This window comes from Pinus tabuliformis, chromosome 1_1, assembly GCF_031772625.1.
Source record: "Pinus tabuliformis cultivar Carrire ecotype Pingquan chromosome 1_1, CPIR1, whole genome shotgun sequence".
NCBI lineage: Eukaryota > Viridiplantae > Streptophyta > Pinopsida > Pinales > Pinaceae > Pinus > Pinus tabuliformis.
This window is the reverse complement of record NC_142297.1, coordinates 717,802,866-717,947,044: the sequence shown is the minus strand read 5'-3', so window position 1 is coordinate 717,947,044 and position 144,179 is coordinate 717,802,866.

Sequence of the window (144,179 nt, the reverse complement as noted above, 5' to 3'; positions counted from 1 at the left end):
AAAAATTTGTAACAACCCCTAGTTGATTTTGCATGTAAATGAAATAAGACCAAGGTCATGGGACACACATTCCAAGTTGAATAGTGGGAAAACATTATAGTGGCCATTACTTTTGGTTTATTAATGGCTATGGAAATTGGAAAAACAATTGGAAAAGACAAAGAGGTGATAATTGACATTTAATTATGAGAAATAAAGTAAAATAGGAGAAAAATATGGTGAAGAGGCACAAATATGCATACAAGGGAAATTAGAGAGGAACTGAAGGAAAATGAAAGAAAAAAGGAAAAAGAAGAGGAAGATACTAGACATTAATGATAAAAGGCACTTGAGAAACAGTTGATATATTTTTTTTATAGTTTTTGATTAAGCTCTTGTTCATTCTCTTATACACTCTTGCACACTCAGAGCATTCTTGGAGCACTATAGCATTCACTTGGATTTGGATGAAGGCAAGAAAGAAAGCAAAGGAAAGGCAAAGGAAAGCAAGGGAGTGCAAGAAGGGTGGATTCGTAACTACGACAAGGGTACATTACAGGTAATATGTTACATATGTGATTTCCTTGTTGGTCTTTGGATGAATGGTACATGCATGTGATTCCATGGTTATTTTTTTCATTAGAAAGTAGATTTTCCTAGATTGATGGTGGTTTTAGCCTTGCCTTTTCATTTCATGGATAACAATGATGTAGTGGGTTCCTTATTTAGATTTTGATTGGTTCTCAGGTTCCCTTATGGCTGTGGGTTGGGATATGATATTTGGAGCCTTGGAAAAACTTGGGTTTCTTGTAGTTTTTGGGTTGAGAGGGTAATCCTCTGGAGCCCTGTAACAACTTGGGTTCCTTATAGGCCTTGGGTTGAGATAGGAGTCCTTGGAGCCCTAGAAAAATTGGGAAGAGACCAATCTGCATTGGTATTAGTGATTTTTGGACTGATTAGATGAAATCACTATGGTTGAGGGTTGAGGTTGTTTGGCCTCTATAAGCCCTAGTTGGTTCTATTTTGTTTTAACCCATATGATCCCACATTCACGATTTGAATATGGCATGGGGGTGATTGGCTGAAAAAAGGATTTGGTTTAGCCCAATCTATGGTTAAGTGGTACGTGGAAGTCCTGACTTGGTTGGCATTTTCATATGTTAATATGAGATATTATCCTATTATGATCTATAAGCACATTTTTTGGTTATTGTATTGATTTTATGGCTCATTGTCGTGGATTATATTCTGGTTATATGATGTGATCTTACTATGGATCTCATTCATGATTTGATAAGTTATTGAATGGTTGATGAATGCATAGGATAAAAAGTGTTGTTGTGGTTACCTTGAGAGGGCATTGGTGGGAAAACATTGTAGTGGCCATTAATTTTGGTTTATTAATGGCTATGGAAATTGAAAAAGGAATTGGGAAAGACGAAGAGGTGTTAATTGACATTTAATAATGAGAAATAAATTAAAATAGGAGAAAAATATGGTGAAGAGGTGTTGTGGGGAAAAATGCCTATGCAGGACGATCCTATCCACCTAAGGTGTGACAGTGCCTTAGCAACAAACAGAAACAACTATTCTAGTATTCTTCCTTTATGAATTAAGAATGAAGAGAGATGGATGGACTAACCGGTGTCTTCCGTTTGTCCCTCGATTCGGTTTCTCTTCTCTTTGAGAGTTCCCAGCTACTTGCCTTCTCGCTTGCCTAGCTTCAACAGGTCCCTGCAAGATCACAAGAAGAGAACACTACACAAAGACATAGATTCATATTCATAACTAGTTCAGGATTAGAAATAAACTAAACATACTAATGCGATCATACATCAAAGATACATCAGTATATAGGAGAAACCAAGATAACTTTATTGATGAATAACAAGGTTCAGGAGGAGATACAACCAAGAGGGCTCCAATCCAGCATCTCCTTCCCAGCAAATGGAATTCCTATCTTCACCTCCCTTCAAAGCATTAAGCACCCAATGATTCCAATCTCAAACCAACAGCAATTCTTTGCAATAACAAAATTCCAGCCTCCGGATCTCATGGAGGAGAGATCCATATATAGATGTTTGGAGAGAGGATGAGTCAGCTTGAGATCTGACTAGTGTCCTCTCCCTCTGTCAGTTCTTGTTTCCACTTGGATGTTCTTGCTTCCACTTGGAGGTTGAGAACCTCTTACTCATCACTAGTCGAATTCACTGAGGCAAGTGTCATTGAGGAAGATTTTGGAAGCTTCCAGGGTCTTGACACTTCGTTGAATGAACTTGCCATTTGTCAATTCCCGCTCAGCGCACCCTGGTAGTGCTTCTACCTGCGTTGCAGTGCAGGTAGCCAGTGCAGACTTTGCATTTCAGCGCAGACAGCTAGTGGAGCCTCTGAATTGATCCTGAATTGACTTGTTTTTGAGCAGTTTCTGGTGGAGAACTTCTGTGAATTGCTGTGGTTTGTTAGCCTTGTTCCTCTAGGGGTAGGAAAAACATGTTTAGGGACTTTGGATCCCTTAGATTATGGACATTTCATGCTCAATGCTGTAAGGCACAAAAATGTCTATAACAATTGCCCCCTAAAGTATGAGGCCGTTTATCGGGTGAAATGCTTTATCAGGAGGATCCGAAGTTCATCCAATGCTGGGAGGAGACCTGTAATAAGATACAATACAATACATTATTTTTCATACTGCTTTCATGATTTAGCTGAGGCGGGCATTCCCATGCTCAGCTTTATAAATTCATTCTTCTGCACATAGAACAGACAATCGTCTTATGGTAGACTGATAATTTTGATGAAATTATCATCCTCTGGGTAGGATGATTATCTGCTGCAATGATGTACATGTCAATGTTTTTATCTTTCCTGAATATATATTGCAGCCCGGATGGATGAAACTAGATCTGGGGTCTTCAAACTCATTCGATCTTCACTCTAAGTACAAGTCAATCCATGTGAGAAATGTTCTGAACATGGAAAGACATCGCTTGATTACCGGTCAATGAGGTAAACCATTAACAAGCGCGAGAGGAATCACCGATAATGATAATGACCCTCAAGGTACTTGTTGAGCCTCAAACCTGCACTTCTTTACACATCCTCTCACCCTCCTTCTCCTATTCATTTCCTCCTTTTGTCACTCATTCCCTCCATCAAATTGCTTAAATCATTGTATTTTAGGACTTTTTACATGGTTTATTGATTATGCTAATGACTGTGTTGTTAGATTAGAATTTTGGTTCAGTGCTGCACTTTCCGCAGCTCACACAGGGTTTCCGCAGCTGATCCCGGTTTCCGCAGCCAATCCTGGATTCTGCAGTTATTTTATTAAACGGCATGTTCCAGGTGTCCTCCGGGCAGAAGAGCCACATGGGCAAGTTCGTGGAACCAAGGACATGGTGTGTGTCCTTCCAGCTCAGCCAAACCAGCCACGGAAACCCATGGTCAACGAGGGGGCAACTTCGGTCAACAGAGGTCATTGACGGTGGCACGGCTCTGCGAGTTCGGTTTTAGAGCACGTGAAGAATAGCTGGCCTCTTCCTCAGCCACGCAAACGGTGGGAGACACGAATCCAATAGAAGATTTAATGCCCACCACGACCGTTACCTAAATCCGTGGATGTTGCTAGACTACGTGTTTTTTGCACAGCTGATAGAATAGCGTAGTTTGTGCTAAGTAGTTTTGTTTTCTTTGCTATAAATAAAGCATCTCTGAACGCTGAATAGCTAGCTGCTGATATGTAATTTTGAACCCCACTGTACTCTCTATTTTGCTACATAATATATGAGAAGACTGTTCTCCATTTGAGCGTGTAATTGATCTTTGAGCTGGCTGGAGTAGGCAGAGGGCCCCTGTTTACTTAAGGCCTGTACAGTGTTTTCATTTCCTGCATTCCTTTTTATCATTTCATGTATAGTAGTTGTATAGAATGCCTTTAATTGTTGCGTTTTGATCATGTACAATAGCTGTATATAACTCTGAATTTCGCTTATTTATATTTCTGCACTTTTCCATGACTGATCAGTGTGTTTTGCAGATTGCTTAGGTGTGCCCGAGACAGTTTCTTTTCTTTCTTTTCCACAGCTAGTGACACTTGTGATCATCTTGTCTATGTTGCTCACCTTCTTTGTTTTGCAGCCTTTATCTCTTTGTTATCACTTCTTTAAAGTTGCATAGTTGCTTACTACTTTTAGATATCAAGTTGTTTACCTATTGATGGTTTCTTCTCTATAATTCAATATCTTTATTGAGGACCAAAATATCACTAACACAGCTTGGTTTAGTTGCTCAAGAACTCACAATCACTTGGCTTATTTTTGACTGTTTCTCATATGATATATTCAGTTAAAAGACAAGAGGTTAAGAAGAAGTTAAAGTATTTGTGACTAGTCTTTCTTTTATGTAGATTTACTTCAGTTTTATATTACTTAGTTGTAGTTAGACTTGACATAGATTTCATCTTCATTTTCTTGCAGCAGCATAGATACTAGGCCAATGTCATGAGCCTTTTTGATGCCTTCATTTTCCTTTAAGAGTTGATTTCATTGCAAGTTGTTGTTCAAAGCTTTCTTGTAGATTACTTTTTAGGTCATAAGAAATCATTTAGAACTCATCACAATCACACACACTTCACTCACTTTATTTCATTTCCATCACATCATTGTAGGAGAAATATATTTGAAAACAAACTTAAAAAGTTAAAAACGACAAAAACATAAGAAACAGTTGCCTAAGTACATACAATACACATCACTTCATCAACTTACGAGCCCCGGGTTGACATTTAAAAGTTGCAATTTAGACATCACTAAATTGACCAAACATTTTGGCGCCATTGCCGGGGAAGTGAAAATTAGGTAGCCAGTGCTTAAAAAAAAACATAATAAGAAAATTTCAAGGAAGGAAATTGATAACATCTCAAAGTATGCTCTCCTCTTGCACCTAGGGTGATCTGGAGGATCAGAAAAGAGAAAGTTATTGGTTTAATAGTTTCTTGAGTATGCTCTCTTCTTGCACCTAGAGTGACCTGGAAGATCAGAAAGAGAATTGTTAGCCTGACTTGAAGAAAAAATTAAAAATGACATGCATAGAGCTAGAGATTCTAGGGGAAGGTTTTTAGCTAGAGCCAAGAGTTCGATTTTTACAAGTCCATCTACTTCAAGGAATAGACAAGAGACACCTCCCTCATCTCCAACTAACACTCCTAGCCCTAGGATTCCCGGAATTCAAGAAGCAAGAGTCAACTCTCCCATACCTTCCATCGAATCTGAATTAGAGAGAGATCCTTTCCTTCTTTCTCCAGAGAGACAAATTATAATTGAAGAAGTAGAATCACCTGAAGAAGAAGGGGAAAATCCTTCTCATACACCCTTAGTAGAAGAACCAGAAGACTCTGAAGTCTCCAGGGAAACTACCATGACAGAGGAAGGAGCACCTGGATTTGGTAGAGGTAGAGGTAGAGGAGGAGGAGGAAACAATGGAGGAGGTAGAGGTAACATTGGAGGAAATAGGGATGGGGATAACTCATTCGGGTTCCCTATAGTCGATGAGGATTCCCGAGCCACCATGAAGAACATCTCACCATCTGTTCTCCCAAATTTCCATGGGTTAAGGAATGAGGACCCTGAAACATTTCTATTTGAGTTTGAAGTTGTATGTCGAACTTATGATTATCTGGATGACTCTCAAAAACTCAAACTGTTTCCTTCAACATTGAAAGGATCAGCTTTGAAATGGTTCATGGGATTACTCACTCAATCCATTAGGTCTTGGAATGATATGAAGCAGACATTTTTGGATAGGTACCTGGACTATTGTATGCCCACCAATCATAAGGATGAGGTATTTAAAATGATGCAAAAAGAAGATGAAAACTTGGAGGAATTGATTGAAAGATTTCAATACAATCTGAAAAGAGCAAAAATGAGTAACTTGGATGAGGAGACCTTGAAAGCCCTTTTACTAAAAGCCATTAGAGATGAATGGATAGATCTTTTGAATATGATGGGAAAGGGAGATATATCTCAACTTCCACTTTCTGATATAGCAGAATTATGTGTCCATCTCTCAAGGGGGAAATCCAAAAATCAAAAAGGGCCTAGAGATCCTTCTCTCCTCAGAGCAAACAAATCTGCAACTGGATCAGTAAGTAGGGCTGAGATTGGCAGTATGCTTGATGAATTTAAAAACGACATCTTAGGGAGTCTTAGTGAACAACTAGACACCCTTAAGATTCACAATAAGCAGAAAGCAGAAGCTGAGGCTTTGGCCATCTTTTGCCCAAAGTGTAGAAAGAAACATGCTCTAAGGGAATGTCCCTTGGAAGAAAAAGTTGTAGAGACATGTGTAATTTGCTCAGAGAATCATGAGACCAAGGATTGTCCTTCAATCCCTGGGCTCAAAGCTGTTTTTAAAGAAGATCCAAGTACACTTGAATCTCTCTGTTTTGTTGCAAGGAGACCTTGGCAAGGGCAACAAAATCAAGGGTTTAACAAATCTATGAATTTTCAATCCCCACCAAATTGGAATCCTTGGCAACATCCTTGGCCCCAACCTCAAAATTCTTTTCAATCATGGGTACAAGGTATGCAAAATCCTTATGGGAGATTTGCTCAGTTCTACCAATATCCTCCATCTTTTCAAAATCAACAAGCTCCACAACTTCCAAATCAAAGTCCACAACTATCATTGCCATTTCCTCAACAACAACAACCCTCTCAACAGAATCAAAATTCTCAACTCTTGCTCCCATTCCAACAGAAGTCAAATCAACTTCCTTCTCAGCCATTGCCAAACCGCAATAATTAAAACCCTCAAAATGTTTACATGATGGAAGGTCAACCATTCCCTACCTATATGATTGTTCCTCTTAATGAAGTACAACTCAGACCGGGTAGAGTTCTAGATAAGCCTCCTATAAATGCTCAACAGCAAATCATTTCTGAGGAAGAATCTCTTGAAGCCAATAAGGGTTCTGAAGCATCTCTTCAAAACCCAAACACTAAAAAAGAAAAAGAAAAAGAATTAACCCCCACAACTCCCATAGTTGAGCAACCTACATCTCTATCCACACCTCCTTTTCCTGAAAGATTACAAATTGACAAGGGAGTGGAAAAACAAATTTGGTTGCCTGACTATAATTTTCTAGATGAATTGAAAAATGTCTGTATCAAGATTCCCTTGTTACAAGCCATTAAGGAAATTCCTATTCTAGCAAAAACAATAAAGGAGTTGAGCCTTAAAAGACCAGGAAGGAAACCAAGAGATACCAGAAGGATCCACCTGGTAGGAAAAATTGCAGATATCATGATGGGAAAGATTACTATGCAGAAATATGTAGATCCCGGTAGTCCAATTGTCAAAACACATATCAATGGGGTAGAAATACCAAATACTTTGATTGATTTAGGGGCTGCTATTAACATTATGAGTAGACAGACTATGGAACAGCTAAAACTTCCTAATCTTCTTTTTACACCTACCTTGTTGCAACTTGCAGATCGATCAATTATTAAACCAGATGGTGTATTAGAAGACATTCCTGTCTCCTTAGATTCTTGGGAATATCCAGTGGATTTCATGATTTTAACTCCCAAGAGTAATCTAAGAGGACATCCTCTTATTTTAGGAAGACCTTGGCTAGCCACAGCTGATGCTTTCATAAGTTGTAGGTCTGGGGATATGTATATTTTTGATGGTAATTCGACAAAGAAGTTCAATCTGTATCCTCCAGCAAAAGAAATCACAGAAATAGGAGATAATGAGTGGATTGATGATGAAGATACTATACAACCTGTCTTTACCATTTCTGAGATTAGTGAAGATAGTCAAATTCTGAACACATTAGAAAATTTTGAACCATCTTCAGAATATGACCACACACAATTTCAGTTGGATTCTGACATAGAGTGTCTATCATCTAGACAGATGTCTCTTTTCTATATGGAAGAGTTTGGTAGTTTTGCCATTGAGATTTTTCCAGGAAAAACACTGAATATCAACAGAAACTTGGAAAAATCACAACAGGAAGAGCTAACCAAAGTCTTGCAAAAGCATTCTACTGCATTTGCATGGGAATATACAGATATGAAAGGTATTGACCCGAAGACTTGCATTCATCACATCTATATTGAGGAAAACAGTAGACCAATCAGACAACCTCAAAGAAGGATGAATCCAAACCTTAGGGAAATAGTGAAAGAAGAGCTCCAAAAGTTACTTAATGTAAACTTCATTTACCCCATTTCAGATAGCCAGTGGGTTTCTCCTTTGGTTATAGTACCTAAAAAGAATGGTAAATGGAGAGTTTGCATTGATTACAGAGAATTGAACAAAGCAACCTTGAAGGATCACTTTCCTTTACCCTTCATCGATCAAGTATTAGATACTCTAGCAGGTAAAAAGTATTTCTCATTCTTGGATGGTTTTAGTGGTTACAATCAGATTCAGGTAGCACCTGAAGATCAGGACAAAACCACATTTACCTGTCCATGGGGAACTTTTGCTTACCGAGTACTTCCTTTTGGATTATGTAATGCACCCGCAACATTTCAAAGGGCAGTACTAGGAATATTTTCTGATCTAATTCATGATTGTGTAGAGGTCTATATGGATGATTTTACAGTTTATGGTAATTCATTTGAGGAGGCATTAGATAATTTGGAAAAAGTTCTTGTAAGATGTAAAGAAACAAATCTTTCATTAAGTCATGAAAAATGTTTTATGATGTTTACTGAAGGGATTGTTTTAGGACATCATATTTCAGGAGATGGAATCAAAGTTGATAGATCAAAATTTGAAGTCATCTCCAAGTTACCTATTCCAAATTGTCAAAAAGATGTTAGAAGTTTTCTTGGGTTTACTGGGTATTATAGAAGCTTTATTGAAAACTTCACCAAGATAGCATCTCCACTTTTCAAATTACTTACCAAAGACTGTGAATTCAAGTGGGATCCTGACTGTCAATCTTCATTTGAAACTTTAAAAACTAGAATATCTGAAGCACCCATTTTAAGAGGGCCTAACTGGAAACTTCCTTTCCACATTTCTACAGATGCTTCAGATATAGCTCTAGGAGCTGTGTTGGGTCAAAAGGATTTAGTTCCTTATGCCATTTACTACACCAGTAAAAATTTGACTCCCACTGAGTTAAATTATACTGTGACTGAAAAAGAATTCTTAGCCGTTGTTCATGCAATCAACAAGTTTAGACACTATATAATCGGCTATGAAACTTTTGTCCACACTGATCATTCTGCAATTAGATATCTCATGAACAAACCTGTTACTAATGGCAGAGTTACAAGATGGCTTTTACTTCTACAAGAATTCAATATTACTGTGTTAGATAGACCAGGAAAACAAAATACAGTAGCTGATTTCTTGTCTAGAATTCAAAATACCAATGAGGATTCTCCCGTAGAGGACAAGTTTCCAGATGAATATTTGTTTGCAATAACTACTAAAACCCCTTGGTATGCAGACATTGCTAATTATTTGGTTACAGGGAAGCTACCTCCACACTTATTTCCTAATGAGAAAAGGAAAATTATTCAGGAGAGCTCAAAGTATTCTTGGATTTCTAATGAATTGTTCAAAACAGGGCTAGATTGTGTGATCAGAAGATGTGTTCGGGAAGATGAAATGCCTGACATCCTTAAGGCATGTCATGATGAACCGTGTGGCGGACACTTTGCTGACAAGAGGACGGCCTATAAAATCCTTTCTTTAGGATATTATTGGCCTTCTCTCTTCAAAGATGCAAAACAATATGTCAAAAGGTGTGACAGCTGCCAAAGAGTTGGGAGACCAACTCCTTCAAGTGAAATGCCATTATAGCCACAGGTATGCATCGAACCCTTTGAAAAATGGGCTTTAGATTTCATTGGACCCATTAACCCACCATCTAAGCAAAAGAAGTATATATTGGTTTGTACTGATTATGTTACTAAATGGGTAGAAGCAAAGGCATTGCCTTCTGCCTCTGAAAATTCAGTTGTTCAATTTCTTTTTGAGGATATTTTTACTCGTTTTGGTGTCCCAAGAGAAATTGTGACAGATCAGGGAAGCCAATTTACATCTAACGTGATGGAGAAGCTGATGGAAGAATACAAAATCAAACATAGAAAATCTACTCCATACCATCCGCAAGCAAATGGTCAAGTGGAATCTACAAATAAAGTTCTTGAGAGAATCATCACCAAAACTGTTCATCTTCATAGAAGAGATTGGGCAGAAAGGCTTCCTGAAGCCTTATGGACCTATAGAACTACATGGAGGAACACAACAGGACATTCTCCCTATGAACTTGTTTATGGGAAAGAAGTCCTGCTCCCCATTGAGTTTCAAGTCAAGACATTCAAGATGGCAGTTCAATTGGGGATGAATTTATCAGAAGCCCAGAAGCACAGAATGGAGCAGCTGAATGAGCTAGATGAGATAAGACAAGATGCAATTTTAAGGACTGATCTAGTTCAGCACCAAAGAACTAAGTGGCATGATCGACACATCAAAGAGAAAAAGTTTCAGAAGGGAGATTGGGCACTATTGTTTGATTCCAAGTTTAAGGACTTCAAAGGAAAATTTCAAACTCATTGACTTGGACCATATGAGATTGATGAAGTCTTTAACAATGGAGCAGTTCGAGTAAAGACCATTGATGAGTTTCAGACTCCTCTCATTGTGAATGGCCATCGATTGAAAGTCTATCACAAGCCACTCTCAAAGGAGGAATTTGTTAAAATGTTCCAAGAAGATTCCGCAATGAGGCTGGTGGAGAAGAATTCTTCTCCTCCATCAGCCTAGTCTTTGTTTCTTTCAGTTAAAAAAAAAAAGAAAAAAAAAAGAAAAAAAAAAAAAAAAAAAAAATCTTTTGTATAAGCCTGAAAACCAATCTTGAATTGGCAGTCTTATATAGAAAATATAAGGTGAAAATCAGGGGTACCTGACACTTTATATTTTCCAAATAAAAAGTCTCTCTCTTTCCATTTCATTCACCATTTCAGTTCATCCACTTCACTTCCATCTCCATCTCCATTTCACTTCATTTTCATTTCATTTCATTCATCCCATTTCATTTTCACCAATAAAGTCCCTCTCAGGACTATTTCATTTAGTTAAGTCTTCTCTAACTACTTTTTGGTATAGACAGAAGGGTGTTGTTTTAGTTTCTGCAGCTGAGAACTGTTTCCGCAGCTCGCACCAGTTTCCGCAGCCAGCATCACTCTGTCTCTACAGCAGCAGTACTCTATTTTCAAAAATCACAGTCAGAGGTATCAACATCACCAAGGGCAACAAGGATGGGAGGCACCTGCAAGATAAGAAAGCAATAAGGGGGTCAGCAACCTTAATCAACAAAAGGCAAATCTATGAAGGTATGATCAATTTTTTTTTCCAAACAACCATTTAAAAGTCATTTTATGCATAATTAGTAAATCGTGGACAGAGCCACTAAATGCAATGATTAAGCGAGATCATTCCACTTCTCCTCCACGATAATCCTTCATCCACCGCATACCCCCCTAACGGTCTCATAATCACACTTAGTTCAAACTCAGATCGAGACTGCGCTTTCATTAATTAGCCGTACAAGGGTGAAGAGACCTATCGTACTACGTCTCCTCTCCACCATGATCTTCGTAGCCAATGCTGAAACGTGTACGTAAGCCGCCCGACTCCAAGGGATTTGGCCGCTATTCCATTCTCTCATCACCTTATTTCCGCACACATTTGAACTCATTCTCGTGCTTGTCTTTTACTCCCTCGCACTCACACCATCTCCACTCTCATTTTTGTTTCAAACCCCGCAGCTCTGTTTCAAACCCCACGGATCTGTTTCAAACTCCACAATTTCGTTTCAAACCCATATTGCCTCGCATTACCTTGCGGCTATTCCACTTACAGCCGTAGTCCATCTGTTTTTCCCATAAGCATCCTCCTTGAGCATCCATACGCAGTCAAAGCTTCAGCCGAAGTTGAAAAGTCGAAGATGGGGAAGCTGCTTAGAGCTGAACCTGAAGGTTCAAAGTATCTAGAAGGATACCCGCAGACAAAGGAAGCATTAAAGAAGGCAAAATGGTTGAAGTTCATCCAAAAATTCAGAGGATATGATAAGGAGGTAACGAAGGCATTTGCTCGATCATTCAATGGAAACACTGTGGAAGTGGGAGACCTGAAGTTCACAGTAACCGAGAATACCATAGCTACAGCAACCGGTTTACCTTAGCTAGGAGAACGATGGTTCAAGAACAGAGGGGTGGAAGATCAAGGATGGAAAGATATGCTTAAGAATCTAGGTATGGACACTTCAATATTCACCAAAGGGATTCTTGTACATGTAATTAAGGAAGATTGGACTGCATTGCTATTACTTGTTCAAAAATTTGTTACATGTGAGGGCCGCTTTGGCACTATGTATATGTACCATGCCAGAATCATGATGAACTTCATGGAAGGCCATGCCATCAATTTACCCTATTTTCTGTTAAGAAGCCTAACGAAAATGAGTTCCATTGTCAAAAAGAATATAGGACATATTGAACCTCACTTATATCATCATGGGTTCATTAGAATTCTCATAGAGGACCAATTGAAAGACAACAATGATACATGGGAAAAGTTTTTAGTCAGGAATCATTTTCAAGAGGTAACTGAAGCTTCCGCTAGCAGCTCTCCTAGAGTCCCAAAAAGAAGTAGGAGAATGAAAAGAGATGTTGTAGCCCAAGATCCTCCTATTGTAGAAACTCAGGAGACTACTCAAGAAGAAGAGGTAAAGAGAGATAAAACCAAGAAACAGAAAAAGGATAAGGGGAAAACAATTGTTCAAGAATCATATCCATCACCTGAACCTTCAATAGAAGAAGACTATCAAACCTTGGCTGATAGACTAGTACAACTCCAAGCTACTGCCCTCTCAAAGAAGAAACAAAAAGAAAAACAGAGTGTCCAGCCAAAGAGCACTAGTGCACAAGTAAGAAGAAGCAGTAGAATTAAGGAAAGAATGAGTGTGACTAAAGAAAAACAGTCACATTTCATTGATCTGGAAGAAGGCACACCTGAAAAGACATCTGAGCACATGGACTGAAAAACAAAGACAAATTTTTGGTTGCATGAGGACATGCAACACCTTCACAGTGGGGGTATGTTGAGCCTCAAACCTGCACTTCTTTACACATCCTCTCAGCCTCCTTCTCTTATTCATTTCCTCCTTTTGTCACTCATTCCCTCCATCAAATTTCTTAAATCATTGTATTTTAGGACTTTTTACATGGTTTATTGATTATGCTAATGACTGTGTTGTTGGATTAGAATTTTGGTTCAGTGCTGCACTTTCCGCAGCTCACACAGGGTTTCCGCAGCTGATCCCGGTTTCCGCAGCCAATCCCAGATTCCGCAGCTGTTTTATTAAACAACATGTTCCAGGTGTCCTCCGGGTAGAAGAGCCACATGGGCAAGTTCGTGGAACCAAGGACATGGTGTGTGTCCTTCCAGCTCAGCCAAACCAACCACGAAAACCCATGGTCAACGAGGGGGCAACTTCGGTCAACAGAGGTCATTGACGGTGGCACGGCTCTGCGTGTTCGGTTTTAGAGCACGTGAAGAATAGCTGGCCTCTTCCTCAGCCACGCAAACGGTGGGAGACACGAATCCAATAGAAGATTTAATGCCCACCACGATCGTTGCCTAAATCCGTGGATGCTGCCAGACTACGTGTTTTTTGCATAGCTGATACAATAGCGTAGTTTGTGCTAAATAGTTTTGTTTTCTTTGCTATAAATAAAGGGTCTCTGAACGCTGAATAGCTAGCTGCTGATATGTAATTTTGAACCCCACTGTACTCTCTATTTTGCTACATAATATATGAGAAGACTGTTCTCCATTTGAGCGTGTAATTGATCTTTGAGCTGGTTGGAGTAGGCAGAGGGCCCCTGTTTACTTAAGGCCTATACAGTGTTTTCATTTCCCGCATTCCTTTTTATCATTTCATGTATAGTAGTTGTATAGAATGCCTTTAATTGCTGCGTTTTGATCATGTACAATAGCTGTATATAACTCTGAATTTCGCTTATTTATATTTCTGCACTTTTCCATGACTGATCAGTGTGTTTTGCAGATTGCTTAGGTGTGCCCGGGACAGTTTCTTTTCTTTCTTTTCCATAGCTAGTGACACTTGTGATCATCTTGTCTATGTTGCTCACCTTCTTTGTTTTGCAGCCTTTATCTCTTTGTTATCACTTCTTTAAAGTTGCATAGTTGCTTACTACTTTTAGATATCAAGTTGTTTACCTATTGATGGTTTCTTCTCTATAATTCAATATCTTTATTGAGGACCAAAATATCACTAACACAGCTTGGTTTAGTTGCTCAAGAACTCACAATCACTTGGCTTATTTTTGACTGTTTCTCATATGATATATTCAGTTAAAAGACAAGAGGTTAAGAAGAAGTTAAAGTATTTGTGACTAGTCTTTCTTTTATGTAGATTTACTTCAGTTTTATATTACTTAGTAGCAGTTAGACTTGACATAGATTTCATCTTCATTTTCTTGCAGCAGCATAGATACTGGGCCAATGTCATGAGCCTTTTTGATGCCTTCATTTTCCGTTAAGAGTTGATTTCATTGCAAGTTGTTGTTCAAAGCTTTCTTGTAGATTACTTTTTAGGTCATAAGAAATCATTTAGAACTCATCACAATCACACACACTTCACTCACTTTATTTCATTTCCATCACATCATTGTAGGAGAAATATATTTGAAAACAAACTTAAAAAGTTAAAAACGACAAAAACATAAGAAACAGTTGCCTAAGTACGTACAGTACACATCACTTCATCAGCTTACGAGCCCCGGGTTGACATTTAAAAGTTGCAATTTAGACATCACTAAATTGACCAAACAGTACTGCAGTACAATTCACGTGGTGTGAATAAAAGGACTTGGCATCGAACACCACGCAAAATCTTTCGGTCGAAGGTCATTGATGTATACCTGTCACCAGAAGTGAGAAACTTGCCATTGAGGCATGCAAGCTTCAAAGTACTGAGGGGGGTGTTCCTAGATCAACTTCTTGGATAATGAGCTGATGTCGACAAGAAGCGATCCATCAAAGGAGGGCCTTAATGAATCCCACATCAATGACACGAAACGGAGCTAATGATTTTGATGGAGGTGAAAATGATCTGATGACATATGATTCAGGGTGGCGGTCATGAAAGGATGAAGGATAATGTACAGCAGTGGATGGGACACGGCTGACTTCTCTAAACAATTTCTCTTGAACATATGGTGACACTTATGCGATGGATGGGTAGCATTACCACAAATATGGATGGTATGGTGAGACCATGGTGATGTGACCGGTGAATGAAACAACCCAACCCGATTGTGGTACGGAGGAAAAGTGTCATGTTCAAGAGCGACTTGCTACCATCAAAGTTTTCTTGAGTTTCTCCCAATTTTCCCCAGTCATTGCTAACCAGTACCTCTTTATTTTTGTCAAGCTTGAGGAGGATAACATATGCTTGTTCTATAACTTGCCCTTCGGGCAAGTCCATCGCTATGTTTTAACGAGCCTAGTGATAGTGAAACTCGTTCTCGTCTAAAGACAAGTTTGTCGCTATTTAATGATTTTAACGAGTCTAAAGACAAAGATAACTCGGTCCTTTTCATTTTTAGAGAGTCTGAAAAGGTACGTAAAGTCAACTCCGAAAGTCCTTTTTTGTCATCTAATCCCTTAAGTCCGAAAAAGTATAAAACAATACAGAAGGGATGAGTTTTCGATAGTTTTAACGAGCCGAACAAAACAAGCGCTCGATCTTTTTGTGCAATAATCCCTCAGGTCCAAAAAGATTAAAATCTAGAGGAGGGATAGCACTTCCGGTCGCTTTAATGAGCTGGAAGGCCAAAAGTCGACAATCTTTTCATATTTTACGAGTCAGATGAAAAGAGCTTAAAGAAGACTCGTCTTTTGAGGAACGAGTGATAAAATGGGTTAGCAGCTGATTCCAGGTACGGCTTGGAATTTTCCAATCACGGCAGTGTCACAAGGATGGCTAGTGAAATCACTCTTCGCAGCTGTTCGTCAAAATGGGTAAACAATCATATGGAGGTGAACGATCGGCCAATGGAAAAGTGGAGGTGATGGTGCAAACACGACCAAGGCTTTAATGTCTGATAATGTTACATTCACAGTGGTTATTTACCGGGTAGTTCATTTTTTAACGAGCTTAAACGCAGATTGAAACACTTGCTCGATCTTATGTTTATTTTTTAACGAGCATGAACTATGTGCTAAAACTGCTCGGATCTTGCGTTTATTTTTTAACGAGCATGAACTGTGTGCTAAAACTGCTGGATCTTATGTTTATTTTTTAACGAGCATGAACTATACGATAAAACTGCTCGGTTAATCTAGTCATATGATAATAATGTCTCATTGAAGATGCTATTTTTTATGGAGCTTAGATCTTACAAAGCTTTTCTCCAGATCCTTTCGTTATGCAAGTTCGGAAACGACTAATCCTACGAGTTTAAAGGGTTAGACCTACAGGTTTAAAGGGAGGACCTAAAAATTTAAAAAATAAATAGCCGCCCCTTGCTTTCACTCAAAAAGGTTTGCATGCCCCCAGGCATAAAGTACGATTTCAAGGTTACCCCTACTTCACTTCCGCTAAAACATTTGTTTTACCGAGAGAGGCCTACCTCTTTCAGGTTACCCAAAGATTGTTCCATTAATCTTTCAAACAAAACACTTCTTCGGCGATGTCTACCGAGATAAACAAAGGTGAGCGACGATGCCCGCCAACTCACATAACTTTGACAAAATAATCTTATTCTATAACAACCCCTCTTCCAATCACGGACGGGGTACGGACTAGTCATATTCTCCCGCGGAAACATACCCTATACCCAAAGTTTTCTGCCGAAGCAGACCAGGATGCATGCCCCCTCGGTTCCAGTCATATCTTTCCGAATCACTCGCGCTCATCGGGAGGACGGACCGTGGGTTGAGACACTTCTTGCATGAAGAGACCATTTAGGGATGGTGTATGACTATTTGCGATGCGTGATCCGGGAAATGAAAGTTGGTCCACGAGCTTGACCACTCTTCCTTCGTGTGGAAAACACATTACTCTAAAGAGTGAGGAGACGATGGCTCCCATGCAATATATATAGTCTCGTCCAAGGAGTAGGTTATAATCCAAGGGTCCTTGAACGACCATCACGTTCATTTGAACGGTCTTCCCTTTCAATGTGATTGGCACATTAGGAAGAATCCCTAAAGGTTGACTGGTTCCTTTATCAAAGCCTGTCAGATTTCTCATTTTAGGCAAAAGCGCTGGCGAACCAAGCGCTTTCCAAGCAATAGAGGAAAGTATACTCACAGATGCCCCCTCATCAATGATGGTGCCAACCATTACCATTCTGTATATTTGAACGATAATTCTGAATGGTATGCTTGCTGGCAACCGGGGTCTGCCCAGTTGGTTCCAGTCGAAGGATACAACTAGGTTGCTTGGTGGTGGGACTGAATAGACGGTCGGATATCGCTCTGACGAACTTCCTTCGTGCGATAAAGGAATGGGTGCATTGCCCCCGTGTTTGTCGGAGTCTGTGTTGATGAAGAGAATTTGGACGGTGTCATCTTTATTCTCTTCTGTGGTGGTATCATTCGAAGATAGGACCTCCGAAGGCAAGACCGGGTCAACTGCCGCCTCGACATTTTGACTTTCGTCAGGTATGGATTCGAACGGTTCATCCTCAATGATAGGTGCTTCGGCTGACCACCTGAGCGGGCCAGCCGGGTTCTCAACTGGTGAAGGACTTGGCAGGAGTTTTTGATATCCAGGAGGAAGTCGCACTGGTAAAACCGGGCGATCTTCCAAAACTCTTTTAGCCTCGTCTAAGAAGGGACAACGGTGGATGGCATGGTCGGCTTCAAACAGTTTGCAGGGAAATCTAGCTTTCCCTCTCTGTCCTGTGGCTTCACTTTCACTAGTTGACGGTGTGCTGTCAACATGGCTATCAGAGGTTGACGCCACCGAATTGTGCAAACGGGGAGACCAGTCCCTTAGTATCCGAGGGATGCAGGGACAATCTCTGTGGAAGTGGTCTCCCTTGCATATGACACATGGCGATTTAGGCCTAGTCAGTGCTATGTGTGGATTTTTGTCAGACGACACTTGTTTTCCCCCAGTCGCTTTTGGCTCCTTCTTCTTCTTCTCTTTCTTCTTCTTTTCCTTCTTCTCCTTAGGAACTTGGTTTTTTGTTTTACCAGTTCCGTCAAGCGAAGAGGAAGGAGGAGAGGAAGAATTAGATGAAGTAGAAGGCTGGTGGGTAACTTTGGTCTGGTCTAACTGTTGATTCGACTGTTCAGGAATAGTGGTGTTCTGAACGACATTGGTTGAAAAGAGCCAGACCGGCAAGCCAATTGTCAGTCCTGGAAGCGACATTGTGGCCATATGGGGCGCACCAACATCTCCCCAAGAGGAGAAGGGACTAGGATTTCCACCAAGGGGAATTCCTTGGTTGGTGTGCTCCATTTTCTCAACCTAAAGATCAACGCAGGAATAAAGGGTGATTGTTCCGTTTAAAATAAATTTTTAACGATGCCTAGACACAACTTGCTTTTTCAATTTTAAAGAGTCGAGAAAAAGCTAAAGATGACTCTAGTCTCCTTTGATGTTTTAACGAGCCTGAAGTGACAAATGCTCGGATGGACTTTTTCCATTATAGAGTCTGAAAAAGGCCAAAAGGAACTGCTCTGGAGTTCTAGGCAGAGGGTGTGCCAAACTTTTCGCAAAACCGCAGAATACTTTTTAAGGTACAGGCGGTCAATCTTCCTGAATGCTGTGTTCAGTGCATTTTGATCAGTAGGGTGGCCGACACGGCTTTCTAAGGATAAAGGTTTTATGCCTATAGGAGTCTCCCAATATATACGCGACGGTACGTGGGAGCACAATCCGTACTAGTACTAATCGTCCCTCAGGAGGAATCACCCAACCATCAGTGAGGCGACCAGTGACCAGGTTTTACGACGCCGGAACACGTCTCTAGCCTAGACCTCTATGTTGTGCGTTATGTTGCAAAGCGTTGTTAAGTTTATTCAATTTATTTTAGGTTGATCTTTTTAGAAGTTTGCCTTTCTGGATCACCACGAGATGTATGATACAATTCCTAAATGCAGTCTAAAGATGATAAGCAAGCTTTATATCTTTTCAACAATGAAAATCCTAGCTACAAAGGGAAAAGAAAGACACCATCTTTTCTCAAAGAGCAATCAGCACACTCTAATGCACTTTTCCTAAATCAAGCATGCAAACTATCAAGATGCAAATGCACAATGCAGGTGTTTGTTTTCCGCTTTCTTAATATTGATGCCTAAAAAGAAAGCTTTTTGTACAACTTTGAATTTGCTTTTAAATGACAAATACAAACAAGTTTACTTTTTCGAAATCAGAAAGGGTAGAAGAGAATACAACACTTTACGACTTTCGAAATGAACACTTGTTTCGACACTTAAAAGAGACAAACTCAAACCAAAAGCAAAAGTAAATGTATAATCAACTGTAAACAGCCAATGAACTCTCTCCTAAGATCACAATCAACAGATCTGAATCAAGGGCTACAGGATGATTATTTCACTCTTGTAAAGGAAAACTGTAAATGACGCCACAAACACATAAAAACACTCACAGTCTTTTTGTACAAAAGGAGGCGGAATTTAAGTAGAGAAAAGGAGTTATCAGACAGGTACCTATGTTGGTTACAGGCTGCAAAAATCAGAGATCAAAACAAGGCAAAACAGAGCAGAGAACCCCAGCTGCACAAGGCCTAGCTGAATCAACGCACCCTCAACACAGGGGTTTTGACATTCAGCGCAGGTAGCCTTCACGGGACCTGCGTTGAAATGCAGAACCTCTTCACAGGGTCTGCGCTGAAGGAGAAACGAGAGTTCCTCACTGGGTTCTGGGTCACAGTTTGCTGATTAATCTACGGTTTCAGGCCAAATAAAAGAAACAAGCAAGGTACAATCAAAGGGATGCTTTGAGGGAGGACTAAGATCTATCACAAAGGATCATCAAATCATTTGTGAGTCCATTGTTCAGATCATAGACAAATCCAGTGATTGGATCAAAGCAGCAGCTGTCTACTTTGCATCTGAGAATAGCAGATGCAGTTCGATTGTTGCTGTTGAGTCTATGAAACAAACAATGATAGAGACACAAATAAAATGACAAAACAGATCTCCCCAGCGGAGTCGCCAATTTGTTGTGGGGAAAAATGCCTATGCAGGACGATCCTATCCACCTAAGGTGTGACAGTGCCTTAGCAACAAACAGAAACATCTATTCTAGTATTCTTCCTTTATGAATTAAGAATGAAGAGAGATGGATGGACTAACCAGTGTCTTCCGTTTGTCCCTCGATCCGGTTTCTCTTCTCTTTGAGAGTTCCCAGCTACTTGCCTTCTCGCTTGCCTAGCTTCAACAGGTCCCTGCAAGATCACAAGAAGAGAACACTACACAAAGACATAGATTCATATTCATAACTAGTTTAGGATTAGAAATAAACTAAACATACTAATGTGATCATACATCAAAGATACATCAGTATATAGGAGAAACCAAGATAGCTTTATTGATGAATAACAAGGTTCAGGAGGAGATACAACCAAGAGGGCTCCAATCCAGCATCTCCTTCCCAGCAAATGGAATTCCTATCTTCACCTCCCTTCAAAGCATTAAGCACCCAATGATTCCAATCTCAAACCAACAACAATTCTTTGCAATAACAAAATTCCAGCCTCCGGATCTCATGGAGGAGAGATCCATATATAGATGTTTGGAGAGAGGATGAGTCAGCTTGAGATCTGACTAGTGTCCTCTCCCTCTGTCAGTTCTTGTTTCCACTTGGAGGTTCTTGCTTCCACTTGGAGGTTGAGAACCTCTTACTCATCACTAGTCGAATTCACTGAGGCAAGTGTCATTGAGGAAGATTCTGGAAGCTTCCAGGGTCTTGACACTTCGTTGAATGAACTTGCCATTTGTCAATTCCCGCTCAGCGCACCCTGGTAGTGCTTCTACCTGCGTTGCAGTGAAGGTAGCCAGTGCAGACTTTGCATTTCAACGCAGACAGCTAGTGGAGCCTCTAAATTGATCCTGAATTGACTTGTTTTTGAGCAGTTTCTGGTGGAGAACTTCTGTGAATTGCTGTGGTTTGTTAGCCTTGTTCCTCTAGGGGTAGGAACAACATGTTTAGGGACTTTGGATCCCTTAGATTATGGATATTTCATGCTCAATGCTGTAAGGCACAAAAATGTCTATAACAAGAGGCACAAATATGCATGCAAGGGAAATTAGAGAGGAACTGAAGGAAAATGAAAGAAAAAAGGAAAAAGGAGAGGAAGAGACTAGACATCAATGATAAAAGGCACTTGAGAAACAATTGATATATATATTTTTTATAGTTTTTGGTTAGGCTCTTGTTCATTCTCTCATACACTATTGCACACTTAGAGAATTCTTGGAGCACTCTAGCATTCACTTGGATTTGGATGAAGGCAAGAAAGAAAGCAAAGGAAAATAAAAGGAAAGAAAGGGAGCGCAAGACGAAGGGTGGATTAGTAACTATGACAAGGGCACATTACAAGTAATAGGTTACATATGTGATTTCCTTGTTGGTCTTTGGATGAATGGTAGATGCATGTGATGCCATGGTTATTTTTTTCATTAGAAAGTAGATTTTTCTGGATTGATGGTGGTTTTAGCCTTGCCTTTTCATTTCATGGATAGCCATGATGTAGTGGGTTTCCTATTTAGATTTTGATTGGTTCTCAGGTTCCCTTATGGCTATGGGTTGGGATACGATATTTGGAGCCCTGGAACAACATGGGTTCCTTCCAGGTTTTAGGTTGAGATGGTAGTTCTCTAGAGCCTTGTAACAACTTGGGTTCCTTATAGGCTACAAGTTGAGATAGGAGTCCTTGGAGCCCTAGAAAACTTGGGAAGAGACCAATCTGGATTGGTATTAGTGATTTTTGGACAAATTGGGTGAAATCACTATGGTTGAGGGTTGAGCTGGTTTGGCCTCTAGAAGCCCTAGTTGGTTCTACTTTGTTTTAACCCATATGATCCCACATTCATGCTTGGAATATGGCATGGGGGTGACTGGATGAAAAAGGATTTGGTTTAGCCTAATATATGGTTGAGTGGTACATGAAAGTCCTGACTTGGTTGGAATTTCCATATGTTAATATGAGATATTATCCTATTATGATCTATAAGCACATGTTTTGGTTATTGTATTGATTTTATGGCTCATTGTCATAGATTCTATTCTAGTTATATGCATGGTTATATGATGTGCTCTTACTATGGATCTCATTCGTGATTTGATAAGTTATTGAAGGGTTGATGAATGCATAGGCTAACAAGTGTTGTTGTGGCTACCTTGAGAGGGCATTGGTGGGAACACATTATAGTGGCCATTACTTTTGGTTTATTAATGGCTATGGAAATTGGAAAAGGAATTGGAAAAGACAAAGAGGTTATAATTGACATTTAATTATGAGATATAAAGTAAAATAGGAGAAAAATATGGTGAAGAGGCACAAATATGCATGCAAGGGAAATTAGAGAGGAACTGAAGGAAAATGAAAGAAAAAACGAAAAAGGAGAGAAAAGACTAGACATCAATGATAAAAGGCACGAGAAACAATTGATATATATATATTTTTATAGTTTTTGGTTAAGCTCTTGTTCATTCTCTCATACACTCTTGCACACTTAGAGCATTCTTGGAGCACTCTAGCATTCACTTGGATTTGGATGAAGGCATGAAAGAAAGTAAAGGAAAAGTAAAGGAAAGCAAAGGAGCGTAAGAAGAAGGGTGGATCCGTATTTGCGACAAGGGTATATTACAAGTAATAGGTTACATATGTGATTTCCTTGTTGGTATTTGGATGAATGGTACATGCATGTGATTGCATGGTTATTTTTTTCATTAGGAAGTATATTTTCTTGGATAAATCGTGATTTTAGCCTTGCCTTTTCATTTCATGGATAACCATGATGTAGTGGGTTCCCTATTTAGATTTTGATTGGTTCTCAGGTTCCCTTGTGGCTATGTGTTGGGATATGATATTTGGAGCCCTAGAACAACTTGGGTTCCTTGAAGGTTGTGTGTTGAGATGGTAGTTCTCTGGAGCTCTATAACAACTTGGGTTTCGTATAGGCTGTGGGTTGAGATAGGAGTCCTTGGAGCCATAGAAAACTTGGGAAGAGACCAATCTGGATTGGTATTAGTGATTTCTATACCGATTAGGTGAAATCACTATGGTTGAGGGTTGAGGTGGTTTGGCCTCTAGAAGCCCTAGTTGGTTCTATTTTGTTTTAACCCATATGATCTGACATTCATGCATGGAATATGGCATGGGCGTGATTGGCTGAAAAAAGGATTTGGTTTAGCCTAAACTATGGTCGAGTGGTACATGGAAGTCCTGACTTGGTTGGAATTTTCATACGTTAATATGAGATATTATCCTATTATGATCTATAAGAACATGTTTTGGTTATTGTATTGATTTTATGGCTCATTTTCATGGACTCTGTTCTGGTTATATGCATGGTTATATGATGTGCTCTTACTATGGATCTCATTCATGATTCAATAAATTATTGAATGGTTGATGAATGCATAGGCTAACAAGTGTTATTGTGGCTACCTTGAGAGGGCATTGGACCTTCTTAATGAGTATATGATGAAGTTCAAAATTTTATGATTAGATATTCATTCATGACCTTTAGCTACTATGTTTACCATGTGTTTGATGGAATTTTTATCCTATGTTTGGCATGTTTTGAGCAAGATCTAGGCCTAGTCTTGATTATTGATACTTGTTATCATAGTAGATTTGATTCTAGAAAGTTTTGGGTAATTTTGAGTAGTGGCATGTAGGCCACCCCTAAAAAGATGGTACTGATTGCGCAACTTGTTACACAACATTTTTTCACTGTCCCTGCTCTCCCCATCCCATGATCCTAAAGGACCTCTACAGTGAACCCCGTATGCTTTCCCATCATGAAGAAAACCCCATTGTGTCCCTCTTCATGAGAAAAACAATTCCCCTTTACATAATTTCCTAAGAAACTTCTGTTTAGCCTTATTTACAAGACCGACACTAATGAGAAGTGTCCTCCTCACATTGGTATGCAGGGATTAATACTATCCCACGCGCCGACCGGAGCGATTGAGCCATTTTCCAGTCATGTCGGCCTGTTTTGGAAAGTTTTTTAAAAATAGATCCAAAGCTTCTATCTCTAGAAGCTTCGTAACGGAAGTCTGGTAGATGGTTAAGTCGGATGGAGCCGAGGAGGTCAGTTTAGGATATTTTCCCCTATTAGGATGGAACTACCTCAAAAGATAAGGCCTTCTCCCATGAGAAGAGGATCCATCTCTCCTATATAAACCTCCATTGTTCCCAAGAAAAAGCTAGTGTTAGTGTGTATGTGTGCTATTTCTGATTATACTCTGGTTGAAGCTTGAAGTGATCAAGTTATACATAGCTTGTAGCCTTTCTAGTTGTGTGAGGGAGAAGTGTGAATTTGGTTTAGAGTGAATCCTAAAGAGAAGAGCCTTGAGACTACTATTGTTGAGGCCATCATGGAATGTTGACGGATGTGTGTGGGAACCCGTATTTGTCAAGGGAGAACATTAACGTCAAGACAACAATTGTAACCTCTCTTTGATTTAATATATACGCAACTATCGATTGATTTCCTACGTAATGTGTCATATTACATGTTTATGTCTTAATGCTTATTGACTTGTTAAGTAGGTTGAATTACAATTTGTCTATTATTACATTTGTTGTTGGTTGTTGGTTGTTTGTTTTGGGTGCTCAGAGAAGGAAACAAGAGATAGGTGGAGGAAGGGAGAAAGAGCTTCATCAAATAGGATAAGTGGACAAACAGGGAGGCCCTCTTAATTGGTTCTAACCTAAGGAAATCTTCCATAGAATGTCTTGTTTATGGCTAGACCCGCTATCGGGCTAGAGGGAATAGTTTATGTCTACACTTGTAATTGTACTTCACCACTAATTGGTGACTTCGCTGGGGATTGATCCATATTTCTGTTTATTTAAAATTTCATGATTTTGTGTGAACTTTGATAGTTCCCCCATTTCCCTTTAGATCTGTTTGCTTTGCTTTGTTTACTGCTTTGGGTTTAAATTTCACAGTAGCAAGTCAGGTCTCTGTTCTTGGAAATTTTTATTTTTGCCTTTTTTTCTCGCTCAACGTGCTTAATTAGCTGACAGTCACACTGATCAGCACAATTTGTTCAAAAATAGTCGCACCGATGCCTGTAGATGAAGATTAGGGTTTGCCCCGAATCTTGACCAGTGTGTCTTGCTCTTTGATTTTTGCCTTGTAGCCTATTTTCACTGTGTTTCTCCTTGCCTAGAAAGTTGCTTTGACTTGGTTTATTTTCTTGTTGATTTGCCTTCTCTTTACTTGGTTTCTTGAGTCCTTGGATGAGTTGTGGAATTAGGGCATCTAGGGTCTCCTCCATTCAGCTGATTGTGAACTCATTAAGTAAAGTGGTTGGTGAATTTACTCTTTGCATTTCATTTATGGTCCTATTATTTACTTTGGTCTCCATTATGCAAGTTATGAAAAAAGTTTCATTTGTTTGTTCAAATGTTTCTTTTTGGGGCATAGATCTCATTTCCTATCTTTTTTTTGGTGGAATCATTGCATCATTAGCTAAAAAGAACTCTCTTTTGCATCTTTTCATTTTCTTGAAGATTGATAGTCTTGAAAACTTTTTCATTAAAGTGTTTTATCAAAATTCATTTTTGTCATTTTATGAGAAAGTACATAACTCTAGTTTACTGCATCAATATGTTAAGTTAATTGGCATCATTGAAAACTAAGAGTTGCATTTGCATTTGAAAAGGAAAAAGATTTCTCTTTGCTTTTGAAGGACTGTTTGAAGTGCACTTATTAGGAAAACAGGAATTGGAATGCATTTTTCATTAGTTTATTTTTTGAAAAAGTGAAGTAGTGAAAAATCATTTTTGATTTTTATTTCTTGGTTGCTTTCATTTGATTGTGTTTTCTATCCTATCTAGTGTAGACAATTCATTGAATTGAAAGAGTCTTGTCTCATTTAGCTTCATTTAGGACTTTTCGAGTCACATCTCTAAGGCCTGAAAACCAGGACATAATTCAAGATCAACTTTAAAATGAACTCAATTAACCTAAGGCGCATTTGAAATCTAACGATCACATCTAGAAGGTCTAGGCTAAAGACATGTTCTGGCGTCTTTAAACCTAGTAGCTATCGTTAGCTTAGGAATTAGATAGCGCTAGTACATATTTGTGCTCCCCGTACTGTCGAGTATATAATGGGAGACCCCTCTAGGCTGCAACCCTTTTATCCATAGGAAGCCGAGTCTGTCGCCTTGCAAACATGATATATCAAACAAAACATTCGGGAAGATTGCCTGCCTGTACTTCTTAGTTCACCGGGAGGTATTCTGCAGTTCACGGTTTCCTGGTAATCATTTTACCTAGATCATCTAGAGTAGTCATTTGATCTTTTCGACTCATTAAATTTAAAAGATCACACGAGCACTTGTCCTTTCGTGCTCGTTTCTAATCGAAAGTGAGAGAGTCATATTTTCTTCTTTCTTGACTCTTAAAACATGAAAGAGCATCAGTGCATTTATGCATCTTAAAACAATGTTGCCCATGATCTTATAACGTCCCGTTAGTCTTTTCTAAGACCAAATCGTGAGTATTCCTTAAAGAACATTTTAAAGCCATGAAATTTATCTCTCTTTTCTTGACTGACTGATGCAAGGTCATCGTGGTTGAACCATTTGGTTCACCCAGTTCCTCTCCCTCTCCTCCATCTGAAAGATTGTCTGAGGAGCCTTTTCCTGATTTGCCAATCACTAGAGGACCAAGGTGTTGAACTAGAAATTGTTCTGAGCATTCAACTTTTGTCATCTCATCCTCCACCTAGTTTAGATATTGGGTCATTGTCTGATATTGGTTTTGAATCTCCAGACAATCCCGTACGGATTCCTGAGAGTTCGTTGAGTACTGAAGTTAGCTTGGACTCGTTGTATATCTTCTAAATCCTCTGTTCGACCCTGTTGATATCTCTCCATAGTGTCCGTACAGTCTGTTCGATAATTCGGGTGTTCCTTTGGAAGCATCCCCTTATACATCTTCAATCATTTGTCGTCGCTTATTTCCACCCATGGAACCAAAAAACAACGCTCCAGTCACCTCTCTAGATGAATCGAAAGTTTCTACTCCACACACTGTCCATGAGGGGGAACTCAAATTTCCTCCAGAAGGTTTCCATTTTACGGGAAGATTTTTAGTCAGTATGTCTTTACCGCCTAACTATGTGTCTTTGGCACAGTTGGTTTCAGGAAATCCTAGTGCCTCATCACTTTATCACAATTCTGTTTGGGCGTTTTGCGTCATGCTAGCTACAAGTCTATTAATTCAGAACCCGATCTCCCAACAACCAATCGTTCCTGTGGTTACTTCAGTCCTGGTGAAACCCACCATTCCGAACACTCTTGTCTCGATCGTCCCAATTACCCATTCAGTTCAAATGACGGCTTCGAGTGTGTATCTATTAGTCCTTTGGTCCCTTCAGTAAGTGCACAAGTTGTGTCCCCACCTGGGGGGCAGAATCCGAATGTGTCTATGATGTTATACACAACCAATGTGAAAAACTCACAAGTTCACATGGTTGGGGTGAGCCAACCTTCTTCTGATGTCATTCAAAACCTTGCTGGTCCTAGCAGATTAAGCAATGTCCAATACCAACAGGTCCAAAATCCTGTTGGTCCGTCTGGGTCAAGCAATTTTGAGTATCAGCAGCCTTATGAGGCTCAGGTTCAATACCAAACTTCTTATGTTCCATATGGTTCCCAGGGAATGTTACATATGCCTTACGTCCTTCAGTCTGGACAGTATGTTCAGTCTGGTCCATCTACTGTTCTTAGTGGCTACGGCCAGATACAATTCAGAAATTTTCCAGGAACTATTCAAGTACCCTTGTAGCAGCAAGGGAAGCCTCTGCAGCACTAAGGGAAACCTTTTGTGGCAACAGGGGAAATCTGTGCAACAAGAAGGGCAGATGATACCATAGCAAGGACAACTGTAACAACCGTAGGGGAAACCCTCACAACAGTTGCAGCAAACCATGCAGTCGCAGTTGCAATATGATCAGTTGACCTCCCAGCCTATACCTTCGCAAAGCCAAATTCTGCAGCCGCAGGGGTAGCTTGTATAGATGCAAGGTCAATCCTTGTAGCAACAAGTTCAACCTCAACATCAACAACCCTTATATACATATCAATAGGGCCAAAACTTGCAAGGACAAGGTCAAGGTCAAGTCTTGCAACAGTAGGCCCAAAATCCTAATGTTCAAGGGAAACATGTTCAACAACGTTTTTTCCATGGGCAGCAGGTACAAAATCCCTATGTCCAAGGATAGCAAGTACAAAATCCTTACGTCTAAGGATAACAGGTCAAAAATCCTCTTGTTTAGGGACACCAAGTGCATAACTCGTATGTCCAAGGACAACAGGTACAATATCCATTTGTCCAAGGTCAATAGGCTCAAAAACCTTTTACCTCGTATGTTGCCTATCAACAACCTATGGCTGGATAGTTCCAAGGTGTTTAAGGTCAAAATCCTCTCTACGGGCCAGGTAACCTACAGTGGGGGAAAATTCAAGTGCCATATAGTCAAAACCCTCCACTATGGGGACAAAATCCTTACCAACAGGGATGGGCTCCTCCTATTGGACCATGTGGAGTTTTCTTTTCCATGTCTTTTTCAAACTCTCTAACCATGAAAAAGATACCGAGTTACACCTTTTTCGGACTCATTAAAATATTAAAATGACATTGGATTCATCAACATGATGAACATGAGCTTCTCCTTCCCAGGGCTCGTTAAACCTACTAGGTCAGATTCATCCGAAGGATGGACTTACAGTGAAAGCATATGCTATCCCCTTCAAGCTTGTGATTAAAAAATAACTGTGGTACTTGCCAGAAATGGTGGGGGAAAATTTGGAAATCTTATCGATTGTGTCAGCAGATCACTCTTGAACATAACACTTTATGCTTCGTGTCGGGTTGGGACATCCTCCTTTCATCACTGACCTTCTTGGGTTGGGCCATTCAATTTTTCCTTCCATTTGATCTCTACCACATCACCATGACCACCGATCCAATGGATCCAACAACTTCCAAACTCTAAGTCGTGTCACTGATATGTTCAAGAGTTGTCCTTCTGTAGTTACGCTTACCTCTGATTCTCTATATCATCCCAAAATCATTTTGCATCCCTTTGTCTCGCATCGCTGATATGGGATACATCATGGCCCTCCTTTGGCACGGTCACTTCCTGTCGACTTTAGCTCATTATCTAGGAAGTTGGCTGAGAGACTCCCTTCCAGTACCTTAGAGATTGCATGCCTTAATGGCAAGTTCTTCACACTCGACAACAAGTTCACACCATTGGCTTTCGATCGGGTGATTTCACGAGTGTTTGAATTTAGTTCCTTTATTCACATTCCGTGAGTTGTTCTGATAGTACCTTGAGAACCATCGTCATTATTGGTGGTTTCTCTCGCGCTTGTTAACAATTTACATCATTGGTTGGTATCAAGCGATTTTCTAGCATGTTTGACGTCAACACATCTATTAACATGTTAGAATTTGTACTTTGATCGGGTCATGTTGGAGCGCAAGACCCTGGGCTCATATTTCAAAAGTCCTGGTTGTGAGGTGATGTTACATGATTATGCTAATATGCATGTCTCTCATAGATGGATGGCTACAACCATACCATGAGCTATCATATGTGATCCTTCTCTTTTGGATGGATGTGTCCATGCCTAGATCCATTTACATGATCATCTCCTGGATGGTTGCATCCATACCACGATTCATGTATCATTTGACAGAGATTTCAGTTATGTATATGTATATGTACTTGCTTGCAGGTTATCTCCAAAGGCAGACTCTGGTTCCTCGCACTGATTTGTAAAGCATTTCATCCCTCACTTTAGTTCGGCCTTCATGATTTGGGGGCATCTGTTACACAACATTTTGTCACTGTCCCTGTACTCCCTATTCCTTGATCATGGAGGACCTCTACAGTGAACCTCGTATGGTTTCCGATCATGAAGAAAACCCCATTGTGTCCCTCTTCATGAGCAGAACTATTCCCCTTTACATCATTTCCCAAGAAAATTTTGTTTTGCCATATTTACAAGACCAATGCTAATGAGAAGTGTCCTCTTCATGCTGATATGTAGGGATTAATACTATCCCTCATGCCGACCAGAGTGACTGAGCTGTTTTCCAGTCGCGTCGACCCAATTTTGGAAAGTTTTTTAAAAATAGAGCCGAAGTTTCCAACTCTAGAAGCTTTGTAATGGAAGTCTGGTAGATGGTTAAGCCGGATTGAGCTGAGGATGTTAGTTTAGGATATTTTCCCCTATTAGGATGGAATTACCTCAAAATATAATACCTTCTCCCATGAGAAGAGGATCCATCTCTCCTATATAAACCTCCATCTTTCCCAAGCACAAGCTACTGTTAGTGTGTATGTGTGATATTTCTGATTATACTCTGGTTGAAGCTTAAGTAAGAAAGTTATACATAGCTTGTAGCCTTTTGAGTTGTGTGAGGGTGAAGTGTGGATTTGGTTTAGAGTGAAGCCTAAAGAGAAGAGCCTTGAGACTACTATTTTTGAAGCCAACATGGAATGCTGACGGATGTGAGTGGGAACCCTGATTTGTCAAGGGAGAACATCAACATCAAGACAATGGTTGTAACCTCTCTTTGATTTAATATATATGCAACTATCTATTGATTTCCTACATAATGTGTCATATTACATGCTTATGTCTTAATGCTTCTTGACTTGTTAAGTAGGTTGAATTAAAATTTGTCTATGATTACGTTTGTTGTTGGTTGTTGCTTGTTTGTTTCAGGTGCTCAGAGAAGGAAACAAGAGATAGCTGGAGCGAGGGAGCAAGAGCTTCATCAAATGGGATAAGCAGACTAAGAGGTAGGCCCTCTTAATTGGTTCTAACCTAGGGAAATCTTCCATAGAATGTCTTATCTGTGGCTAAACCCGCTATCGGGCTAGAGGGAATTGTTTGTGTCCGCACTCATAATTTTACTTCACCATACAACTGCATGTACATAACTAGAATATTTTGGTCATAATTGCATGATGGAAGGCTTATGGATGTAGTTGGAGCCTTCCAATTACATGTACAGTGTGCCAGAGGTGCGGTTGGGAGGTATAGCTTGCGAAAATGAGGTCTGGCTCAGGGATTTATGATCAGGGGTGGTTGTCAGACACCTTAGTGATTTGAGGTCCCTAAGGGATGGTAGTATGTTTCTAGTTAGTTGGCCCCGCTTCCATAACTAGAACTTGGAGGTTGAGTAATATCATGGTGACACTCAACTCAGGTCTAGCCTGAAGATCTTGTAAAAGTGGGTAAATGTTGGGTGGGGTGTTATAGAGTGGTATAAAAGCTTTCAGGTTCAAACACCTAGATGGGAAGGTCTCTATCATAGAGGAAATTAAGAGAAATGTTGTAGCATTGGACCTTAGGGTAAATTCATATGGTTATGCATGGATGCCAGTTGTGTATGTGTTTACTATGCATGCATTTTTATGGCTATGGTCATGATATCCATGAATGAGTTGGTATTCTTATGATATTATATCGTGCTAATATTGATTTATTTATGAAGATGTGATAGTCTCCCTTGAGATACACTAAGGTATGATTTTGATTATGTCTTCTATTTGCTTTATATAACATGGTATGTTTACAAGAAATAGAAGACCAAAGATGAAGAGTAGAATGGTGGATTACAATTTAGATGACTCCTCTTACACGCTTGATGTGAATTCAGTGGAATGGGAAAGTTCAATTGAGCAACAAGAAGAAGATTATCCTCCTAATCTAGAAGATACACTAAGGAGTCTGAGGGTAGAGATTAGAAGTTGCAAGGAAAATAATAACAGGTTGATTTAGGCACAGGAAAGGCTTCCTAGAACTCAAGAAAAGTAAGTGAAGGTTGATGCAGTCATCATCCAGAGTCTTTCATATTTGTAGAAGCAGGGACAACTAGGGATCATTCATGGAAAAGAAGAAAATACTAATGGGTTATATGGTATTAGGTCTCTGCAACCCCCCACCCACATTTACCCACTTTTACAAGCTCACTAAGGTAAATATGAGATGAATGTCACTATGATATGACCCTACCTCCAAATTCCAGTTATGGAAATGGGACCGACACATCAACAACTTACATACATCCCTTAGGGACCAAAGACCACTTAGGAGCTTGTAAACCATCCCATATGGTTAATTCCTGAGCTGGAACTCATTTTCACTAGGTTTTCCCCTGAAGCACACCCATAAGTCTGCATGCATTTGGTTGGGAGTCTGTAACCGCACTCATAGGCCTGCTTCCATGTGGTTATGACCCAAAAACTCAAATTATGTGCCAACATATCTGAGATCTGAGCCACTTTTCCAATGTAGTCTCCAGACCACTCCCTAGAACTTCCTATAACTTTCCAGAATGCATTCAAAGGTGATGAAAACGTTATTCAATAAAAACTTAAGAAACAACTTCACCTAGACATGCCTAATCCATGATATACATTTATTCAAACATATGGTAAACGTGGAAGCTATAGTTCAGGAACGCATATACGTTATTAAACTAATAATATTCATCCAAGAATCACCAAGAAGGCTCTATGCACTCTCTAGCTAACTGCAATAAGACTAGTTAGCCCATGCATTCATCAACCACCCAGTAACTTATCAAATCATTAATAATATTCATAGTAAGAATAAATCTCATAACCAACATATAACCAGAATATAAACTATGAAAAATCAATCATAATAAATACAATTTCCCATAGATCACAATAGGAAAGATCTCATATTAACATAAAAAAATGCCAACCAAGTCAAGGACTTCCATGTACCACCTGACCATAGATTGGGTTGAAAAACATCTCTCTTTCAGGCAATAAACCCCATGCCATATTCCAAGCATGAATGTGGGATTATAAGGGTTAAACCCAAAAAAAACCAACCAGGGATTCCAGATGCAAAACCACCTCAAGCCTCCATTATAGTGATTTCTACCAAAGTTGTATAGGACTCTAGGAACTAGTAACTCAACCCACAACGATTGGGAACCCAAGTTGTTTCAAGGTTCTAGAGAATTCATCCCTACCCTCAAGCTCCAAGGAATAGTACCTCAAACCACATCCTCTAGGGAACCCAAGTTTTTTTAGGGCTCCAAAGTGTTTTTTCCAACCCATAGCCATAGGAAAACTGAGAACCAACCAAAAAATCCAAATGGGGAACCAACTGCACCATGGATATCTAGGAAATTGCAAGGCAAGGCTGAAACCACTTTCATTCCAGTCAAATCTCCACGCCAAGGACAACAGATAACCATAGAACCACATGCATATACCATGCATAAAAAAACAAACGAGGAGATCATACATGCAACCTATTACTTGCAAAGATATCAAGTTGTAGATGTTGATCCAACTGTCTCCTTGCACTTCCTTACTCTCCTTTGATTTCCATTTGCTCCCTTGTATGACTTCTTCCCAATCCAAGAGAATGCTATAGTGCTCCAAGAATTCTATAAGTGTGTGTGAGAGAGAGAGAGAGAGAGAGAGAGAGAGAGGGAGAGAGAGAGAGAACAAGAGATAAACCCAAAACCGTCAAAAGGATAGAAAATGTTTCTCTGAAACCTTTTTATCATTGACGCCTTCATTTTATTTATTTTCCTTCATTTTTCCTCTAATTTCCCTCTCATGCATGTTTGCATCTCTTCATCTCCCTTTTCTCCTATTTTCCTTTATTTTCATAATTAAATGCCAATTATTTCCTCTTTTCCTTTTTCCATAGCCATAAATAAACCACAAGTAACGCCCACTATAATGTTTTCCTACCATTCAACTTGGAATATGTGTCCCATTACCTTGGTCTTCTTTTATTTACATGGAAAAATCAACCAACGATTGTTACAGTCTCAAACATGGTACAAGATGGACAAAGATGATACAATCAGAGGTGGCCAATCCATGGACACACCTGAATGGAGGGTACTACTTATGGATTATATTCTAATTTAGGTTCCAAGAGACATCATCACTATCATATCCATCATCCTTATAGAAGGAGCTTGAAGGGATATTTTCCGTAAGAGTTCAAGAAAGCCAAGCTTCCTACATTTGATGGAGAGATGACAAAATCAGAAGATGTAGAAAACATGGCTGCTTGGGAAAAAGAAGTTATTCATATTTCATGATTATTTAGATAACATGAAATCCAAGATAGCTATCTTTAGTATCAAAGGGAAATCATAAATCTTGTGGGAAGATGTGAAGCATGTTAGAGGCATTAGTGAAGAGGAGCTAATTTGGGATGAGTTTGAGAGACTCTTCCAGAAGAAGTACCTATCTGAAAGGTATTATGATGACAGGCCCAAGGAATTCTGTGAGTTGAAGATGGTTTCCATGACAGATGATGAGTATACTAGAAAATTCCTAGAGCTGTTAAGGTATGGCCCTTACCTCAAGGATTAGAAAGAAAATATTCAAATTTTCATTAATGGATTTCCAATAAAATTCAAAGATCAGATTGAGTTTGATGAGCCTCAGTCATTGGATGAAGCCATCAGGAAACTGGAGAATTTTTATGAGAAATCAAAGTGCATGCCTGAGTTCAAGTGAGATTGGAGAGGTAATGAGAAGACTAAAGTGAAGTGTCCTAAGAAGCGAGAAAGACCATAGGATGCAGGTGAAAAGGAAAATGTAGTGCCTTACAAGAAGTTCAATGCAGTTGAGAGAGGACATGGATTTCAACGTGAGGAGAAAAGTTAGTGTGATGGCATAAAGATTTTCAGGTGTTGGACTTGTGGTGGAGAGAATCACATGAGTGATTTCCCATCGCAGCAAGGTGGCATGCCTCAAATTTACAGTTCTAAGGAGGCATAGACAGCTAGGGATTTTGGTTAGAGTATCCCTTGAATTTATGTGACAATGGATAACATAAAGAAAAATCATCAGGCATCCATTATTGAGATGGAAGCTAAGATTTGTGATCAAGTTATTTCTATTTTGATTGATATAGGATCTAATTATAGTTATATCAGTCTTGATTTGGTGGATAAGTGTGGCTTAAGTAAAGCAGTGCATGCAAAATCTTGGTTGGTGCAGTTTCCTACAAGGACCAAGAGAATATTTCATTGTTGGGTGAGATCTTATGCATTTGAGCTTAATGGTATGCTTACATCAACACATCTAAATTTGATTCCTTTGGGTTCATATAGTATGCTTTTGGGCATGGATTGATTGTTCATTCATAGGACTAAAGTGGACTATTATGACAAGGCTATTGAGTGTCTGGATGATGATGGGGAAAGGAGAATATTGCAAGGAAAGAAGAAGCCTGCATCAGTGAGAATGGTCACAACTGTGCAAGCAAATTGCTCTATAGAAAAGGATGTTTAGTATTCATAGTGCATGTTTTCAATGATAAAGGGAAGGATGTTGAGGATGAGGAAGTCTTGAAGAGGTATCATGTTTTGCAACAGTTTCAAGATGTGTTTCCTACATAGATTCCATAGTTACCACCTCATAGGAAGGTGGATTTCTTTATTGAGTTTATGCTAGGAGCATCATCAACATCTAAATCACCTTACAAGATGAGCACTCTGGAATTGGTGGAACTGAAGTTGTAGCTTAAGGAAATGCTAGATAAGGGATACATAAGGCCAAGTGTGTCACCTTGGGGTGCACCAATATTGTTTGTAAAGAAGAAGGATGGTACCCTAATATTGTGCATTGACTACAGGAAGTTGAACAAGGTGGTGATCAAGAATAGGTATTCATTCTCGCAGATTGATGACTTGTTTCATCAGCTGAAGGAAGAAACCATGTTTTCAAAGACTGCTATGAGATCAACATATCATCAAGTGAACATAAAATAAGAATACATCTACAAGACTACATTCGTATGAGGTATGGACACCATGAGTTTTTGGTGTTGTCATTATGGCTAATGTGTTGTCCTTGATTGAAGCCTACTTGATAAAGTTGTCAACATCATGATAACATGATGATTATGCAGGCTGGTATAGACGTGAGAAAGACTATGGACAAAGGAATGTCAAGTTCAGAGATAGAGGAATTATAAAGGTAAAGTTTGAGAAAGTATATGTGGGTCCTGTGAATCAAAGGCACGTACATACGCATGTATCATGAAGAAAATTTGCGTACATAATCCAAACCATAGTAACTTGAATACCGAGGGTCTTTACCATGGTATTGGCCCATAGTAATGAGTGTGATAATGGTTATTTGATCTTGTCAAGGAATACCAAAGACATTACTAAGGGATTGGCCTAAGGTGTTGGCTAAGGCTAATACTATATAAGGAGATGGAGATCAAAGTGTTAAGTGTGCATGTAATGAGTTTTTCATGACTAGTTTAATTTGAAACAGTTGTGCACCAAGGAGCATGGAGAAGACTCAGATTTGATAGATATGAAAGTATAGTGAAGACTGAAAAATGTGGTTGCTCGATCTGCTAATGATTATAACTAACTTTTGAAAAGTGTGCAACAAGAAATGCTTGTTGAGAATGCAACAAGATGATGGAGCTTAGTGGAAAGGAGTCGCCTTCACTAAGTGGTCTCGCAGGCAAGTTTTGGCGCAAAGTCTATTTTTAGACTATGTCTATTTTTAGACATATGGATCATGGTCTATGAGTTGCAGTTTTCTGTTTATGGATGATTGGTCATGTTGGGAAAAATATATGGACTTCTATTTTTGGATCACAGCAGGAGTGATCAGAGTCTATTTTTAGACTGCTAGTCAAAAATAGAAAAGTCAAATATTATTGTCTCATAATAATATTTAGACTATAAACTTTATCTTATCCTCTTGGAGCACTTCAGTTTGAGCTACAGATGTGGCACATGCAGCTGTTAGAAGGAAATATGATTTCCTTATGAGTCAGTTGAGCTATTGCATGCAGGACATCAGTTAGAACTCATGCATGTGAGTTCTGTGGAGTTAGATGAGCAGTTTATGGAGTTGTGTTCAGTTTGACTTAGTTGAACTAGTTGTATTTAGTCTAACTGATCAATAGACTAAGTGATGAGTTGTGTGAATTAGTTATTATTAATTCACTAATTATTAACTCATAATGCAATTGAAGAATACATCAGTTAACTCAGTGCATGTACAATTCAGTGGAGACAGGTGTTAGAGGTTGAGATTGCTATTAGTTGTGCATGAGATTGTGCACATGCATGAATTGAGTAATTCCAATGAAGATTGCGCAGTGTGGGCCAATACCAAGTGAAATATAGCTTGTGCTCACATGATTTCCATTATGGGTGACTTTCACAAGGTAAATAGGAGTTTGGATTAGCCATTCCCATTCATTCTCTTGCAGGATTGTGCAGTGGAGGCAGGCAAGCAGCAGAGGAGATTTGGAGATCAGATCTGAGATGTATTGTGTGTAACAGGTGAAGATAGTGCTAGATACTTGTGAGGAGTATTGTAATATGTAATGTTACATGTTCTCAATCATTATAATATATAGATAGTGTGGGGTTTTCAGCTGTATGCTTTCCTCGGGTTACATACTATGTTAATGTGCACATGCGATTGATGTTTCATTGTTTTTATTGCTGCTAAATTGATGATCAACATAGAGGAGATTATGTATCGTGCATGTATTCCGCAAGTGTATAATCAGGATAATCTCTGTGAATAAGTGTTTACTATTCAAAATTTCTACAATAACAATGATTTATATGTGATGATAATGATACTCTGACATAAATGTGTGACGGTAAATATTACAAAGTATGTTTTGTGGTTGCAGCAAAGGTATGATTCAGTGATTTCAGATCTGTATGCTAGTTTTCCTCTAAAATACCATGTACATATGTGGATATGATTATGGATAGTCACATATACATTCTGCAAAATAATTATTCAGTATGGGTGGATCTGTATGCAGGTGTTGTGAATCATAAGCACGTACATATGTGGATCAACTTTATGGAAGTTGCATATACATTCTATGGTTTTGCAATATGACTTATTGATGATATTTGATTAGTTATGTTCTTCTTGCTATCGTCTGTTGATGATGTCTCTATCATAATATTTTTTGTTTGATAGTACTGGTTGGGTTGAGTTGGTTATGAAGTGAAATGTTGATTAATGATGATACTACTATGTTGGGATTTGTGATAATATCAGTGATATGTGATTGATTCAGTGGTTGTTTCAATATTACAATGATCATGATTTAGTTGTCAATGTATTGAGATATGTACACAGGTATTCTTCAGAGGAATCACGTACATACACGGGTGTTCTTAAGAAAAGTAGTGTATACATTATGACATATATTTGATCAGAGTTTGTAGTGACAGTAATTGGTTTCTGTGATGAATAAAAATGTATGGCTTGGTATATTATTTTATCTAATGGTCTACATATGATATGATTTGATTTGATCTAGTTGCATTGTTGCCTGAGGTTCAGAGATTGATTTGTTGATTTAGTTGGTTAGGTGATTTGATTGAGTGATTGGTTTCAGAGTTATTATTTGGCATTGGGCTTAATAATAAAAGTGGATCCAATCTAAAATATTATGAAAATTCCTCCACCATTCCGATAGGAGCCAGTAAACGAAGTCAAGGGATTGGAGCTCCCTTCTAATGGGTTCTGGAGAACGAGAAAGGTTGTAGCTTTCTGTAGATGGGAGATTGTGTATTGGTATGAGTATGCACTAGTACAATATTGTAATATTCTTTTATTTATAATAAAATAAGAAGATGGTGACGAGGACAATGATGGTTTTCTCCCACATTGGGTTTCCACATAAAATCCTAGTGTTCATATGCGTTGATATGTTTCTTGTGTGTTGTTGATTTATTTTTTATTTACTTCTCATGGTTTCTTCTTAATGAATGAATAATGAAGTAATGATCCATAGGTTCCCTGAAAGACAGTAGCATATGAAATCAGAATAAGAAAAAGAAAATTGAAGTGATTTGAAAATATTGATTCACTCCCTGCCCCCCCTTCAGTATTTTTCCTAATAATTGGCATCGGATCAGGTCCCTCCGAAGGAGATTGATCACTTAAAGGGATATCCATCAAGATGAGCATTCAAGAGGGAGCATCTTCTATCATACCAACTTTTTAAAATGGAACTAACCTTTTCTTTTAGAAAGTCAAAATGAGAGTTTACTTGCAGGCACTAGGAGTCGATGTATGGGCAATCGTTGAAAGTGGATATAAATATCCAGCATCCATTCCCACAGATGATGCAGAGAAGAAACAATATGAAACCAATGCAAAGGTCTTGAATACCATTTTGGGAATTTTTCTCGAGTCCGAGTTCGTGAAAGTCATGCAGTTGAGCACAATAAAGGAATTGTGGGATAAGCTTATCCAAAGTTATAAAGGTGACACCAAGGTAAAAAACGTTAAACTTCAATAATTTAGAATATAGTATGATACTCTTAAATTGAATGATGATGAAATAATTGCAAGATTTTTCCTTAGAGTAGACGAGGTTGTTAATTCTATGAGAAACCTTGGTGATGAGATAAAATAAGCTACTTTTGTTGAGAATACTTTGAGATATCTAACTCTGAAGTTCAATTCCAAAGTCTCCATCATTGAAGAAATGCAGGATTTGAAGAATCTTAGACTTGAAGAACTTTATGGAATATTGATAGCATTTTAGATGAGGAACGGTGGTCCATCAGGTGTGAGAGAAGTAGGCTTCAAAGCTACATATAAAGGGAAAGAAAAGGAAAAACCCAAAGGTACAAGCTACATATCCAATGAGGAATGTTGGCTTGAGGGGGCCTGACCCAGGTTCAACGTTATTTATCCAAACAAATACCTACACTACTGGCCCTTTTGATATCAGCCAGTGGAGCGCAGATCAAAGTCTCAACCAAAGCTATATGGGGGGATGATGGAAACATGTTTACGTACCCTAAGATGGTTGTGATATTGTTTGATTCCCTTTAACCCTACCTTTGCATAGGATGCTTCATTCTAGGGCTTACGAGACGATCCCTCTATTCCAACCTTTAATACCTCCGCAAAAGGGTATGATCGACCTTCATGTAGCCTTAGCCTATTGCTCGGGTACTTTCATGTTGCTATGGCAACGAGCGATGCAAATTCCCCAATTAATCTAAGTGACTTTCTTATCTTATCAAACAATTATAGTCAACACCGCGTAAACAGATATTCATAATTGTGTTCAGTTATTCAATGTAATCACATTCATTCACGCATCACATAAGCATAATACAGGAAATTCATATATAACATATCAAGATGCATCAATAGAAACAAGACATAGAAATTGCAGAATATCTCTCTTTATTAATATCTTCCAAGTGTTTACAAACTTTGTCCACCCTGCGCACACAACTGCAGGGGTCAATGCACTCAGCTGCATACTTCTACCCTAGGCCTCTGCGCACTTAGCTGCAGAGCCTTTACCTACGATATGACACAAGACTTAGACCTTTTTCTTCAAAGCTATGATTCTCTTACATAATTCATCATTGTCTGTTTCTCAAACTACTTAGAGCTTAGCTCTTTTTATACAATCCCATGGTCCATGGACCATAGGTGGATCTCTTACAGTTGACTTTACTTTACAAAACTAAGGGCAAACTACCCTTTATGACACATGTCTCCTTCATGCTCCATGACCACAAAATGCAGAGTCTTTACATTTTTATTACAAAATTTGAGTCAAACGTGGGCTTTTAGCCCCAAAAATGCCCTTGGGGGATCCTGCTCCCAACAGGCCCCCAACACAAACATCGTGACTCGTTCTCAAGTCACTTGGTAGGCACGGAGATCTTTGCACAAAGCCCATCCAACTTGACCCGTATGACAACAACCTCGGCCGTGCACTGAGCTGCAGCCTGCTTCGTGTCTTCCACTATATTCTTGGTCACTACACCTGCACTGTGAGCCTGAAGCTTTTGTTGCATTGCTTGCAGAGTGTTGGATTACATGGGCTTGACTTAGGTTTGGAGTTATTCAGCCAAACCAATCCCTACACTATTGGCCCTTTTGACATCAGCCCGTGGAGCGCGGACTAAAGTCTCACCCAAAGTAGTATGGGGGGATGCTAGAACCAAGTTTCTACACCCTTGAGATGTTTGTGATGTTGATTTAGTCTAACTAGATATGCCTTTGCATAGGTCACTTCACACACTATTCTAACCTTTAACACCTTCGCGATCTGTGATAATCATCCTTCGCGTAGCCCTAACCAGGGGCTGAGATACTTTCGCTATGCTATGGTAGTGATCCACACTATTTCCCTAATCTACATCGTGTATCTTACTTATCTTCTTAACAGACCTTGCTTAACTTCACGTAAATAGATATTGTATCTTGCATTTACTTAATCAACACATTTATACATATTTTCGCATCATATAAGAATTAAAAATTCAATGAATATTTGACGTAATAAATGCATAAAATAGGAAATGAATACACATAAATGATATGAAACTTCTCTTTATTATTACTTCGAACTGTTATAGACTCTACTTTCCCTGCGCACTCAGTTATAGGGGTCTACACACTCAGTTGCGGACTACTAGGCCTCTGCGCACTCAGCTGCAGAGCCTTCTCCTACTCTATGACCCAAAACTAGACTTTACACTTCAGATCTATCTCGCATACATCATATGTTCGTCTTTCACTATGCTTCGATGTTCTAACTACTTAGAGCCTCGCTCTATTTATACAATCCCATGGTCCATGGACCATGGGTAGATCTCTACAACCGACATTACAGTAAAAATATTGAGGGCGAACAACCATATGACTCTTTTACAAGCTACGCACTTCGCCCCCACAAAATGTGGAGTCTTTACATCAGAGATAAAATTTTTGACCAAAATTTGGGCTCTAAGCCCCAAAACTTCCCTTGGGGGATCCCGCGCCCAACAAGCCCCCAACACAAACATCATGACTCGCCCTCGAGTCACTTTGTCGGTTCAAAGATATTTGTGCGAAGATCTCCCAATTCTTCCTAGATTGCTGCAAGTACGACAATGCACTGAGTGGCTGCCTGTTATACCTCCTCTATGCATTGTTCAGAGACTGTTGTAGCTGAATTGCTACCCTGAACCTTTTCCTGTGTTGCTTGGAGCTGCGAAATCTTTGCTTCAATGGAGGTTGTAATGTTATATGCCTCATCAATCCACGGCTGTAAGCGTGCCTTCAAAACTACTTCCTTATGTTGAGCAACATCTACCTGTTCCTTGAGTGCTTTCGCCTGCTACATCCTACAAGCCTCTTTGTAAGGGTAACCATCTACGCGGTCCCTTTTACTTAATCGTATTTCTGTTGTGGCTCATGCGCCTCCCTCTCTAGGCATTTTATGTTCGGGTCCTCCTGTAGGGTGGTGAGAACCTCGAACAACTACTCAAACAACTTTGTGCAGTCTGTCACCACACTGTTTACTTCTGCTATTGCTGCTATAATCATGATGGCACACTTTTCCTTTACCTCTGATGGAGTTGATGGCTGGGCCTTCAATTGAAGTTATGTTATCTGAAGGTTCAACTCCAGCTGAACCCTGACCATTTCTTCCTTTGCCTTGCACAACCCTGCTACTAATTTTCAAACGCGCATCTCCATTGGTTCTTCTGCTTGGATGGCCAACTCCAGGACCATCTGGCAGGATTCCTCCACCACCTACATGATCTTTCTATTCTGTGCCACTACCTCATCACACTGCATGCTCAACTGCTCTATGTTGATGTGCTGCTCACTCATTACTTGGAGTGCGCAAACCTCCTTGGTTCGTAATTCTGTAGTGATTCCATCCTAAAAAATATAGATTGTCTCTTGAGGGAGCACAACTATGTTTAATCCGACTCCCTTCAACCCGCTGACCATAGGCTTGTCGGCCTCATTTTCTGTAACAAGTGCTCTATTTGGAAACACTATGGTGTTGGTCATCCGGGTGCACAACATTTCCTTGGCCGTGGACGTGCCTCCTACGAGGCTAGTCGATACAGTGCCAGCCTGTGGAGTGCACACCTGTAACTCCTGTATCTATGCCTGGAGAGCCCCCAACACCATCTAATGTTCCTCCTCAAACTCCTGGAGGGCCTTCGTAGTGACGTCCCTCACCATCCCATCAATGTCGTGCAGATTTCCCTTAGTGAGGGTGATCGGGTCGAATGAAGTCTTTGAAGCCTTCGACTTCTTTCACAGCCCTACTTGCTCTCTTAGGCATGATACTTCAGCTAGGTGGACGCTGTTTGTGGGTCCCACCACCTTGCTCTGTATTAGTCTCCAATTCAGGCAAAGGAAACTTCTATCTTTCACGCTCTTCTTTTGCCACCTTTTGCTGCTCTTCTGCCAACTTTGCAGTGCTGTTCATTGCAAGGGCCTTAGTTGCTACTGCGTCATTTCTGTGTTTTTCTACCAACTGTGCCATCTGCAGTTTCACCTCTTCTTTTTTTTGTTGCGCGACAGACTTCTTTTCTTCCATCGCGGCACTGGCTTGGCACACCACTCTGGTGGCCACGACTCAAGGACCACGAAGATGACGTCGTCTCTCGCCATATAGGGTAGCTCGCGCCATGTCTCTGTGGGGTCCTTCAGTGCCCTGATGTAGACGTGGTGGAAATCTGCCTTGAACTCCGCAAAGCTCTGTAGACTGTTGTAGACCATGGGCGATAACCATGGCTTGTGATTAATCCCCATTCTGATGTTCATCTCCATGAACACCCAGAAGATTTTGTTGTCCCTTATTCTTTGTGCATCCTTGGCTGTCCACAGTGAATCGTACTTCGCTGCCTCCATAAGGTCTTGCGCGATCGCTAGGAATTGGCTATCTTCGGGCAATTCCCATGCCACTAGTACTATGGAAAACATAAGCCATGCATAGTGAAAATTTTTTCCCTGCTCTTGTGCCTCATGTCAATTCTCAAGGAACTCTCCACATAAGTAGTTTTCCCAATTGAACTGGACCCCTTCTGCACGTTGTGTTGCTAGTGCAACCACTGGAGTGGGCACCCCATCCACGCGGCACTTCCGCATAACCTTACCTACCAAAATCTGCGTCGCGACTTTGACCACAAGGTTGTAGATGCTGGAAATGGTGTACCCTCTCTTCTTCTTCTCCAATTTAAACTTCTTCTTCATGGCCTCCGCGATGGCAAAATCATCACTCTTTCCCTCCGATATGTTCGCTGGGTCCTCCCCTTTACAAGGGAGCCATGTAATTCTATGGATCAAATGGTCCGTGATGGGGATGGGCTCCTCCAGCCACAAGCACCCATCATGCACCAAGAAGAGCAGTTGCTTGATGACAAAAATGGTCACTGGGGAGTGATGGTAGTGTGGCACCTAGAGCAGGTTTAACAATCCTGCCTTCTCTACACCTCTCAGGCATTTACGTGGCTCCAAATCGATGATTCCAGTCGGTGCATCTTTCTTCGAGCTGCATTAGCTGTGTGGTTTCCAAGTGTGGGAACTTCTCATGGTTTGCGAGATCCCAGTATTCAAATTTTAGTACAGGGACTCGCCCCAAGTGCGCTTCTTCAAAAATAATGTCATTAGGGAGCAACAGAGTCTGTAGAGAGCTCTTGCTCTCATCTGTATCTTTGGGCACATTTACTTTACCCTTCCATGGAGGAACATATGCAGGTAGCCTCGTAAGAGGGTCCACACCCTGGGTTTCAACCTCCATTTCTACATCCTCCTCCTCCACCAGGATTTCTTCAAATTATTCCTCCTCCTCATCCTCCAAATTGATAGCCTTCCCCTTTTCTTCCATGGTAAGCTTAGTCCTTAACAGATTCCTAGGGGATATGCGCATCGATACCATAGCCTTCTTGTCCTTCTTGGGTCTCAGCGTGCGTGGATATTTATGGATTTCTGTGACTATCTCGACACTTTCTGGGGCTTCTATTTTTGTAATGGCCTGTATGGCTTCCTCAACGGTCATTACTATGGTATCTATGGCTTCCTTAGGTGTTGCCATAGTGCGATTCCACAATTCTCTCAACAGCTCGGGTAATTTCTCAAGCAATGAATTCACCTTCTAAAGATCGAACAAGTCTGGGTTCATGAGAATCTAGATGCACAACAGCTCAGTTCTAAAATTGCCAAGTGTTGTTTGTTGGAAAACCTTTTATAATTTACAGCACCTTTTGAATTTCAATTGGACCGTTCCCCCCACATTCGGTCCATTAATGCTCAATTGGCGGCAGATTTTCAAGGATCTAGCCCATAAAGTTTGCCTTAAATGCCTACCGCCCACTCCATTTGGTCTCAAACCAAGCATCACATCGTGAATAGTGACTGTAACAGTCACTTTCCAGCCGACCTGCACAGTAGTGTAGCTACCCTTGAGTTGTCGTGGACCCTGTGACACTTCGTTACTACACATAGTCCTGACATCACACAGCTCCTGGGTAGATTATTTTATAGTCCCACGCCTCCTTTCAGCAGCCTAGAGTGCTAAGACTGTACTTCTATCGGTTAGTCAAATGGCCTGACCACTTGTGTATGACTTCATACGACTACCATTTACTCTTCCTAGGAAAGTTTCTCCATTTAACTTTACCAACTACACCACACCACCATCTGTGATCTTAAAGGTGCGCAACTTGATATGATGATCGTGCCAGACCTTTTCATGATGCTTCTATGCCTCCTGGTGAAATATAGCCAAAAATCGTTCTTCTTCAAGATCCTCTAACTGCGCGAGCCTCTCTTCTAAGACTCCGCGATCCGTCATACCTGTGAGCATTGCTATGCGCAGACTAGGCATGATGTATTCCATAGGCGTTATGGCTTGCACTCCATAGACAAGCCTAAAAGGTTTATGTCTCATCAGTTTCTTGCATGTCATCCTATAAGCCCATAATACTGCAGGTATGCGCAGATCCCAATCACTTCGTTGCGCATTGCATACCTTGGTCAGCATAGTCTCTAGTACTTTGTTGAACGCTTCTATTGTCCTGTTAGCCTATGGGTGATACGGTGTGATTTTTTGATGATACAACTAAAACTCTTCCATCAGCATGCTGATTGTCCCATTCAGGAAATGTGTATTGTGATTGCTCATCAAGATCTTTGGACATCTGAATTGCGTCAGTACATGTTCAAATGAAAACTTTGCAGCCATGCAATCCTTTACTGGTTGCGCTTCTGCCCAACGAGTCAAGTACTCTATCACAGTGATAATATATATCGCGCCTATCTTTCCTCGAGGTTTGATAGGCCCTACAAATTCTATTACGCACTTTTCAAAGGGCTGCAATGTCATTTGTGGATTCAAAGGCATTTTGTCCCTCTGCGATGGCTTACATGTTCTTTGACATACATCACATGCCTTGCAATGTGCTTTTGAATCCTCATGAACGGTTGGCCACCATAGCCTTGCGCAGAGAATCTTCAGCACAGTTTCTCTTCCTGCATAATGTCCTCCTGGAACACTCCCATGAGCATCCACGAGGATGCTGCTTCATTCAAACTCAAGTACATACCTTCACAATATCTCATCATTCCCCATCTTGTATATATGCCCCGCAATGAAAGTGATCTGTCATGTGCACCACTAGTTCCTTCTTCTGTTGGATAGAATATCCTTTCAGCATAGTTCTAGTTGTTAAAAAGTGAATTATATCTTCAAAATGTCCATCCGCTACACGCACAGCAAAAAGCTGCACGTTGGGTAGTCCTTCCTCCAAACTAGTAGGTTCCTCCCCTGTCTCAATGCGCGATAGGTGATCTGGTCCCGCGTTCAATCGTCCAAGCTTCACAACAACTTCAAAATCATATTCTTGGAACAATAAAAGCCACCTACATATGCGCCCCCCCAACACAGGCTTATTGACCAAGTGGTGGGCTCCAGTATTGTAGCAATAATGCTACAACTCCTGGATCTTCCTTCTTTAGTTTTATCAACCCGGTAGTTCGTAACAAACTTGGAAGCGACGCTGCTGTATGCACAAGTACTAGCTCTTGTCGTAGCTGTCACTTGGTCAGCTGGCACAAGTCCGCTAGGGGCTCAAGCCAACTTCTATGAGCTCTTAGAAGAAGCTTTTTAACTGATGGACAAAAGCTAATCTCAAAAGAAGCTAATCTATTTGCAAAAAGGAACTGAAAGCCAACAAGGAACGCAAACCCTAGCAAACCCTAATTCTACCAGCTAGTCTTACTGATGCAGATATGGGGATGCAAACTACTAAAATAGATGCCATTAATTCTATGAAGGTGAAATGCATGTGTCTAGGCTACCTCTATCTGAAGAAAACATCTTTTTGTATTTTTGTTTCAATTATTTGAATTATCATGCATGTGCTTTCTAACTAGCTTTTTACTGTGCAGAGGTGGATCAAGGAGGAGAAAGGCTTGAAAAAGGTTGGGAAAGTTTAGAGAGGGTCTAAGGGGTCCCTAACACCCTTCCAGAGAGTTTCACAACGTTTGGCTACCAAGAGACCGTGTTTATGAGCTTCTACAGGAAGTCTGCAGGGGTTCTACAGGATGTTTCAGAATTTCTACAGGATGTTCAGTAATTCCTACAGGATGTTCTACAATTGGACTTTGGGTGATGGGTGAGTGGAAGAGGCTGCATGGGTGGATAGGGAGGTAGGAGAGGGGTTTGTAATGCCTTAGTGACCGAGAGATGAGGTGATGAGGGGATGTGCTAAGCTAGTTTGTCTGAAGGAGGGTAGAGGGAATGGAAGGCCGAAAAGGTAGGATAATGTGGGCAGTAGAGTAGTTGAGAGACAAGGGGTCTAATTGGGAGGTGAGCAGTTGGCCTGGGCAAGGCTTAGAAGGATGAGAGGGTGAGGGAGTAGCACTGCACAGTGTAAACTGAATCAAATCATCCACGTCCTACATATAATCAAAACATTCCTAATCTGTCCTAACTGTTTAATGGAACCAATGAACAACAACGTTATTCTTAAGGAAAACCATGTATGGTACTGAAGCAAAGAAACATTCCAAGAGGTCTGAACGCATGGAAAACTTCTACAACCGAAAATATTGCACCAAAGATTTGCATGAACACATAAACCAATGTTTTTGGTGGGTGGCACTGTCTGCAATTACAGCCCCTAGAAAGAGGTGAAAATGAGTGTGCAAGCAACCCTTTTTTGGACTTTTATCAACTCCAATCCCTTCACTCTATTCTAAATAGCTGAAGCAACTCTGTCTTATGACAATGACCTACTTAACCACACTAAGAAATCTAACTCAGTAAACTGTGTTTCAAATGCATGTAAAGAAAACCATAATGCTGAAAGAAAAGATAACAATACAAAAGAAGGAGGCCTTAGGCTCTCAGGTTGGGCCCAACCTAGAGAGCTATGGCTCCTTTTAAAAACTCAGGACTGAGATCAAATAGGACTGCTTTCCATTAAATAATAATCATAAGTCAAATAGCATGCCAATAATTGGCTACAAAAGAGCAAAACCAAGCTAGCAGCTCGTAGTGCAGAATGTGCAACAATGTTTCAAAAGTCCTTCTCGAAGGCTAAAGCCTTAGCATTTATACATCATGAGGCCCCAAGCTGGCCTCCTAAATTAGTGGGACTCGGCTGACCAAACTAGGAGTGAACTGCTGCTTCCTCAAAATTCGTTTGGCTGCCTTCTAATCTGGTTGTGGCGGCTGTTAGAGCTCGGAGTTGGGGGTGAAGATCCCGAGGAAGGCCTTTTAATGCTGGACAACCCTCCTATGAATCCTCAACCCCATCTTGGCTGTCTCCTGGTCCTTATCTGCTCGGTTTTGTTCCAATCATGTGTCAAAAAACCTGAAATGAGCACGTGTTAGCCACCTAGGAATAGTGACTGCCCTTATTCGTACAAATGACATAAACATACTAAAAAATGATGCATAAGTTATGAAAAATGAAGGATTGAGCAAAGGTAGTTAGGCCAAATGAGCCCAAAATGTTACCAAATTTGGGGCTCATCATCACCCCCCAGCTAAAATGATTGCTCATCCCTGAGCAACTAATCCAGCTCCTCGTCCTTCATTGCTTTCACTGCCACCCTCACATCCCAGGCTTCTGAAGTGGTCTCCTCCTCACTGGCATGGAACCCAGCCTTCCTTTCCACCTCTTCCCACTGCTTATGCTCTTCTTTTTCTGTGCTGCCTTCCATCAATCCTAACAGCAGAGGTGGGCTTAGCTTGAGGCCAATCCAGCTGGCTTGGAGGTTCTGTATGGACTTTTTGTAGAGGGGCACCCGTGCTAGAGCTTCCCTCATTCGAGTTGGAGTATGGTATTCTCTGATTTTAAGGCTGTGGGACAATGTGTTCCATCGGCGGGTGCAAGCATGAACACAGTTGTCCCCTAACAGTCGCTCCATATCCTCGAAATGTGCTATGGCCTGTGCCTGCTGATCCATGTATTTCATTAAAGTTTGAGGGTTGGTGGCTAAGTGTTGGTGGGCCAATATCAATGCAGTGGGATCCCCTGGCTCCGCTCTAATCAGCAGTGGCTCATGTGATTCTCGGTCCATGAACTCTTTGACCTCTGCTGCCCTATTTTCTTCATGTTTCAACCATGAGGCAAATGCCATCAACTGCATATCCCCTACAACTGTGTTGGGATCCCATGTAGTCACATTTGGAAGGGCCAAATTATGGAGATAGAACTCCGAGAGTTTGGCCTTATCCTCTGATGAACTGCTATTACATAACGCTGTGAACTGCTGGGGGTCTTGGAGTTGGGAGATACCCCTCTGTGCCAATGCATTAATCTGAAATTGTAGCCACTGGTCTCGTAGGTACAGGCCATAGGATTTGGCCAGTTGTCTGCATTGTAGAGCATCTATGGCCCAACTGGCCATGCAAGCCAGTTGTGCCTCTTTTTGCTGCAACTGCTGTTTGAGAGCTTGTATCTCGATTTTTGCTTGCAGTTCCCTTTCCTGTAGATGTGAGGTTGGCTCCCCAAGACCAACTTGCAGTCCTTCTCTGCCTTGATTTACTGCTGTAGTGTCCCCTGAGGATGTGCCCTTGTCCTTCTTCAGTTCCTGTACCTGCAGTCTAAGTTTCTCGTTCTCTTCCTGTAGGAATACCCGCTGACAGTTTTCCACGTGTTTGGCCATAGCTAATTCTTTTCTCGCCTCCTTGAGTTGTTCCTCCAAGGGGCCTATATCTGCTACTCCTTTTGATTTAGCTATTTTCATCCACGTGTGGGTCCTCACTCTTTCTTCCTCTAATGCAAAGAAAAGCGGCACGGTGAATTTTTGTGGAATAATTTTCCCAGCCTCCAAAAAGTTATAATACGAGCTCAAGCTTGGCTGGGGACTAGGTTCCGGAATATGCTCCTTCTCTTCTTCCCTCGGTGGCTCTACTTCGTCTCCCCTAAGTGGTGATGAGGGTGCCTCTCCCTCCATCCTCTCTGTCTCCTTAAGCCGGGCTAATGTTTCCTATAGAGCGGCCTCAGCATCCTGTAGCCGGGCTTTTGAAGCCAACCTGTCCATCCTCTCCTTCCAAGTAGTTGTCTTCGGGCTCCCCCGCTCATAAGTGACTGATATTTTTGAGGGGGACCTCTCCCTTGGCGAGGTAGGGGTATCTTCTATAGTAATTGGGCTGCTGGATGGAGGTTGGGGCCTGCCCGTTTTGATTCTCACACTTCTCCTGGCTTTGAAATACAGAGGGGTCTCCCTCTTTCGCTTTTCCTTCAGCTTAGGAGGTGTATTGAGGGTGGCCAGCACGGCTGCTGCCTCCCTTGCAAGAATTTCAGCTGTCTTCTCTTTTGGTTTTCCTTTCTCAGGGCTTCCTGTAGAAGGCCCTGTATCAGCTGATTTCTGGCTTCCTGTAGAAGCCGTTTTTGGTTTTCCTGTAGAAACAGGTGGCACCGTTTTATCCTGTTTGGCTAAGGGTGCTTTGCTTTTTAACTTGGTTGAGGCTGCCTTCGAGGTTTCTTTATTGACGTGGACTTGTCCCGTCCTTTCCACCCTACTCTGTAGCCTTTTCTCTCTGGGTGTCAATGTGGATTTGTCACCCTCCTTCTCGGAAACCTGGGGTTTCTCTTGCCTCCCTTTTTGTTCTTTCTTCGGTGCTTTGGCCGCGGGTTCTTGGCCTTTCCATTTCTTCTCTGTGTGTGCTGACTCCTTCTCCTCGCTGCTGGAGGAGGTGAGATCCTCGGTCAACACTTTGATATCGCCATCCTTAGTAAGATTTCGGAAGGCTTCCCACAAGAGAGGGACTGTGTAGGTGTGGAGTGCCTCCTCCACGAGGAGCTTAATGAGCCCATGATGGGCTACCTGGTCTGGCGTGCCCTCTCGTAATTTGGTGGCACATTTAGTCATGGACTGCAGAAGGAAGTAAGGAATACTTAGCTTGTTTTCTGAAGGTAGGTCCCTTTAGTGCCTCAATTCTGTGAGTAGCCGGAAATGGTACCCATATACAATGCTGAATCGTCCTTCGCACGTGATGTATTTCATAATTTGGAGGCTGACCTCACTCCAAAGTGGCTGTAGGCTAGCTCTGCGAACCCCGTTCTTATCCTATGAGAATTGCTCCTCCGGTGGAAAGAACTCTTTTTTAGCCTTCTGGCCTAATTTCCTTTCCTCCTTGTCCCATGGTACCCCCATTGGGAGGTCAGTGACCCTGCTGATGAATGGTTGGGTGAGTCTGAGATTCAAACCCCTGAAATTGACAATGGCCAATGTTTTTGATTTTGGCTTCAAAGCTCGTAGGAACTCCTCTGCCACCTCATCATCATAACCTTGAAGTTTGTCGCAGAACGACATCCATCGCGCACGGGTGAACAGTTCTACCACCTCCGGGTTTTCCCGTAGTTTCTTTGAGTTTGTCAGTTCCTTTCTGATGAATCCACCCGTCATGGTGAAAGCCTGCTATGTTAGCCGGAGGTGGCGGGTGCGTATCAAAAGGTGGCCTTTCAGATTTCTTTGGGACAGAGCGCAGAACTACGCCTCTGTCACGCACACAATTCGTGAATTCTTGGATATCTACAGATGAGCCTTGACAGAGCCTTAATTACGAACCAAATCCTGTAGAAAACCCCGCATATACTACGACGACACTTTTCATGCAAAAGGAAGACGACGCTTGCAATTTTATGCTCAGACTATAGTTTTACATTTTTGAGGACGTCGACTTCGCCACCCTTCAAACCAATTGCATGGGAGGAACAGGTTTAGGCTTACCTTTTCCAATTCGCCACCTTTGACGTGAATAGATCAATTTTCCTCCGTAGCGGCTAGCTTCCTGTAGAAGTCGCGCACAGGTTCCGGAGAGCACGGCAGTGGTTCTGTGCCTTCTGTGCCACCACCAGACGTCTGAACGAGCCGAGGACTTGGAGTAACAAGCTTCAGAGAAATTTGGACGCTTACTCGACTGTAAAACGACTGGTGATAAATGAGTGGAGTGACGATCTAGCCGGTGGATTTGAATCCCGGCCGAACTCGTGGCGCGGGGGTGAGCTGTCCCTGCCAGACCGTTGGACGACGTCACCTACTCATTTCACTGCAAGTCTCCCTTACTGCCGCATCATTCCCTGCAGATTCGCCGCCGCCATTTCCGTTATATCGCCGCTTCTCCCCGACTGGACGCTTCTCACGTGTCCATTACCCGTTTTTCTTGCCACGACCAACACTTTCCAAATCTGACTAGACCATCTAACTGGTCGTGGTGGCCAGTTGAATGGCTACCCGACTACTCAACCCATTCATTTCCACACTTGCAAACATTTCAAAGCATAGTTCATGTAATTTGACGAAAAAAGGGTGAGGCACTTACCTGTGCGGCCGCGGCGTTATTTTTCAGGTTTCAGGACAAGGGTGATTGGATTTTCTTGTTGCTGCTTCGTGCACAGGCACGGGGGTTCCTCCTCGCAGACTGCTGTTGGTTGTGACGCTTATTACCTGGCTGCGGATGGTGCATGTGCCCGCTCTATGTGTTGCAGGTGCCTTGATGGTGTGCACTCTGGCTGGATGAACTGCTACGAGATTCCTGTAGGATGTCCTGTAGCAGTTTCTCCTCCTTGGGTGCATGCTGAAACGGTGGAGACGGTGGCATCACGGTCACGATTGCAGGACCCCTAGACGGCTTTGATAAGTAGTGCATGGTGTCTCTACATCCTCTTTTCCCATTTGAGAATCGCTTCCTCTGATAATTCAATGTTCTGATTTGACTGTGCAGGTATCTCCATTGCATGGCAACTGGGGCGGTAGAAGGAGGTGAAAGCAGTGCATGATGGAGAAAACATTAGCTTGCATGCCTCCGTGTCGGACCTCGGGCGTTAGATCTCCCCACACAGTCGGTTCTGGGCCGTCCAAAGCTTCTACAGGAAGTTTCCTGTAGAAATACAGAACTTCCTGTAGAAAGTCCTATAGCTTCCTGTAGGAGGCTAAACTGTGATCAAATCATGCCCAGACCTTGGAAGAGATGAGTGTTTCCGGAGGGAGTGCTGGTGAGGTCACCTGGTAGCATAATAGGGACCCTTGTCTTTGAGTTGAGGGGCCTCTTTTCCTGCATGGAATACCTGCAACCTGCATGCATTGCCACATCTTGAACTTGTTTTCCTTGTTTTTTGTTTTGTTTGTTTTTTTTTTTTTTTTTTTTAAAGACAACAGGGGCGCCTCCATGAGGTTTTCACCCTTACCATCTGCCTTGAGCGCCTCAGAGAGGTTTTCACTCAAGGGTCTTTTTCAAACATTTCCAAAAAGACAGCAGGGATGCCTTAATGAGGTTTTCACCCCTACCATCTGCCTTGGGAGCCTCAGAAAGGTTTTCACCCAAGGATCTTTATTATCTTTTTTTTTTTTTAAGATCTTTAGGGTATGCCCAAAACAGAGGCAGAACCCTTCTCTATGACCAGCACTGATTTTTCCACAGTTTGGATGAATTCTTGCCTTGAAAGAGGTTTCCTGTAGATCTTTAGTCGATGCCCATTGACAAGCATAGGGATGGCCTCCTCATCAATGGTCCGAATAAGAACAGATCCATTGTCATTACATTTTTCCACTGCATATGGTCCTAGCCATCTGGTTCTCAGCTTCCCCTTGAAATCCTTATGCCTGGAATCATACAATAGCGCCCAATCTCCCGGCTGAAATTGCTTGTCATGGAGGTGTTGGTCATGCCACACCTTCCTCTGAAGTTGAACCACTTCTGAGTGGAGAAGGGCCTGCATTCGGTGCTCGTCTAATCCAAGCAGCTGCAATAACCTTTCTTGTTGGGCATGGCTGAGATCCAGGTCCAGCTGAGCTGCCATCCTCAAGGTGTTGTATTCGAACTCAATTGACAACAAAGCTCTCTTCCCATAGACCAGCTCATAAGGTGTGAAGCCGGTTGTGGTCTTCCAAGTGGTGTTGTAAGCCCACGTGGCCTCAACTAGGCGATCTGCCCAATCTTTCCTACTGCTGCTCACCACCTTAGTTAAGATCCCTTCCAATGCTCTATTGGTGACTTCCACCTGCCCATTTGCTTGAGGATGATAGGGGGTGGAAGTCCTATGCTTGATTTTGTGATGAGCAAGTAGGTCTTCAATTAAGTTGGAGGTGAACTGGCTTCCTTGATCGGTGACTAGCTCTCTTGGGTAGCCAAATTTGTAGAAGATGTTCTCTCTTAAGAACTCGGCCACCTTTTCTTCTGTCGCTGCTTTGATTGCCTTGGTTTCTGCCCACTTTGTCAGGTAGTCTGTGCACACAATGATGTGAGACCTTTGCCTCGAAGGAGGGTTGATTGGACCCACAAAATCCATACCCCACTTCTCAAATGGCTCAAGAGTCACTTGAGGTTGGAGAGGAATTTCATCCCTTGGAGTCGGTTTCCCCATTCTTTGGCATCGGCCACATTGGCTGATATACCTTCTGACATCTTGATGAAGCGTGGGCCAATAGTAGCCTACCTGCAGGATTTTGAAGGCAGTCCTTTTGGCTGCAAAATGTCCCCCACAAGGTCCGTCATGACAGGTTAGGAGGATATCAAATACTTCCTCCTCCCTTACACAACGCCTTAAGATCTGATCAGGGCCAAGCTTGAACAGGTTGCCCCCGATCCAAGTGAATGAGGCACTCTTTCGTATGATCCTGCTCTTCTCTCTGGAGGATAGGTGCGGAGGAAACTGTGCTGAGACAAGGTAGTTTGCTATATCAGCAAACCATGGAGAGAGTATCGAAATAGCAAACAGATGTTCATCTGGCATCTGGTCATCCACTGTTCCATCCTCTCCTGCAAGTAAATCCAATCTAGACAAAAAGTCAACAACAACATTTTCTTTACCTGGCTTGTCAACAATAGTCAAATCAAACTGCTGCAACAAAAGTAACCATCTAATAATACGAGCATTCACATCCGGTTTATTCATTAAATATCTAATTGCAGCATGATCAGTATGTACAAATGTTTGATATCTAGTGATATAATGTCAAAATTTGTTCAGTGCATGGACCACAGCCAAGAATTCTTTCTCAGTTACGGTGTAATTCAGTTCTGCCTTGGATAAGTTTTTGCTGACAAAGTATATGGCATATGGAAGTTTTTGTTCAACTTGTCCTAAGGCTACCCCTATGGCTTTGTTCGAGGCATCAGTGTGGATGTGGAAAGGTAGGGCCCAGTTTGGACCTCTCAAGATTGGGGCAGACACCAACTTGTCCTTTAATTCATTCAAAGCCTTCTGACAATCGTCAGTCCATTTAAACTCAACATCTTTTGCCAAGAGGCTGAACAATGGCGAGGCTAGCTTGCTGAAGTCTTTAATGAATCTCCTATAATACCTTGCTAATCCTGAGAAACTTCGAACATCTCTTACCTTCTGAGGAGGTGGAACCTTCTTGATGAGAGCAATTTTGTTAGGATCCACCTGTAACCCTTGGCAAGAAATGGTATGGCCTAGCACGGTCCCTTCAGTCATCAAGAATTCACACTTTTCAGGACTAAGGGACAGGTTCATCTCAATGCACTTGGTTAGGACTTTTCCCAGATTGGACAATGCTTCCTGGAAGTCGAACCCATAAGGAGTGAAGTCATCCATATAGATTTCCACCGAATCATGGACCAGCTCAGAAAAGATGCTCAAGACGGCTCTCTGGAAGGTGGCAGGAGCATTGCATAGTCCAAAGGGAAGAAATCGGTAAGCAATGGTACCCCAAGGACAAGTGAAGGTGTTCTTATCTTGGTCTTCCGGGCTGATTTGGATCTGGTTATACCCGCTAAACCCATCTAGGAAAGAGAAAAACTTCTTCCCTGCCAGGCCATCCAACACTTGATCTATGAAGGGTAGAGGAAAATAGTCTTTCTTGGTGGCCTTGTTCAGTTCTCGGTAGTCCACACAGATTCTCCACTTCCCATTTCTCTTGGGAACCAACACCAAAGGGGACACCCATTCGCTATCCGAAATGGGGTAAATGAATCCGGCATCCAACAATTTTTGTAATTCCTCCTTGACGATGTCCTTAAGGGCTGGATTCATTCTCCTTTGGGGTTGCCTAACTGGTTTACATCTTCTTTGATGTAGATGTGATGGGTACAGACCGAAGGATGGACTCATTTCATCTCCTTATAGCTCTAAGAAAAAGCATCTAGATGACCGGCCAACAGACTACACAACTCCTTTTCCTGGGAAGGAGATAAGGAGGAGCTGATCTTTAACGTTCTCTCAGGGCCGAACTCCACATTTTTGACTCTGGGAGTGACAGGGTTGGTCACACAAAGGTCCACTAAGGTGCTGGCTTGGGCATCCTCCACCAATTCCTCTAAGGACAATGCACTCGGAGGTGGAGTCTGGATCAAGGTCTCAATCAAATCATCCTCGGTTGGGAGACCTCCCCTAGTGGTGTCTAGGGTGCACAAAGGTGCTAAGTACACCTCATCCTCTTCTCCTTCCTCCAACCAAAGTGGTAAGTCATGCTCTAATAAGGGTTGGGCAGGAGGGTACAGGACTAGCTGCTTGGACATAGGACCATTTTTGATGGTCATGTTTCTTGCACGGCAGCTTATGTAAGCATCTGCAGTGGCTAACCAAGGCCTTCCCAAAATGAGGGGGTATCCAGTAAGCTTTGCCTTTGGTTGCAGAACCAGGAAGTCTGCAGGGTACTCCCAAGAGTCAACAGAGACCAAGACATCCTCTACAATCCCTTCGGGAATCACAATGGAGCGATCTGCTAGTTGCAGGACTGTCGAGGTCTTTCTCAAGGAACCCTAAAGGTTGAGTTTGAGCATGGTATCTCTGGTCATCACATTAATGGAAGCCCCCAGATCAATCAATGTGTGAGGTATGATAGTGCCATTGATGTGGACATCCACTACAAGACTTCCAGGATCCAGATACTTTGGGCAGATGGCCTGCCCCAACATAAGATTAGACAGTTGTCCTATGACATTGATGGTTGAAGCATCTCTTTTTCGCCTGCCTGGGTGTCTGAAACACTTTTCCTTAACCAGTTTGTTGTATATCGGTACATCTTTGATGGCTTTGAGAAGTGGTATTCTCACAAAAAACTGTTTGAGTTCTCCCAGAAGCTCATGCTCTTCTGGGTTGGGTTGTGTGGTGGCCGTTAGTCTCTCAGGAAAGGGTGGAATGGCCTTTGGTTCACTTTCCTGTTTATCTTCCTCGTCCTCTGGGGGAGGAGGTTGGCGATCCGGAAGAGTCTTTCCAGATCGCAGATTGATCTCCTGGATCTCCACAACATAAGTAGGGCATGATGTTTCCCAGTATATACTTGCTGGGCCTGTCTGTTGTTGGGGTTCGGGTTCGGTTGAGCAGGCATTTGGGGTTTCCTTGGAGGAGCAGGAGGTAATGGTTGTGGTTGAGCTGGTGGTGGAGGCAAAATGGCGGGAGGAGTATTGTACTGGGGCCTCCACCCCGATTGAGGTGCATTCCACTAAGGCTGTGGTTGGGCATGTGAATGAAACGAAGGAGTAGTGGGCTGAGTATGGTACTGAGGTGGGTAAGACCATGGAGGAGGTATAGACCAGGAAGGATGAACAGGGGGGTCCCCAGGAAGGCATAGGAGCAGATTGGTTGGGGCTGTAATAAGCTTGGGGTGTCCCTTGCATCCCCTTTTGGTAAGGTCTAGGTCCATGTGGCCTCCTTTGGTTGAGGAAATAGAGAGGTTCAATGGGTGCTTCTGTCCCTTGATACATGGCTTTAAGCCCGGGTAAGGTTGGACATTGGTTTGTGGGGTGGTCCTCCTCACAGACAAAACATACCTCAACTGAATGTAATGGGCACTCGTTCTTAGGGTGCTTCCTTGTACACCTAGGGCAGAAGATAGCCAAAGCCCTCTCAGCTTCCTCTTTCTTCTGCTGGATTCAGAATGTATCCAGTTGCATGGCGATGGTCTGTCTCACCTCACTCTTGAGGTCCTCTAATTGATTTGCAAACTCATGTTTGGAGAAAGAAATACCAGCTGAGAGGAGGTTTCCTCTACCTCTTTTCTGGGCTGCCCTAGAGTGGTTTCTAAACACAGTCTTTATGTCCTCATAAGGTAGTTGGTAAATATCTCCTCCAGCTAGCATGGGAAGGGTATCTAGGAGGTCTTCAGGGACTCCTCGGAGCAAGACAAACTTAAGAGATTCAGGGTCAAGTGTGCACCTGGCCCATTTATAGCTGAGTTGGAACCTTTCCTCGTAATCTTCTAAAGACTCATCATTCCCCATGGTCATCCGAAAGATTTCTCCCTTGGTTTCCTTGGACCTACAGTAGTCCTAGTATTTGGTATTGAAAGCTTGCTGCATCTGGGCCCAAGTGGTGATACTGTTCCCAGGTAAGCCCATGAACCAGCGTAGTGCTGCATCCTTAAGGGTAGAGGGGAAGAGTTTCAGTTTTTGCTCATCTTCGGTATAGTCATAGGTTCGACAAAGGACGGAAAACTCAAACAGGAAGGTATCAAGGTCTTCAGTAGTCAGTCCATGGAAGTGAGGTAAAGCGGAGGGGCTGATGTTCTTCATTTTCATGTCTCCATTGGTCTCTCGGATGGGGAAGGTACCTTCAATTCTCTCATCTTCTCCCCTATTGTCAGCCATAGCTTCAGATGGAGTGTTCTCTAACTCTTCTTCTGCTATAGGATCTTCGTATATCTCGGGAGGTTCGCCTATAGGTTCTTCTGGATCATTGTCACCAAAGAAGAGAGAAGGGTGACTCAATGATGTGGTGGGTGTGTTGGGTAAGAATTTTCCTGTTTTATCTTGATTTCTACGAGGCATGAAATGAAAACACTTCTGATTGCTTTTGTTTTTTCTGGCACCTGCAAAACTAAAACAGATTGAACTGCAACTAACTATCTTGTTGAAATGGAAATGTGGAATTGAAATGAAAGCATGAAAGAACTAATCTATTTTGCTCAAATGAAATTGCAGGAATGAAATGCTAGGCTACGCTTGCGGAATTGAAATGCTAATCTACGCTTGCAGAAATGAAATTGCAAAATTGAAATGTTAATCTATGAAAGCAGGAAATGTTTATGCTACTTTTTCAGAAAGGAAATTGCAGAATGGAAATGAAATACTACTTAGCAGAAGGCGAGAGTAGGAAAGTAGAAGAAAAGCAACAATCACTAATACTCTGACGCTTCCCCGACAACGGCGCCAAAAATATGGTGGGCTCCAGTATTGTAGCAATAATGCTACAACTCCTGGAGCTTCCTTCTTTAGTTTTATCAACCCGGTAGTTCGTAACAAAATTGGAAGCGACGGTGCTGTATGCACAAGTACTAGCTCTTGCCTCAGTTGTCACTTGGTCAGCTGGCACAAGTCTGCTAGGGGCTCAAGCCAACTTCTATGAGCTCTTAGAAGAAGCTTTTTAACTGATGGACAAAAGCTAATCTCAAAAGAAGCTAATCTATTTGCAAAAAGGAACTGAAAGCCAACAAGGAACGCAAACCCTAACAAACCCTAATTCTACCAGCTAGTCTTACTGATGCAGAGATGGGGATGCAAACTACTGAAAGAGATGCCATTACTTCTATGAAGGTGAAATGCATGTGTCTAGACTACCTTTATCTGAAGAAAACATCTTTTTGTATTTTTGTTTCAATTATTTGAATTATCATGCATGTGCTTTCTAACTAGCTTTTTACTGTGCAGAGGTGGATCAAGGAGGAGAAAGGCTTGAAAAAGGTTGGGAAAGTTCAGAGAGGGTCTAAGGGGTCCCTAACACCCTTCCAGAGAGTTTCACAAAGTTTGGCTACCAAGAGACCGCGTTTATGAGCTTCTACAGGAAGTCTGCAGGGGTTCTACAGGATGTTTCAGAATTTCTACAGATGTTCAGTAATTCCTACAGGATGTTCTACAATCGGAATTTGGGTGATGGGTGAGTGGAAGAGGCTGCATGGGTGGATAGGGAGGTAGGAGAGGGGTTTGTAATGCCTTAGTGACTGAGAGATGAGGTGATGAGGGGGTGTGCTAAGCTAGTTTGTCTGAAGGAGGGTAGAGGGAATGGAAGGCTGAAAAGGTAGGATAACGTGGGCAGTAGAGTAGTTGAGAGACAAGGGGTCTAATTGGGATGTGAGAAGTTGGCCTGGGCAAGGCTTAGAAGGATGAGAGGGTGAGGGAGTAGCACTGCACAGTGTAAACTGAATCAAATCATCCACGTCCTGCATATAATCAAAACATTCCTAATCTATCCTAACTGTTTAATGGAACCAATGAACATCAACGTTATTCTTAAGGAAAACCATGTATGGTACTGAAGCAAAGAAACATTCCAAGAGGTCTGAACGCATGGAAAACTTCTACAACCGAAAATATTGCACCAAAGATTTGCATGAACACGTAAACCAATGTTTTTGGTGGGTGGCACTGTCTGCAATTCCAGCCCCTAGAAAGAGGTGAAAATGAGTGTGCAGGCAACCCTTTTTTGGACTTTTATCAACTCCAATCCCTTCACTCTATTCTAAACAGCTGAAGCAACTCTGTCTTATGACAATGACCTACTTAACCACACCAAGAAATCTAACTCAGTAAACTGCGTTTCAAATGCATGTAAAGAAAACCATAATGTTGAAAGAAAAGATAACAATACAAAAGAAGGAGGCCTTAGGCTCTCAGGTTGGGCCCAACCCTGAGAGCTATGGCTCCTTTTAAAAACTCAGGACTGAGATCAAATAGGACTGCTTTCCATTAAAAAATAATAATCATAAGTCAAATAGCATGCCAATAATTGGCTACAAAAGAGAAAAACCAAGCTAGCAGCTCGTAGTGCAGAATGTGCAACAATGTTTCAAAAGTCCTTCTTGAAGGCTAAAGCCTTAGCATTTATACATCACGAGGCCCCAAGCTAGCCTCCTAAATTAGTGGGACTCGGCTGACCAAACTAGGAGTGAACTGCTGCTTCCTCAAAATCCGTTTGGCTGCCTTCTAATCCGGTTGTGGTGGATGTTAGAGCTCGGAGTTGGGGGTGAAGATCCCAAGGAAGGCCTTTTAATGCTGGACAACCCTCCTACGAATCCTCAACCCCATCTTGGCTATCTCTTGGTCCTTATCTGCTCGGTTTTGTTCCAATCATGTGTCAAAAAACCTGAATTGAGCACGTGTTAGCCACCTAGGAATAGTGACTGCCCTTATTCGTACAAATGACATAAACATACTAAAAAATGATGCATAAGTTATGAAAAATGAAGGATTGAGCAGAGGTAGTTACGCCAAATGAGCCAAAAATGTTACCAAATTTGGGGCTCATCACCAAGTACTTCAGCGTGAAATGATTTGTATACATATTTAAGTGATCTCCTAGCAAGTAGTGTCAATACTTCTGTAATGCATACACCATAGCCAGTCCCTCACATTCAGTGGTGTAATAGTTCTTTTCTGCTTTAGATAATCTATGACTCATGAATGCGATAGGGTGATCCAAGCATTCTCCACCATCCTGTGTTAGTATTGCCCCTAGTGCTATACACGATACATCAACATGAACATGAAACTCTTTCTTCCAGTTTGGGAAGACAAGAATCGATGCAGTAACCATCTTCTCCTTCAACATATCTAGGATTTTCTTATAGTCATCGTCCCAGCAAAATGTGACATCCTTCTTCAACAGTTTTTCCATCGGTGTGGTGATCTGGGCATAATCTTTAATAAACTTTGTGTAGTACCATGTATGTCCCAGAGTAGCATGCATCTATTTCACGCTGCGCAATGCTTCCAAATTCAGAATCACAGTGATCTTCGCGAGATCTGCCATCGGCCCTTGTCTGCAAACCATGTACCCCAATAGGTTCCCAAAAGGAACAAGTAACACACACTTCTTGAGGTTGAGTGCTATTTGGTATCTTTGGTAGGTATCCAACATCAAGCATAAACTTGATACATGGCGCTTAACTAGCCCAAATATAGTCCAATCGTCAAAATAGACCTCAAAGATCTTATGGATATATTCCTTGAATGCCGCAACAACTTCGTGTGAAAATATGGTTGGTGCGTTCTTCAATCCAAATGGCATGACAGTATATTGAAAGCAACCCCACTCAATCACGAAGGTGGTCTTGTTCCTATCCTCCTGCACAATTTTGATCTGGTGGTACCCTGAGAACCCATCAGTGAAAGAATATGCTTCCTGATTGCCTACATTGTCCAAAACCTCATCTCTGAATGGAGTTGGGAATGGATCGTGCATACATGCGTCATTCAATTTTATGAGATCAAAACATATTCTTATTTTTTCCTTCTGCTTCTTCTCTTGCACCACCATCAAGATGACCCAATCAGATTCTTCCACAGACTCAATGATGCTTGCCACGAGCATCTTGTCTAGTTCTATGCAGACCTTCTCCTTGTATTTTGGATTTAAGCGGTACAGACTTTGTTTAACTGGTTTCACATCAAGCTTTAACGTGATCTTCATTACCCCTAAATCTCTGATTATTCCTTTCAAATCTGTAAACTTGGTCGGGAATAAGTTCTGATACTCGTGGAGTAATTCAATGACCTTATCCGCCATCCCGACATCCTAGTAGTCCCCAATCTTTGTGAATTTAGTTTTCGCCTTCATACCAATATTCACCTGCTTAGTCTTCACTAGTGTGGTTATGTCAGGGTTCTCAATTTGTGGTCCTTGAACCTCGTGGTGGCCTTCTGTCTCTGGAATTATTTTCTGTGGATCTTCACCCTCTTCTTCAGTAATTACATTATAACATTCCAGCACACAACTTAGCTGAGTAGCCCATTCAAGCTGCACCATGGTCTATAGGATCCTGCGGAATCCTAAAGATGGCAACTTTTACTTCCTGTAGCACTTATTCGATAAGTCAAATCCATCCTCAAAACTAAAGGTCATCATGAACCCTTCGCATAGGATATCCCATTCATCGGTCCCATGGTGAAGCTCGGTTTCTATATACTAGTTCATTGGTATAACATCGAGGGTATGACAGAACAGGTGCACCCATTCAGGTTGTTACTTTTCTCCATATGCCTGCGCCCACTTGGACAGATGTGTGCACGGATCGTCCCATCCATTTTATTTGTCTGTCAGTCACACCCTAGGCTTCCCATATCGTGTGCACATCATTCTCCTACATTCGCGTCAATCATCAAAGCTCCCTTTGTGTGTACCCCACCATCTCGCGGGCGTAGTGGGCAGTGACCAGTCCAAGGCGTAGAAGCGTTGTTTCTCCGACACCTCCCTTTCAAATTTATCCAAGAAGGTACCTACCTCACTTAACCCATCATAAGTAGACATATCTCTTACTTTTGTCGATACACAGCGTAATGACCTTGTCATCATATTACAATTTAGTGTAGTTACATCATGTAACTAATTCTGCCATTACTCTATCTCCTCATCAGAATACGAAGTACAAGAGCTCTCGTGCTCCCATGAAATTTGCCCATCCGCGGTGGGATTTACCCAGTCTTTCTCTTGCGCTGTTATCTTGTATATGCAGTCCAAATCATCATCACTTTCATAATCACGCACCAGCTCCATATAGTGCAATCCTTCAGCAGGGTCCAGGGGTATAATTACGCGTAGTGACTTCTTATCGAAAATCATCTTACACTTCTTTAGATTAATCACCCCGTTCATGTCAGTGGCCTAGTCAATTCCCAAGAGTGCGGGGTAGAGATTGCTTTCATCAACAATATCTATCACTTCAAAGTCTACTAGTATGCTCGCTCCCTCAATATCAACAATTATTCCCTGCAATCGCCCTATGGGTATTATTTTCTGTTGGTTCGCCATTCTTAGTGGAATTGGAGACCACTACAGCGCAGGTCTCCCCATTCGCTCCCATGTCTATTTTGGCAGAACATTCACATTCAATCCTAGATCCAGGATGACTTGATCCATCTCATATTCTCCGATCTATGCGGTTAGCCTCATTTCCATTCCCGTTCTTGTCTTATGCTTTCCAATCTTCCAGACTATGAGCGGTTCTCCTGGTGTGGTCCCAATGCAACTGTTAATGAGTTCCTACAATCCTTTTACTGCCTTACTATCGTGCAGTAATTGCATACATGTTTCCAAGAATGTTGTGAGCATAGATGGGTCCATCTATGGCTCCAGTCTATCCTTGCTTCCTAAAGTGGAGGCATCAACAAAGTGCTTCTTAGATTCCATGAAGGTTTCCTGAGTGCGCTCCAAATCAAACTCCAGTTCTTTCGCCGGAGCTTTGCGAACCAAAGTAGTATCTTCTGGCTATTTACCTTTTTCATCTCTCATTGTGATTCAACTTCGGAGCACAATTTTCACATTCGGATCTTCCTCACGTGGCTTAGACCTCATCATCTACAGGTTCTAAGTCAGGGGAGGCGGTAGTGCTCCTTTGTCGCGTATCCTAGCTATCGTCATAGGACAATCTTCTGTGTCATGATCAAACAAGGTGTAATACAAACACAACGGGCATGTTGGATTTGTGCAATCATGGGCATAATGTCCTAGCCCTCCACAATTGTAGCATATCAACTATTCGCGACCTCTTCCAGGTCCTCCTCCGCCTCAGCCTCATCTGCACCCCTGAAATCCTGTTTGTGCCATTCCTGTAGTCTGGTCAAGGGGTTGTGTTTCGACCTGAACTCTGTAGGTGGGATTTCTATCTGTCATTAACTCATAGCTTCTACAAGTGCGCTCATCATGTCCCACTAACCTACAAAATTTTTAGAGCAACTGTTGTGAATTTTGCGTATATGTCTGTAACAAGTGGCAGTTGTCCGTGGCATGTTTTCTAGCTATTTGACAAATCACACACCAAAAATTAGGCACCGCGCTATGTCTTGCTTGCACTTTTGGTCTTAAAGGCATCAATCCTCCTCCTGCGAGGTAATTTGTGAAAACCAGGCAGTGGTCCTTGTCATGACCCTGACCCTTGCATTTTACACACCATACCTCTTTGCACACTTCTGGTCGAGTTTTCTTGCCCTATTTTAGACTCTGCATCTCAAGGCATAAATTCTTTAGTTGCACATGGATATGCTAAACTCCCGAGTTGGGATCCTGCATTGGGGTCTCATGCAACCTCATCGCGATCTCTAAGGCCTCTGCTTAAGTCGTTATCTTTTGCTGCGATAGCGTGCTCCTTAAATGTGGCATTAGCGAAGCTACAAACCACTCACAGTGTTGTCCATCCATTAGATCATATTAGCTTCGTGAATCATACATTTCAACCTCTAATCCAACTCCCAAGGAGTCTTGCCTAGTATCTGATCTCCTTGAATTCAATGATTGACTGGGCTTCAAACTTCGGCCTGCTAAATTCTTTATTTAACGCTGCTTGGATATCGACGATTCCCACATTTGGATTATAATTGGAGTGCTTAATGTACTAGGTCTATGCGTGAACCTGCAGGGCACTAACTAGTGTCGCTTTATTTATATTGTCATTTGTAACTCCTTGCGCTTCCCATACAGCCCTTACAACGAACCAAAATTGGTCTGGATCCTCATTTCCCAATCCTTTGAACACAAGCAACTTCACTATGCTTGCCATATTGAATCGCGGTGGTGGTGGAGGTGGTATGGGTGAAGATGGAGGTGATGGTGGTGAAGCTGGTGGTAGTGTGGGTGGAGGTGGTATTCACGGAATTCTTTGCCTTATCAGATGGATCACACTTCATAGAGAGACCTTTGTGAGGTCTTCCTTGTCCCCTCATGGAGGTGAAATCAATGGGCTATTTTTCGATCCCTTATTTCCTTTGTTCCTGTAAGCTTTTCCACTTCGTGTAGCCCTAACCATCAAACTAATTGCCTAACCCTCTTTCGCACAATAGAATTTTAATCCAAGTATTCAAATACTTTACGTACTTACCTCGCGGCCCTTTGAGAAAGTGTCGCTATGCCTCGCTATAGCTGACTGAGGCGTTGACTGCTAACTCAGTAATGAACCCTCCTATAATCTGATCGAGCTAATGATCTACAACATGCATAATATTATCCTCTAATGCTTACAACCTTCGCACTAACCCTGGGTTCCACACAATAGGACTGTCAAGTTTCCACCTCCCTTAGCTATCTGCTAGCTTCGCGATCCACTCGTATAGCTTAGTAGGGAAGGATGCGAAGAATATTTCGTGGATCTCCGTGTATAGGTAGCAGTCTAACCACTCTTATTTTGACAGTCACGGGTTTCTGTTCTCCTACGCTGTGAACTCGTGAATTTTTCTGTCCAACCAACGTTCAATTTCCTTTTTAGTTGGATTCCAATGATATGTCATCAGACATCTCTCTGCAGATTCAGGTCCTAGCAATGGAACCATTTGTTGGTTTACAGGGGCTTAACCCAGGTTCAAAATTATTTAGCCAAACAAATCCTACACTACTGGCCCTTTCGACATCAACCTGCAGAGTGTGGACCGAAGTCTCACCCGAAGCATCCTTGAGATGTATGTGATGTCGATTTAGTCTAACTAGATCTGCCTTCATGCAAGTTGCTTCGCATACTATTCTAACCTTTAACACCTTCGCTATCTGTTATAATCATCCTTCATGTAGCCCTAACTAGGGGCTGAGATGATTTCACGCTGCTATGGCAGCAATCCACGCTATTTCCCCAATCTACACCGCGTATCTTGCTTATCTTCTTAACAGAACTTACTCAACTTTGCGTAAACATATATTGTATCTTGCATTTACTTAATCAACACATTTATACGTATTTATGCATCATATAAGCATTAAAAGTGCAATGTATATCCGACGTAACATATGCATAAAATAGGAAATGAATACATAGAAATGATATGAAACTTCTTTTTATTATTACTTCCAACTGTTTCAAACTCGACTCGCCCTATGCACTTAGCTGCAGGGGTCTGCACACTTAGCTGCAGACTACTAGGCCTCTGTGCACTCAGTTGCAGAGCCTTATCCTACTCTACAACCCAAAACTAGACTTTACACTTCAGATCTATCTTGCATACATCATATGTCCATCTTTCACTATGCTTCGATGTTCTAACTACTTAGAGCCTAGCTCTATTTATACAATCCCATGGTATGCAGACCATGGGTAGATATCTACAACTGACATTACAATAACAAAATTCAGGGCGAACAAACTTATGACTCTTTTACAAGCTACATGCTCCGCACACACAAATGCGGAGTCTTTACATCTGAGTTACAATTTTTGACCAAAATCTGGGCTCTAAGCCCTAAAACTTCCCTTGGGGGATCCCACACCCAACACAGAGTTGCAAGCTTGCCTTCAATATTTCTTGTGATTGCGTGAACTTCCTCCAACCAGGGCTTTAGTTGCACCTTTATCACTGCTTCCTTGTGCAGCGTTGCGTCCACCTGTTCCTTTGGCTATTTGGCTTCCTGCAGCTTGGATAGCCTTTGTGTCAACACGATGGTTCACGTTGTGCCCTTAACTTCATTGTAGCACTGTTGTAGCTCGTGCACTTCTGCCCGTATCCTTTGTATGTTTGGGTCCTCCTGCAAGCTTATAAAGACCTCAAATGATTGCTCAAACAACTGCGTGCAGTCTTATATTGCACACTCTACTGCTGCTACTACCTCTGTGACAGTGGCTGCCTACTGTTCCTTTACTTCTGGCAGTGTTGAAGGTCGGGCCCTCAACTAGAGCTCAATAATTTGTAGGTTCAACTCCAACTAAACCCGCGCCATCTTAGTCCCAGTGTCGCGCACCCTTGTGCCCAACTTGCGGATGTGTACCTCGACTGGCTCCTCCTCTAGAATGGCCACTCTGGGACCATTCTGCATGCCTCCACAATGACTTGCATAATCTTCTTCCTCTAGTTGGTCACCTCGTCTCAGCGACGATGGAAACATTTCTCTGTAGGGCCATCTGTTCGTTGTTGATCCACTATTCTCTGTTCACCCGGAGGGTGTGGTGCTCCAAGGCCCTCAGTTTTGCAATTACTCCATCTTGCAAGAGGTGGAGTGCTTCGTGCGGGAGCATTGCCAGGTTCAGACCAACTCCCTTCAAGGTGCTAACAGTGGGCCTTTCAGCCTCATTTTCCGTGGTCAGTGCTCTATTTGGTAGCACTATCGCATAGGAATCCTTCGTGTGCAACATATCGGCAGCCTCTGAAGTGATGATAGCCAAGCTAGCAGAAACTTTACTAGCTTGTGACGCGTGGGTCTGCAACTATTGCAACTTGGCCTGGATGGCCCCTAGGATGATCTGCTATTGTTGTTCAAATTGCAGCAAGGCCTTCATGGTGACATCTCTAACTGTGTCACTGATATCAGGTAAGTCACGCTCTATTAATGTGATAGGGCCTAGTGATGTCTTGGTCGCCTTGGATTTCTTTCTAGACCCTCCTTTCTCCAGCTCTCTTGGGCACTTAATGTAGGCATACGTCTCTTGAGGATCTGCGCCTTGCGGTTCTGTGTCTTCCTCTTCGGTATCAGGTGAAGGCAACCTCACGCCTTTGTCAGAGCCCCGCTTTGTGCCACCTATCTTCTTTCCTGCTTGCTTCCATACCTGCTCCACCTGGGCCTTCTCAGTGGCCTCCTTTTTCCTCTTCTCAACCAACCACACCATCTTCAGCTTGCCCTCCTCCTTCTTCTACATGGCAGACTTGCTTCCAACCACTGCCATGTCTATCATAGTGTGCCACTCCATCAGCCATTGATCAAGTACCACATCAATGGTGTAATTTGTGGCCAAATACAGCATGTCGTACCACTTCTGCTCAGGGTCCTTCCACACCCTGATTGATACTCACTAGAAATCAACTTTGAACTTGGTTTAACCTTGCAGGTTGGCATTTACCATGGGCGAAAATTGTGGCTTATGATTGATGGACATCCTGATATTCATCTCCATCAAGATCCAAGATCTTGCTATCCCAGAATCGCTGTGTGTCCTTGCTCGCCCACAACGAAGTGTACTTCACTGCTTCAGGGAGGTGTGGCATGACTGAAGGGAACTGTTTGTCCTCTAGTAGCTCCCACACTACTAGCACAATCGATAGCAAAAGCCATGCGTAGTGGAACGTCTTGCTAAGCTCTTGTGCTTTGCAGTAGTTCGCCAGGAACTCTATGCAAAGGTAGTTCGACTAGTTGATTTGGACTCCTTTTGCACACTGCTGTGCAAGCGCGACGAAAGGCGCTGGAACCTCATCGGTGTGGTACTTTCACATCACCTTCCCTGTGAGGATCTGAATTTCTACCTTCACTACGGGGTCGCAAATTTTGAAGATAGCGTACCCGTGCGACTTCTTCACTAGCTTGAATTTCTCCTTCATTGACTCTACGAGAGCCTGCTCGCCACCCTTGCCGCCAAAGATCATCACTGGATTCTCACCTGTATATAGTAGGCATGTTATTCAGTGAATCAACCTATCTGTGATTGGTATCGGCTCCTCTAGCCACAAACACCCATCATGCACCAAGCATAGCAACTACTTGATGACCAAAACCTTCACCGGGGTGTAGTTATAGTGCGGCACCTAGAGTAGGTTGAGAAATCCTTCCTTCTCTACTCCCTTGAGCCACCTCCATGGCTCCAAGGTGATAATTCTTGTATTCATTTCTATGATGCCACACATTAGCTGCTCGGTCGTGAGGTGTGGGAAATTCTCATGGTCCGCCAAGTCCCAGTCTTCAAGCTTCAGTATTGGCACCTGTGCCAAATGCAGATCGTCGAAAGCAATTTCATTTGGTAGCAGAGGGGTTTGTAGGGGAGTCTTACTCTCATCAATGTCCTTTGGGACCTTGGACTTAGGCTTGCGCGGAGGGACGTACTCTGACAACTGCGTAAGAGGCTCCGCACCCTGGGCTTCAACCTCCTCTATGTCGGCTCCCACATCCTCATTGTCCATCGGGATGTCTTCGATAACCTCCTCCTCTGGTTATATGTTTATGTCCTTTCCCTTCTCACGTGTAGTGGGTTTTGGTGGATTTCACCTTGGTGAGGCGTGCATCGGTATGGCAGGCTACTTGCCCTTCTTGTCCTTCTCGATTTCCTTGGTTGGGGTTGGCTACGGTGTCAACGTTCTCAGTGACTTAGGGACCTCTGTCAATACTTTGGCCACTTCTTGAGTAGCTACTTCTTCCTCTATGTCCATTTCCTGTGTCGGTGCCTCTACTACTTGTTCGATATTTATAATTTCAAGGGGTGCTGACATGATATTTTGCAAGAATTCTTGTGTTTCCATTGGAATAGTCTCAAATACCTCAGTAACTATTAGAAACTTGTATTTCTCACGATTCATATGCATCTGAGAGCTCAACAACTTAATTCTCAAAATGCCAAGTGTTTCTTGCTAGACAACCCCTTGTAATTTATAGGGCATTTTGAATTCAAATCCGACTATTCCCCCCAAATTCGGTTCATTAATGCTAGATTGGCAGTAGATTTTCAAGGATCAAAGCCATAAATTTCATCTTAAATGTCAGTCGCTTGCTCCATTTTGCCTCACTTCTGCCGTCAAATCATGAACAATGACTTTAATTGTCACTTTTCGGCCAACCTGCGATTTCTCCCTAGGTAGAATAGCTCCCTCCGTGCTGCCACAGACCCAATGACACTTCCTTTCTTCACACCATCTTCCAATGACATAGCTCCCCAACCCAGGAAGTGTAGTTTATAGTCCCACAACTCCTTTTAGCTGCCTAGAGCACTAATACTGTGCTACCTTCTTTTAATCACATGGTTGGACCACCGATGTATGGCTTCAAGGGACTGTGATTCACCTTTCCTGGGAAGGGTTCTCCATTTAATTTTACCAGTTGTATGCCCTTCCATCGGTAATTTTGTTAATGAAATAGGGCCCTAACCAGTGCATCCTAAATTTCCCTAGAAATTTTTCAAACTTACTATCATATATCCAAACCAAGTCATTTACCATAAATGTGCGTAGCTTAATGTGTCGATCATGCCATGCCTTTTCATGCTACTTTTGGATCTGTTGGTGAAATATAGCTAGAATTCTCTCTTGCTCCTGTTCATCTAGCTGTGTGAGCCTTTCCTCTAGGGCTCCGTGGTCCATCATACTTGTGAGCGTTGTTATGCGCAGACTAGGCACAATATACTCCATAGGCATTACTACTTCAACCACATAGACGAGACTAAAGGGGGTTTGTCCAGTCAACTTCTTGCATGTCATTTGATAAGCCCATAGCACTGTAGGTATGCATAGGTCCCAATCACTTCATTGAGCATTACAAACCTTGTTCAGCGCATTGTCAAGCACTTTGTTGAACGCCTCCACTGTCCCGTTAGCCTGTGGGCGATAAGGTTTGCTCTTCTAGTGGTATACCTGAAATTCCCCCATCAGAATGTTGATCGTCTCATGCTGGAAGTGCGTACATCGATCACTCATCAAGATCCTCAGACATCCAAATCACATCAATACATGCTCAAAGAGGAATTTTGCAATGGTCGCCCTGTGCAATCCTTCACAGGTTGTGCCTCTGCCCAACGAGTCAAATACTTCGTCACGGTGATAATGTACCTTGCTCCTATCTTTCCTTGTGGCTGAATGGGTCCCACGAAGTCTATCACCCACTTCTCAAAGGGTTGCAACATCATTTGTGGATTCAAAGGCATCTCATCCCTCTGTGATGCCCTACTAGTCCTATGACACATATCACACGCCTTGCAATATGGTTTTCAGTCCTGATGGAGGGTTGGCCACCACAACCTTGCATGTAGAATATTCTATGCAGTTTCCCTTCCTGCATAATGTCCTCCCGCAGCACCCCCATGAGTGTCCGCGAGGATTTTTCTTCTTTTGAACTCAGGTACATACTGTCGCAATATCTCATCAGACCCCATCTTGTACAGATGCCCAGCAATGACAGAGAAATCTGCCACACGCACCACTAATTCCTTCTTTTGCTAGATAGTGTATCCTTATAGAGCAGTTACTATCGTTAGGAGATGTATTATATCCTCAAAATTACCATCCTCAACACACACTGCAAATAGCTGTGCGTCAAGTAATCCTTCTTCCAAGTTAGTAGGTTCCTCCACTGTTTCGATGTGTGACAGATGGTTTGGTCCCACTTTCAATCGTCTAGGCTTCAAAAGAACTTCAAAATCATATTCCTAGAACAATAAGAGCCACATGTAGATTCTCCCCCCCAACAAAGGCTTATTGACCAGGTACTTCAACGTGGAGTGATCTGTATACATATTAAAATGGCCTCTTAGCAAGTAATGCCTATACTTCTGGACCGCATACACCATGGCTAGCCCTTCGCACTCAGTGGTGGAATAGTTCTTCTCCACTTTTGATAATCTTCAGTTTGCGAACGCGATAGGATGGTCCAGGCCTTCTCCGTCAGCCTATGTCAGTACTTCTCCCAGCGCTATACTTGACACGTCGACATGCACATGAAACTCTTTCTTCCATTCTGGGAAGACTAGAATCGACGCGGTGACAATATTTTCTTTTAATATATCCAAGCTCTTCTTACAACCATCATTCCACTAGAATGTGATATCCTTCTTCAACAAGTTCTCCATAGACGTGGTGATCTGGGCATAGCCTTTGATAAAATTTCTGTAATATCCCATATGTCCCAAGGTAGTGCACAACTCCTTCACACTCCTTCGTGCTTCCAAGTTCAATATCACCACTATCTTTACGGGATCTACCATCATTCCCTATCTCCAAACGACATGCCCCAACAGGTTCCCAAAAGGAACACAAAATAGACACTTCTTGAAATTGAGCGCGATTTGGTATCTTAGACAGGTATCCAACATCAGGCACAAGCTTTCTACATGCCATTTTACCAGCCCAAATACAATCCAGTCATCAAAATATACCTCCAGGAACTTATGGATAAATTATTTGAATGAAGCAACGACTATGTGCGAGAAGATCGCAAGCGCATTCTTCAAACCAAACAACATTACAGTTTATTGAAGACAACCCTACTTAGTTGCGAAGGTTGTATTGCTCCTATCCTTCAGTGCGATTTTGATTTGGTGGTACCCAGAGAATCCAACAGTGAAGGAATATGCTTCCTAGCCACCTACATTATCCAACACTTCATCAGTGAATGGAGTCGAGAAAGGATCATGTACGCAAGCATCATTCAACTTTCTAAGATCCACGCATATCCTTATTTCATCCTTCTGCTTCTTTTCCTGTACCACCATTGGGCTTACCCAGTCAGATTTTTCCACAGGCTCAATGATGCTTACTGCGAGCATCTTGTCTAGCTCTAAGCGGACCTTCTCCTTATATTTCAAATTGAGCCGGTAAGGTCTTTTCTTAACCGGCTTTGTGTTGGGCTTCAACGTAATCTTCATCATTCCCAAGTCCTTGATTATCCCCTTCAGATCCGTAAAATTGGTAGGGAATAAATCCTAATATTCGTGGAGCAATTCAACGACTTTATCTACTGTCACATTGTCCCAATAGTCTCCAATCTTCACAAATTTGGGTTTTTCCTTCGTACCAATTTTTACTTGTTTTGTTTTCAATGCCATGATTATATCAGGGTTCTCAACCTATGGTCCTTTAACCTCACGGTGACCTTCTCTTTCCAGAATGTTAATACTTCACAGATCGTCATCTTCTTATTCAGTGGTTACGTTATAGCATTCCAGCATGTGACTTAGCTGAGTAGCCCACTCAGGCTGAACCAGGTTGAAAGGATCTTGTGGTATCTGAAAGATAGCTATTTTCACTTCTTGTAGCACCTCATCAATATAGTCAAATCCATATTAAAAACTAAAGGTCATTACAAACCCCTCACCTGTACCATGGCAAAGCTCTATTTCTACATACCAATTCATTGGGACAACATCCAGGGTATGATAGAACAAGTGCACTCACTTAATTTGGGGCTTTTCTCCATAAGCCTGGGCCCATTTGGCCAAATGCACGTGCAAATCATCCTACCCATCATACTTGTCTGTCATTCACATCTTAGGCTTCCAAAATCATGTTCTCATCATCCTCGTACATTCGTGCCAATCATCAAAGCTCCCCTTACGCATACCCCACAATCTTGTAGGCGTAGTGCACAATGCCCAATCCAATGCTTGGAAGCGCTACTTTTTTGGTACCTACCTTTTGAATCCATCCAAAAAGATATATACCTCATTCAGACCATCATAAGTAGGAAGATCTCTTACCTCTGAGGACACACAGCGCAATGATTGGGTCATTATATTGTAGTTCAGCATAGTCAGTTCGTGTAACTGATTCTACCAGCATTCTAACTCTTAATCGAAGTCTAAAGTGCAGGAACTCCCACAATCCCATGTAATCCGTCCATGTAATCCGTTCACCCAATCTTGGTCTCGCGTTGTTATCTTGGATCTAGGGGTAATATTACGGGCAATGATTTCTTCTCGAATATCATTTTTCGCTTCTTTAGGTTGATTACCCCATTCATATCAGTAGCCTAGACAATTCCCAAGAGCACAGGATAGGGATTCCTGTCATCCACTATCCCTATTACTTCAAAATTAGCCGACATGCTCACACCTTCAATATCCATAGTCACCCCTACAGTCGTCCCATGGGGATCATCTTCTGTTGATTTGTTGTCCTTAGTCGAATCAGAGACCATTGTAGCACTTGTCTCCCCATCCATTCCCAAGTCTGCTTTGGTAGGACATTCGCATCTAACCCTAGGTCCAAAATAACCTGATCCATTTCATACTCTCCTATCTGCATAGTCAGTCTCATCTCTCGTCCCGTCCTTGTATTATTCTTTCCAATCTTTCGGAATATGCACGGGTCACCCGGTGTGGTTCCAGCACATCTATTGATGAGCTCTTGTAACCCTTTCACAGCCTTACTATCGCACAGTAACTTCATATAGGTCTCCAGGAAAGTTGTGAGCATAGAGGGGTCCATCTCCTGATTAGGCTTATCCTTGCTTCCTGAGGTGGAGGCCTTAGCGAAGCTCTTCTTAGCTTCCATGAGGGTTTCAAGTGCACGTTCCAAATCGAACTCAGCCTCCTTGGTTGGAACTTTACGAACCCATGTACTGTCTTCTGGTTGTTTCCCCTTGTCATCTCCTATCGCGATTCCACTTCTGAGCACTATATTTACATTTGATCCTCTTCGTGTGGCTCAAACCTCATTATTTGTAGGTTCTGAGTCGGCGGAGGTGGTAGTGCCCCTTTGTGAGGTATCGTAGCTATCAACATAGGACAATATTCTATTTCATGATCAAACAACATGCAATAATTGCACCATGGACGTGTTGGGTTGGTGCAATCAGAGGCATAGTGTCTTGTTCCTCACAATTGTAGCAGATTAGCTGTCCTCGATGTCTGCCAGGTCCTCCTCCACCTCGGCCTCATCCGCGCCCCTGAAATCCTATCCGTACCATCGCTGCATTCTAGTTAGGGGGTTTTGTTTCAGCCTAAACCCTATAGGTGGGAGTTCTATCCATCATCAATTCATAACTCATGCAATTATGCTCATCATGCCCTACTGACCTACAAAAGTTACATAACAGTTGTTGTCGTGTCTGTACAAAATTCTGCAGCAAATGATAGTTATCCGTGGCATGTTTTCCTGCTACCTGACATATAGTGCACCACAATACAGACCCTGTGCTAGGTCCTGCTTGAGCTTCTGGTCTTAAAGGCATCAGTCCTGCTCCTAAAAAATAGTTCGTAAAGACCGGGAAATGGTCCTTGTCATGACCCTGACTCTTGAATTTCAAGCACCATACCTCCTCGTGCACCTTTGGTTGAACTGTCCTATTCTACTTCAGACTTTGCATCTCAAGGCATAGATTCTTCAGATGTGCATGGATTTGTTGAACCCCCAGGTTTGGATCTTGCATCGGAGTTTCATGTAGTCTCATTGAAATCTCTAAGGCCTCTGCCTGAGTTGTTATCTTTTGCTATGATAGCGCGACCCTTAAGTGTGGCAGTAGCGAAGCGACAAACCATTCATGATGATGTCCGTCTGTCAAATTCATGTTGGCTTCATGGATTGTACATTTCAATCTCTTATCAAGGTGTCTCGCCTGGTTGCATTGCGATCTCCTTGAATCCCACAATCAACTGTGCCTCAGATTTAGGCCTTTTGAACTCTCTATTTAGTGTTGTCTAGATGTCTACCACTCCAGCATTCGGGTTATAATTTGAGTACTTGATGTACTAGGTTAGCGCGTAATCTTGCAGGGCACTAACTAATGTCACCTTCTTTATATGATCATCTGTAACACCTTGAGCTTCCCATACAGCTTTCAAAATGAACCAGAATGAGTCCGGGTCCTCATTTCCCAAGCCTTTAAACAAAGGCAGCTTCACTGAATTTTCCATACTGAACTGTGGTGGAGGTGGAGGTGGTACAGGTGAAGTTGGAGGCAATGGTGGTTAAGTCGGAGGTGGTGTGGGTGGAGGTGGAATTCGCAGGAATCCTTGTCTTATCAACTGAATAACACTTCACAGAGAAACCTTTGTTATCCCTTCCTCGTCACCTCATGGAGGTGAAATTAATGGACTATACTCTGGACCCTTTTTTCCTTTGTTCTTGTAAGTTTTTTTGCTTCGCGTAGTTCCTAACATCAAGGTAGTTGGATAACCCGTTTTTCACACAATAGCATTTTAATCCAGGTATTCAAATATTTCTTGTACTTACCTCGCAGTCCTTTGAAAAATCACCACTCCACCTCGTTATAGCTGACTGAGGTGTCGACTGTGAATTCAGTCACAAATCCTCCTATGACATGATCAAGCCAACGATCGACAGTGCGGGTGATCTTGTCTTGATATGCTTCCAACTTCTGTATTAGCTATGGGGTCCAAACAATAGGACCGTCAAGTTTCCACCTTCCTTGGATATCTGCTAGCTTCGCGATCCACTTGTGTAGCTCAATTGTGAAGGAGCAGAAAATGAGCTCATGGATCTCTATATATAGGTATAGGTCCAACCACTATTCCTTTGTTATTCATGGGTTTCTATTCTCATGTGTCATGAACTCGTGGATCTTCCTATCCGACCAGTCTCTGATCTCTTTCTTAGTTGGATTCTAGTGATATGACATCACACATCTCTTATGTAGATTTTGGTCCCTGTAGCGGAACAATTTGTTGGCTTAACGGGCCTGACCTAGATTCAAAGTTAATTAGCCAAACAAATCCCTACATTACTGGCCCTTTCGGCATCAGCCCGCAGAGTGCGGACTGAAGTCTCACTCAAAGCAGTATGGGGAGATGCTAGAACCAAGTTTCTGCACCCTGAGATGGTTATGATGTTGTTTGATTCCCTTTATCCCTGCCTTCGTGCAGGTTGCTTCGCTTTAGGGCTTGCCAGACGAGCCCTCTATTCCAGCCTTCAATACCTTCATGAAAGGGTAAAATCGACCTTCGCGCAGCCTTAGCTTGCTATTCAGGTACTTTCGTGCTGCTACAACAACGAGCCATGCAGATTCCCCAATTAATCTAAGTGACTTTCTTATCTTATCAAAGAATTATAGTTAACACGACATAAATAGATATTCATAATTGTGTTTAGTTATTCAATGTAATTGCATTCATTCGTGCATCACATAAGCATAATACAGGAAATTAATATATAACATATCAAGATGCATCAACAGAACAAAGACATAGAAATTGTAGAATATCTCTTCTTATCAATATCTTCCAAGTGTTTACAAACTTTGTCCACCCTGCGCACACAGCTGTAGGGGTTCGTGCACTCAGTTTCAAACTTCTACCCTAGGCCTCTGCGCACTTAGCTGTAGAGCCTCTACATACACTACGATGCAAGACTTAAACCTTTTTCTTCAGATCTACAACTCTCTTACATAATTCATCACTGTCTGTCTCTCAAACTACCTAGAGCTTAGCTCTTTTCATATAATCCCATGGTCCACGAACCATGGGTGGATCTCTTACAGCCAACTTTACTTTACAAAACTAAGGGTGGACTACCCTTTATGAAACACGAAAACTTTGTGCTCCGTGACCACAAAGTGCAGATTATTTACATTTTTATTACAAAATTTGACTTGAACATGGGCTTTTAGCCCCAAAAATGCCCTTGGGGAATCCCTCTCCCAACAAGGAAGAAGAAAAATTCACAAGAAAGTTGCAAGTAGGAACTGCAAAATTCAAAGGTAAGCTTCCCTTTAAATAGTTTTCTTATGGAAGGGTTGGTCATTATGCTTCTAAATTTCCATATAAAGAAAATCATGAAAAAATGAAAAATGCTTCAAAAGAAAATTTTAAAAGAAGATTTGATAGCATGAAAAGTTTTTATACTCATGAAGGTAGAGAATATTCTTCTAATAATGAGGAGGATGAATCTTGTCAAGATTATGAGTTACTTATGGCATTTGAAGGCCAATGCATAGATGAATATGATGATGTCTTTATGGATGCTCTAGATGGAAATGATAGACTCAGGGTTATAAAAAAAAATTTAAGAAAAGGAAATATGTTTGTACAAGGAAAACACTCTTACTGAAGAAATAAGTTAGCTAAAAATATATCTAGAAGAAGCTAAATTAGCTGAAGAAGTTTTAAAGAAATAAATTCTAGAAAAGGAAAGGCATTGCAAAAATTTAGATCTAAGGAAGGAACTTGAAAAAACAAAGGCTCTAAATTTGAAGTTTTCTAAAGGATCTGAGACTTTAGAAGAAATCATCAAAGAGAAATGATCTCCCCTAATCAAGACAAGTCTTGGTTATAGTTCAAATAATGAACATAAAAATTCTAAAATATTTTGAAGTAGGCACACAAAGCTATGTCAATGCCATAAAAGGAAGAAATCATCAGAATCATAGCTCTCAGAAAAATAATGAAGGCTTAAATACTTCTCAACCAAGACAACATCAAAGGGAAAGCTACTCAAGAAGTTACCATACTTCCAGGTATTCCTACTTCAATGGTCAATGCTTCACTTGTTACAATTTTGGTCACAAAGCTATTCAATGTGTTTCTTATAAAACTATTATGACTAGAGAAGCAATAAAACAAAAGAATGAGATCTGGGAAAAGAAATATTCTTATAATGTTTTTCACCTCTTGAAGACGAATTTGAATGTTCTCTTTGAAATAACTTTGGTCATAAAGAATCTGAATGCAGAAGAATGGGACCATCTTACCAGTATAAACAAAAGGAAATACTCCCTAAGGTATGGAAAAAGAAAATTATAGATACTGAAAATTTTGGCCTAGGTTTGGATGCAGGAGATCAAGAAAAACCATGGTACATTGACAACAAATGTTCAAATCATATGATAGGTGACAAGGATAAGTTTATTTCTCTTAATGAAATAAAGAAAGAAAAGAATGTAACATTTGGTAATAACTCAGCTACTGTTACTAAAGGGAATGGAATTGTGTTGTTAAAAGAAAGGGTCAAGGTTGGAAATGTTTTTATTTATTGATGGATTAAGACATAACTTGTTAAGTGTTAGTCAAATGTGTGACCAACGACATGAGTTTGTTTTAAGATAAAATAATTGTTTGGTATGAAATATGGATACATGTAATATCATAATAAATGGAATTAGAATTCTAGGCAATCTCTATGTCTTGGAAGGTGGCCAAGAGGATTGTTACTTAAGAAAATTGGAAGAAATATGTCTTTGGCACAAAAGGTTGGGACATCTTAGCTTTTCTCAATTATACAAGTCAAGTAGAAAGAGAGAACTTTGTGACTTTCCCAACATCTCTCCACCTAAAAATAGCATATGCAAATCATGTCAATTTGGTAAGAAAACAAGAGTTCGGTTTAATGCTAAAGAAGTTACTTCAAGTAAGCCACTTGAACTTATTCATACTAATTTGTTTGGTCCTATGAGAAAGAAGTCTCCTAGGGGTGAAAAATACTTCATATTATTCATTGATGATTTTACAAGAATTTGTTGGATTAGCTTGCTTAAACATAAAGATGAAGCATTTGATAAATTTAATTTATTCAAGGCTCTGGTAGAAAGTGAATTAGATTTGAAAACAAAATGTCTTAGATCTAATAGAGGAGGAGAGTTTATATCAAATGAGTTTGTCAATTTCTGTGAACAACATGGCATCAAAAGATAGTTTTCTATAGCCAAGATTCCTCAACAAAATAGAGTAGCAGAAAGAATGAATAAAACAATCCAAAAAATGGCATGTTCCATGATTGATGAGTCTGGAACACCTCATAACTTATGGGGAGGAGAAGTACATACAACTGTGAATATCCTTAACAAAGCTCATGTTCAATTAAACAGTGTGTTGTGGTAAAAACACAACCCCCCATTATTCACTTAATTCTCATTACGGGGAACCTTTGATTGAATCTTGGTCATGTTTCTTTTTGATTTTCTAGGTTTGGATGGCTTAAATGAGATTGATCTATTTTTTCTTCCTATCAAAACTTGTTTGATCTCATTTGGTTGTTTGGTTTGCAAATGGTGCCTAATTGAAGACTGGATATTTTTTACTACCTTGGCTTTATAAAACCTATCCAATGTACATTATTTTAATTATTTAATTGTAAATATTATTTTTATTTTAAATTTAAATTAATAATTAATTAAATATCCCCTGAGACCAAGATCTTCATGAATAGTTCCTATATTATTTTATTCCAAATAGTGGCTTTGGTTTATATTATAAAACGGATGTGGTCTTTTGATAAAGTGGTTGTAACATATCGAAACCTTGGAACTTATCGATATAAGAATGTTCCATTCGAAATTCCCAACATCATAAGTCTTGGGCCCATTTAACAGTGGATGTAGTTTATTTGAGGGAGGACCCACTTCCACATCATTACTCCCGCATATAAGACGTAATGCATATCCAAGATTTCCTTTTTGAGATACATTTTAAAAATTCTGATACAACACTTCCTCTGATCTTCGATATCCCAATGTGCCTCCTGCTCCAACCTTCGATATTCATATCCCTCTGATCGCCGATCTATGATCTGCCAATCCCAACGATATTCAAATAATGATATAACCTCCCCCCTCCAATCTTCGATCTTTGATAATCATCTACCTTTGACTTCTGACTTCCGATAATCCACTCACCTCTGATATCCAGACCCATTACACTATTTAACAGGCGTTTAATAATATATCACCTCTACTCCATATCATAGCCTCCCAATATAGATGTATCAACATTTTTCATTTGTGCCCATTGTTAAAAGTTTTGATATCCATTTCTCTGATACCACTCAACTCTTGCCACTTGTCACTTCTAGGGGTTGTTGTCATATTAATTGAAAAAGCTGCTTGATTTTTCTATTAGTTTTGGGCATAATTAGAGTTTGTTTACAAAATTTGTTTTACACTATGGATAATTTTGTTTTATTTTATAACAAACATTTATGATCAAGGCTAGTATTGAAACAGATCCAGTCTATCACCAACGAAATTCCTCCAGATGGTAAAGGGATATTGTAATAGAAGAAAGTTGTTAAATCAGTTGTTCCTTGCATGTAATTTAACCTAATATTTTTTCCTCGAAAAAACCAAATTGGGAAATCCATTCCACCTTGGCCATTTACATTTGGCCAGAATCCCACTCGAAGGAATCATTTTGTTTCAGTTGTTGAGAAATAGAGGGGGATTATTAATATTTCTACTATGTATAAATACCAATTGTTGAGTTGAGTTTAGGGGGGATTTGAATCTGAGAGAAAAGAGGTAGAGTAATACTAGAGCTAACAACCTATTTGTATAGAAGGAGTTAAGACTCATTTGCACTATTGTAATGACAATCTTGTATCCATATGTGCAAACAGTGAATCGATTTCAAGACATCATAGGACCTACACTATTTTAATTCTTTGATGTTTAATGTAATTGATTCATTTTTATAATAAGATTTATTTATGTAACCAGGTGTTCAACACTATTTCTTTCTCTATTGTTGAAAATAAATTCTTCAGATTTAAAATTCATTTATGGAGTTTGAGTATGTATGTGTCTTTTCAGCACTACTATTGACTGTTCACTAAAATTCTCATTTAGAATCTAGTCAAGCTATCTTGCAAGGTTAATAAAAAATGAGCTTCCAAATTGGAACTTTCATAAGGACAAACCTTTATCTCCATGAGTTTCTATCTATCTAACAGTTTAATATTATAGTTGTCCTAGTTTCTACATGTCATGTATTTGAACTATTTCATTATTGTGGCATGAATCTTTTGTTCTTATGCATATGTGTTGGCTTGTATGGGCCTAACCCAGGTTCAGAGGTGGTTTAGCCAAACAAATCCCGGTACTACTAGCCCTTTCGGCAAGAATTTGTGGAGCACCGACTGAGGTCTCACCTGAAGTAGTATGGGAGGGTGCTAGAACTAGGTTTCTGCACCCTGGGGATGTCTGATGAGCTTCTAGCGGTCCATGATTTGACCTTGCACGCATGTCGCTCCATGCATCTCTTAGTCCCTCGCAACCTGTGATGCTGCCTTCACGCAACCCTACTTGGGGTGCGATGCGTATTACACCCAATTTCCTTACTATTTAGCTTGTTATTACCTCATTACTTAACTTATCTATGTAAGAATAGTGATAATTAACAGTATATCCAGCAATCATATAAGTGTGCGTGATAAACAAAACAATATAAATGTATAGAATGCAATACACAAGTAGATGCATAGAATTTGGAATCAACTTCTCTTTATTATTCTTTGTTCAAGGTTACAAACTCGACACCGCCCTGCGCACTCAGCTGCAGGGGTCCGCGCACTCAGCTGCGGACTCTACTAGGCCTTTGCGCACTCAGCTGCAGAGCCTCTTCATACTATTATGACCCAATACACTTAGATTCTTACTCTATGCTCTATCTCTTTCTTCTCTCCTTCCTTAGTTGTCTTTTATGACTTAGAGCCTCGCTTTATTTAGATAATCCCATGATCCGCAGACCATGGGTAGGCCAACATGACATTACATTACATTACAAAACTTAGGGCAGACAACCCTATGACTCAACCTATACTTTGCGATCTGCGCTCGTACTTCGCGGAGTTTTATAATATATTTGACCAAAACTTGGGCTTTGAGCCCCAAAACATGCTGTGGGGGGATTTGATGCCCAACATGCTCCCAACACAAACATCGTGACTTGCCCTCAAGTCACTCTTTCAGTGCGACAATCTTGGCATAGAGCCCCTCCAACTGGTTCCACACTGCTCGGAGGTCCACAACACACTATTCTGTGGTTTGCTGGACCTGCTACATGTGCTCTTCCGATGCTTCTTTGTGAGGATCAAATCCTTGCCTTAGCACGTAGAGCCCCTGCATCTATGCAATCCATGGCTAGACGCGCGCTTTGAGAAGTGCCTCTTTCTATATTGCGACATCTACCTACTCTTTTAGTGCCCTTTCTTGCTACATATTTGTGAGAGGTTGAGTGAGGATGAATATTTGCACAATTCCTTGGACACTGTCATGCTGCTCCTAAAGTTTATGCGCCTCTATTTCAAGGCGCTGTATGTTGGGTTCCTCTTGCAAGGATGTGAGGACACTAAAGGCTTGGTCCAACATACTGGTACGGTCTTGCACTGCCCGTCCAATTTCTTCCAACCTTGGTTGGATAGCGTTAACGCGCTTCTCTCTAACTTCCAAGGGTGTGGAGGGTTGCGCCTTCAACCGTAGCTCGACAATCTAGAGATTCAGCTCCAACTGCACTGACATTGTTTCCTCGTGCTCATTTGAGACTCCACTTCCCAAATAGTGGATCCGCATTTCTGTTAGCAGATCTACATCGATGGACAACTCTGGGACACGTTAGCATGCTTCATCCACTGTCTATACTAACTACTGGTTTTGTGACCCCAATTCATCATGTTGCAGGTTGAGCTATTCGATGTTTATATTTTTCTCACTCATCACCTAAATCACACGGCCCTCCCTGATGCGGAGCTCTGTTGTTATTCCATCCTGCAGTTGGTATAATGTGCCTCATGGAAGGTCAGCCAAATTAAGGCCAGGTCCCTTGATCCTGCTAACCGCAGCTTTGTTGATCTCATTCTCCGCTGCTAGTGCCCCTTTCGATAGCACTATGGTATTGGCCATCCTTGTGCATAACATCTACTCTATTGCTGATGTGCCTGCTGTGATGTAGGTGGCTACGGTTCCTTCCTGTGGGGGCCACACATATATTTCCTGCATTTGCACCCTTAGGGCCCCCAACATAGTCCGCTGCTCTGACATGACTTCTTCAAGTTCTTCCATGGTGACATCACGAACCATCTCACCGATGTCATAGAGGTCAACTTCTGTTAATGTGATCAAGTCGATGGTCAATTTGGAGGCCTTGACCTTTTTCCTTCGACCCGATCTCTCAGTGATGCATGGCCTTTTGAGTTGGGTGGAAGTTGTGCCTAGGTCCGCGCCTTCCTCTGCGAGGTTTGTGTCCTTTGCCTCCTATCCTGTAGATAATTGTTGGCCCTCCTCTTCCTGCATTGTTGTGGCCCCTGTTGTCTGTGCTGTTACGGCTTCTTCGGCGGCCTTTGCCTGCTTTGTAGCTGCTTGTGCTGCCTCACAGATTTCCCTTACCTCTACTTCTACTTTTTCATTGTGCCTCTTCTTAGCCAGCTGCGTGATGCACAACTTGGCTTCATCCTTTCTTTTCTATGTTGTTGTCCTATCCAACTTCGCCAAATCTGGGGCGCGCCACTTGAAAGGCCATGATTCTAACACTGTAAAAATTGCATCACTAGTGGTGATGAAGGGGAGCTTGGTCCACAGATGCACCGGATCCTTTCATGCCTTGATGTAAACATTATACATGTATACCTTAAAGTTTGCAAATCTCCACAGACTGTTGTAAACTGTGGGGGACAGACATGACCTCCTATTATTCCACATCTATATGCTCACCTCCATGAGCATAGATAAGATCTTCATATTGCAAATCCACTTCGCGTCCTTTGTAGCCCAGAGTGATGTGTACTTTAAGGCCTCTGGTATGTCATACTCAGTGCTCAGGAACTGACTTTCCTCTGACAGTTCTCTCGCTACTAGAAAAATGAACAAGAGAAAACACGCGTAGTGGAAGGTCTTTCCCTGCTCCTGGGATTCTTTGTAGTTGATCAAGAATTCCTCGTAGAGGAACTCGACCCAGTTGAATTGGACCCCCTCTATGCATTGCTCGGCCAACGCAACTACCGACACTGGTACTTCATCGCCGTGACATTTTCTCATTACCTTCCTGGTGAGGAGTTGGGTGGCTACGCAGACCCCTTTATCTTTGATACTGCTAATGGCATAACCTCTCCTTTTCTTCTCGAGCTTATATTTTTTCTTCATAGCTTCTACGAGAGCCAAATCGCCACTTTTTCTTGTGATCGTCGCGGGATCCTTTCCCTTACAGGGAAGCTGATAAATTCTGTGGATGAGATTCATCATGATGAGTATAATCTCCTTCAGCCATAAGTACCCATAATGAACCAGGAAAAGCAGCTGCCTAATGATGAAAATGGTGATGGGCACGCGATGAAAGTGTGGTATCCATAGCAGATGCAGCAACTCAGCCTTCTCCACATCGCACAACCATTTTCGTGTTTGTAATGTGATCATCGGCCCCTTCGTAGTCTGTTTCATTAGGCTCTCTATCTCTAAGTGTGGGAAATTCTCGTTGTCCTCGAGGTCCCAATCTTCGAATTTTAGGGTTGGTACACATCCTAGGAGCAGACCTTCAAAGGTAATTCCATTGGGGAGGAGTGGGGTCTATATCGCACTCTTCATTACATCCAAATCCTTTGGTACCTTCACTTTCGCCTTTCGCGGAGGGAGATACTTGGGCAATTTTGCTGCAGAGTGCATTGGTTGGATGTTCGCCTCCACTTCTTTTTCCTCTTCAACTTTACCAATTAGAGCCTGTAAGTCCTCCTCCTCATCATATGACTCAATGGTGATAGCCTTGCTCTTTTCTTCCATTAAGAGCTTACTAAACTGCAGATTCCTCAGGGACATGTAGACTGATCCCACTGCTTGCTTATCTTTTTTGGGTCTTGGCGTCTGAGGTGATTTCAGGATTTCCTGTGCAACCTCAGTACCTTTGGGAGCATTGTGTATCGTGGGGTCCTACGCAGCCTCGTCGGCAGTTTCTTCTGCAAAGCCCAGACCTCTTTTGGTAGCCACCATTTGGTTTAAACTGTCTTTGGTCATTTGTGAACTTAGGGGCTTGAATATTGCTCGGCACTCAACACTCTGTGCTCTAATCAACTTCTCGAATCTCAAGTGAAAAAGTGTTGTCTCATGGCTAGCCCCTAGAGTTTTATAGTACCTTTTGAATTCAAATTCGACTGTTCCCCCCATTTCTCGGCCATCAATGAATTATTGGCAGCAGATTGTCCTAAATCTTGCCCTTAATATGCGTCTTAAATGCTCGCCGCTTGCTCCATTTGGCCTCAAATTGGACATCTATCATGAACAGTGACACTAACGGTCACTTCCCAGCCTACCCGTGCAGCAGCGCAACCCCCTGTGTGCGGGCACGAACCTTGTGACATGCTAATTCTACTCGTACCTCCCTTATCGCGCAACACCCAAACAAACTCTTTTATAGTCTCGTGCTCTCTTTCAACTGCCTGGAGTGCTGAGACTGTGCTTCCTATGGTTAGTTAGGTGGTTGCACCAATTGTGAGAGGCTTCAACTCGCCTTACAGCATAGTCTGCGGGAATTCCCCAGTTGCCCTCGCGACAACTAGCGCCGTACGTTCTATCATACGTAGTGCACTCCCCTGGTTACTGTGTTTGGTGAGATGCGATCGTAGCCATGGCAGCAAAGTCATAAATTCTTAGCGATAGTCTTCTAATTCAATGGTATGATCATCTGCACCTTGCCTTGTCATCCTTGGTTTATCGATGAGACATGCTTGCTTGATCTCATTTTCTAGCCTCTTGTCCTCGACATCCATCAAAATTCTTTTCTTACTGAGTCGTACCCAGTATTTTTTGAGTTTGTGAAGTCTAATGTTCCCTTGCCGAATGGCTTCCTAAATCCTTATGTGTTCGACCTCGCGTAGTTGTGTGATTTCTTCGTTTTGGTCTTCACGCACTATCACAGTTGTGGGAACTATTACGTGTGGATTCCTCTTTGCATTCTCTTCAGAAATTATGATTTCAACTATGTTCTGCACCTTTGGAATCGTTTTTGTGGTCAGGGTTTTGCACATGGTCCTATAGGCCCATGGAACCATTGGTATGCACAGGTCCCAATCAATGTGTCTCGCTTGGTGAACCCTGTTAAGTACTTCACACGCCCTAGCGAATTATTCTCCATGGATAATTGGTAGCGCATGTCACCTTTCATGCTGCTGTGTTTTGTTTCGATTCTCTATTCTGGGAGTGGTGTGTGCTTTTGCGGACTGTACAACATATGTCTGTACCCATCGAGAAATGTGGGCATGCAAGTTATTCTGCCCTTGCTGACTGGCTCTCGTTCTGAGCTAGGGTTTTCCAAAGTGTAGGCACATCATCCTTCTGCATCCATGCCAGTCCTCAAAACTTCCTTGATGCGTACCCCAACATCGTGCGAGCATTGCACGCAGTGCCCACTCCAAAGCATCAAACCGCTGCTGTTCTGGGATTGTGCTTTCAAATTTGTTCAATAATTCATCCACTACTATCAACCCATCACATGTAGACAGATCCCTTTCCTCTATTGTCACGCGGCGTAGTGATCGAACCATCATGTTGCAATTAAGCGTTGTTACTTTGTGCAGTCGATTCTGCCATCACTCTACTTCTTCGTCTGAGTCTGAAGTGTAGGAGCTTTCACACTCCCACAAATTCTTTGATCTGTAGCCGGATTCACCCAATCCTATTCTCATGCAGTTATCTTGTAAATACAATCAAGATCGTCATCTCTACGATCGTTGTGCACCAGTTCAGTGTATCATGCTCCTTTGGCTAGATCTAGCGGTACTACTACGCGTAGTGACTTTTCTCAAACATCATTTTGCGCTTCTTCAGATTTATGACTCCGTTCATATCATTGGCCTAGTATATTCCTAGTAGTGCGGGATAGGGATTACTGTTATTGACAATCTCTATCACTTCAAAATCTGCCTGCGCGCTCGCACCTTCAATATCTATTGTTGCCCCTTACAATCTTCCCATGGGTAAAATCTTCTGTTGGTTCGCCATTCATAATTGAATAGGAGACCACTGTATCATGGGTCTGCCCATGCATTCCCATGTTTGTTTTGGCAGTACATTTGCATCCAATCCGAGATCCAGGATTACCTGATCCATTTCATACTCGCCGATTCCCAGAGTCAGCTTCATTTCCCTTCCTGTGCGCAATGCATGCTTTCAAAGATTCTGGATCACGTGGGGTTCTCTTGACCCCGCGCACCTAGTGATAAGTTCCTGTAGTCCTTTTACTGCCTTGCTGTCGCGTAGTAGTTTCATGCATATCTCTAGAAAGGTAGTGAGCATTGAAGGATCCATCCCTGGTTCTAGTTGATCCTTACTACCTGAAGTGGAGTCCTTTGTGAAGCTCTTCTTAGCTTCCATGAATGCCTCCTTCGTGCATTCTAAATCAAATTCAGGTTCCTTTATAGGAGCCTTGCGAACCCACACACTTTCTTCTGACTGCTTCCCTTTATCATCGCCAATGGTCATACCACTCCTGAGCATCATGTTTACATTTGGGTCTTCTTCACGTGGCTCAGATCTCATCATTTGCAATTTCTGAATTGGAGGGGGCTAGAGTACCCATTTTTCGCACATCCTCGCTATCAACGAAGGGTATTCTTCTGCCTCATGATCAAACTGAGTACAGTATAAACATGATTTCCTTGTTTGGTTTGTATAGTTGCGGGTATAGTGCCCTGGCCCTCTGCAATTGTAACAAATTAGTTGTCCATGACCCCTTCCTGGTCCCATTCCACCTCGACCTTGACCGTGCTCCTGAAATCTAGCACACGCCATTCCTGCATTTGGGTCGAGGGCTGCCATTTTGATCTGCATCCTGTAGGTAGGAGTCTGATCCATCATTAGTACGTAGCTTCGGCAGGTGCGTTCATCATGGACTATTGACCTACAGAAGTTACAAAACAATTGCTAGGACGTCTGTATATACTTCTACAATAAATGACAATTATCTGTAGTGTGTTTTCCTCCTATCTGACAGATTGCGCACCATAATGCGGGCACCGCACTTGGTCTTGCCTGTGCCTCAGGTCTTAACGACATCGACCCTCCTCCTACCAAGTAATTCGTGAACACTGGACAATGATCCTTGTCATGCCCCTAGTCTTTGCATTTATGCACCATACCTCCTCGCACGCCTCTCACCAAGGTGTCCTATCCTGTTTCAAAGTTTGCATCTCCAAACACAGATTTTGCAGTTGCGTGTGGATTTGTTGGACTCCCAACCCAGGGTCTGGTATAGGTGTCTCATGCAATCTCATTTCCATCTCCAAAGCTTTGGCTTGGGTGGAAAGTTTTTGTTGTGACAACGTTATCCTTAAGTGTGGTGTTAGTGATGCTACAAACCATACACGATGTTATCCATCCGTCAAAGTCATATTGGCTTCGCGAATCATACCCTTCAGTCTTTGGTCCAGATCCCTGGGGGTCTCGCCTGGGAGCATCATGATCTCCTTAAACCCATAATTGATTGTGTCTCCAGCTTTGACCTGCTGAATTCCCTATTCAACACGATCTGGATTTCTGCGATTCCTATGTTTGGATGATCATTATAATGCTTGATGTACCATGTTAGTGCACGATCTTGCAGCACACTAACCATCATAGCCTTTTTGGTATTTTTAGCCACGACTCCTTGTGCTTCCCATACCGCCCTTACCACAAACCAGAATTGGTTCGGATCTTCATTCCCTACTCCTCTGAATATTGGTAGTTTGATCGCTCTCGCCATACTGAACTGTGGTGGTGGCAGAGGTGGGGTGGGTGGAGATGGAGGTGAGGGGCGTGATATGGGTGGCGGTGTAGGTGGAGGTGGTAAGCACGAAATTCGTTGCCTTATCAAATTGACCGCGCTTCTTGGAGAAACTTTCACGAGCTCTTCCTCACTTTCCCGCGAGGGTGAAATTAAGGGACTAGTTTCTAATTCTTCACTACCTCCGCTTCTGTAGATCTTCCCACTTCATGTAGCCCCAAATATTAATTTACTAGCATAACCTGCTTTTCACACAATAGCATCTTAATCCAAGTGTTCAAAGATTTAATATACTTACCTCGTAGCCCTTTGAGGAAGCATCGCTCCGCCTCACTGTAGCTGATGGTTGTGTCTATCGCAAACTCAATGATAAATCCTTCTATAATTTGGTCGAGCCAATGGTCCAGATCTCGTACAATCTTATCTCCTGATGCTTCTAGTATGTGCACTAATTTTGGAGTCCACACGGTTGGTTTGTCGAGCCTACACCTTCCCTGAGTATTTACTAGCTTCACAATCCACTCATACAGTTCAAAAGGAAAGGATGCAAAGAAAATTTTGTGGATTTATGTATACAAGTAGCACTCCAATAATTGTTCCTTAGATACTTGCAGATTCCTGCTTTCCTGCACCGCGAACTCGTGAATCTTCTTGTCCAAACACTCTTCAATTTCTTTCTTTGTTGGATTCTAGTGGCACGACATCAGACATCCCTTATGCAGATCCTGGTCCTGGAAACGAAACCATTTGTTGGCTTATATGGGCCTAACCCAAGTTCAAAGGTGATTTAGCCAAACAAATCCCAGTACTATTGGCCCTTTCGGAAATAGTCCACGGAGCGTGGACGCATTTGACCAGATCCAACAACAAGTTTCTCGCCAATCTTTACGAAGAGCTATAGGAACTTTGAATAGTCGTTTGAATACTGAGTTACATTTATGTATGATCGATCACAATATTGGCCTGCCCGAGGTCTCACCTGAAGTAATATGGGAGGGTGCTAGAACCAGGTTTCCGCACCGTGGGGATGTCTAATGAGCTTCTGGTGGTCTGCGGTTTGACCCTGTGTGCACGTTGCTCTGCGAATCTATTATTCCCTCACAACGTGTGATACTACCTTCGCACAACCCTACTCGGGGCGCGATCCATATTATGCCCAAGTTCCTTAGTATTTAACCTATTATTACTCGATTACTTAACTTATCTGTGTAAGACTAGTGATAATTAACAGTATATCTAGCAATCATATAGGTGCGCATGATAAAAAAAAACCGTATAAATGTTTAGAATGCAATACACAAGTAGATGCACATAATTTCGAATCAACTTCTCTTTATTATTCTTCGTTCAAGGTTACAAACTCAACATCGCCCTGCGCACTCAGCTGCAGGGTTCCAAGCACTCAGCTGCGGACTCTACTAGGCCTCTACACACTCAGCTGTAGAGCCTCTTCCTACTACTATGGCCCAATACACTTAGACTCTTACTTTATGCTCTATCTCCTTCTTCGCTCCTTCATTAGTTGTCTTTTATAACATAGAGCCTCACTCTATTTATACAATCCTATGTTCCGCAGACCATGGGTATGCTGATATGACATTACATTACATTACAAAACTTAGGGCAGACAACCTTATGACTCAACCTATACTTCCCAATCTGCGCCCATACTTCGTGGAGTTTTACAATATATTTGACCATAACTTGGCCTTTGAGCCCCAAAACATGCTGTGGGGGGATCCAATGCCCAACAATATGTTTTATTGGGAATGAGAATGTTTGTAGTTGGATTTATGTTAATTATTTAATATTATTTTATTTGTATACATTTTCTTAAATAAGGATTAGGTCTTGTGAACTATTTCCTCGGTCTATTTCCTTTATCTCATTTCAATTCCAACCTGCTTCTTTTCCCTTTCTTTTAGCTTGCTCTTAATTGAGAGAAGGACTAATCCTTTATTCAATCAAGATAGGTCTAGTATTAGATGCATCTTAGATTATACTTTTCATGTAGTTCTACTTTCTACATCCTAGAAGTCCCCTCATATAGGGGCAATCTTTAGAGTGGTTTGGTTGGGCCATAAAGTTAGCTTAAGGATCACTTTCTTGCCTAATCAACAAGAAGAGTCGATCTGATGTCTCTTCTCTATTGGTAGGTGAAAGTCATACTTTAAGCTAATAGAGATAGAGAGAGGGTAAATGGACATAATTGAACCAGTCAAAACCACCATTTCAACGGAAAAAGAACTATTTTAAGCTCCTGGACGAGTGGTCTCCCATAAAATGTTGAAATGTCATTTTTTCCGATCAACATTTTTGGCACTAAAAGATGGGCCATAGTATATTATTTTATATGAAGATTTTGTGTTTTGAAATTTTATCTTAATACTATTGCTCCATTTAAAAGACCTCCTTGGAGTTGTTTTATTAGACCTAATCCAAAAATCACTCTGACAAAGGCAGTCAAGATCCTGTCCAAGGTAAAATATAATGGTTAGACTTCTTCTTATAAACATCTCTTTCAATTTATTTTAAGTTGAAATAATTTTAATATTAATGAAGATAATATTCGGAGGATTTTTACTTTTACTTTCACAGAAAAAGCTAGGGACTGGTGTGTATCTCTTCGATTTGCCTATGTATATAGTTGGGATGAATTTTTCAGAGGTTTTCCTTCATGCCTTTCATCTATATAATTACGAAAAGGTGTGTAATCAATTATCTGAATTGCGTAGGATGGAAGGTGAGTCATTGGATGATTTCTTAATTAGGTTCAAACTAATTTTAATGCAATTTAGTCCAAAGATTTACCTCCTCAATTTAAATTAATGGGTTGGTTTAAACATTTGATATCTCTTCCTTATATTCCTTATCAATAATAAAAAAATTCATTTACTTCTATTGAAGAATCTACTGCTCAAAATATCGATAATGATCCTCTTCTAGAAACTAGAATTTCCAATGAATGACTTTAGGAGAAAAATGACTTTGTCCAAATAAATAATGCTGCTATGAATGAAAAACTACAAGCAACAATGAGAAACAATCAATATCTTCTTCCTCATATTTCTTTAAGAAATGACAAACCCAATTCTTCCAACAATGAGAACATGGATCATCATCCCAAAGTTTGCAATCATGCAAATCAAGAAATTTTTGAAGCACACGTTTGGGAAATGAGCAACATTTTTCTAATAGAGAAATTTACAGGATTCTAATTCAAATTCTTACTTTTCTTTGTATCCTGATTTATTCGTTAATTCATTAAAAGATAATTCAACCACTCCTTTCGACATTGATATAAATTCACAAGATAAATGAGTTACTATTTACAAATTATCGGTAAGTTTTGATAGGGATAGAGAAAATTTAGTCACTTACAATTCTTCTAATTCTCTGTCTGATTCTGATTTAGGAAAAGATGATATTAATGAATATTTTTATAATGATGAAAAAATTGAACCTCATTATTCTTCTTCTTCAAAAATTAATTCTTTATGTAAATTTGTTTCTGAAGATGAAAATAATGCTAAAAATGTTTCAATAAATTTTCAAACATTCAATCATCACGATAATTTCAGCAATCATGAATTTGCCCCAATTTATTATTCCTACAATGATGACATTCCTTTTTGGGATCATAATCTAGGAATTTTCCCATCTCTGCAAGTGAATGGAAATAAAAAATGATTTTATTTTTGTAATCACTTGTGAGAAGAAAATATTTACAAACAGATTCCCACTCTGTTGTACCATTATTTGTAATATAGATGTAAATTATAATTTTCCTTTTTATCATTTTTTTGGTTTTCAATTTGTTTCTTTTTCAAATTTCATTTTTTATTTTCTGAGCACACTACATTGGTACTATGAGCAACACAACTCTAGTTCCTCATCAAATGTATTAATCAGTATTTATGAGAATTAGTTTCAGAATTTCAATCATGAATATTAGCTTGTTCTTATTCTTAAATTATTTTATGATTATGTATAGCCATTTTGTTTTTGATTTTCAAATGTTGACATTTGAGAGTCTATCATTATATACTTTCCAACCATGTAATCCCTATAGAAAGTTCCTATATTACTACCCATGATTTATCGATCCATCTGAAAATAAAGTTTCTAGTAATGTACATATAATTCATTGTTTATATCAGCCTATGATATTCAAAGACGTATCATTTAACACGGTCCTGTTGTTTCCTCTTTCCCTGAATCTCTTTCAAGCAACAATTGAAATACACCCTGAATTTGATGACCCTGTAGGCAAATGTTTGGAAGAATTCCAGGGAAAGGATTTCGTAAATAAGTTCCTTCTTGTACATACATTAACAATAGATGTACATGATATATTCATTTTTAATTTTATTGGTATATTTATTATTTTGTTACTGATGTTTGATTTACACATTAATGCAGATAATAAGATGCTTGAATGTTTACATTGGAAGCACGACTTTACTTAGTCTTAGTCTACATTTCAGATTAGGATTAGGTGTAGTTTAACAGTTAGTTTAAATTAAATAAGAATATGGTTTTGAACTTTCATAAATACATGGGAGAAGATGAAGATTCATGAGGTAAATCTATGATAAAATTCTCCCAGGTACACATTTACATGTTCATTTCCATCAATTTGTAGTACTCTAGAATTCCTTTTCTCTTTTAATCATTGTTTCTTTCTATATTGTGTTATTCTTCTCGCAAGTATTGGCTTTAGTTAGAAGATCAACTTTTACCAATCAAGTAGTTGTGGCAAATCTTCATGCTAAAAGGAGAAATTTTTAAAACTCATTAAGGGAGATTTCCTTTACTTCTGAATTTTTCTTATCATCTTTCTTATTCTCTTTCGAGATATATTTATTCAAAGTTGCATGTTTTAAAGCGAGATGAGATAAATGGAATAATATTCCTGTTAAATTATCATATGCAAAATTTAATCACAACTCTCCTTTTAGTTAGATAATTTATTTAAATAAAATGAATAACAAACTCAACAAGCGAGACAACATTTCATATGCTTGACATAATGCAAAGAACATAACAAAATATTTATTATTTATATGAAGATATTGATTTTATCTTGTTTCACTCGAGTTTTGTTTATTTCATGATTTTTCTTGCAATAGGCTTGCTTCTATTTTAATTCCCTTTTTATTTGGATTGCTTTTCTCTTGTCTCTTGTTTCGGATTATTTCCAAAACATTTCTTGGTGCTTTTTTGCAATCCCCTTGTGTTCAAATTTCACCTTTGTTTGGGATTAATCCTGGTGATATTACCAACCTTTTAGTTGGAGGGCCTTTTCCACCCATCTTTGGTTAATACTTGGGAAATTTTTACTCTTATCTAATGGAATCCATTAGTAAAAGGAAGATCATTAAACTGTTATTTTTCAGGCTCATATTGAAGTTCTGACATTGTTATCTTCTATTAGTATTTGAATGATCTCTTACCTTAATACACATAAGAAAACTACTTTACAATAAGCCATATCCTAAAACATATACTAAGGTTACAAAAGAAACACACTAGTTTAGTATTCTATAACTCTTCCATGTCATCCCCATCTCTTAAGGAGAGGAATTGTCTCCCCATCTATTAGCACAAATTATCAGAGTATAAATTAAAAGTTGTGTGAAAAGCCTAAAGGATAGGGGGTCTCCATAACTAGGAAGCCTACCATGATCATGGGCTTTGATGGTTATGACATTATCATATTTGGTCACCAAACTAGGATAATGGCTTACAACAATTCTTTGTAAGACAAGAGGTCTTATCACAAGGTCACTTGTTCATGACTATCAGCACTTGTGAATGGCATTGTCATATCTAGTAACCAAGCGAAGATAATGGTTTTCAGAGTTATTAATGAAATATGTCTTCTCTGAAATACTAAATAGTAGATGGGATACTGCCATTTCTTTGGGTTAAAAAGGTAACCATGCCGAGGCTATGGATGCATACTGGCAACAACGGATCTACATGTGACAATGAGAGTTCATCTTCATTACTAAACACAATGCTAAACTTTTTTCATTTAGTTTATGCCGCCATTAATTAATGGTTATTGTAAACATGATTTACTCTTATGATTTCTACAAGAGATGTTAAAAATGATTAAACTTTGTTTTGAGGGATTTCATAGAGTCTAAATCTAAGCATTTTGATTTTATTCAGGCATGCTCCTTTTCCTTTTAGTAATCCATTAATAATAAACCAAAGATAACTGGTTCTTCCCAATATGTTTCCATTGTTGTGGTAAAAACACACCCCCCCCCCCCCCCCATTATTCACTTAATTCTCATTATGGGGAAACTTTTATTGAATCTTGGTGATTTCGCTTTCTAATTTTTTGGGTTTGGATGGCTTAAATGAGTTTGATATGTTTTTATCTTCCTATCAAAACTCATTTGATCTCATTTGGTTTTTTGGTTTGCAAATGGTGCCTAATTGAATATTGGATATTTTTCATTGCCCTAGCCTTATAAAACCTATAAAATGTACATTATTTTTATTATTTATTTGTAAATTTTAATTAATAATTGATTAAATATCCCCCGAGACAAAGATATCAATTAACAGTGGCAATGTTTTTTTATTTTCCAAATAATGTCTTTGGCTTATATATAAAGCATATGTGGTATTTTGATAAAGTGGCTGTAACATATCGGAACCTTGGAACTTATCGATATCAGAAGGTTCCTTTCAAAATCCATGATATCATAAGTCTTGGGCCCATTTAACAGTTGCGGTAATTTATTGGACGGAGGCCTCACTTCCATATCATTACTCTCGCATATCAGAGGTAATGCATATCAGAGATTTCCTTTTCGAGATACATTTTAAAAAGTTTGATACAACACTTCCTCTGATCTCCTGTTGGGTGTGTGTTATATTCTTTCCACGACTAACCTATATTAGATGGGCATACCTACCTCTGGTTTTTCTCATGGATTTCGCACATGGTTTTAGGCATGATGGTTTTCTATCCATGGTATATTGTAGATGCAGTCAAGGAAACTACGGTTATGTTCTAATCTAGGGTTAATGGATTGGGGTTTATGGATGCTTCGGCATGTATATATGTATTGTAACATTGAAAGGAACATAATGAAAAATCAATCTGGTACTCTCGGTTTTGGGATCTAGGGGAAAATCTATGTGTATATATGTTTTATGTTTTATGCTCTAACCATTTTTTAATTTCTTCTTTTAAGAATTTGTTTGAAGGTAATTTTTGTATAGGGTTAAAACCTACATTTGGTATCAAAGTTGTTTCGGCTTCAAGGGGATGCCTTTGCTGCTGAGGGGTTTTTCTAGGGGCCTATGGTAGGCCTTGTTCAGCGGGAAATCTGTTGGATTGATTCTTGTGGTGAAAGAAAATGGCAAGCAGTGGGAAGATAGAGATCGAGAAATTTAATGGTCAGAGTTTTCAGTTGTGGAAACTCAATATGGAGGATCTATTGGTGGATAAAGATCAGTGGATCACGGTAGATTTGGGTACTAAAACAACAATAATTTCAGTTGAAGATTGGGCGAAGTTGGAGCGGAAGGGAAATAGCGCAATATGGTTGTGTGTCTTAGATTCAGTATTGGTGAATATATCAGGGGAAGCTTCGATGAAGGCTTTGTGGGACAAGTTAGGGACTTTGTAAAAATCTAAGTCTATGGTGAATAAAGTTTTCCTACATAAAAAATTGTATAACCTGAGGATGAAAGATGGAGAATTGATGACAGAGCATCTAAATGCCTTTAATACTATGGTAAGCCAGTCATTATCTGTTGATATTAAAATGTCAGATGAATATAAGTGCATCAATTTATTGTGTTCTCTACCAAATTCGTGGGATAGTCTGGTTGTTGCAATTTGCAGAAATGCAACTACCTTGTAGTTTGATGAAACAGTCTCATCCTTGCTATCAGAGGAGATGAGATGGAAAAATATGGAGGGCCAAAATGGTGATGCCTTTTCTATACGAAGATGGTCACAGAATAGAAACAAAAATAAGTCCTTGAGTGGGAGATCTAAATCTAGAGTGGGATCTAAATCTCCAAGAAAACTTGTAAAGGTGCGCTGGAAATGCGAAAAGGAAGGGCACTTCAAAAGGGACTGTAAATCTAAAGCTCCTGAGAAAGGAAAGAGATATGATGATGCTCCTTCTGTACAGGCTAAAACCACCTCATATGAAGGTAGGGATGTGTACTTGGCTTCTTCTTCAAGTACACATGTAGATCATGAGGCACGGTTGATTGACTCAGGTGCATCCTTTCACTTCACTCCCCATACAGAGTGGTTCTGCGAGTATGAGAAATATGATGGTGGTGATGTTTTCTTAGGGGATGATAGGAAGGATATAATTGTTGGTCACATAAAATTCAAGTTAAAGTTACAAGGTGGAAGGATTAGAACACTCCCAGGTGTTCTTCATATTCTTGCATTGGCCATAAATCTAATTTATATAAGAAAGTTCGATGATGCAGGTGTAAAAATAGTGTTCGAGAAAGATACTTGCAAGATGGTTCAGGGAGCACTGGTATTGATACAGGGAGTTTGGATTGCAACTTTGTACAATCTTCAGGGTAGCAATTTTATTGATGGGTGCAATAGTTCTATGGTTCCTGAAAGTGGAGTAGAAAATCTAGTGGTCTCTAGAGAAAAGACCTTGCTATGGTGTAAAAGGCTTTGGACATATTGCAAAGAAGGGCCTTCTAATACTTCATGGTAATTATATGGTAGAAGGTATGTCTAATTTCTCTCTAGATTTTGATTTTTGTGAAAATTGTGTATATGGGAAGCATAAATGGGTGAGTTTCCGTTGTGGTGATAAGAGGGAGAAATAGATATTAAAGCTTGTGCATGGTGATGAATTTGGACCTGTTTCGGTTCCATCACTAGGTAAGTCTATGTTCTATGTATCATTTATAAATGACTTCTTAAGGAATATTTGGATATATTTCCTTAAGAAGAAATATGAGGTCTTTGAAAAGTTTAAAGAATTTAAGGCTTTGGTGGAAAACCAGACAGAGAAGAAGATAAAGGTGTTGAGGATAGATAACGATGGAGAATTTTGTAAGAAGGAGTTTGAATAGTTCTGTAAGAATTGTGGTATAGCATTGTAGAAAACTACTTTATACATGCCTCAACAAAACGGAGCTTCAGAAAGAATGAACAATATGTTGATGGAAAAGGCAAGAAGCATTCTTGGTGGTGTCAAGTTAGGACAAGAATTCTAGGTAGATGCAGTGGAGACTGTGTGTTACCTAGTCCACAGATCACCTTCATCAGTGTTGGAGGATAAGGCTCCACAAGTGGTATGGACTGGTAAGAAACCCTCTCTTTCATATCTAAGGGTATTTGGATTTGATTCATATGTGCTTGTTCCAAAAGAGAAAAGAACCACGTTGGATAGTAAATCTGAAAGGTGCATCTTTATTGGATATAAGGATGGTTTAAAAGGTTATAAGATTTGGAACCCAGAAACAAGGAAGGTGTTGTATAGTTGTGATGTGGTGTTTAGAGAGGTGAAATATGTTATTAAAATGAAGTCCTACTAAAGGAACCTGAGAAGGTAGAGTTTGAGCTAAAGGAGGAAGAATCAGACTCTAAAGCAGAAGAGAAATCATAATATGAGGAGCCACAAACTCTAGCTGTGAAAAGATCAGTTTGAGAAAGAAGGCAACCAGAAAGGTATAGTCCATCTACCTCCTATTCAAAATTTTCTTTATCTATTACTGATGATGATCCCAAAATTGTCAAGGAGGCAATAGATTTAGAGGATGGAAAACTCTAGAATGAGGCAATGGTTGATGAAATAGCATCTTTGCACACAAATGAGGCCCAGGATCTGGTGGAGTTGCCAGCTGGAAGGAAACCCATTGGAAGCAAATGGGTGTTTAAGAATAATATGAATATAGAAGGCAAGGTGGAGAAATACAAAGCTTGGTTGGTAGAAAAATGTTATTACCAAGTTTTGGGAATTTATTTTGGTGATATTTTTTCTCTTGTTGCCAAGGTAGCTTCTATTAGATTACTTTTATATGTTGTTTCTACTTTTGATTTTGAGGTATAACAGATTGATGTGAAGACAATGTTTCTTCATAGGGATCTAGAAGAATAGATCTACATGAAGCAACCTGAAGGCTTTGTGATGAAGGGTAAGAAAGAATTGGTATGAAAGTTAAAAAAGTATCTATATGGGTTAAAACAACCACCAAGGATGTGGTATCAGAATTTTGATACATTTATATGGGGACTTGGCTTCACCAAAAGCAAAGCGGATCATTATGTGTATTTAATATTAATTCATGATTGTGTTATTTATCTAGTCTTGTATGTGGATGATATGTTGCTGGTTGGAAATGACAAAGAAATTATCTAGGATTTGAAGACCCAACTATCCTCCAAATTTGACATGAAATATCATGGTGCTGCAAACTATATTTTGGGCATGGAAATTAAACGAGATCAGGAAAAGAGGAAACTTTGGTTAAACCAAAGGAAATATGTTGAGACAATACTACAGAGGTTATATTCAGGATAGTAAACTGGTGAAGGTTCATATTCATGTAGGTGTAAAGTTATTTGCTAAATAGTGTTCTAAGACACTAGAAGAGGAAGAGGACATGTCCCGTATTCCATATGCAAGTGCAGTTGGTAGCCAGATTATTCAATGGTCTATACTAGACCATACATTACACATGTAGTGGGAGTATTGAGTAGGTTTATGTCAAAACTAGGCAAGGAGCATTGGACAATAGTGAAGCGGGTTTTCAGATATTTTCGTGACAATAATGATTATGGTTTGTGCTACCAAGGAAGACCAGGATTGGATAGATTTTTGGACATTCATGGCATTCTTTATGCAGACTGGGTTGGATATCTGAATCAGAGAAGATCTACAAGTGGGTATGTGTTTAACCTATTTGGAGGTGCAGTCAGTTGGACGAGTAAGAGATAGTGTGTAGTGGCACTTTCAATTACAGAGGCAGAATACATGACAACCACTCATGCAAGAAAGGAAGTAGTTTGGTTGTAGAAATTTTGTTCAAATATGGGGTCACTAAAACGAGCTATAAGGATATACTGTGACAGCCAAAGTGCAATTTTCCTGGCAAAGAACCCTTCTTATCATTCAAAGATAAAGAACATTGATGTTCAGCATCACTTTGTGAGGGATATGGTTGAGGATAAAAAGGTGTTGCTGGTAAAGGTGGACACTTTGAAGAATATTGTATATGCATTGAAAAATTCTATGAGCACTAAGAAGTTCTCTTGGTGTAGAGAAATAATGGGCGTTGCAGGGCTGGACCAATGTCTAAGCTCTCATGTGCCTCCTTGTGGAAAGCAAACAACAAGTGGGATAATGTTGCGTGTGTTTTATATTCTTTCCATGACTACCCTATATTAGGTGGGTAGACCTTATATTAGGGGGGCATACCTACCTATGTTTTTGTGCATGGATTTCACACATGGTTTTGAGCATGATGGTTTTTTGTCCATGGTATTTTGTAGATCTAGTCAAGGGGACTATGATTATGTTCTAATTTAGGGTTAATGGATTGGGGTTTTTGGATGCTTCAACATGTATATATATGTATTGTAACATTAAAAGGAACATAATGAAAAATCAATCTAGTATTCCCGGTTTTTCGATCCAGGGGAAAATCTTTGTGTATATCTATTTTATGTTTTATTCTCTTACCATTATTTAATTTCTACTTTTAAGAATTTGTTTGCAGGTAATTTTTGTACAGGGTTAAAACCTACATCTCTAATATCACAATGTGTCTCCCACTCCAACCTATGATACACATATCCCTCTGATCGTCGATCTTTGATATTCCAATCACGTCGATATTCTAATAGAAATATAATCTCCCCCCTCCAAAATCCGATCTCTGATAATCATCTCCCTCCGACTTCTGATTTTCGATAATCCACTCACCTCCGATATCTGGACCTGAAACACTATTTAACAGGAGTGCAATAAGATATTGCATCCAATCCATCTCGAAATCTCCTAATATTGGTGTATCGAAAATTTTCATTTGTGCCCACTGTTAAAAGTTTTGGTATCCATTTCTTTGATACCACTAAGCTCTTGCAACTTGTCACTTCTAGGGGCCATTGTCATATTAATTGAAAAATTTGCTTGATATTTCTATTGGTTTTGGGCATAACTAGAGTTTGTTTACAAAATTTGTTTTATGCCATGGCTAATTCTGTTTTCTGTTGTAAAAAAGATTTTTTATCAAGGCGAGTATTGAAATAGATCCAGTCTATCAAGAAATTTCTCCAGATGGTAAAGTGATACTGTAATAGAAGAAAGTTTTTGAATCAATTGTTCCTCGCATGTAATTTCACCTATCGATTCAAAAAAAGAAGGAGACAAGTAGGATCATCTTTATTTATGCAAACCAAAGTGGGAAATCTATTCCACTGTGGCCATTTACATTTGGCTAAAACCCAAACTGAAGGAATCATTTTATTTCAGTTGTTGAGAAATAGAGGGGGAATGTTAATATTTCCACTATGTATATATACCCATTGTTGGGTTGAGTTTAGGGAGGATTCGAATATGAGAGAAAAGAGGTAGAGTAATACTAGAATTTACAACCTATTCATATAGGAGTTAAGACTCATTTGCACTATTGTAGTGAGATCGGACCCATCTGTGTAGACAAGGAATCAATTTAGAGATAACAGAGGACCTACACTATTGTAATTATTTGATGTTTGTTGGGTGTGGAGCCTGATTATCTTCTATATTCAAAGGTATCGCCACATAGGACCCCAGTTCAAAATGGGGGCAGCAACGCCGCCCGTAAAATATTCGCTGCAGGGGGGTCCCGGGGGGGGGGGCGGCTGCGACCTTTGGGAACCCCCCCTAGCAGGGGGTTTTGGGGGCAGCGCCCCCGAAGCTAAAAACAGTTGTAAAATTGCCTTGTAAAAGTATAGTAATTTCTAGTCAATCTGGGCCGTTCATTAGGCGGATGATCTGACGGTAGAACTTATGTTTAGTTTAGGGTTTTTTTCCCTTGAAGGCAACCCCTCTCTTTGTATGAGGGTATTGTATTTGAGGCTGTGTGATAGATGTGTATTCGGTAAGCGAGAAACAGAGAGGTGAGACTGTGAGAGAAAACAGAGGATATTACAGCGGATTTGCTCTAGGTTGTGTCTCTTCATTTTGCTGGATAATAGAAAGGAAGGACTGGCTGTTTGGGGTGGATGTAGCCCAAACTGGGTGAACCATGTATATCTGTGTCTCTCTTGTTTTGTGCGTTTTCTGTGTTTATATTTCTGCAATATTTTATGTGTTCCATTGCTCCGTAATATATAATTTTCTAACAACTGGTATTAGAGCCGAAGGTCTATTTGGCTGATAAACTCGCAAGAAAGAAGGGTTCCTGGTTCGAGTGGGAGCAATGGCGGAAGATGGTAAGTTTAGGGTAGAGAAATTTAACGGCCAAAACTTCTCGCTGTGGAAGATGCAAATGGAAGATTATCTGTATCAGAAATATCTATACCTACCATTGGGTGGAAAAACAAAGATGCCGATGGGTATGAAAGACGAAGAATGGAACCTTCTGGATAGAAAGGCACTCGGAACAATACGGTTGTGCCTTGCTGCGTTAGTCTCCTTCAACATTTCGAAGGAAACCACGACAGAGGGTTTGATGCAGACGTTGTTGAAACTATATGAAAAACCCTCGGCCTCAAACAAGGTATTTATTATGAAACGGTTATTTAATATGAATATGTCGGAAGGTGGATCTGTTGCAAACCATTTAAATGATTTTAATACAGTTACAAGTCAGTTAAGTTCTGTAGGCGTAAACTTTGATGATGAATTTAGAGCTCTGTTATTCTTGTGATCATTACCAGAAAGTTGGAATGGTTTGGTAATGGCCATTAGTAACTCCGTTTCTAGATCTAGTACTTTAAAGTTTGATGATGTTGTCGGTGCTATCCTTAGCGAGGAAATGCGACGGAAAAGCTCTGGTGAGACATCGGGAAATGCTTTGAGTGCAGAGTCTAGAGGAAGAAAAATGGAAAGAGGAAAGAGCTCAGGATATCGCAGTAAATCAAGGAAAGGCAGATCCAAGTCCAGATCGGGGATAGTGTGCTGGAAATGTGGAAAGAAAGGACACCTAAAGAAAGACTGTAGATCTCGGAAGGGAAAAGAAGGAGATGCACAACAAGAAAACAATAATGAAGCAAATGTGACAGGTGAGGTGTTACAAGATGCTTTGATTCTTTCTTTCAAAAATATTACTGATTCCTGGGTGGTAGATTCAGGGGCTTCATTCCATGCCACACCTGATAAGAAATACTTTCATGACTATGCTCAAGGAGATTTTGGACAAGTTCGTCTGGGTGATGATAAACCCTGTAAAATCGTTGGAATGGGTAAGGTTCTTGTAAAACAGCAGAATGGAAACCAATGGCTATTAAAGGAGGTAAGGCATGTTCCAGATCTAAAGAAAAATCTGATTTCAACAGGGCAGTTAGGTGGTGAAGGTTGTCTGACAACTTTCACAGATAAAGCTTGGAAGGTCACCAAAGGAGCCCTGGTAATAGCAAAAGGCGAAAAGGTTGGTAAATTGTATTTATGCAATGGTATTTCTAACTCTGTTAATGCTTTAACTTCCTAAGGAGCAGATGCAGCATTATGGAATCATAGGCTCGGACACATGAGTGAAAAGGGGATGAAGATTCTTCACTCAAGAAATTTGTTGCCGGGTTTGAAGAATGTTGATTTGGACTTCTGTGAGAATTGCATTTATGGAAAACAGAAGAGAGTCAGATTTCTCAGAGTTGGAAAAGAAAAGAAGAATGAAAAATTAGAGCTTGTGCATATAGATGTATGGGGACCTGCTCAGGTATCATCTCTTGGTGGCTCTCGTTATTATGTTACTTTTATTGATGATGCAACTAGAAAAACTTGGATTTATTGTATTAAGAATAAATCTGATGTATTTGATACTTTCAAGAAATGGAAAGCTTTGGTTGAGATTGAGACAGGAAAGAAATTGAAGTGTCTTAGATCAGACAATGGAGGTGAATATTGCAGTAAAGAGTTTGATAGGTACTGTTCAGAGCATGGAATTCACAGAGAGAAGACAGTTCCAAGAACACCACAAGGAAATGGCGTGTCAGAAAGGATGAATAGAACAATCATGGAGCGTGCAAGGTGCATAAGATTGCATGCAGGATTGCCTTTATAGTTTTGGGCAAATGCTATAGATACTGTTATTTATCTAATAAACAGAGGGCCTTCAAGTTCCTTGGATGGTGGTGTTCCAGAGGAAGCATGGACAGGTAAAAAGGTAAACTACTCTATTTTAAATCCTTTTGGTTGTGAGGCCTTTGTCCATATTGATAAAGAAAATAGAACAAAGCTTGAGGCAAAGTCAAAGAAATGTACCTTTATTGGATATGGTGTTAATGATTTTGGTTATCGCTTATATGATTACGAAAATCACAAAATCATTAGGAGCAGAGATGTCATATTCAATGAAAAGGTCTTGTATAAGAATCAGTTGCAGGAAAAGAAACAGGAAAAAGAAAACAAGGAATATGCAGTTCTTGATGAAATCACTGAAAAGGTAAAGGTGCCTAAAAATAATAATAATCAACAACAACAACCACCACAACAACAATAGGCACCCCAAACACCTGAAAGTGGTGTTAGAAGATCTACCAGGATAAGTAGACCCCCTGAACGATACACTCCTTCATTATATTATTTATTGTTGACTGATTCTGGTGAACCCGAATGTTATGAAGAAGCAATGCAGGTTGAAAGCAGGAAGAAGTGGGAGGTAGCCATGGAAGAAGAGATGGACTCCTTAATGCATAACCAGACTTGGGATTTAGTCAGGTTGCTTGCAGAAAAAACTACATTGAAGAATAAATGGGTTTACAGGCTGAAGGAAGAAGATGGAGGAAAACAGAGGTATAAAGCTAGACTTGTGGTGAAGGGGTTTGCACAGAAGAAAGGTATTGATTTTGATGAAATATTTTCTCCTGTTGTTAAAATGACTTCAATTAGAACTATTTTAAGTCTTGTAGCAGCTGAAGATTTACATCTTGAGCAGTTAGATGTAAAGACAACCTTTCTCCATGGGGATTTGGAGGAAGAGATATATATGCAGCAGCCACAAGGATATGAGGTGAAAGGGAAGGAGAAACTAGTGTGCAGGTTGAAGAAGAGCTTGTATGGCTTAAAACAGGCTCCAAGGCAGTGGTATCTAAAATTTGACAAGTTTATGTCTGAACAAGGTTATACTAGATGTCACTTTGATCATTGTGTTTATTTGAAAAAGCAAAATGATGGCAGCTATGTTATATTGTTATTGTATGTAGATGACATGCTTGTTGCAGGATCTAACATGCAGGAAATAAATGTGCTCAAAAGAAAATTGGCAAATTCATTTGCAATGAAGGATTTGGGAGCTGCAAAACAAATCCTTGGTATGAGAATAACTAGAGACAGGAAAAATCGTAAATTAACATTGTCTCAGAATGAGTACATACAAAAGGTGTTGAAAAAATTTAACATGCACAATGCAAAACCAGTTAGTACACCTTTTGCTAGCCATTTCAAACTTAGCAAGGAAATGTGCCCAAAGACCCAAGAAGACATGGATTATATGTCTAAAGTTCCATATGCATCAGCAGTTGGAAGCTTAATGTATGCAATGGTCTGCACAGGGCCTGATATTGCACATGCAGTGGGAGTTGTAAGCAGGTACATGAACAATCCAGGAAAGGAACATTGGATGGCAGTGAAATGGATTCTCAGATATTTGAAAGGTACCACAAATCAAGCATTATGCTTTGGTGGTTCAAACATCTCCCTACAAGGATATGTTGATGCAGATATGGCAGGTGACAAAGATAACAGGAGGAGCACTACAGGATATGTATTTACTGTTGGAGGAACAACTGTCAGTTGGGTTTCAAAAATCCAAAGTGTTGTTGCACTTTCAACAACAGAAGCAGAGTATGTTTTTGCTATAGAGGCTAGTAAAGAAATGATTTGGTTACAAAGGTTTATGGGTGAATTGGGTAAGGAGCATGATATGGGCACGTTATACAGTGATAGTCAAAGTGCCATTCATCTTGCAAAGAACTCAACATTTCATTCCAGGACTAAACACATAGAGCTCAAGTACCATTTCATACGATCAGTGTTGGAAGATGGAGAGTTGAAGCTGGAAAAGATACACACTAGCAAGAATCCTGCAGATATGCTAACAAAAGTTGTAACCAGGGAGAAACTGAGAACATGCTCAGTTTCAATTGGTCTTCAAGGATGATGATGAAGATGAAAAACAACCAGGTCCAAAGAGGAGCCATTGTCCAGCAAATGGAGCAGCGGTGGAGTTGCTACAATCAGTCTCCAAGTGGGAGATTGTTGGGTGTGGAGCCTGATTATCTTCTATATTCAAAGGTATCGCCACATAGGACCCCAGTTCGAAATGGGGGCGGCAACACCGCCCGTAAAATATTCACTGCAGGGGGGGTCCAGGGGGGCAGCTGCGTCCCCGAAGCTAAAAACAGTTGTAAAATTGCCTTGTAAAAGTATAGTAATTTCTAGTCAATCTGGGTTGTTCATTAGGCGGATGATCTGACGGTAGAACTTATGTTTAGTCTAGGGTTTTTTGCCCTAGAAGTCAACCCCTCTCTTTGTATGAGGGTATTGTATTTGAGGCTGTGTGATATATGTGTATTCGGTAAGTGAGAAACAGAGAGGTGAGACTGTGAGAGAAAACAGAGGATATTACAGCGGATTTGCTGTAGGTTGTGTCTCTTCATTTTGCTGGATAATAGAAAGGAAGGACTGGCTGTTCGGGGTGGACGTAGCCCAAATTGGGTGAACCACGTATATCTGTGTCTCTCTTGTTTTGTGCGTTTTCTGTGTTTATATTTCTGCAATATTTTATGTGTTCCATTGCTCCGTAATATATAATTTTCTAACAATGTTTGATGTAATTGATTCATTTTTATAATAAGATTTATTTATGTAATAAGATGTATAGCACTATTAATCGCTCTATTATTGAAAATAAATTCTTTAGATTTTAAATTCATTTCTTGAGTACCAATATGTATGTGGCTTTTCAACACTACTTTTGATTGTTTACTGAAATGCTCATTTAGAATCTATTCAAGCTATCTTGCAGGGTTAATTAGAAAAGAGTTTCAAAACTGGAACTTGCACAAGGATATACCTTTATCACCTTGAGTTGCTAGCTATCTAACATTTTAATCTTATAGATGTCTTTCTTTCAGTTGGGTTGTGTTATATTCTTTCTGCGACTAGCCCACATAGTTAACTAGGGGTTAAAGGGGGAGGGTCACATGGAGTTTAAGGTGTACCTGTAACCCTACTTTATGGGGTCCCTATGTTAGGTTGGGCGGATCCACCTATGGTTTTGTTCATGGTTTTCGGTCCATGGTATTGGACGCGATGGTTTTCAGTCCATGGTATTGGATGCTTCGGCATGTATAAATATGTATTATAACATTGAAAGGAACATAATGAAAAATCAAGCTAGTAGTCCTGGTTTTGGGATCCAAGGGAAAATCTCTGTGTATATGTGTTTTATGTGTTCTACTGTCACATTTTTTATTTTCTATGTTTTAGAATTCATATGTAGGTAATTTCTGTATGGGGTTAAAACCTACATTTGGTATCAGAGCAGTTTTGGCTTCAAGGGGATGCCTTTGTTGCTGAGGGGTTTTGCTCGGGCCTGTGGTAGACCCTATTCAGTGGGAGATCTGCAAGATTGATTCTAGTGGTGAAAGAAGATGGCGAGCAATGGAAAGATAGAGATCGAGAAATTTAATGGTCAGAGTTTTGAGTTGTGGAAACTCAAGATGGAAGATCTGTTGGTGGATAAAGATTAGTGGATCGCAGTAGATCCAGGTACTAAACCAACAGGAGTGTCCGATGAAGAATGGAAGAAGTTGGATCGGAAGGAAAAGTGCATAACATGATTGTCTGTCTTAGATTCAGTATTGCTGAATGTATTAGGGGAAGCTACGGTGAAGGCTTTGTGGGACAAGTTAAGGAATTTGTACCAATCTAAGTCTCTGGTGAATAAAATATTCCTGCAGAAAAAGCTGTATAACCTGAGGATGAAAGATGGAGACTCAGTGATAGAGCATCTGAACGCATTTAATACTGTGGTAAGTCAGTTGGCATCTGTTGATATTAAAATTGCATATGAAGATAAGTGCATCAGTTTGTTGTGTTCTCTACTAGATACATGGGATAGTCTGGTCATTGCAATAGGTAGCAATGCAACTGCCTAGCATTTTGATGAAATAGTCTCATCCTTGTTGACAGAGGAGATGAGATGGAAAAATATGGAGAGCTAGAATGGTGATGCCTTGTCTATATGAGGACGGTCCTAGAACAGAAACAAAAATAAGTCATCGAGTGGGAGATCTAAATCTAGAGGGAGATCTAAATCTCCAGGAAAACCTATAAAGGTGGTGTGCTGGAAATGCGGAAAGGAAGGGCACTTCAAAAGGGACTGTAAATCTAAAGCTCATGGCAAAGGAAAGGGATCTGATGATGCTCCTTCTGCAGAGGTGAAAACCACCTCAGATGAAGGTGGGGACGTGTACTTGGCTTCTTCAAGTACACATGTAGATCATGAGGCATGGTTGATTGACTCAAGTGCATCCTTTCACTTCACTCCCCATAGAGAGTGGTTCTATGAGTATGAGAAATACGATGGTGGTGATGTCTTCTTAGGGGATGATAGGAAGGCTAGAATCATTGGCCGTGGAAAAGTTAAGTTGAAGTTGCAAGGTGGAATGGTTAGAATGCTTCCAGGTGTTCTACATATTCCTGCATTAGCCAGAAATCTGATTTCTGTAAGAAAGCTAGATGATGCAGGTGTAAAAATAGTGTTCAAGAAGGATACCTGCAAAATGGTTTGAGGAGCACTGGTATTGATGCGGGGAGTTCGAATTGGAACTCTGTACAAGCTGCAAGGTAGCACTATTATTGATGGGTGCAACAGGTCTGTGGTTCCTGAAAGTGGAGCAAAAAATCTAGTGGTCTCTGGAGAGAAGACCATGTTGTGGCATCAAAGGCTTGGACATATTGGAGAGAAGGGCCTTCGAATAGTTGATGGTAAAGGTATGGTAGAAGGTATGAGTAATAGCTCTCTGGATTTTGATTTCTGTGAAAATTATGTATATGGGAAGTAGAATCAGGTGAGTTTCCCCTCTGGTAGTAAGAGGGAGAAACAGATATTAGAACTTGTGCACAATGATGTGTTTGGACCTGTGAAGGTTCCATCACTCGGTAAGTCTGTGTACTATGTATAATTTATAGATGATTTCTCAAGGAATACATGGATATATTTCCTTAAGAGGAAATCTGAAGCCTTTGACAGGTTTAAAGAATTTAAGAATCTCATGGAAAATTAGACAGAGAAGAAGATAAAGGTGCTGAGGACAGATAATGGTGGAGAGTTTTGCAGCAAGGAATTTGAAGAATTATGTAAGAAGTGTGGTATAGCATGACAGAAGACTACTCCATATACACCTCAGTAGAATGGAGTTACATAAAGAATGAATAAGACGTTGATGGAAAGGGTAAGAAGCATGCTTAGTGGTGATAGGTTAGGACAGGAATTCTGGGCAGAGGCGGTGGATACTGCATGTTACCTAGTCAACAGGTCACCTTCATCAGTGTTGGAGGATAAGACTCCTCAAGAGGTATGGACTGGTAAGAAACCCTCTCTTTCACATCTGAGGGTATTTCGATGTGATGCATATGTACATGTTCCAAAGGAGAAATGAACCGAGTTGGATAGAAAATCTGAAAAGTGCATCTTTATTGGGTATAAGGATGGTTTAAAGGGTTATAAGCTTTGGAACCCAGTAACAAGGAAGGTTGTGTACAGTCGAGATGTGGTGTTTAGAGAGGTGAAAGATGTTATTAAACATGAAGTCCAACCAAAGGAGCCTGAGAAGATAGAGTTTGAGCTAAAGGAGGAAGAATCCGACTCTACAGCAGAGGAGGAATCACAAGATGAACAGCCACAAACTCCTGCTGTGAGACGATCAGTTCGAGAAAGAAGGCAGCCAGAAAGGTATAGTCCATCTGCTTTCTGTTCAAATTTTTCTTTGTCTGTTATTGATGATGATCCCAGAACTGTGAAGGAAGCAGTGGATTCAGAGGATGGAAAACTCTGGAAAGAGGCCATGGTTGATGAAATGGCACCTTTGCACAAAAATGAGGCTTGGGATCTGGTGGAGTTGTCAGCTAGAAGGAAACCCATTGGCAGCAAATGGGTGTTCAAAAAAAGATAATTGCAGAAAGGAAAAGTGGATAAATACAAAGCTTGGTTGGTAGCAAAAGGTTATTCCCAGGTGTCGGGAATTGATTTTGGTGATATTTTTTCTCCTGTTGCCAAGGTAACTTCTATTAGATTACTTTGATTTGTTGCTGCTGCTTTTGATTTTGAGGTAGAATAGATGGATGTGAAGAAAAAATTTCTTCATAGGGATGTGGAAGAGGAAATCTACATGAAGCAACCTGAAGGCTTTGCGGTGAAGCGTAAGAAAGAACTGATATGCAAGATAAAGAAGTCTCTGTATGGGTTAAAATAGTCACCAAGGATGTGGTAACAGAAATTTGATACAGTTATACGGGGACTTGGCTTCACCAAAATCAAAGCAGATCACTTTGTGTATTTTAAATTAATTGGTGACCATGTTATTTATTTGGTCTTGTATGTGGATGATATGTTGCTGATTGGAAATGTCAAAGAAATTATCCATGATTTGAAGATCCAATTGTCCTCCAAATTCAACATGAAATGTCTTGGTGCTGCAAACTATATTTTGGACATGGAAATTAAAAGGGATCAGGCAAAGAGGAAGCTCTGATTAAACCAGAGGAAGTATGTCGAGACAATAATGCAGAGTTTTAATATGCAGGATAGTAAACAGGTGAAGGTTCCTATTTCTGTAGGTGTGAGTTTATCTGCTGAATAGTGTCCCAAGACACAAGAAGAGGAAGAGGACATGTCATGTGTTCCATATGTAAGTGTAGTCGATAACCTGATGTATGCAATGGTCTGTACTAGACTAGGCATTGCACATGCAATGGGAATATTGAGTAGCTTTATGTCAAAACTAGGAAAGGAGCATTGGACATCAGTGAAGCGGGTTTTCAGGTATTTGTGTGGCACTAGTGATTATGGTTTGTGCTACCAAGGAAGACTAGGATTGGACAGAATGTTGGATATTTGTGGCTTTGTTGATGCAGACTGGGCAAGAGATCTGGATCAGAGAAGATCTACAAGTGGGTATGTGTTTAACCTATTTGGAGGTGCAGTCAGTTGGATGAGTAAGAAACAATCTGTAGTGGCTCTATCAACTATAGAGGCAGAATACATGGCAGCCACTCATGCAAGCAAGGAAGCAGTTTGGTTGCAGAGATCATGTTCAAGTATGGGGTTAGTATAGGAAGCTATAAGGATAGACTGTGATAGCCAAAGTGAAATTTTCTTGGCAAAGAATTTTGCATATCATTCAAAGATAAAGCACATTGATGTTCAATATCATTTTGTGAGGGATATGATAGAAGAAAAAAAGGTGTTGCTGGTAAATGTAGACACTTTGAAGAATACTGCAAATGCATTGACAAAATTAGTGAGCTCTGAGAAGTTCTTTTGGTGTAGAGAGACAATGGGTGTTTCAGGGCTGGAAAAATGACTAAGCTCTCTTGTGGCCCCCTATGGAAAGAAAACAACAAGTGGGAGAATGTTGGGTTGTGTTATATTCTTTCCATGACTAGCCCACGTAGTTAACCAGGGGTTAGAGGGGGAGGGTCACATGGGATTTGAGGTGTACCCATAACCCCACTTTATGGGGTCTGGGGAAGCGCCTCAGAAAATTTTGGTTTTGGACCCTATGTTAGGTTGGACAGACCCACCTATGGTTTTGTGCATGATTTTCACACATGTTTTTGGACGCGATGGTTTTCAGTCCATGGTATTAGACGCGATGGTTTTCGGTACATGGTATTGGACACGATGGTTTTCGATCCATGGTATTGGATGCTTTGGCATGTATAAATATGTATTATAACATTGAAAGGAACATAATGGAAAATCAAGCTGGTAGTCTCGGTTTTGGGATCCAGGAGAAAATCTCTGTGTATATGTGTTTTAGGTGTTCTGATCCGCACTATTTATTTTTTGTGTTTTAGAATTCATATGCAGGTAATTTTTGTATGGGGTTAAAACCTACACATTCTACATGTCATGTATTTGAACTATTTTGGTATTATGGCATTAATATTTTGTCCTATTCATATGTTTTATTAGGAATTTGAGATGTTTGCAGTTGGATGTTTGTTAACTATTTAATAGGTATTTATTTATATACATTTACTTAAACAAGTATTATGTCTTGTGAACTATTTCCCTCGTCTATTTCCTTTATCTCATTTCAATTCCAACCTACTTCTTATCCCTTTCTATTAGCTTGCTCTTGATTAAGAGAAGGACTAATCCTTCCTTCAATCAAGATAGGTCTAGTATTAGATGCATCGTAGATTATACTTTTCATGTAGTTCTACTTTTTGCATCCTATAAATCCCCTCATATAGGGGCAGTCTTTAGATTGGTTTGGTTGGGCCATAAAGTTAGGTTAAGGATCACTTTCTTGCCTGATCAACAAGAATATTCGACTTGATATCTCTTCTCTATTGGTAGGTAAAAGTCATACTTTAAGCTAGTAGAGATAGAGAGAGGGTAACTGGACCCAACTGAACCGGTTGGAACCAAGATTTCAATGGAAAAGGAAGTTTTTTAAGTTCCTACCTGGGTGGTATCCCTTAAAATGTCGAAACACCATTTTTTCCAATCAACACAATGATAAAATTACTTGTGAACTATGGTTTGATAAACCTCCAACTATCAAACATTTTAGAATTTTTGGAAGAAATTGTTACAGAAAGAATAATGATGATAAACTTGGAAAGTTTGAATTGAGAGTTGATGAAGGAATCCTCCTTGGATACTCATATAAAAGAAAGGGATATAAATGCTATAATAAAAGGCTTCAAAATATTGTTGAATGCATTGATGTTATGATTGATGAAGCATCCATAAGTACCAAAAGGGAAGCAATAATAGATGATGAACCTTTTCCTACTACAAGTCAAAAGGTTGTAGGAGAAGGAATTAGCGAAGCATCAGAAGAAGGAAATGGAGATACAGACGCATAAAAAATAAACTCCTTCAAGGCACGTTCATAAAAATCATCCTGAATCTCAAATTCTAGGTGACAAGGAAGTAGGAGTACAAGGTAGAAGAACTCGTGTTGGAACTTCTAATTACTTGGCCTTACTATCCAGAATTGAACCTCAAAATGTGAATCAAGAAAGCCGAGATGAATGTTAGGTTAAGGAAATGAATGAAGAACTTGATCAAATAGAAAAGAACCATACATGGGAATTAGTACGAAGGCCTCATAATAAAAATGTAATTGGGACAAAATGGGTGTTCGCTGAACAAACTGAATGAAAATAGAGAAGTAATTAGAAACCAAGCAAGGCTCATATGCAAAGGTTATGCTCAATAAGAAGGAATAGACTTTGAAGAAAATTTTTCTCATGTAGCTAGACTTGAATCCATAAGAATGTTTCTTTCATTTTCAAGCTTTCATAACTTTAAACTATATCAAATGAATGTTAAATCTGCATTTTTAAATGGGGGTCTAGAAGAAGAAGTCTATATTGAAGAGCCCGAAGGTTTCATTCTTGGCAATGATAAAAATCTTGTTCGTAAACTTAAGAAGGAATTGTATGGGTTAAAACAAACTCGTCATGCATGGTATTATCATCTTGACAGGTATCTTCAACGACAAGGATTCACAAAAGGGTCTGCAAATAGCAACTTATATATAAAATTTGATACAAAAAAGTTTTGATACTTGTTGTTTATGTAGATGACATCGTATTTGGAAGTAATATAGAATCTACGAGTCAAGAATTTTCTTTAGTCATGCAACAAGAATTTGAGATTTCTTTTCTTGGTAAACTAACATATTTTCTTGGTTTTCAAGTTTAACAAACTAAGAATGGTATCTGTCTTTCTCAAACCAACTACCTCAAGAAAGTTTTGAAGAAATATGGAACGAAAGACTGTAGCCCTGTTTGCACACTAATTGTAACAAAATACCATTTTAGTCAAAATGATGTTTCTCCTTCAGTCAATCAACCAGGATATAAATCTATGATTGGAATCTTGCTCTACCTTATAGGCATAAGACTAGATATTATGCATGCAGTTGGGATTGTTTGATGATTTCAAGAAAATCCTAAAGAAACTCATCTCCAAGTCATTAAGAGAATATTCAAGTATCTACAAAGAACTCGAGATTTTGGTCTATGGTATCCCAGAAATGAATGATTTTCACTTCATACTTACATAAAAGCGGATTGGTCAGGAAATATTGATGATCAAAAGAGTATGAGTGGAGGAGAATTTTATTTGGGACCCCACTTGGTATCATGATTAATCAAGAAGCAAAGTTCCATCGCCCTATCTACTGTTAAGGTAGAATATATTGTTGTTGCATTTTTTTTGTAATCAACTTCTATGGATGATGCAAACATTGCAAGGCAATCAAATCACTTGTCCTCAACCTATACCGATTCTTTGTGAAAATAATAGTGCCATAAGTATCTCTAAAAAATCTATCATGCACTCCAAAACCAAGCATATTCCAATCAAATATTTTTTTTTGAAAGAACGGTGCTTAAACAAAGGGTCAAAGTGGAATATGTTCCTTCAAAGGAACAAGTTGTATATATATTTACAAAGCCACTTCCACATGATTCCTTTGAATATCTTAGAGAAAAATTAGGAATGATCCTTGCTTCATCACTTTGCTAATTATTCTGACAAGTATTTTGTGTTTAGGGGGAGATGAGACTGTAAATTACTACAATTTACTTTTGTGCACGATGATGTGAAAGATAGTAGTGTATCTACGTGATTTTTGAGTTAGAAAGTTGCATATGCATATCCATTATTGTAAAAATGGCACAGATTTAGGGGGAGCCTTCCATATACAGTCAACATTATGACCTTTTGTTGCTAACATTGGTTTGCTATAGTCTATTGGTTCAGGGGGATAAACTATTATAACTAAAGCTCCTTGTTGGTATTATGGTTCCATAAGCATGTCTTGAGGCATATATTTAATCATGACTGGATATTTACATATTTTTGATATATCGTTGCTATAAAATATTCATGTCCTCATTATTAAGGTCCTAGTTTTGGTTACAAATGTCATATTTGTCTCTTGATGAAAATTTCATGTAAAGATCCATGTTGTAAATCATTGTACAACTCAATCAAGTATAGAATATCAGAGTCAAGTCATTTATGTATGTGATCCCATTATGTTGGGCATTTGATGTAATTGTGAATCAGATATGTAACCCCACTATGTTGGGTGATTGGTGTAAGCATGTGTCCTTGGTGGTAGGAAATGTCATATTTGGTTGAGTCATAGAGTTAAGTTCTTCATTGAAGATCTTTAGCATATGCTGAGGGGGAGCATGGTCAGTATGCAGTTTTCATATTCAGCAGATCAAATATACAATGATACTCTCTACAAGTAGATAGAGATTAGTCTTCATTCAGCATGGGTCAGCTCTTTTCTCTTGATGAAAAAGGGGGAGATAAGCTTAGTGTTTGGAGAGATGTCTTAGGAGAGAAGTTGGGTGTTTAGCATGGTATGCTTACAGATGTATTTGTAGGTATTTACAAGTGGTGCTGACCAAACAACAAAGTGGTTTCTATCGAGTCCAAAGGGGGAGATTGTTGGCATTATGGCTAATGTGTTGTCCTTGAGCTCAACTTGCTTGATAAATCTATCAACATTATGATAACAATATTATTATGCAAGATGTCTAGATGTGACAAAGGTGATAAAAAAGGGAATGCCAAGTTCAAAGACAAAGGAATGATAAAGGAAAAGTTTAAGAAAGTATATGAGGGTCCTGTGAAGCAAGGTCGCGCACATATGCAGGTATCATTAAGAAAAGTCGCGTACATAATTTACACCATGGTAACTTGAATACCAGGGGTCTTTTCCATGGTATTGGCCCATAGTAATGAGTGCAACAATGGTTGGTTATTTGATCTCGTCAAGGAATACCAACGAAATTACTATGGGATTTTCCTATGGTATTGGCTAAGCCTAATACTATATAAGGAGATAGAGATCAAAGTGTTACGTGTGCATGTAATGAGTTTTTCATAAACTATTTGATCTGAAACAGGTGTGCACCAAGGAGCATGGAGGAAACTCAGATATAATAGATCTAAAAGTATAGTGAAGACTAATAGATGTGGTTGCTCGATCTATTTATGATTATAGCTAACAATGATAGATCTGTGATAATGGTGATACTCTGACATAAATGTGTGACAGTAAATCTTGAAAATTATGTGTTGCGGTTGCAGTGAAGGTATGATTCAGTGATTTTAGATCTATACACTAGTTTTCCTTCGAAAGGTTGCATACATATGCGGATCTTCTTCTGGATAGTCTCCTATACATTCTGTGAAATAATTATTTAGTATGTGCAAATTTGTATGTGGGTGTTGTTAATCATAAGTGCGTACATACACGGATCAAATTTAGGGAAGTCGTGTATACATTTTAGGGTTTTGTAGCATGACTTGTTGATGATATTTAAATAATTTTTTTTTGGTCATCTGTCGATGATGTATCTATTATAATAATTTGTATTTGACAATATTGATTGGGTTGAGTTGGCTATCAAACTAAATGTTGATTAGTGATGAGATTACTATGTTGTGATCTGTGATAAGCTCAATTCTCTTTGATTGATTCAGTATCTGCTTTAGTTATTGTTTCAGTATTATAGTGATTTAGATTCAATTGTCAGTATATTCAGATCTATACAAAGGTATTCTTCAAAATAATCACATACATACACAGTTTTTCTTCATAAAATTAGTGTATACATTATGAAATATATTTGATTAGGGTTTGTAGTGATAGTAATTGGTTTCTGTGATGAATAACAGTGTATTGCTTGGTATATTGTTTGATCTAATGATCTATGTCTGATATGAGTTGATTTAATCTAGTTGCATTGGTCGATTAAGATTTAGAGATTGATTTAATGATTCAGTTGGTTAGGTGATTTGATATAGTGATTGGTTTCAAAGTTATTATTTGGACTTGGGCTTAATAATGAAAGTGGATCTAGTCTAAAATATTTCGAAAAGTGGTGCACCTTTCCAATTGGAGCTGGTAAATGAATTCAGGGGATTGGAGATCCCTTCCAGTGGGTTCTGGAGAATGAGAGAAGGTTGTAGCCTTCTGTAGGTGGGTTCCTACATACTTGTATGCATCTGCGATACTACAAGATTGTAATTTGCTTTTCGTTATAATAAAAGAAGAAGATTGACACGGCGAAAAATGGTGGTTTTCTCCCACATTGGGTTTCGACCTAAAATCCTGGTGTTCATATGTGTTGATAAGTTTTTTGTGCATTTCTAATCTATATATTCTTTAATGCTCATGTTTTCTTCTTAATAAATGAATAATGAAGTAATGATGCATTAGTTAAAGATTAAGAGATGATAAAATATATGAAAATTTAGTTAACTAGATATACTGAATTTGTATTCATCATAGTCACGTAAATACATGGGTTCCATGAATAACATTAGTGTATGTAAATAACAATAAGAAAACGAAAATTGAAGTGAGTTTAAAACACTGATTCACCCCTCGTCCCTCTTAGTATTTTTCCTAACATGTGGTGGTTCCTTTTTTTCTTACTATTTCTCCAACCACTTTCATGTGTTTGAAGTACAATGTGTTTCTTCCTTACCTAGACACATTTGTGATAGTCTTTGTTTATGATATATTGGTATATTCAAAGAATAAGGAAGAGCACGTAAAGCACCTAGCAACATTGTTGATATTGTTGAGAAAGAATTAGTTGTATGCCAAGCTCAACAAGTGCAGTTTTTTTTAGTCTCATATTGACTACTTGAGACATGTCGTTTCTGAGGAAGGGATAGAAGTGGACCTAGAAAATATTAAGGCTATCATGGAGCGCCCAACTCCTAGTGATGTAAATGAGTCCAGATCATTCACAAGACTAGTAGGTTATTATATGCAATTCATTAGGAACTTCTCAAATATTTGTTATCCTATTTCTTCCTTGTACAAGAAAGAAAATAATTCTGAATGGACTAAGGAGTGTGAAGCTAGTTTTTATCAGTTAAAGCATTTGTTTACAAATGCTCCAGTTCTAAAGATTGCAGATCCTGATAAGGAGTTTGTGGTTTGTACATATGCTTGCAAGGAAGGACTTAGTGGAGTCATTATGTAGGAAGGACATGTGGTATGCTATGAGTCAAGGAGGTTTAAGGAGAATGAGAAGAACTATGTGGCTCATGATATTGAGTTAGAAAAAACCACTCATGCATTAATGATGTGGAGACATTATCTCCTTGGCAGGAGTTTTGTTCTAATGAGTGATCATAATAGACTGAGGTACTTCTTTAACCAACCTAATCTGAATGCAAGGCAAGATAGATAGTTGGATACTCTCAGTGAGTTTTATTTTGAGATAAAGTACATTAAGGGCAAGGAGAACAAAGTTGCAGATGCTCTAAGTAGGAGAGTGCATGTGAATCATATTTTAGTTGTGAGTTCATGTTGGACAAAATTATAGGAGCGTATCTTATATGCATCGCAACATGATGAGAGGTACCAGAAATTAGATATTGTAGCATCAGAGTGAAGGTGATAGGGATAAGGAGTATCACCTCAAAACATATGGCTTGGTGATATTCAACAATAGGATTTATGTGCTAGATAGCAGTGAGTTGAAGAAGCTTATCTTGAGAGAGTTTCATGCCAAGCCATATTTAAGCTACCTAGGATACGAAAAGACTTTGAAAATTGTTAAGGATTTCTATAATGGTGGCTAATTTTGTTGTAAGATGCTTGGACTGTCAACATGTGAAAGTTGAGTGTAAGCACCAAGTTGGTTTATTGCAACCTATTATAATTCTAGAATGGAAATGGGAGGTAATTTCCATGGACTTCATTACATGTTTTCTGAGGACATAGAGATAACAAGATTCCATCATGGTTGTGGTTGATAGGTTTAGCATGGTAGCTCACTTCATTGCAGTGAAGTCTACAAATTAACTAGTGACATAGATCATATCTTCATAAGGGAGATAGTGAGGTTGCATGGAGTTCCCAAGAAGATCATATCAGATAGAGATGCCAAGTTCACTTCCATGTTTCAGGAAGGAGTTGTTTGTAGGATTGGGGATAGATTTAACCTTCAGTACATCTTATCATCCATAGAAAGATGAATAGATAGACAGGGTTAACAATATTCTTGAGGATATGTTGAGTATGTATATCATGCATCAACAGAGGAAGTGGGAGGTGTATCCTCCAATGGTAGAGTTTGCATATAATAACGGGTACCAGGAATCCTTGAGGATGAGTCCATTTGAGGCTCTTTATGGGAGGAGTTGCAATACTCTTATTAGTTGAAGTGATCCAATGAATAGGGTGTTGATTGGACCAGATCTGTTGGTTGAGATGGAGCAGGAGATGTAGGTTATCAAAAGGAATCTAAAGACAACAGGGAACAGATATAATATTTATGCGGATCAACATAGAGAATTCAAGGAGTTTCAGGTTTGGGAGCATGTTTACTTGCACATTAAGCTAGTGAATATATCCTTAAGGATTGGATCATGTGCTAAGTTGGCACCTTCGTGTTGTGGGCCTTTTGAGATCATTGAGAGGATTGGGCCAGTGGCCTACAAACTTGCATTATCATCAACAGTGAAATTCCATGATGTTTTCCACATTTCATTCCTTAAGAGATATGTCCAGGATGTTGATCATGTGATTGATTGGTCTGTATTGCAAGTGGAACTAGAGGGAGAGTTATAGTTGGAACCTTAGTGCATTTTGTAGTGGAAACAACTCATGTTCGATAACTGAGCAATAAAGAAATTTAAAGTGCAGTGGAAGCACTTTGGGCTTGCTAAAGTTACATGGGAGATGGTTGATCAGATGTAGGCATTGTATCCTTCCTTATTTCCTGGTTGAGAAGATGTGTTTGGTATATTTGTTTTGGTTTATATTTATATATACATACGTCTATTGTAAATACTGCAATGGATTGTGTTATAAAGCTCCAATAAGCATTGCGTTGTAAATACTGCATCGAGTTGTGGTATAAGTCTCCAATAATGAATATGGTGGTCATGGTTTTAAACAACTTGGTATATTGTAAATGTCGCTTCAAGTTGTGTTATAAAGCACCATAATCAGCATGTCTCGATGGTCATAAGAATCATACAACACTAAGGATGGTGTTCCCCCAATGGGGACGGTCTTGTAATAGCCCCTAGTTGATTTTCCATGTAAATAAAATAAGAGCAAGGACATGGGACACATATTCCAATCTAAATTGTCGGAAAACGTTATAGTGGGCATCACTTGTGGTTTATTAATGGTTATGGAAATTGGCAGGAATTGGCAAAGGAAAAGAAGAAATAATTGGAATTTAGGTATGATAAATAAAGGAAAATAGGAGAAAAGGAAGGTGAAGAGACACAAATATGCATGCAAGGGAAATTATAGAGAAAATGAAGGAAAATAAAAGATAAAAGGAGAAAGGAAACGAAGAAACCAGACATCAATGGAAAAAAGGAACCTAAGAAACAGTTGATAGCTTTTTGACAATTTTTGGTTCATTTATCATTCATTCTCTCATACACTTGCACACTTAGAGCATTCTTGGAGCACTCCAGCAAAGGAAAAGCAAAGGAAAGCAAGGGAGTGCAAGAACAAGGGTGGATCAACAACTACATCAAGAGTAAATTGTAGGTAACAGGTTGCATGTGTGATTTCCTCGCTGGTCTTTGGATGCATGGTACATGCATGTGGTTCCATGGTTATTTCTAGTCATTGACATGGAGATTTAACTAGATTGATGATGGTTTTAGCCTTACTTTCCATTTTCTTATAGATATGATGTAGTGGGTTCCCTGTTTAGATTTTGATTAGTTCTCAAGTTCCCTTGTGGTTGTGGGTTAGGATAGAATCTGTGGAACCCTGGAACATCTTGGGTTCCCTAGAGGCTATGGATTGAGATGGTCATTCTATGGAGCCTTGTAATAGCTTGGGTTCCTTGGAGGCTGGGGTTTGAGATAGGAGCCCTTGGTACCCTAGACATCTTGGGAAGAGACCAATCTAGTTTGATATTAGTTATTTCTGGACCGGTTTAGGTGAAATCACTATGGTTGAGGGTTGATGTGGTTTTGCCTCTAGAATCCCTCACTAGTTCTATTTTAGTTTACCCCATATGATACCACATTCATGCTTGGAATATGGCACCAGGGTGATTAATTGAAAGAGATATTGGTTCAACCTAATCTATGGTTAAGTGGAATGTGGAAGTCCTTAACTTGGTTGGCATTTGTATATGTTAATATGAGATATTTTCCTATTATGATATATGAGCATTTGTGTTGGTTATTGTGTTGATTTCACGTCTCATTGTCATGGATTCTATTTTGGTTATCTATTGGTTATATGCATGGATATATGATGTTAGCTTACTATGGATCTTGTTCATGATTCAATAAGATATTGAATGGTTAAAGACTGAATGGGATAACATGTGTTGTTGAAACCACCTTGAGAGGGAATTGGACCTTCTTGATGATTCTTTGATTAAGTTCAAAAGTTTATGATTAGATAAGCATTCATGACTTATAGATACCATGTTTAACATGTGTTTTATGAAATGTTTATCCTATGTTTGGCACGCTTTGAGAAAGATCTAGCCCTAGTCTTGATTATTCAGACTTTTTATCATATCAAATTTGATTCTATAAAGTTATGGGAAATTATGGGAAGTGGAATGTAGGCTAACCCTAAAAATGTGGTATTGATCTCAAAACCGCATCCACAGAACTTGAAGTTTTTGGTCATAATCGCACACTGTAAGGCTTATGGGTGCAGTTGGAGCCTTCCAACCTCATGCAAAATGTGTCAAGTGTGTAGTTGGGAGGTAAATCTTGTGAAAATGAGTTCCATATTTGGGATTGACCATCAGAGGTGGTTTTCAGACAATTGGGTGATCTATGATCCCTAACGGACGACAATATGTTTCCAGTTAGTCGACCTCACTTCCATAATTGTAACTTGGATGTCAGGTCATATCTTAATGACACTTGGGTCATGTTTACCCCATAGATATTTTAAAAGCCGATAAATGTGGGGTGGGGCGTTACAAATTTTTTTGGGAAAATATTTGAATGGGAGTGGTTGGTCATACAAATATTTCACTACAATCTTTTCAAGGTTCTTCATTTCACATATAGAGTCTAGAAAACATTGAAAGTGGAGAAAAGATATTTAGATCCCATAATTTGAGATGAGATTTTGATGTCCATGTTTCAACTGTCATATGATTTTCATTTACAAAATGATATAAAGCAAAGAAATAACAAAGGGACACATTGGCCTACTTGATATTTAGGTTGTCACAATTTTGTTAATTTTCTTCCAACCGCTTCTAAAATGCATAAATTCTCCATGGGAATACACAGAGGAAAAAAAGAGTAGGTTCATTTATACCAGTGTAGTCATATGATATAGGTTGATCCCACTCTAGTTAATATGTATTTTTCATAATCACATTGAGATGAAAGAAATTTCAATTTCCTAGGACCATGGAACATATCACGACTCCATTTGTAACATGACAATTTAGTTTCATCATAAGTAGTGGAGGTCTAGATAGTGAATTGGAGGAATGATTGTAATTTTGTAGTATTTGGATAGAACCTACTCAATCGTGGTAACTATAAATTCAGAGATGTGTAAATCATGAATAAAAAAAATGTGTTGGTTAAGAATAAATACAAAATTAAAGATATAAAAGTGAACATAAATGTTTGAAAGATTGCAGAAGAACTAACATATGGATTACTCAAGTAAATCACCAATCTGGTAAATTTCCTGATTCCAAGTCAACATGGCATTAATTGTCTAGCAATATTTTTTCCATAAATTTCATGTTTTCCATTAATTTTAATTTTAATTTTTACTATACAACTACAATAGACAAATATCCTCTAGCTTCGTAAGCCTTCCCTTCCATATTATGATTATCATATCTATATCTTGCCCTATGAAAAAGAAAGAAATATCTAACAAAAATTTTCTTTGCCTCTTGATTAAGTGAATGATAACTAATTCAAAGTATATGCTATTTATGGATAGGTGTCACATGTTCATAGAGTCTTTTCAATTAATTTATCTAGAAATATGCCTCTTTCTCAAGAAAAAGTGCTACAGACACTTTCAAAAATAGTAGCCATCCACCATAGGGTGTTACAAACTCATCTATTATAGGGTCAGATGGCCATGATAATTCAAATGTGTTTCCTAAGGCACAAGAGACAAATAACTCTTTAGGGTATTGTCTATTTAAGTCAACTAGATGATAATGTGATGAATCTACGATGCGTGACCTATTAAGGACATCCTTGTGACCAAAGGTAATTAAAATCAAGCTCTTTGGGTGAAGGACATACTTTATTGGAAAAAATGCATCAAGTTGATCCACGTGATCAACTTCATCTAATAATATTACGAGAGCGTGAAAAGATGGGGGAGATGTTGGATATCTAAGCCTTCATTGAAACTCTTGATTCCAATATTGGGATTATGTCTCAAGTCTTTAATGACTTTTATTTCCTAATATTTTATACCCAGTTCAGCTGCAAGTCCTCCAACATTAATCGACACTCTTAATTCTGATACTGGGACCATGTTTCAAGTCTTTAATGGCATGAATTTTCTAATATTTTATGCCCATTCCCCCTGCATGTCTTCCAACATTAGATAAAAATGAAGATTCATTTTAATTTGATCTCTTGCACTTTGAAAAACACTTTCGCCAAAGTTTGTTTCCCAAAATTGCCGCTACCCACAATTCCCACAACCTTAACCTCCACAATTTCCTCCTCCTGCTGTGACAATACCACCTTTTTGAAATATCCTAATTGTTTAGGAGACCAACAAAATACCCTTCCACGGGTTTCCTCCAAAGGCTTCACTCGTCTTCGAGATTTTCTCATATTTCGTTAGTAAAATAATTTAATAATTTGTGAGAAATTACTAGGTGAGTGCCATGTGCCTATTATTCAAACAAACTGAAAACTAAATTAACTAGTAGGGATTTAGAATGATGCTATGAATCCTTACTTGTCCAACAAAAAATAATTTGATTTTTGGACATCGACAAGAGAACCTCTCCATATCTGAATAGTCTCAGAGCATACCATTTTTTCTTTTGGTAGGAGAGCAAGGCTTTACATACATTTCATTCAGATTAAGATACTTGAGTCCGTATAAGACTAGAGGAATTGGAGCTCTGGATTTTTCATGATGAAGAGCTCATCCAGGCATGTTGTAATCTAGCAGAAACTAGGCCTTGGTTTCCAGTATGAAGACAACAAGTAACTACATAATTATATGCAACAGAAGGAAGGGAGAAAAGACACAAATTAGTGGAGAATCAACAAAAGAACATTTATATTATATATTCTCAAAAACCAACTAGGGCCAATATATAGATTCATATGCATACATACATACATACATATATGTGTGTGTGTGTGTGTGTGTGTGTGTGGTTACAACAACTTAATGGCCATAACCGACTTTACTTGACCTAATTTGACATTTGACTCAATCGGAGAGTCAACTAACTTACAATATATTCTTTTACATCGACTAAATTGGAATAATCAACCAAGTCGACTGACCCCTCGAACATCTCCCCCATCCTCAATGCCTTCTTCATCCTGAAGAACGGGGGTATTTGGAGACTTCAATTTTTTTCAAAATTTGATACAATATAAATAGATAAGAAGAAGAAGAAAAATGATAACATCATTTTGTTTCTAAAGGTGAAGGTTGCGGATGTGTATGTTCATGAATTGGTTGATCAACATATCCATTTGATTGATCGATTGATGCTTATTACACTCTACTCAAAGGATTTAAAATTTCGATTCCTCTTTTCTATTTCCTATAAACAACTAGTTAGATCTTTCGAGTTTAATTTCTTATATGTATGAGTATTGTTTAGGGTTGGGCCACCTTCAAAAATTATTGGTTCAAATAAATTGAGCATGGGTCAAGGAGGAGTTGGCTCTAACAAACCTATTAGGACTAGAGATTCTCGAGAAGTTATCTAGTGGATAACAAGTGCAAGTAATTGAAGATGCTAGTCCAATATCGATCATTCTTTTACAACTAGATGTGCTTGTGCTTCGAATATATTTAATTCTACTAGATATTAGACCTTATCAACTACTGAACTATGTTGTGGCAGCCGTTGATCGACTAACCCCTTTTGTTCCAACTATTGTACTCTACCATGGATTCCTTTTAAATATTCAGTGGCATTAGATTCTTCATTTTTTGTCTTGAATTTGAATGGGATTGTGTACAATTCTACATATATTTTTTCTTATTTCTCTACATATGTGAATAGTATAAAAAACTTCAATATGAGGCTCTTGAACATCTGACGGAGTTGGGAAGACAATATTCATTTGTCGACTTAAATTCTTTGAATATTTTATTAACAAAAGGTTGGTAGGGGAGGTCCTAAGAGTCAACATCACTATATTTTGAATCCCATACCTTAATTGTGTCGAGACAAAATTGAATGTGTGACATGTTATCTAGCATAGGTTAGATATGTTTAGGAACCATCCATATTCAACAACATTTTTAGGATCAACAACTACTTCCTAAATATTTCTTTTAGGCCAATCGATTGAGGTTTTTCGACCAACCATGTGAATTTTTTTTTTTAAATTATTCGTTGGTGGAATAAACCTCCTTATGAATGTCATCTCACCAACTATAGAAACTTGTTTCATAGCTTAAAAAATTAACAAGGATGGAAAGTGAGTAATCTTACCAAAGTTTTGACATTCATGGAAATTGGCTTTTACCATATCAGTCATGTACTCTTCCCAGTGATACATTTTTCCTCTCTTGATACTCTGGTCGATTTTTTCTAGCATGTTCAACTTGATGTTAGATTCTCTATTAGGTGGAGTAAGGAAAACATAAACAATAATGCATTCCCATTTTACTTGTAAGTCTCAGACTTAGTTGATAAACATGCCTTTGGAAATTTTGTATGATTTTTAAATGTAATGTGACTGTACCATCAATCGAGGTGTCCAAGTCATATATATTTGTTTGGTCATTCCAACTTTTTATTTTCATTTTATCTTCTCTCTTCCTGGTCAAGTCAATTGTATATATTTGGATGATATGACTTCCAAATTGATATTTATCCTTTTTCCTTCTAGTCGAGTTGGGCATATTCATTTGGTCGATCTGAATTCTAACTTGATTTCTATCCTTATTCCTTCTAGTCAAGTCAGCTTCCTTGTGAACCTATTCTCTAAATTTTATTAATCAGGATTCTCTTCTTTCATGGCATAGACTATGTTGACTTGTATTTTCTTATACTTTGTTGTTTAAGAATTTCCTTAAATATGTAGGTTGCTCCATTTTTATATGCACTTAGTCATTTGATCATAAATCACCTCTATTAAAAGTTTTTTTTTTTAATTTCTAGTACAATTATTATTCTATGAATTTTGTAACTACTTTTGCTCAGCGTATAACTTGTAACTATAAATGTATTAGAAAACTTGCACAGATGAATCTAGCTAGTAAAGGTTGAACATACAACTTTGCAGAGAAAAAACACTAAAAGAAAATCGAAAGAACAAAAGAATGATTCATTATAAAATAGGTTACAATACTCATGATATAGCATTACTGGGTGAAGATCCCAAGGTAATGCACCATAGTGGTGACCAATGAGAAGACTCAACACCTACAACAAGTTCCGGAGAGAACTAGCTAGTTGTGGAGTGAAAGAAGGAGCAAAACAGGGAGTAAATCATGCAGAAGAACTAACTAGTTGTGGAGTTAAAGAAGGAGAAAATTGTTGAGTTGTTGGAGTTATATTATAGTTGCGAACCTACCTATGGTTTTCGGTCCATGGTTTTGGATGCGATGGTTTTTCGGTCCATGGTATTAGATGCTTCGGCATGTATAAATATGTATTGTAACATTGAAAGGAATATAATGAAAAATCAAGTTGGGAGTCCCGATTTTGGGATCCAGGGGAAAATCTCTGTGCATATGTGTTATGCTCTCGCATTGTTTATTTTATTTGTTTAAGAATTTGTATGCAGGTATTTCTGTACAGGGTTAAAAACTACATTTGGTATCGGAGCAGTTTTGGCTTCAAGGGGACGCCTTTGTTGCTGAGGGGTTTTTTGCTTGGGCCTGTGGTAGACCTTGTTCAGTGGGAGATCTGCGAGATCGATTCTGGTGGTGAAAGAAGATGGCGAGCAGTGGAAAGATAGAGATTGAGAAGTTCAATGGTCAGAGTTTTGAGTTGTGGAAACTCAAGATGGAGGATCTGTTGGTGGATAAAGATCAGTGGATCGTGGTAGATCCGGGTACTAAACCAACGGGAGTGACCGATGAAGAATGGAAGAAGTTGGATCGGAAGGCAAAGAGCACAATACGATTGTGTGTCTCAGATTCAGTGTTGCTGAATGTATCAGGGGAAGCTACGACAAAGGCTTTGTGCGACAAGTTAGGGACTTTGTACCAATCTAAGTCTCTGGTGAATAAATTGTTCCTGCGAAACAATCTGTATAACCTGAGGCTGAAAGATGGAGACTTAGTGACAGAGCATCTGAATGCGTTTAATACTGTGGTAAGTTAGTTATCATCTGTTGATATTAAAATTTTAGATGAAGATAAGTGCATTAGTATGCTATGTTCTCTACCAGATTCGTGGGATAGTCTGGTTATTGCAATAGGTAGCAATGCAACTGCTTTGCAGTTTGATGAAATAGTACCAGCCCTGCTGACGGAGGATATGAAACGGAAAAATATGGACAACCATAATGGTGATGCCTTGTCTGTATGAGGACGGTCCCAGAACAGAAACAAAAATAAGTCATCGAGTGGGAGATCTAAATCTAGAGGGAGATCTAAATCTCCAGGAAAACCTATAAAGGTGGTGTGCTGGAAATGCGGAAATGAAGGGCACTTCAGAAGGGATTGTAAATCTAAAGCTCCTGATAAAGGAAAGAGATCTGATGATGCTCCTTCTGCAGAGGCGAAAACCACCTCAGATGAAGGTGGGGATGTGTGCCCGACTTCTTCAAGTACACATGTAGATCATGAGGCATGGTTGATTGACTCAGGCGTATCCTTTCACTTCACTCCCCATAGAGAGTGGTTCTGCGAGTATGAGAAATATGATGGTGGTGATGTCTTCTTAGGAGATGATAGGAAGGCTAGAATCATTGGTCGTAGAAAAGTAAAGTTGAAGTTTCAAGGTGGAAGGGTTAGAACACTTCCGGGTGTTTTGCATATTCCTGCATTGGCCAAGAATCTGATTTCTGTGAGCAAGTTGGATGATGCAGGTGTAAAGACAGTGTTCAAGAAAGATACCTGCAAGATGGTTCGAGGAGCACTGATATTGATGTGGGGAGTTCGGATTGGAACTCTGTACAAGCTACAAGGTAGCACTGTTGTTGATGGGTGCAATAGTTCTATGGTTCCTGAAAATGGAGTAGAAAATCTAGTGGTCTCTAGAGAGAAGACCATGTTGTGGCATCAAAGGCTTGGACATATTGGAGAGAAGGGCCTTCGAATAATTCATGGTAAAGGTATGGTAGAAGGTATGAATAATAGCTCTTTGGATTTTGATTTCTGTGAAAATTGTGTATATGGGAAGCAGAATCGGGTGAGTTTCCCCTCTGGTGGTGTTAACACCCAGGTTGTTCCCTATGACTCCCAAGGGAATACGGCCGGGGTAACCGCTAACCAATCTTTGGACTACAGTCTCTAGCCAATCTGTAATCAGAGAGGGCTCTCTCTTTATGATTTGTCTCTGTTCTGATAGTATTTTAGGCTAGCTATTATGCTTAGGTTTTTGGTTTGTGTTTTGGTTGAAGGACTTCTTTCAGTGTATTAAGATGTAGTGTTCAGAGAGTAGTATATCATTGGGCAATGGAGTCTAGAGCTGTGAACTGTTTTGAAATGCTGGGGTGATGATGTTCAGACTGCAGGGCCTATTGAGTATCTCAAACAAACAAAATTTAAACTTAAGTGGTGATGTATGGTCAGCCAACAGAAAGCAATTAAGAATTCTCCATTAAGCTGGTGATGTGAAAGTGAAACATGTTGCTCAGGAGCAAACTTGAATTCCTGAAACAAAGGTCACTGTGAAAGATATATTCTGAAAGCGCAACAATTAAGAATTACACTTATCAAGATTATAGCTGAAGAAAACATTCATTAACAACATAGATTGAACCCAGGGTATTGCATGAATAAGTCCTGAAGGTTATTCTTTTTCTTTGTTGCTAAACACTTAGAAATTAGAAACATATATGGATTGTAACAGATTGAAACACATAACAAAGAGAGTTACAGAAAAACTTATTGTTTTATGAGGTACTCAAGAATCCTGCAGTTTTTCAACAGACACCAGAACGCATTCAACACTTCAGAACTCCGAGAAATTCCATCACTTTCTTTATTGAACTCTGAAAGGATTACATCATAAGAACTTCTTCAAGAGAAATCAACAACAACCTTGCAAGCTTGTGCGAGGGGCAAATATATACAATCGGTTGTACAAAATATCTGAGTGCTAAGTTATCTCAGAAATGAATACGTTCACCAACTTTTCAAGATATTAGATAAGAAAGTTATTACATCATTGAATACAAAGTAAATGCATCTTTATTCCTGTCAGAAGATATTTTGGCCTTTGGAGGCCACTGAGTCAGTTGGAGTGATCTGCATTAATGCTGAGAAATGCGCTTTTGGAGCTTCTCTGCTGTAGCTTCTCGGCCTAGACACCTGTAGCTGTCCGTCTTGACTTGCTGGCCGAGACTTTTGCTGAGTTGGCTCAGCTTTTATCTTTAATGCATGCTGTTTCTTTTAAATTGTCCTGTGTATGACAATTTGCATTTTCCATGAACAAAATTTATTGAATGGCTTCCTATTTATAAAATCATCTGTATGGCCTTAGTCCACCATTCTAGTGTAGGTAGTTGATGCCTGAGAATTGCATCCATAGTCTCCTCTGCCTCTGTATATTTGTAAAAATTGGGAGGCACCTCAAACAGGTGTCTAATTTCATTCATTATAAAAAATAAAATTTCTACTCTATTGTAGAGAGTTTGTCCTGTGGCTGGCCCTGTTTCCTCTGAGGTGTTGGGCTTCTCATTGATCTGACTTGTGGCAAATGCATTAACCCTTTTGGAATACTGCTCATGAGTGAACAGTCTCCCTGCGCTGTTCAGTAAGCTAGGGAGCCCTCTGTTTTCTAATACCTGAAATTTCTCCAAAAACCTGTTTACCTCAGTCTGCATGTCCTGGGTTCTTCTCTCTAATGTCTGCACCAAGTTTCTCAGTGTAAGAACCCTCTTGATTAACTGAATGTGCTCAGTTCTGTTTGAAATTCCCATGGTAGCCAACTGAGTACTTGTTCTATTGTTAAGCACATTAATCATCCTGGTGGCAATTTCAGGCATATTGCTTAGAGCAGCTCTTGATCTCTGAATTTCAGTTTGTGCTTTTGGAATGAGCTCTAACTGCTCATGGATTGTTTCAATATACTGCCATTGGTCATTAATAGATTGGCCAATATAAGCCCACAACACTATTTTAAGCTTAACCACAACCTTATCTAATTTGAGCTCATTCTCTAGCTCTTTGATCCTGTCTTTGAGGGCTTTTATCTCCCTGCCCTTTTCTGCCATAGACTGCTTGGATTTGTCATATCTATCATTTACTTTGGCCAATTTCTCCCTGGTCTCATTCAATTCTGTCATTTGAGCTTCCAGGGCCTGAATCTCATTTCTTAGCTTTTGCATATCCAAGCTAGGGGCCTGCTCTGTTGTTGGTGGTGCTGAAGTAGATGGTGCTGCTTTTTCAGTCTGTTGAGGAGGAGGAGTAGTAATTGGAGCAGCTTCCTCAAGGTTAATGATTTGAGGAGGAGGCTGGGAGGTCTGACCTTCTTCTCTTTGTTTCAGAGTTGCTTGTAATGCTGCCTGTGCAACCTCTGATTCTCCCAGCTTTTCTTGTGTCTGGATAAGCTGCTTGTAGAGAGACACCAGCAAAGCTGTGGCATCTTGATCATGCCTTTGTTGAGCTAATTCATCTGTTTGAGGGTGAATTGTGGCTGGGAGTTTGATCTTTCTCCTTAAAGCTGCCATATCTGCATCCCTCAATTTTAATATTTCTTGTATGCCCTTGATATCTTTGGGATCATGCCCAATCTCAATAATTATGTCTTCTAAGGACCTTATTCTATTGTCCTTTGCTTGAGAGGACGCCCTTTCTAACTCAAGTTGGGTAGCTGTATTATTAAGGCTATTTTCTAGCCTGTAGTTATCCAATGTCTTGTCTGCCAAGGAAGCATAGACCATCTCACCTGTTTGTTTGTACAATTCAATTTTATCCATTGGGTGGATGTCCTTGGCCAGGACCTCGAGATTGGTCCTCAAGTAATCTGAAGGGGACTGTGGCTGCAATGTAGTTGGTATGAGGTGACTCATGATCATCTTGCCCTCCTGGACATCGTATGCAGACATTAGTCGCTGTTGGTTGGTGGGAGCCATTTTCAACAAATGGTTATACAGCTGTATTTTTATGGGCTCATTCCTTTTCTTTATTTCAATGAACTACTGTTTAATGCTCATTTCACCCTCTCTCTGCTGGCTAGAGGAGCTGAATTCTCCTCCCACTGTCCTCTCTTTTTCCTGTTGGAAGGAACTTGCAGATGCCTCCAAACTGGGCGGGCCCATACCCAAAGATTGCCCTATAGGCATCTCTTCCTCTGAAAGGGGATTCATCCTGTGCCTCTTCTCACCATGACTTGTTGATGTAGTCAAGGGAGTCTCTCTATCCCTTTTCTTGCTTACATCCTCCTTTTGTGGAGTTTGGAGGACTGAGGTTTCATTAAATGCTTCTTGCCTAGGAGGTACTATGTTTTGAGCCTGCTGCTCAGTGAGAATTGGGGCCTCAACTGCCCCTTCTTGCTATGTGGGCTGCTCTCTGTCATGCTGCCCTACTCTTTGTTGTGATTCATGTTGTTGCTGTTGCTCTACCTGCTGCTGCACTTCTTCTTGATGTTCCATCTCTTTATCTGTTTGGTCTTCAGTCATGGGAGGTGGTTGCTCTTGTTCCACCTGCTTTCCTTTGCCTTTGCTGCCTGTCTGTTGAGTGTCCATGGCAGCTTGGTGATGTGTTGTTGAAGAAGAGGCAGCTGCTCCAAGTTGCCTTTGATATGATAAGGAAACCTGTCCACAAGTTTCCAAGTCAGCCTCCTTTTGCATATTCCTAGCCTCTCTCTCTAGTATCTGCTCTCTAGAGATTGGCTCTTCTAGAGTGCCCTCTTTCCAGCTTAAAGAATTTGCATACTTTTCAATATGAGGCAGCCTAACATGTGAATAGTTACCCAATTTGTGTTTTATCCTCCCGAGGGAAATAAAATGATTACGGTCATAAGGTGACCATTTAAAACTGGTTTGCAATTTGAAACCCTCTAAGATCATATCTGCCTCCTTCCATCCCTCCTCTCTTTTTTTGTACAAAAAAGGGCCTAGCTGGCTCCTTACCTTCAGTTGTACCTTCTTGTTTTTGCTTTGGAAATGGAAGCAATCTGCACTTCCAAACTGCCTAAAGTATTCTAGGGTGAACAGTCTCATGGGGACATACCTTGGCAGCCTGTAAGGGTCCAATTCATAGCCGTATACTCTGATTACTGTGTGGTGTTGGTAAAAATACCAATCACCAATGCTGTAGGATTTGGAGAGATGGAGAATTCTCTGCATGTCATTGGTTAACCTTGGAGGAGGGACACCATACAGCAATGTCATAGCTGGGTGAATGAACATGTCTATAAATTCACAGTATGTGTATGGTGATTGAGAAACATCATGGAAAACTGAAGTCCAAAACACAACTGACCTTGGATTTCCCTGGGCATTAAGTTTCTTGAGGGGAATGGAGAAACTGTCTAGCTGATAAAACAAGAACAGGTGGTAGATGTATGAGATGTATCTGAACACCCTTTCCCTTGGTAGATTCATCAGTTGTTCATGGATCTTTTCTGCAATATAGGTGGCATAGTCATAGTGTACAGCTGGAGGCTTTCCAGGAGAAAACATGGACAGCATTGCCATTATAGTGCCATCAACATCCTCAATTCCCTTGTATCCCAGGACATAACTGATCAAATCCACTAGCATTCTGCCCAGGTCATTCAGGTAGCGATATCCAATAGGGGGAGTCCTTATAGTTTTAGAGCTTGGCTGTACAAATAGCTGGTTAATTTTGATAATCTGGGCACTTGACAAGTTACTCCCCTTCTTTATTAAATCCAGCATGGAAAGAGGGGTCAATGGTCACGCAGTATGGAAATGCAGCATCTCATTTATGGTTTCTGGGGTGATAAAGAACAAAACTGAGCTTGTAGGACTGAGAACAGCTCTCTGGCAAGGATCATAGCATTCCTGGCACTTGTGGATCAAGTCTGGGAGGGCATTGACTTGAGGGAGGTTGTAAATGGGCAAATTTGAGTCCCAAATCCCTAAAATATCAGCTCCATTAAGGTGTTGAGCTTTCAATTCATTTAGCATGTGAATGTTGAACTTAGAACCTATTGGAAACCAATCTAACATCTGATAATCTACATCTCCCAGGGCTTTCCATGTTATCTCCCTTTGAGGGGCATTCAGAGGCTGGATATTCAGGGCTATTGGTGTCTCCATAGCTAATAAGGCTTCTGATTTGTATGTAAACTGGTTCTGAATGATCAGAGCAACCCGGAGGAGTTTCTTTACAATGGAAGTGTGAATTTCAAGGAATAGAGGGCAAATGAACAGCTGCAGCAATTGAAATATTGCTTTGAAGTGTAAATAAGACCAATGTCTGGTATCAACCTGTCTCTTTTAGCAGGTATGTATAGTTTGAGTGACTGGTTCACGATTGCGCGAACAGAGTATAGTTTCTTATGAAAATGTGGGCAAACAAGGCTTAGCTGGTGCTTTTCGACCTCACAGTTACGAATGGGGGCTAGACAGAGGAATTTTACTGGCAATTTATAAGTTTCGGTGTCTTTTAAGCTCTTTGAGGGAATTCACAGACAAATTAGGCGTATGAAGGATTTACAAGGGTAAATACCTGGTAAACAGCGAGCAACGGTCACGAATCTATGTAGAAATGGCGCGCCGGAGGTCTCCAAATCGATTTCAGCAGGGTGGTGCAAGTTTGGACGTGAAAATACCATGCAGAGAAAGCAACAGCGAATTGGCAAAAGTATGAAAAAACGCGAAAATTGGCCTAAATATGGATTTTTGGCATATTGGCGCGTTTTTTGGATGACGTCAGCATGACGTCATCAGGTGGGGTCAAGGTCGGATGATGTCAGCATGACGTCATCGGGTGATGTGGCGAGCTATGATTGGTCCACGGGGATAGTGAGGTGGCGGACATATCAGCGCGGGGGCGGACGAAGGAGCTGATGCGGCGACGGGGTGGCAGTGACGTGGTGATGACACGGTGATGATGAGGGCATGGCAAAAACCGGTGGTAAACGAAAAAACGGTAATGGTTTTCTCGGACCGCCTACCATACGGCGATGGTTTTGTCAGAGGGCAACCCGAGAAATTGTGAGGGCGACGCGTGGCAGAGGCCTGACGTCACCCTCTGACAGTTTCTCGGGTGCTAACTGTCGGACGTCGGGCCCAACCCGATATGTATAATGGCCGTCCGATCAAAAGCACTCGATCGGACGGTTGACGGGTTAGTGAAGTGATTGGTCAATACGGAAGGGGGGCGGGATTAAAATAATACTTCTTTCGGGATCTGTGCTCGGCGGACACCTCTGGGATGTGGTGGTTTGTAATGTTTTTCAATGTATTTTGAAAATAAAATAATATGCGCCGATACTTTGGATAAGTGCAAAAAGTGGGTTTTTGGTGTGTTATTTGCAAAATGAAGCGGGTATAGGTAGAAAGGGTTTTTTATAAGGTTTTCTTTAGCAAATGAAGGTTTTAATGGGCCAAATGGCTTCAGAAAAGGGGAGGGGGTTTTGACTTATGTTTATCAAAGTGACCAGATGTCATTTTGATCCTTGACAGAGAACATATGGCTATAATGCCAGGGGAGGGATATTTATACAATGTTTGGGGTTTATACACCATGGTGTTATAATACTAGGGGAAAGGGTAACATAGGGGAATTATATAATAGAGTTAGGGTTAATATGGATGAAAGGAGTGGATGAGGGGAGATAACACTAAGTTTATTTGAAAATAACTTAGCTTAGGGAGTAGATCAAAATGAAAAGAGTTTTAGACAAGAAATGTGGCTTCTAATAGGACTAAAAACCACCATAAAACCATGAATTCTTCCATGAATCTCAACTGATGATGGGATGTTAGTTATGAATGGGAAGAGGGGAAGAAGGGAGGTTAGACATGCTTCTTTGCTTTGCTGCCACCTGATGGAGAAGAACACCTTCTCAATTCATTGATTTTGCTTTATGAACAAGGCTAACACACATGTGGTTTGTAAGAAATGACATTTCTGCAACCCCAATTGCCTACCCATCTACTTGCCTAGCATTTTTTGTTTCTTCTTGGAGGGTGCACTTGGACTTGCAGACCCTTATTTGCCTTTTCTTTTCTTTGGCTTTTTTCTTTTGTTTTTCTATCTACTTCTACCCTTATTTCTTCCAAGGTCCCAGATTAAGCAGTTGGGAGCCTTTCTTCTCTACCTAAACTACTTGTCTGCCAAGATTAAACAGTTTGGACAGACTTCTTTCTCTATTCTACAACTGAAAATTTAAAACATGGCATGATCCAGATTAGGCTGTTGGACCATCCATCAAAATTGAGTCCACATCAAGCTATATACAAACCTTGTCTCCTCATGGAAATATGGGATCTTTGCATCATCAAAGCAGAGCATATTTGGACCTTTCCTTGCCAATCATGAAATATGAAACCTATTGGTATAGGTAGCTAACAGTGGCTCCACATGGGGATGGTTTTTCATTTGAAAGACCAAGAACAGCAGGTCAGATTGCCTTGGCCCTTGACTGCCTTTATCAAAACTTGAAGTATGCTGCTCTGAGATGCCAAATTGTGTATTTCCCTTCTTGGTAGACCTCTGATCCTATTTACCTTTCGCTGATAGTCAATAAAACTTTGAGAAACTGCATTTTTACATCCTAACAGAAAATCATATATACATCTGGATATGTACAAGGGAAAACTCAGGCTGCACTTATGGGTGGTAGTCAAAATAGTGCTTGGGCATCCTGCCATTCACAGGACCTTCATCCAAATCAGTTTCATTAAGACTTTTAAGGAAATAAGTGTTGTTTCCTTGTACTGCTTGGACAGAAAATGGTCCTCTCCAAAGGGAATCAAATTTTCCATGTTTTCCCTTATCCTCTCTTCTTGAATCCCACTTGAGGACTTTGTCACCAATGTTGAAATCTTCTACCTTAGTTCTCCTATCAAAGGCCTTCTTTAATTTTTCTTGTAGAACTTGAACTTTGCTGAAAACTTGATCTCTAGTTTGCTGTAAACATATTATTTGATTGATCCTTCTTTGCATATCATTTGGTTCAGCTTGGCTTTCTTGAAGAAGTTTCATAACAGGCACCCCTAGTGATGAAGGGAATTTGGCTTCTAATCCATAAACCAACTCATATGGGCTGGTCCCAATTGATCTCTTGGTTGTTAGTCTATCTGCCCATAGAGCATTGACAAGCTTCTTATGCCAATGCTTTTTGTTCTCTTCTAGCACTTTCTTTAAAATGTTTACCAGGCTTTTATTTGATGACTCAGCAAGGCCATTACCTTGGGGATAGTATGCAGTAGAATGGCCTAAGGTAATGTGAAATTTGTGGCAGAAATTCACCATTTTCTTGGATCTAAAAGCAGAAGCATTGTCGGGTTCTCATACGGACGCGCTCTGACGGATGGAGACCTCCCGCGCCTGGCCGCGGCCCTGACCTTCCTTGCCCGAGCTTGGCAGCTCTGCTGCTGGGCTGCAGCAACCTGCTGCGGGCCCCCTCCGCCTGAGACCTCCTGCTACCTCCCTTTCGGGCCTCCTGCCCAGTCCTCTTGATCGCGCTTGGCAGCTCTGCAGCTGTCGGCAGCCTGCCGCTGCTTCCCTCTTCTCAGGGCCTCCTGCCCTTCCTCCCATTTTCTCGCCTGTCGATGAGCGCCCCTGGCTCGATGGATCCTCCCTCTCTAGAGCAGGCTGAACTGGAGAAAGCCTTTGCAACTCTCATCCCAGAGAATAACTCGGAAAGGATTCGGCCTTCAGCCTCAAAGTTTGTCAAGAAGCTCGATGAAATCCCGGAAGTCCCTCTTCCCCCAGCACTTCCAAGGAGATCCGCTGTAGCCCTGGCTGAACGTGGCCTGGTGGGCCAGTTCACAGGGTTATGGCCTTCCCCTCGAACGGTTCAGCGCTGGGTTGAAAGAAATTGGAATGCTATGGTCCAGGGGAAAATCGCAATAAGGTTTTGTGGAAGGGGCTTCTTTACCTTCCTTTTTGAAACGGTGGAGGATCGCAACCTCATCTTCAGGAATGGACCATACTTCATGGACACCAGAGGCCTTTATCTCAACCGCTGGACCCCTGACTTCGACCCAGAAATGGACGTTCCCAATGCAGTCCCTGTCTGGGTTCGCCTCCCGCATCTTTCGCTTCACTGTTGGGCTGATGAATCTGTCTGGGCCATCGGAAACGCAATACGGAAATACGTGGATAGATCGGAGCCAAAGGAGAATATGCATGCATGCGCAAGGATTTGTGTAGAAGTAGATTTGGGCAAAGGCTTACCAGAGGCAATCAAGCTCAGAGTGGATCAGTGGACGCACATTCAGCAGGTGGATTATGAGCAGCTCCCCTTCAAGTGTAAGGTATGTCATGAGTACGGTCATTTTGCTAATAGGTGCTCTAAATCTAGATCTGAAGATAATAACAATAATGAAACCCCTGAGGAAGCATGGGAAATAGTAAGGAAAAAAAAGAAGTCAAACCCTCCCCCCGAATCAGCTGTGGCCCCCTCTCAAACCCCAACCCTCTCCACCCATCCTTCAAGCTCGGGCCACCCCATCCCCTCATCCTCCAATCCCTTCGAATCCCTAGCTTCAGAGGAACCCTCATCCCCCCCTCAATCCCCCAAGGGCCCCAGAACCTCCCCCTCTTCCCCCCCCAGGCCTCCCCACCTCAAACTGTGGAAAGGATCCTAACGAGAAATAAAACAAAGGAAAACATAGCAGCCACTGATCCACCAAGAAAAGTAGGAAGAAAATCAAACAAGGAAATAAGAGATGAGAATGCAGCCAAAGAAATGACTACAGGGACTCAGCAACCAATAGACACATACCTGGACAGGAACAAGGGAAGTGGCGAGAAGTTGAAGGAGAAAAGTGGGACCCACAATAAATCAGGTAAATGATGATTTTGGTCTCTTGGAACTGTAGGGGGATGGGCTCCTCCCTGAAAGAAAATGCAGTCCGAGACCTTATCAAAGCAGAACAACCAGACTTCCTCCTACTCTAGGAGACCAAAATCAGTGACCAAGAATTTCAAAACAGCATGATAAGAAATAGAAAGTATGAAGGAATAGCCATGAGCGCAATAGGAGCCTCAGGAGGTATAGGAGTAATATGGAAAAAAAGCAATTGGAATCTCACAAACAACAAACAAAACAGATGGTGGATTAGAATTGATATGCAAAGCACAGATCTGAAGGAGGAATACACAATCTATAACGTGTATGCACCACCACACTTCAGAGACAAAGCTACTTGTTGGGAATCTTTGACAGCAGATATTGAGACTACCCAAGGGAGGAATATCTTTCTAGGAGGAGACCTGAACTTAATAAGGAATGCAGAGGAAAAGCTAGGAGGGAAGTTTTACATTGACCCATACAGAGAAAAACTGGAGGACATCATACAAACTCACAAGTTCATTGACATTCCTCCCCAAAATGGCCATTATACATGGTCAAATAAAAGGACAGGCATGAACAATATCAAAGAAAGACTTGATAGAATCCTCGTACAGGAGCGAGCAGCTGCCAACTTTCCAAGGATACGTAGCACAATCATTCAGGGATTCATTTCTGATCACAAACCCGTGGCTCTGTATCTAGACAAAGAGGAAGATTTGGGTCCGCTGCCGTTCAAATACAACAAAGTCTGGGATGCCAGCGAGGATTTCAAAGCCTTGATAAAAGAAATCTGGAGGTCAGAGATAACAGGCTCCCCGCACTTTGTTTGGGAAACAAAGATCAAATTGCTAAGGATTGCCATAAAAAATTGGGCAAGGAATCATGTGAAAAAGGAAAGGAAGGAAAAAAACGAATTGCAAATGAAGTTGGAGCAATGGAATCAGGAAAAAGAGGCAGTCCAAGAAACGGAAGAAGATCAAAGGAAAGAAGGGGAGATGTATAAAGCACTGTACATCCAGCATCGTAAAGAAGAGGAAGAGCTAAGGCAAAAGTCAAGATGCCTCTGGCTCAATTCTGGGGATAAAAACACCTCGTTCTTCCATAACTGTCTCAAAGTAAGGAGAGCTGGAAACAACATTGAAAAGATAATGTTTGAAGGGAAAGAGATAACGGAGAAAGAGGAAATCAAGGAGGCTGCCGCAAATCACTTTCAATCTCTGCTCACAGCTGATCCCCATTATCAGGAAAACACAGATTTCGCCAACATCATTGAGAGAAAGGTCACAGAAGCCCAAAACATTGAATTCGACAAAGAAATCTCTATAGAAGAGGTTGAGTGGTCAATAAATAGCATGCCTTGTGACAAAGCACCCGGGCCGGATGGCTTCACGGTGAGCTTCTACAAAACACACTGGGACATCATCAAAAAAGACTTCCTTAGAATGGTGAGAAATTTCCACTCAAAAAGTAAAATGGGCAGCAGTATCAAATCTTCGCATCTTGCTCTAATTCCAAAAGAGCCCAACCCTCAATCCTTTGACAGGTTCAGACCTATTTCATTATGCAACGTATCATACAAAATCATCTCAAAGATTCTGGCAAATAGGCTAAAAAAAATCCTTCCCTCACTCATCTCGGACAACCAAGGAGGATTTCTCCCCAAGAGGCACATAACAGATAATGTAATTCTGGTTCAGGAGGCGATACATAGCAGCGTATCCAGAAATGAGAAAGGCATGATAATTAAGCTGGATATGGCGAACGCCTTTGATAGGGTAAATCACACCTTTCTGAGGACTGTGCTTGCAAACTTTGGGGTTTCAGAGCATTTCATCAGCAGGGTTATGGAATGCGTTTCCCAAAATTGGACAGCTCCTTTAATCAACGGTAGGCCATGCAGAGCCTTCAAGAGCACAAGAGGCTTGAGGCAAGGCTGCCCTCTCTCCCCCTTCCTCTATATCATCATGGCAGAAACTTTAAGTTTGCACCTGGAAAACAAGAGAAGGTTAAAGGAAATAACAGGAGTGGACATCATCCGAGGAGCCAAAGGGATCAATCACTCCCTATTTGCAGATGACACCCTTCTAATAGGCGGTGCTTCAAGCCTTATGGCCAGGAGATTCAAGGCCATCCTGGACCTCTTCCTCCAAGCCTCGGGGGGCAAATTAAACAACAACAAATGCATGATATATACCTGGAATGTTCCTAGATACATAACCAAAAGGATCTCTATAATTATGGAAATCCCAGCTCAATCAAGCTGGTCACACTTCATGTATTTAGGACTACCACTAGCCAAAGAGACAATCAAAAGCGAAGTTTGGGTCAAACTAATTGAGAAGCTGAGAGGGAAACTTCAGGGTTGGGGGATGCATTGGCTCAATCTGGCGGGCAGAACAATTCTCATCAAAGCAATCCTTTCAGCCCTCCCTATCTACCAATTTGCCATTACCCTAGCCCTAGCAAGCATTCACAAGCATATGGAGCTGATCCTTCGAAGCTTCCTCTGGAAGGGAGGAAAGCATGATATGAAAAAATTCAGTTTAGTAAAATGGGAAAAGGTCATCCTCCCCATAGAAAATGGTGGATTAGGAATTAGAGTTCCCAGATTGGCAAATTTGGCAATGGGCTTTAAGCTAACCTGGAGAATCTTAAAAGAGAAAGGATCCTGGTGGGCAGAGGTTCTCAAAAAGAAATATCTGAGTGGGAGCAATGGCAATATCCTCTCTGATGTAATCACAGAAAGGCAATGCACCCCTGTTTGGAAATTGATCAAAAAAACCTTGCCTCTCCTCAAGTCTCACATCTCTAAAGTCCCAGGTAACGGGAAACATATCAGCATATGGAGGGATAGAATAATGGGTTTGGAAGCCAAGGAAAATTCCATCAATCTGAGGCCACTGCAGCTGTGGATGTCGGAAGCTAACCTTAAAACCCTCTTCGACATCTCACTTTGGGAACAAAACATCTGGAAAGGATGGAAAAACATGAACATCCCTGAAGATTTAGTTGACCTATGGAACGATCTTAAGCTATCTCTGGCAGGGGTAGCCCCTTCAAGCAGAGTGAAAGAGGACAGCTACGCATGGGATCCAACTGGAGGTAATTACACAGTCAAAGAAGGTTACAAGGCGCTACAAAACCTAGCAGCACCCAACATTTGGCAATTTTACAAGGCAGCTTGGAAAGTTGAAAGCCTTCCGAAGATCAAACTTTTTAATTGGACCTTGCTTCATGGCAGAATCCTAACAGCAGAAAATCTTAGAAAAAAGGGCATTCAGGGTCCTTCAATTTGTTTTATGTGCAGGAAGGCGGAAGAAAATATTAATCATCTCTTCATTGAGTTTCCAATGGCATCATCCTGCTGGAAACTCATAATTAGCCCTCTTGATATAGGGGATCTTCCCATTCAGGTCTCTCTACTTCAGAAAGGTTGGGGGAAACTCTTCCCTTATCCAAGCAAGAACATGACCCTCACCAAGAGACTATGGACCAGCATCCCCTCTAACCTCTGCTGGCAATTATGGTTAGCCAGGAACGAAAGTATATTCAAAGACAAAAAGCCCAGTGTATCAAGTATTCTGGCTAAAACAACTGCGCTCATAACAGAAACTATTGAAGCTAACGGGATCCAACATGATGACCCGGATTACACAGATGAGAGGGCGAAGGAATGGGTCAGAAGATTCAACCACAAGCTAAAAACAAAAAGCAATCCGATAAAAGGAACAAGGCAGAAGGAATGGAAACTCAGAGGGACAAAGGAGGAAGTCAATAGCTGGATCCAAAAGCAAAAGAGGTTCACGCTCCACTTTGATGGGGCCTCAAAAAACAACCCAGGCAGAGCTGGAGCAGGGGGAGTAATCAGGGATCCTCAAGGGAGAACGATCGTCACCTATGAATGGAGTTTGGGTACTATGTCGAACAATAAGGCCGAAGCATACAGCCTCCTATTGGGGACCTCCATTGCCCTGAAGCTGGGCATTCATGATCTCTTAGTGTTAGGGGACTCTGCAATTCTCATAGCAGCCATGAATACTGGGAAAGACTTCAACCAAATTGCCTTAAACAGAATCAAA